The 144,179-nt window shown below is 47.4% G+C and overlaps 2 protein-coding genes across 6 annotated transcripts in view; one reads left to right on the top strand and one right to left on the bottom strand.

Moving 5' to 3' along the window:
- LOC116958622 (receptor-type tyrosine-protein phosphatase beta-like) overlaps positions 1 to 41,866 on the bottom strand; it is a 51,332-nt gene extending 9,466 nt beyond the window's left edge. The window contains exons 1-18 of the mRNA XM_076057206.1: positions 41,177 to 41,866; positions 36,036 to 36,069; positions 32,452 to 32,700; positions 30,119 to 30,373; positions 26,107 to 26,373; positions 25,011 to 25,271; positions 20,772 to 21,038; positions 18,879 to 19,145; positions 17,405 to 17,665; positions 16,048 to 16,314; positions 12,682 to 12,996; positions 8,751 to 9,011; positions 8,249 to 8,509; positions 7,747 to 8,007; positions 6,340 to 6,684; positions 5,311 to 5,460; positions 4,388 to 4,595; positions 973 to 1,079 (exon numbers count right to left, since the gene is read on the bottom strand). Coding sequence (XP_075913321.1) covers positions 973 to 1,079; positions 4,388 to 4,595; positions 5,311 to 5,460; positions 6,340 to 6,684; positions 7,747 to 8,007; positions 8,249 to 8,509; positions 8,751 to 9,011; positions 12,682 to 12,996; positions 16,048 to 16,314; positions 17,405 to 17,665; positions 18,879 to 19,145; positions 20,772 to 21,038; positions 25,011 to 25,271; positions 26,107 to 26,373; positions 30,119 to 30,373; positions 32,452 to 32,700; positions 36,036 to 36,069; positions 41,177 to 41,260 — 4,120 coding nt within the window. The 5' untranslated portion in view covers positions 41,261 to 41,866. The remainder of the gene's footprint in view (positions 1 to 972; positions 1,080 to 4,387; positions 4,596 to 5,310; positions 5,461 to 6,339; positions 6,685 to 7,746; positions 8,008 to 8,248; positions 8,510 to 8,750; positions 9,012 to 12,681; positions 12,997 to 16,047; positions 16,315 to 17,404; positions 17,666 to 18,878; positions 19,146 to 20,771; positions 21,039 to 25,010; positions 25,272 to 26,106; positions 26,374 to 30,118; positions 30,374 to 32,451; positions 32,701 to 36,035; positions 36,070 to 41,176) is intronic.
- Positions 41,867 to 73,316: 31,450 nt separating this feature from the next.
- Positions 73,317 to 118,157, top strand: IGSF22 (immunoglobulin superfamily member 22). 5 transcript variants are annotated; one of them, XR_012931163.1, is made up of 26 exons: positions 73,329 to 73,587; positions 78,329 to 78,521; positions 79,986 to 80,141; positions 81,770 to 81,915; positions 82,683 to 82,782; positions 83,365 to 83,407; positions 83,609 to 83,798; positions 85,091 to 85,207; positions 86,202 to 86,364; positions 87,388 to 87,530; positions 88,440 to 88,569; positions 90,570 to 90,672; positions 92,279 to 92,472; positions 93,871 to 93,995; positions 94,475 to 94,616; positions 95,103 to 95,399; positions 97,003 to 97,305; positions 97,937 to 98,110; positions 98,690 to 98,818; positions 99,450 to 99,770; positions 106,382 to 106,470; positions 107,205 to 107,397; positions 109,312 to 109,611; positions 113,119 to 113,445; positions 116,195 to 117,200; positions 117,428 to 118,157. XR_012931163.1 is itself a non-coding variant. In XM_076057205.1 (25 exons), exons 2-25 carry the CDS (start codon positions 78,422 to 78,424, stop codon positions 116,203 to 116,205), a joined length of 3,996 nt encoding a protein of 1,331 aa, XP_075913320.1. In that variant the 5' UTR covers positions 73,317 to 73,440; positions 78,329 to 78,421; the 3' UTR covers positions 116,206 to 118,157. The 5 variants fall into 5 exon arrangements, 2 of the variants coding, with proteins under 2 accessions (XP_075913320.1, XP_075913319.1); XR_012931164.1 differs by having other exon boundaries at positions 116,195 to 117,584; positions 117,807 to 118,157; XR_012931162.1 differs by having other exon boundaries at positions 116,195 to 117,651; positions 117,757 to 118,157.
- The last annotated feature ends 26,022 nt before the right edge of the window (positions 118,158 to 144,179 follow it).

The following is a 144,179-nucleotide window of genomic DNA, read 5'->3' as shown; positions in this document are numbered from 1 at the left end:
CTGCTCTCTCAGACACTGACCCTGCTGCTTACCCCTCATTGTCTGGCATCCATGCCCACTCCTCAATTGTCTCAGTTTTTTTATGCTTCGGAACACTGGCAACAGCCTTTCTGGAACTGGGACCGTGTTGGCCCAAGCAATAAATAACAGAGTTTCGATGAAATATTTTCATATAACAATGCACATTGTAAATGGTCAATATTTTACACGCACTTTTTGTTGTGCGTACTGATGAGTGCAGTGCTCAATGAACCTGATTATCAGAGTTGAATTCCCGATTACAGTTCATGTCAGGGGTGACTGATGTCTGAACCGGTCCTGTCCTCTACCCCCGTTCACCAACGTGCATTAACCAGTGTGGTGAAACGTGGCCACGCATCTCCCACGTGTGGTGAAATGTGGTCAAGACAGCGTTGGCAAGCCTTTAGCCACGAGCATATTAAATTTAATCCAATGGCATTTTATTTGCTGGAGACTGTACAATTGTGACTGGTTTGTAGTGAAGATGTAAGATGGTCTAAACTGAGTTTTCCTAGCACCATTGACTTCACGTCTAGATTTCATACAAAGCACTTACCACAAATTAACAGTGATATCTTACTGATCTCATCATGAAGCATAAACCATCACGCAAACTCCGGTCATTCTCACTGTAGCAGCGGCCTTTGGCTAGCCATCGAACAATGATGACCAGCGCATCATGCGGCACTTTCAGATGCGCTTGTATGGCCGTCTGTAACGATTTTTCTTCTGATATTAGAAAGTCACTGAACCTATGCACTTTAAAATCATCAATATTCAAAACTAATTTCTTTGGAACAAATGTTTCTGTTTAGTTTGTTGTCCTTTCCCCGCACCTCCAATTAGCACAATTGGCTATGTAGGGTGGAAAATAAGTTCAACATACATACACATGTGACGAGATGATTGGATATGCTCTTATGCTAAATGGAAGTAATTGGGAATACTTACTCCCGATGCCACCCACTGTCATGAGTGGTAGAGAGAAGCGTGTGTCCGTGTAGATGGCGCGGACAGAGCGTGCGTTTGGGAGGTACGTGTAGACGCGGAAACTGATCCTGAATGGTGACAATAGGCAAGGTGGAAGAACAACAAGAGAATGGGGGCAGGAGTTTAGGCAACTGATGAGTGTGGAAATATGCATCCATCGGCTTTGTATGCGAGAGGTGATATAAGGGTTCATACCTCCCGAATATTCCTGTTATATCTCTTTTCATTGCAACTTTACAACATGGCACTTGTGCCACGCTAGGTGCATTTTTTAGCATTAGAGCAGCGTGGCAGACAGAGGAAAACTGCACGGGTTTCACCTCCAGTTTACCAACGTGTTCTACATAGGCCTATGAAGGCCTCTCCTCTTGCAACCACGTAATGTTACCCTCCTTACGGGGACACCGTGTAAACATTTCAGCAGGTGACTGCAAGGATTCATCTTCTTTGGTTCTTTCGGTAAAGGCACGTAGAATGAGAATAAAATAATAAAAAAACACAATACAATTCTCACGACGTTTCGGCCACAACGCAAGCGGCCATCTTCAGGTGAAAGCTACAGACCTGTCGGGACGACAGAGCTTCAATGAACGATGTTAAGATTCGTAGCGACTTTTAAAGTGAGGCACCTTGACAAAGGGGTTTACATATCAAATAGCTGAGGGATTAGCTTGTGACTGGTCACAGGAATGGCTATGTTAAAGTCAAAACCTACACATCCACAGAGGCAACTAGTAATTTAGCATTGAAATAGCTAAGGGATTAGCTTGTGACTGGTCACAGAAATAGATGTTAAAGTAAAGGCCTACACATCCACAGAGCTTCAATGAACGCTGTTAAGATTCGTAGCGGCTTTAAGCTGGTTGGGAGAAGTGAGGCCCTTGACAAAAGGGGGTTTGCATATCAAATAGCTGAGGGATTAGCTTGTGACTGGTCATGGAAATGGCTATGTTAAAGTCAAAACCTACACATCCACAGAGGCAACTAGTAATTTAGCATTGAAATAACTAAGGGATTAGCTTGTGACTGGTTACAGAAATAGATGTTAAAGTCAAAGCCTACACATCCACAGAGGCACCTCGTACATGGACGCCAAAGGGGGCTGCAACAACTCAACTGTCATACAGTAAACCGATGTGAAAAACCTAATTCTAAATTACATCAATATAATAAATGTACTCAATATAGTCTTCAATAAGCTGAGCTATTAACACTAACTGGGTATACACTGCACTATATGAATACCATATAGTAAACCAATAAAAACTAAAATATAAACTACCTCAACGTTATATCACAATGTTATATGGACAGCTACGAGCCCCGTTCAGACGGACGAGTCCATCCATGGTTGGAGCGGAGGAGGAAGGAGGGGAGAAACAGCTGCGAGGCGCTGTTATACTCCATGTTATAAACCATACCATTAACCGTGGTGTGAGAGGTATTAAGAGTCAGTGCCAGCGAAAGAGCTGCAGTCAATGTCATGACATTGACTTCTCCAAGACAGAGGTTCTTTGCAAACCAACCGGCTAACATGAGAGATTCGTTCATGAGGCCATCCACATATACAAACACAGAGACAATTTCAACCGAGAAGATGGATTCTGGCTTAGTAACCATTGGAAAGATGTTTTAAACCATTTCGGTTCTTAATTAATTGTATTTTACGAGGACCTTCAGACCGCAGCTCTTTCGCTGGCACTGACTCTTAATACCTCTCACACCACGGTTAATGGTATGGTTTATAACATGGAGTATAACAGCGCCTCGCAGCTGTTTCTCCCCTCCTTCCTCCTCCGCTCCAACCATGGATGGACTCGTCCGTCTGAACGGGGCTCGTACCTGTCCGTGGTTGCTGAAGTGGAAGGTAAGAATCCACCCGTTTTTTCACCATATAGCATTGTGATATAACATTGAGGTATTCTTTTTTATATAAATAAATGTGCCGTTTTAAAAATAAATTTATGCAAACCTACACACCTGATGATGACCGTTTGAGTTATGGTCGAAACGTCGTGAGAATTTTTTATTGTTTTATACATATTTTGTTATTTTGTTGTTTCTCTTCAACGTGACTTTACCGAAAAAACTAAGAATATGAATTACTGCAGTCACGAAAGCTTTAAATCAAAATTTAACATTGAGGTAGTTTATATTTTAGTTTTATTGGTTTACTATATGGTATTCATTATATAGTGTAGTGTATACCCAGTTAATGTTAATAGCTCAGCTTATTGAAGAATATATAGAGTACATTTATTATATTGATGTAATTTAGAATTAGGTTTTTCACATCGGTTTACTGTATGACAGTTGAGTTGTTGCAGCCCCCTTTGGCGTCCATGTACGAGGTGCCTCTGTGGATGTGTAGGCTTTGACTTTAACATCTATTTCTGTGACCAGTCACAAGCTAATCCCTTAGCTATTTCAATGCTAATTACTAGTTGCCTCTGTGGATGTGTAGGTTTTGACTTAAACATAGCCATTTCCGTGACCAAGTCACAAGCTAACCCCTCAGCTATTTGATATGCAAACCCCCTTTTGTCAAGGGCCTCACTTCTCCCAGCCAGCTTAAAGTCGCTACGAATCTTAACAGCGTTCATTGAAGCTCTGTGGATGTGTAGGCCTTTACTTTAACATCTATTTCTGTGACCAGTCACAAGCTAATCCCTTAGCTATTTCAATGCTAAATTACTAGTTGCCTCTGTGGATGTGTAGGTTTTGACTTTAACATAGCCATTTCCGTGACCAGTCACAAGCTAATCCCTCAGCTATTTGATATGTAAACCCCCTTTGTCAAGGTGCCTCACTTGTGGATGTGTAGGCCTTTACTTTAACATCTATTTCTGTGACCAGTCACAAGCTAATCCCTTAGCTATTTCAATGCTAAATTACTAGTTGCCTCTGTGGATGTGTAGGTTTTGACTTTAACATCGCCATTTATGTGACCAGTCACAAGCTAATCCCTCAGCTATTTGCACAAGCTAATCCCTTAGCTATTTCAATGCTAAATTAAAAGTTGCCTCTGTGGATGTGTAGGTTTTGACTTTAACATAGCCATTCCTGTGACCAGTCACGAGCTAATTCCTCTGCTATTTGATATGTAAACCCCTTTGTCAAGGTGACTCACTTTAAAAGTCGCTACGAATCTTAACTTCGTTCATTGAAGCTCTGTCGTCCCGACAGTTCTGTACCTTTCACCTGAAGACGGCCGCTTGCGTTGTGGCCGAAACGTCGTGAGAATTTCATCGTGTTATTTTATTATTTTATTCTCATTCTACGTGACTTTACCGAAAGAACCAAAGAAGACATTTCAGCAGGGTTTTAATTCGTTGAAATAAGCTCACAAAAAACTCACGCAGACGGGGGACCGTACCTGTAGGCAGTGTTTTGCTTCAAGGGGCCATCGGAGAAGCTGCCACTCGTTCTGCCGGTACCAATTTGGACACTGACGACGGATTTGGGGTTGGAGCACTCGGAGGGGTAGACACGATCGTCCACCTGGTACACGTTTGTAATGCCACGCGCATATTCCGAGTACGTGCTCAGAGGCCACCTCTTCTCTGGACTCTCGCTGCTGGTTCCTGTGTGAATCCATTCATTGGTGGATTCCTTTTTTACATTCATTCATTAAAAGTTGCACGTAAAGTTTCCAAAATGAATCCTCAATGGTACACTCGGCAAACGCGGAACTAAATTGCACGTGAATATTTGCACTTCATATAAAAAATGTGTATATACTTCAGTTTCGATAACTGTAACAATTTCAACTCGAAGATGGAGAATGACTCATAGAGGTGCAAGATGGAAAAGCAGAAGCCAGTAAGTGAGCTGGCTTTAAATTCAGACCCAGACTCCCCCCTTCTACCACTGAAGTTTAGCTCTACAGTCCTCTGTATATAAAGGTGTCATCGGTCAATTAATGAGTGTTTACATCCAGGAGGAAACCAGAGTTCCCAGAGAAAACGCACGTAGGGCAAGATCGTTCCATACAGATGCCTTCTCCTGGCCAGCGAGGGTATGGGATAACGAAGTTAATGGGTAGGGCGTTTCACTACATAGAGTGATTCAGCAACCCTCGCCTCCACTGTTGGGGATTACAGACATGCATAGCTACCAAGGCCTGAATAAAAAAAAAAATGGTATTTGTGGAAGATGCAGTTATTGATGCCACTTATTTCTCGCATACTTAGCAAGCACTCTAATGTCGCATTTCATTCCCTAAGAAAGTTAACTATCATTTTAGTTGTGCATGAATTAATTGATCGAACAGTATTCATGGCACGTCCATTGCGTTACCCTCGGACTGCTTGACGATGACCGTGTAGTACTTGAGGTCGCCGTTTGTGTTCTGGAACCAGCTGCAGTTGAAGGAGATGGTTAGGCTGCTCGGTGTCACCTGGTTCTGCACCATCGTGATGTTCACCGTCTCCAGAACGGGTGGAGGAGCTACCCACATGAACATGGCAGTTTTGGAAATAAGCACAAGGCACAGACTCTTGTAATTTAGAGCCATTTGTTAATCCACTACTGGATGAAGGCATGGACATTACTTGACCATACTTTTCCATGCTGGTCAGTGTGGGATAGCGAAGCAGGGGCTGGAGGAACTAGCAACAGTTCAGATACTGATATTTACCATATCCAGAAAATGCATGGGGGGAGTCGCTCTATTCATAGCGCAGCACCCTCAATACGGTGTCCACTGCTCCAACCTAACAAGTGAGGCTTAAACAAAAATCCATCGTAGCCGTTATTGAACAGCCAGACGTCAGGGCAAGTGCTCTTAATGAGCAGCCATTTAAAGGATGGCACCGCTCACAAGGTAGTTGATAAGGCTACTCCCAGAACCAGCCACTTTTTTCCCTCTCCAGTGCTCTACGTAAGGTGAACTTTTTGTGCACCGCACTTAGCCAATCATGCTAAATCGGAGGTGCAGGAAAAATACAAATTCTGATGTTTAAACACTTAACCAGGTGGCCATTTGAGGTACAGTTGAGTAAGGTGATGCCCAGTACTAAACTTAAGTTGTTGGGTGTGTACGATGACAACTTTGAACTCTTTATAAAAATACCTCGCACAAAAAGATTGTTACTGGAATGTCATAAAGTTAGGAAACGGTTAAGAAATTAAAATTACTGATACATGTTGCTGTTGGTGGATGGGTTCCTGGACATGGACCCCCTGCTACCAGACCAGACCACCCGATTGTCTCCAAAAGGCATTGCACACATTTATGAAGGGGAGACAGATTGATTTGCTCACACATTTGGTTAAAAACTCAACAATCACAACCACTCATGTGCCAATAGAAATGGATGAACTCACCGCTTATGTCGGTCTGTGCTTTTCCTTGTAGAGTTTGACTGGGCAGATCTCCTGAGAAGGTGGTGATATTGACTAAGTATTCAGTGTTCGGCTTCAGACGTCCAAGCATAGCAAATGTTACATTTGTTCTTCCATTTCCCGGAGGCTCCATAATTTTTTCATTTGAAGGATATATGGTTATGACTGGTAAACCGTCATTGAAGATGCCTACGACCTGCAAACAATCACTGCCTTTGATCACTTGCAGAAGCAGCATGCTCCATACACCGTCGGGGAGAGACCAACTGCAGGAAATATTCTCCGTGGAATACGGGAAGCAAGAAAAGTATTTGACAGATGCTGGATCTGGGGGAAAAAAGTTGGTGAATGGGGTAGTTGGGGGGGAGGGGATGCAGGATTGGTGAAGATGTAACTCACTGCTGATATTACCAATGACCATTAATCAAACCCATTTAATTCAAAACAGTGGCACAAAAAACTGACATTGCAGGGGCTCGGTTTTGAGCATGTGCGTGCATGTGAGACACGGTTGGCGCCTAAAATTGTCGACTCTATTGGCAATACAGGCGTGCCAACATTGAGCCCGATTACCCTCGGTGTGCGTGCTTACCAGACCACCTCTTCTCCTCGTTTCCGGGTCTTCTGGTTTTTCTCTCCAGATTTAAAAGTAATGCGTTTAGAGTATTTGGCTGCTAAAGTTTCAGATGATGATAAGCCGCCACTTCGTTTTTGCTATCATTTATGATCGCCAGGCCGCTTCTGAAAAGAGCTACATAGCTCAGTGGGCCTTACCTGGTACAATAAAAATAGTGTTCGTTGTCTACCGAGGTCACTTCTCTATGATGATGGATAACTGGGCCTAATCTCACGTGGCCCCCAGGTCCGTGGAGTTCACATCCCATGGATGTTCACTATGCTGACTCCATAGCTTTATTCAATTCGTGCCTTAAGAGGCACTTATTTTTAAAGGAAATTTTCTATTTCTTGAATCTTTTTAGTTTGAGGTTGGATTGTATTGGGTTGGGCCTGCACGTGTGTGTGTTTTGTACAACGCCTTCTGACCTCCAGGTGCAAGGCGCTTTAGCAGTGTAAATACATATCAAATTATTATAAGGTTAAAGGATTACGTCTGCCTACTATAAATCAGCCCAAATCACATCCTTCCACGTTTTTTTGGCCTACTTATAGCAAAAGAGAATGCTGGCCTGTCAACGTGACCAATGTGAATAGTGTATGTCTATTTTAAATGCAGGGACAATGGGAGCAATACATGGTGGTGAAACGTTTTCAATACCAAATTAAGTAATGCAATGTGTATTATACGCAATGCACTTATGATATATAGTAACATACACACATTACTGTATAAATTAATATAGTCTGATCAACAGATGTATAGGTACTTACAAGTTCTGCTCATGACCACATCTGACCAAATTGAGAAGGACCCATTGGTAGCCTCCACAGACATGGAGTAGTTCATTCCAGGAACCAGGCCAGTAAATGTTGCCGTGGTTGTGTAAATCGAGAATCTTGTAACCAAGCTTCCACTCACAGTCTCTCTCAAGTAGGCCCAGTAGGAGAACGAGTCTGGGAGATAAGTTGTTCCTGATACTGTAATGGTCGTGGTAGTCTTGCTAGTGATGGTTAAAACGATGTCACTTGACACTGAAATGGCCACATGCAAGCAAGACATTTAATGGCATGTTTTAGTTATTTTACAATGGTTGAAGCAAATGATGAGAAATACCAATTAGAAACAATGGCAGCATCATGTGGTGGTGAAACGCTTTGAATACTAAAGTAATACAACGTGTAATATATGCGATGCACTTGTGATATATAGTAGCATACAGAGATTACTGTCAATATTAATATAGTCTGAACAGTTGACCACAACGGAACTTACAAGTTCTGTCCATTACCACATCTGACCAATATGAGACAGACCCATCGGAAGCCCACACAGACACAGAGTAGTTCCTTCCTGGAACCAAGCCAGTAAATGTTGTCACGTTTGAGTAAATCTGGAATGTTGTAACCAAGTTTCCACTCGCAGTCTCTCTCAAGTAGGCCCAGTAGGAGAACGAGTCTGGGAGATACGTCGTTCCTGAGACTGTCATGGTCGTGGTAGTCTTCCTCATGATGGTTAAAACGATGTAACTTGACACTGAAATGGCCACATGCAAGCAAGACATTTTAATGACATGTTTTAGTTATTTAACAATTATTAAAGCGAATAATGTGAAAGAACAAAAGCAAACAATGGCAGCATCATGTGGTGGTGGAACTTTTCAATACTAAAGTAATACAACGTGAATTATATGCAATGTACTTGTGATATATAGTAGCATACAGAGATTACTGTCAATATTAATATAGTCTGAACAGTTGAGCACAACGGAACTTACAAGTTCTGTCCATTACCACATCTGACCAATATGAGACAGACCCATCGAAAGCCCGCACAGACACAGAGTAGTTCCTTCCAGGAGCCAAGCCAGTAAATGTTGTCACGTTTGAGTAAATCTGGAATGTTGTAACCAAGTTTCCACTCGCAGTCTCTCTCAAGTAGGCCCAGTAGGAGAACGAGTCTGGGAGATACGTCGTTCCTGAGACTGTCATGGTCGTGGTAGTCTTCCTCATGATGGTTAAAACGATGTAACTTGACACTGAAATGGCCACATGCAAGCAATACATTTGAATGGCATATGTGGGACAATAGGAATGGAACACTTTAATTATTTCCTCGTGCAGCAATGGAGTAAAGTGTGGTTTTGTGAAGGTCCTGATGTGCTGTGCAGTACATAAATCCAGTGTACATCAGCATGTGAAATTGAGTCGGGCCTATAGGTGGCTGGCAGGGTTATTGAGTAACCTGACCTGGACACCAGTCGCATGCTTAATGGTGACATGGTTGAGAATTTCTGTGTGTAACATCAAGTGCTGTTGCATTTTACAGGTAAAGAACCCAAATGTTTGTTTTGATGGTTATAGAAATGTTCAAGTCTTTAAGCTTGGCTTTGAATTGGTAGATTGTGATATATTCAAAAGGAGGGGGTTTAGGACTGTACACTGTAAAGGATGATGTACTGTAGTTAACACTGGTGATTCTTTAACCCTAATACTGTTTATTCTATAACCATGCCCATTTACCCATAGTATGACTAATTGCAATGCTATTAAGAATATACCACATTTACAATAGTAAGTTGTACAATGGTGACAAGTACAGTACGTATACAGTACATATACAGTGAAGATAATGAGTGTAAGATATCAGTTTAAGTGGATGGTAAATATAGACATTAAAGTAATATTCGAATTAAAGTAATATTCGAAGAATAGTGAAGTTTAAAGGTTATTATTAAATAAAATATAATTTATCACCAGTGAAATGGATTTAAGGGAAAATGTTGAGTAACCTGACACTGTACACCGGTCACATGGTTCATAGCGACTAGGTTGGAAACTTCTGTGTAACACACGTGCTGTTGCATTTTACAGATTATCACAATGAATGCGATTTCCCTCGATTTGGAACACCTGCCCACGTCCTTCATTTCGAGTGTACAACATATTTTGCCGAGCCTGGCAGGATAGTTTCCCAGAGGTCACTGACAGGGATCAACTCTTCCAACGAGATGGACCAAGCAATTGTATGGGCACCATATGTAAAGACAGTCGTGCAAGGATCTGAACGGTCGTCACTTCATGGCACTGGAACAGCTGCAGGATAAGGTCAATGCTGCCTTGAATCAGCTGCAGAGAGCCCAGCTCAAGGAAACATGTAGATGTTTGAAGTGTTTCCATGATTATGAGACTGGTGAAGATAATAGCAGACAGGCTTTAATTCTCGATTTAAAGCTTTCGTGACTGCAGGGATTCATATTCTTGGTTCTTTCGGTAAAGTCAAGTAGAAAGAACCAAGAATAGGCTATAATTCGTATGGCAGAAATAGTACTCGATGAAATTGAAGACCAAGAAGAATATTTTGAAACCTGTGTTCAAAACCTGCTGTCTTTCATTGAGACAATACAACAGAAATACAAAGACAGCAAGGGAACAGGTCAAACATTGCCACCATCAAAACTATCTGAAGATGTGGATGATGAAATACAGGAGTCACAAGAAGATTCCAGAAAAACCCTTGAGGAAAATAAAACCTCAAGTGAAGGTGGAACAAAAACCAGAGCAGCATTGGATCTCGTACAATTGGCCAGACCAGAAGCCACAATACGGAGATAATTCAGGACCTATAGGCAGATTGGTGAAGGAGTCTGACATCATTGAGGTAGTTATCAAAGCAATCAGTCCTGGTCTGAATTTGAGGGACATGCTAGAAATGGAAACTGATTTGACTATTTACAAGTTAAAAACAAATTTGAAGGTACAATATAGAGAACAAAGCATTAGTTGATGAACATCTCTCAGGAGACAAGATAATCTGCACGAAACTTTTTGTTCAGAGCTATCGAATTAAAGGGCTCTGACGAGCAGAAGACAGATTGGAAGAACTACCTTGTTAAGGTAGTGCATGCTTATAACTGTACTCGTAGTGAAGCAACAGGATTCTAAACTTTTTATCTCCTGTTTGGGAGGTCTCCAAATCTATTAGTGAATCTTATTTTTGGTTTCGAACACCAGGGAGGATCGTATAAGCATTAAGTGGAAAAGTGGAGACAGCGGATGGTGGAAGCCTACAGAATAGCTCCAACTTTGCAACAAAATAACGGAAGGGCCAGTATGACGAGAAAATCCATGGGGCAGAGCTACAACAAGGCAATCGTGTCCTGGAGCGAAATATGAGTGAGAAAGCGGGACCGGGCAAAATTCGATCCTACTGGGAGGACAATGTGTTTATTGTCATTGGGAGAAAAAGTAATGACAGCCCAGTATATGAGGTCAAACCTTCGAGTGGTGAAGGGAGAACCAAGGTGATTCATTGGAATTTGCTGCTACCTTGTGACTTCCTCCCAATTAAGCAGCCATCACAAAAGCAATGGAGAAAGAAGGCAAGAAAGAAACTCACCAAACAAGGACAAGAGGCCTATGTAAACACATGCAGGAACCAACAGACAGTGAGTTGGAAACGGATAAAGAATGTGAGCTTTCTAGAGTTAACCAAAAACTGATCAGCAAGCTACAGTAATACAGGACACGAAGTCACCATTGAACCCAGAAGCTGAAGAATTCCACCCACACAAGACAGAGGGTGAACAACAGTTATCGGCAGCAGCCGAGGAACATGTGTCACCAGCTGGTACAGAGAGCAGTGAGACAGATTCAGAGAGTGAATATCAGTTAACTGAAACAACTGAGGGACAGATCTTGCCGAAGGAATCAGGATACAGTGAGATCGATTTAGATGTAAATAATGAAGAAGAGCAGTTGAGTCCAGCAAGTGAATCTGCAAGGGACTTGGAAAATAACGATGAAGAAGATGAGAGTAGTCATCACAACAGGAGACTCCACCGTCAAAGAGAGAGAAGAAAGCCAAAGACACTCACCTATTAAAAGTTGGGCTAACCTACCATCGTGAGAAGGAGACCAGTAGCACAAGAGATAACTGTTGGTTTCTACACGAGACCATAGCGAAACAAGGGACTTTTAACTACAACATGGGTGATTAAGACAAAATATAAGCAGTGATCATATGGTTATAGTCTTAGTTCTTTCGGTAAAGTCACGTTGAAGGGAAACAATAAAATATATATAAAACAATAAACATTTTCACGACGTTTCGACCATAACACAAACGGTCGTCATGCACCTAGAGTATGACTACTTGCAATGCTATTAAGAATAGAACACGTGTAAAATAGTAAGTTGTACAATGATGACAAGTACAGTACGTATACAGTGCATATGCAGTACAGATAATGGGTGTAAGATATCTTTATAAGTAGATAGTATAGATAGACATACAGCTTAGGATTAAAATAATATTCGAATAGTGAAGTGTAAAGGTTTTGATTAAAGACAAAGATGGTTTATCAGTAATGGAATGGGTTTAAGGGAAACTGTTATTGAGTAACCTGACCTGTACACCAGTCACGTGGTTAATGGCGACTCGGTTGAGAATTTCTGTAACACGTGCTGTTGCATTTTACAGATTATCACAATAAATGTTTGCCCTCGATTTAGAGAACTTGACCACGTCCTTAATTTCGAGTGTGCAACACATGTTTTAGTTATTTTACAATGATTAAAGGGAATAATGAAAAATAAATGAATTAATACATTTCTTGCCTGCAAAGAACATAAATAGCTTGAGCATGCAACAGCAAGACAACAGGGCACACAGACATATTGAGCAACACACACTCTTGCTTAAGTAACCTTGCAAGCAGATGACTGAGGCATCTTCAGAGTGGAAGCAGTTGTGAATCCCCCAGGGACGATGACTACAGTCGGAGAGCTGAGTCTCATAACCAGAGCACTGAACATCGTCGAGAAAGATAGGGACACTGCCCTCTCCAAAGTAAGCATTTGATATGGCAACGCCATTGAGGCCACAACCCAGTTGATGACACACGACCTGGGCATCCTGCGAACTCCAAAAGTCGTCACAAACCGTGCCCCACCCGCCATTGTGGAACACCTCCACCCGGCCCTGACATGCGGTGTTACTCCCAGCCAGCCGAATTGACATGTCTAATTTAAACACACACAAACACACAAATTAGTACAGTCATTTAACGATTCGCCTACCATGCGGTGTGATAAATTGTCACAATTCGGGGTAATGATTCCGTTTAATAATTCATGGATTTTTTTCTTTCAATATTCATCGTGAATGTACTGAGTAAACTCTTATTGGCTGCAGAGGTCACATGGAATGATTACACACAATGTATACGAATATCAAATAAGCCTTTCTCAAACTCACTATGTAATGCATGCAGCGTGATGAATCGTTGCATCATCATGTGCCTATTATGTCAGAATACGTGTGGCTGAATATTCGAGTTAAAGGCACTGCATTTTGATCGCTAGGCAACATGTTTAAACGAGTGTCTATTGGCCATCATGATGAGGTATGCATTGATATATATGTGCCCATATGACTGAGAGGAGTTGCTTCATTATTTGATGATCAAGATTGTGGGCTTTTAGATGCGCGTCTGCAGCCTCCTGAAACGATCTTCCAATATTAGGAAGCCACTGGACCTATGCACTTTTACATGAAGGTTGAAGTCCTATTTCTTTAGAACTGCTTTTTGTATGTTAGTTCGTTGTCCTTCCCTCACAACTCTGATTAGCACTGTTGGCTATATATGGTGCAAACGAAGTTCAACATACATGCAAGGGAAGGTGTGAAATTCTTCCGTATGGCTAATGTAGATGCAGAGCAACAACTAAAATTTCACATTCAAGTTGTCAAGCCAGATAACCGCGTCAGGAGCAGCGGAATGTATCGCTGTGATGTCTCCTTTATATTTGTGGATCGGGCATTGGGTCGTCATATGTTGAACAGTCTCTGTTCTGAATGACCACAGTGGCACACTGGACAGTTTTTAATTTTCCATTTGTGGATCAGGTATCCGCATTTACTCCCATGATTTGTGCAGATACGGCTTAGAGTGGACCATGAGCTTTGTGGAACGTCAAACTCATGGATATTCTGCATTGGGTCTTTCACAGGGAAATTGTGAGTTATTTTGAACTCCATTCAGGTCTCCAGGATTCATCGGGGTTGAACCTGCATTTAATAAGGGGAAACACAATGGTTCAAAAGGGCTTGTGTGACTTCAAGTAATGACGAGGGACGTTAGTAAAGTACTGATGAATGGCAAGGCGACTTTCCTCGATCTACAGTACTTTCCGCATGTTTGCAGCGTTGCGGCGGTAGGGTGGGGAAGGCATATTTATCAGCATGGGCAGCCAGGGTGTTGGGGTCCACTTGAGGGTTCCAATGATACACCACATTGTAGTGTTGAGTTGGACATCAACAAGTCGAGTGTGGCAACTTCTGGTCCATTGGTGCATAGTACTCGGCTACAGAGTACACAAGGACCATCAATGATGTCCGTAGCACTGGTGCTGATACTCCCCAGCTTGTGCTTGCCAGTTTCTGGACCAGATTGACCCTTGTTTTGGTCTTAGTGGCTACCTTTTTCAGGAGGTCGTAGAATGTTAGCGTAGGATCCAGCTTCATTCGGATAGATCGGAGTGGGGTCGTGTCGCAGTGTTGCCGCAGAATGTCACTTTCAGAGTGTTCACTGGTCTTGGATTTCTGGAATCTAGCCACAATGTTTGTTGCAAGGGCCAAAATGTAGTCATAGTAGCTGCATCCAGGACGGAATCCCGCTTGTTCTGCATAGATTAGACTCGACAAGGGAGGTGATTCTCAGGAGGATGATGTGTTCCAGGAGTTTATAGGTCATGCACAGGAGTGATATTGACCTATAGCTTCCCAGGTCGACCATTGCCTTCCACCATGCTTTTGGGATCCATCCCGTTTTCATGGTTTTGCTGTACAGTTTTGCCAGCCATTGGAGTCCCCTAGGGCCTAAGTGATGGAGGAATTTTGGGGAGATACCATCTAGCCTAGCAGCCTAGCAGGGCCTTTCCAAACTGCGGGCTGTCCAACTGGCTGTACTGTCGGAACAGGTCCTGGGTCTCTTTTATCCAGCAGGGGTAGTCTTTCTGGAAGCCTTGGGGGATGCTCTTCTTTGTGGCTGCGGTAAGGAGGCCAATAAAAGGGTAATAGCGTCCCGGTGTCACGGGAATCACTCACAACTCTCTCTACAGCCTCCTTATATTGGTCCCAGTCAGCTTTGACCAAGTTCCACCTTGATAATCGTTTCGACACAATCACAGGAATGTTGATGCCAGTGTGGGTGATGATGGCCCTATGATGACTTTTGGGGAAGCATGGAAATATCTTGTGGGATGTGTGAAGTGTGCTCCCACGTTGATCTTTGGAAACGATGTTGCTATGCAATGTAATACTAAATAATGTAACGCTTTGTCATCAACATCAGCCATGGTCAGTATAATTCTGGATGAAGTCATCCGCAAGACATCAGAATCCCTCATAATTCTGTAATGTAACAGTCCATCGAGTTCCTGCAGATTGACTGATTTCATAGCTCCATCTCCCAGGTGCATACACTCCCATGCACGCTCCCTCCTATTGATGACACTCAACAACTAGCCATAATCGATTCTAATAACGTCTTGTCTCCCAGCCTGCACTTAGACCGTAGATCATAGCATTTGGTACGCAATGAAAATTTCGTATCCTGTTTTGACATATTGGAATGTTGTTTTCATTACTTAATGATCATCTAGGTCTACATTCAAAAGCTGCCTTATATAATGCTCTAACGTGTTCCGGTTGTATTTCAAATTGTTTAAGTTATATATTGGAAGTTTAGGGACAGACACAGTTGGCATTGATAAATAAAGTTGTGTTAACCAAGAAGAAGTCGAAATGTATTTTATATTTTTCAATAAAGTATGCAATATTTTGTAGAGCAATGCTATGTATTATTATTTAATGTATATTTGTCTTCGAATTTAGATTAAATTATCCTTAACATGGCTTAAAACAAATAAATATTTTGTGATTGTTTACAAATGTCTTCTAATAAAATACCTAGATTATATTTGTGGTGATTGCTTTTGCTTATGAAAATGCGTTTCTTTTGTGGTGCTAACCCAAATGATTATCTGAATATAAACAATGCATATACTTACAGGTTATCTTCGTGACAATGACTGACGGTTGGGAGTTAATGCCACTATATACTGTTACAGAAGCGTTATAACTTCTACCAGGGACCAGATCAGTAAATGCTTGTGTTGTAACGTAGGAAGGCAAAATGAAGCTCTTCACTGCTGTTGCATTGTAGGTTTCATTTAAGTAGACAACGTAATAGTCAACGTCTGAAGTCGGAGCCACCCATGAGACTGTCATGGCTGTAGGACTGTTGACGATGACGGTAACATTGACTTGTGGAGGAACTGCAATGTCAAATAAACATGGTTAGGACAGACGAACTGCAAAGACTACGTACGTCATTATCTTAAGCCACTAAAGTGGCATGTAACACATTAGATACAACGATCACCATATATTTTGTATATGTCCTTCTTTTTTTTGGTCCAACCATGTATTGATGAGAAAGGTACGTGTTTTTTGTTGCAACAAAATAAGAACCCAGTATTTAGCATACACCCCAATAAGGGGAGGGGGGGGTTCCAAAAATTATGTGGACTGAGGCCCTCAATACTGCTGGATAGATAGATGGGGAGGAGATTGGGCTATTTGACCAACGTACGTACGGACTACGGGAGGGAGCATCAGTTATTATTAGATAGTGAGGGGAGAATAACGGGTCCGTGACGAAAGTAGGGGAAGCCTCCACATGACAAGTGGACTTGTCCTCCTCAGCTGTCCTGGATGGGGGAAGGAGGGCCATACCCCAAGGGCCCGCCTCCTCCCCCCGACCTCAGTGCATGAAAACCCCACAACAAGCTCCACGGGTGTGGCATCGTCTGACTCCAAACTCTCACTCTTTACCCATGTTTGTGGCTAAATGTTCTGATCACGCGAGGGCTAAAAGATTACCGTGACTGAGTTTCCATGAAGAAGGCCCATGATCCCTGCAGTTTGCTCGTGGCCTAACCAGCCATAATGTCAAGGGTTTACAGTAATACGTACTAACATTTGGAAACACCGTTAAGTTTCAGGCCCCACAGGGCTGTTTCCAACGAGGTGCTGCGCTTTATACTGCAGACACGGATGTCGGGTGAGGAGACTCGAGCTCATCACTGCAGCATGTGTGTTGAAAATGTTTCTCACCATATGTAGCCAATGATGCTAAATCGGTTGGCGACGTTGGTCACGTGAATGTGACCAACCTGTGAATCGTGCATGTGTCTATTTTAAATGCAGAAACAACAGCAGCATCGCATGGTGTAATGCTTTAAATACCAATTTAAGTAATATAATGTGTAAGATACACAATGCACCTACAGATAGTAATTTAGTAACACACAGATTAATATCAATATTAATATTGTCTGAACAGTTGTCCACATTGGTACTTACGAGTTCTGTCCATGACATCTGACCAATATGAGATGGACCCATTGTAAGCCTCCACAGACACGGAGTAGTACCTTCCAGGAACCAGTCCAGTAAATGTTGTATCGTTTGAGTAAATCTGGAATGTTGTAACCAAGTTTCCACTCGCAGTCTCTCTCAAGTAGGCCCAGTAGAAGAAGTCTGGGAGATAAGTCGTTCTTGAGACTGTCATGGTCGTGGTAGTCTTGCTAGTGATATTTAAAATTATGTAACTTGACACTGGAACTGCAAAAAGCATGGGAGACACTTTGTCAATAAAGTATTTCACTTAATTCACGAACAAACAATTCAAATGATTGATAAAAAAATACCAATTGAAAATATTACTAAATATTACGTATGTGGTGACCATACTTTCATGATCTATTGATTTTAAAATGAATGGTATTGTAGTGACTGTGAATGTCACTGTGTGGTGTCGGGCCTGCGATGCCATGGAGGATAATATGTTGTCATTATGTGCAGCCCGGTTACTGGGCGTAGTACTAGCCCTAGCGGGGCTTGGGTGAGCGCTGGTTAGCGCAGAGGCACCATGTACAGTGTGCGTTGCAGGCTCCCAGTGAGGGAGTGAGAGAAAGTGTCAGCCAACCAGAGTTACGTTGGGGCATGATACGCTGGTTGACCTGCAGACACATGACCGGATGATATTGGAGGTGGCCACCAGTGGACAGGGGCCGCTGGGTGGTCACGTGGTATAGAAGAGCTCTTGGGAGCCTTCGGGAAAGGGCCAGAGAGATCGAGAAGGTGGACGGGGCGAGAGGCGGAGCCATTCCCAGCCCGAGCCGATATAACGGGGGCCTCGTGTGGGGCATGGGGTTCTTGACTGTTGGTGAGTGAAGATCCAAGTCGGGTTGAAGAAGCCTCTAGCCACGCGGTCCAGGACCCAGCTCGTCATCCGGACCGGGATAGCGGGACCGTGTCTAGTTCTGCCATAGCGTGGTTAGATGGGCATTCAACACCTGAATGTAGGTTACGTCATCTTGTGTTGAGTTGATGTAATAAATAGGGTTTCTCTTAAGACAATGTCTGCAACTGAGTTGGACTCACTACATTATTACTAAATTAACGTTTCCTGTTGATTCTCCTCACATTACATGTGTAGAGACAGTGCATGTGTGGAGACAGTGCGTGTGGGGAAACAGTGTGGCTGCAGGGACAGTGCGTGGCCAAGTGGTCACGAGCGATAATTACAGGAGGGAACCATCGGGGAAGATCGGGATTGGCCGAGACAATTCGAGAAAGGTGGGGCATGGCCGGGGGCGGAGCGAGGCCACGCCAGGGAAGTATAAGGTGGTGGGGCGAGGGTGATTGTTTACAAATGTCTTCTAATAAAATACCTAGATTCTATTTGTGGTGATTGCTTTTGCTTGTAAAAATGCGTTTCTTCTGTGATGCTCACCCAAGTGATTATCTGAATATAAACAATGCATATACTTACAGGTTGTCTTCGTGACAATGACTGATGGTTGGGAGTTGATGCCATTATATACTGTTACAGAAGCGTTATAATTTCTACCAGGGACCAGATTAGTAAATGTTTGTGATGTAACGGTGGAAGGCAAAATGAAGCTCTTCACTGCCGTTGCATTGTAGGTTTCATTTAAGTAGACCATGTAATAGTCAATGTCTGAAGTCGGAGCCACCCATGAGACTGTCATGGCTGTAGGACTGTTGACGATGACGGTGACATTGACTTGTGGAGGAACTGCAATGTCAATTAAACATGGTTAGGACAGACGAACTGCAAAGACTACGTACGTCATTAACTTAAACCACTAAAGTGGCATGTAACACATTAGATACAACGATCACTATATATTTTGTATATGTCCTCTTTTTGTTGGTCCAACTATGTATTGATGAGAAAGGTACGTGTTTTTGTTGCAACAAAATAAGAACCCATTATTTAGCATAAACCCCAACAAGGGGAGGGGGGGTTCCAAAAAATATGTGGGCTTAGGCCCTCAATACTGCTGGGTCCATAGATGAGGAGGAGATTGGGCTATTTGACCAACGTACGTACGGACTACGGGAGGGAGCATGATATATTATTAGATAGTGAGGGGAGAATAACGGGTCCGTGACGAAAGTATGGGAAGCCTCCACATGACAAGTGGACTTGTCCTCTTCAGCTGTCCTGGATGGGGGAAGGAGGGCCATACCCCAAGGGCCCGCCTCCTCCCCCCGACCTCAGTGCATTCAAACCCCTCAACAAGCTCCACGGGTGTGGCTTCGTCTGACTCCAAACTCTCACTCTTTACCCATGTTTGTGGCTAAATGTTCTGATCACGCGAGGGCTAAAAGATTACCGTGATTGAGTTTCCATGAAGAAGGCCCATGATCCCTGCAGTTTGCTCGTGGCCTAACCAGCCATAATGTCAAGGGTTTACAGTAATACGTACTAACACTTTGAAACACCGTTAAGTTTCAGGCCCCGCAGGGCTGTTTCAAACGAGGTTCTGGGCTTTATACTGCAGACATTGTTAAGGAGGTCCGTTTTATCCGTGAAAAGACTCGGGACTTTTGTCGCTAATAACAGATGTTGGGTGAGGAGACTCGAGCTCATCACTGTAGCATGTGTGTTGAAAATGTTTCGCACCATATGTAGCCAATGATGCTAAATCGGTTGGCGACGTTGGTCACGTGAATGTGACCAACCTGTGAATCGTGCATGTGTCTATTTGAAATGCAGAAACAACAGCAGCATCGCATGGTGTAACGCTTTAAATACCAATTTAAGTAATACAATGTGTAAGATACACAATGCACCTACATATAGTAATATAGTAACACAGATTAATATCGATATTAATAGTCTGAACAGTTGTCCACATTGGTACTTACGAGTTCTGTCCATGACCACATCTGACCAATATGAGACAGACCCATTGTAAGCCTCCACAGACACGGAGTAGTACCTTCCAGGAACCAGTCCAGTAAATGTTGTCATGATGGTTTTTTTAACTGTCATTCTTAGTTATATTTTGGAGGTTTAGGGACATAGATATAGTTGGCATTGGTAAATAAAGTTGTGTTAACCAAGAAGAAGTCGACATGTATATTACATTTTTCAATGAAGTATACGAAACTTTGTAGATCAATGCAATGCATTATAATATAATGACCATTTATCTTCGAATTTAGAATTCAATTATTTTAACCTGGCTCAAAACAAATATTTTTTTTTTAAAACGACAGTGACTGCTTACAAATGTCTCCTAATAAAATACCTAGATTATATTTATCGAGAATGCTTTCGCTTGTGAAAATGCGTTTCGTCTGTGGTGCTCACCCAAATGATTTTCTGAATATAAACAATGCATATACTTACAGGTGATATTCATGACAATGTATGACGATTGGGAGTTGATGCCACTGTATACTGTTACAGAAGCGTTATAACGTCTTCCAGGGACCAGATCAGTAAATGCTTGTGTTGTAATGGTGGAGGACAAAATGACGCTCTTCACTGCTGTTGCGTTGTACGTTTCACTTAAGTAGACAACGTAGTAGTCAACGTCTGAAATAGGAGCCACCCATGAGACCGTCAGAGCTGTAGGGCTGCTGACACTGATGGTGACATTGACTTTTGGAGGCACTGCAACAGCAAATAACAACGTTTCACACAGACTCGGTTAAAGGGCTGCGTGTATATCGTTAACTAAAGTTTCTAAAGTAACTTGCAACACGTCAGATACATTCTAGATTTGAAGTTTTCGTGACTGCAAGGATTCATATTCTTTGGTTCTTTCGGTAAAGTCACGTAGTTGAAAATAAAATAAAAAATAAAAAAACGAAACGTCATGTCTCTGATCGTATCCGCGAGCATAAGTCAGATCTGAAACACGGCAGAACTAATTCCTTCGCCGTTGCTGATCATTGCTTTAACGCTGTGGGCTCTCATGATTTTGTTTTCTCCGAGACCAATGTACTCTGCAAGCCGTCTGGTTACCATCAAAGATTTGTTCATGAAGCCATACATATATATAAACATAGACATAACTTCAACCGAGAGGATGGATACAAATTGAGCAATCATTGGAAAGATGTTATTAACCAAGTAAAATGTAACTGTTCATAATTGTTCCATCTTATTTACCGGATACTAGTCTATTTTACCGAGTTAATTCCATCCTCAGCGTTTAACAGTGCGGCTATTTGGTTTGGTTTGTTTTGAGAGCCATAATCTCTTTAGGCCGCAACCGTGTTGGTGCTTTGCTCTCCCTCTCCCCCGCGCACCTCCAGGCTCCGTATCCACTTACTTCTAGCCCAACCCCCCCCCCCCTGCCCAGTCTCACGTCCCAGTCCCTAGCGCACACGCAATGCTCCCCCTCACCTTATTCCCACCCCCATCGCCCTCTCTGACTCTGGGGTAATACCAATCGCATTTACACTGACCTCTGCTGCTTTAACTTCTTCTAATGCGAAACGAATTCTTTTCAAAACTAGCTTAGCTCTTATCTCAGAAAAAATCAGACTTATACGCACAGAACTAGATCAGTTAGACAAGACACTCTACAAATCACACTTATCATTGACGGCAATAATGTCCACATCGGATTGGGAACATGTAGACAATATGACTGCCTCTTCAGCTGCTACTATGTCGACCAAATGTAAGGAAAACCTGATTTCCAAATTTAACCTCCTCTTCAACAAAAGACCGGACCCACACACCAAAAAGTTAGACGTTAATAAAGTCGTAATTAATCGCAGTAACAGTTCTATTTCTGATGGTCTGAAATCCGTTTTAGCTAAAGGTCTAAACTTTGCAGTCACACCTAAACACATACCAGTTAATGATATAATTGCCCAAGTAGACGTTGCTCTCAGGGGCCTGGGTCACATCGCTGCAGACGTAGCAAGATCTGAAATCGCTGCAACCCTCAAAAACGCTAAGATGCCAGCTAGCAACCTCAGCAAAGATGAGCGTTTTGAATTATATAAATTAAAAAAGAGGAATGATATTGTAATTCTCTCAGCTGACAAAGGCAATGCTACTGTCATCATGGATAAAATAGAATACAACAACAAAATTAAAGAATTACTCGACGATGGTAGTTATACAAAAATAAAAAGAGATCCCACCAACAGCCTCGTCACACAAACCAACAAAATAATTTCTGATTCAACCGCATTAATTGATCAATCTAAACAGTTTTCGTTGAAACCTTCTGCTGCCAGGCCACCAAGATTATACGGCTTACCAAAAATACATAAAGTTGATACACCTCTTCGTCCCATAGTCTCTACTATCAGCTCCCCCACCTACAAACTAGCTCGTTTTTTGTCTGAAATCCTGCGTCCTTTCACTGGAAAGACCACCTCTGCGGTACAAAATTCTACTCACCTGGTATCAACAATCAAGGGTATTTCCCTGTCCCCAGACGACCTGCTTGTCAGTTTTGATGTAGTTTCCTTATTCACCAAGGTTCCTGTACCTGACACCATTGCAATGATTGAAGACTTGGTTCATCAAGGACTAAACACTGAGGTACCCCCCCTGGTGAGACACTGTTTAACCAATACATACTTCACTTGGAATGGAACTTTCTACAAACAAACTGAGGGCACCCCAATGGGCTCCCCCCTTTCTCCAGTTATAGCTAACATTTTCATGGAGAAATTTGAGACTGACGCCATCCAGACTGCCACTCTGCGCCCAACCTTATGGAAGAGGTACGTGGATGACACATTTGTCATCTGGCCACATGGCCGGCCTGCTCTAGACCAATTCTTCGACCACATCAATTCCATACACCCAGCCATCAGATTTACCATGGAAGTCGAAATAGATGGCAAGATACCTTTTTTGGATGTCCTAATTAAAAAGAGACCTGATGGTTCAATGAGCCACTCTGTCTACAGGAAAGCTACCCATACGGATGCTTATCTGAAACCGGATTCCCACCACCATCCATCACAGAAGAATTCTCTCATCAAGACTCTGTATCATAGAGCCCAATGCATATCCGACCAGGAACACATAAGCAGTGAACTCAAGCACGTACACCAAGCTCTTAGGGCTAATGGTTACTCCGACTATACAATCCGCAAAGCTATCACTCAAACCATGAAGAAGAACCCTCTTGAGGAGCCTTTCAAAACCATCACTTTACCCTACATTGCTGGGATCACAAAAAAGATCTCCAAAATCTTGAATAAACACAAGATCCAGGTCCATTTCAACACATTACATAAAATCCGTGATCTGGTTCCGTCTGTAAAAGATGTGATTCCGGACATACAATACCCTGGTGTCTACAAACTAAGTTGCCTCTGTGGTAGTAGTTACATTGGAGAAACCAAACGCCATGTCTCGGACCGCATTCGTGAACATAAAGCAGACCTTAAACACGGTAGGACCAACACCTCGGCCGTAGCAGATCATTGTTCTAATTCAGTAGGCTCACATGCCATTGACTTTTCCAAGACGGAGGTTCTTTGTAAGCCATCTGGCTTCCATGAGAGATTCGTTCATGAGGCTATCCACATATACAAGCACAGAGACAATTTCAACCGAGAAGATGGATTCTATCTTAGCAATCATTGGAAAGATTTGATAAATCATTTCAGTTCTTGATTGATTGTTCACGCTTACAGTGGCTTTCAGACAGCATACATTATAAAAAAAATTCGTCTCCCCCCTCCTCTTTTAAAAAAAAATAGATGGACTAGTCCTGGGCAAACTGCCAATCGCTGCGCGTGACGCCAACGTTTTTTATAAATAAATAAATGTGCCGTTTTAAAAATAAATTTATGCAAACCGACACACCTGATGATGACCGTTTGAGTTATGGTCGAAACGTCGTGAGAATTTTTATTGTTTTATATATATTTTGTTATTTTGTTGTTTCTCTTCAACGTGACTTTACCGAAAAAACTAAGAATATTATATAAACCCCTTAACTCCGGAATCTCTCCCACTTCAGTAAAAAATATATTGCTGTGGTTGTCACACCTGATAATGATTGCTTGTGTTGCAATCGAAACGTTGTGATTTTAATTTGTTTGTTTTTCACCTACGTGACTTTACCAAAAGAACCAAAGAGTACGTCAGATAGAATATCGCAGTTACAATTTCTGTGATATGGACTTTAGATCAGTTCAAGAACTGAGAGGCCATAGAAATGGAGATGATATTGCTGCACCAGGGGAGGGGAACTGATGCTTCTTGGGGTTACAGAGAATTACATTTAATGAAAAACATTTGCACTGGACTCAAGTAACGTCTTTCTTTCCTCGTAATGAATAACCCACACCATGCACGTATGTATGTTGAACTTCTTTCTCATCGTACGTAGCCAACCGGGCTAATCAGAGGTGTGGAGGAAGGACAAACAATCTAAACACACAAACAACACTCTAAAGAAATGAGTTTGTCAATCTGGATGATTTAAAAGTGCATAGCTCCAGTGGCTTCCTAATATCAGAAGGACGAGCATTCCATACGGCCGCAGAAGCGCATCACAAAGCGTTGTGCAATGAGGTGAACCTCGTTCGACAGTCAGCCAAAAGCCTCCGCTGTGACGAATAGAGTTTGTGTGATGGTTTATTTTTAGGTACTTACGGGTTCTACTCATGACTGCATCTGATAGCTGGGACAGATCCGCGCTGTGAGCCTCTATGGAGAAAGAGTAATTCCTCCCAGGAACCAGTTCATTGAACGTTGTTGGTCTGGAAGTTACATTATTGGTTTTGACTAAGGTTCCGTTTGCCGTCTCTCTCAAGTAGACCAGGTAGTAGTCCACGTCAGAGGCAGGGGTTGCCCACGACACTGTCATAGTCGTCATGGTATTGGCAGTGATGGATAAAGTAGGTTTGGGCGGCACTGTGAAACAGTGACAGGCGTGGTTTACATTAATAACTTCAGCAGCAAAGGAAGATGTGAAGTATTCATCCTACATTTTTTTCTCACACCACTGGGTGGACTAAGGACAGGGGTGGTGGGAGAGGGGGGGGGGGCGTTAAAGTACCCTGTCCATTGTTTAACTGCCGCCATTTAAGATGGAATTGAACTGGTGACCTCTGGATTGTTAAGTCTCGTGGACTAAAGTATTACACCATGGCAGCACTCATGTCAAAATGTAGCCCCTGTCACTGTTTGTATATTATTGTCCATGAAAAGAAAACTCCTGTTAGCCACTGCTACACCCATCTTAATAATAGTACAGCCTGTTCTCAAACGCGGTGGCAGTTGTGCTCCTGAAGAATATCGCGTTAAGAAAAAATCACGTTAATTATATAAATAAAAATATGGGGGTTAAAACACAGTCCCCTATAACAGGTGAGATGCATGCACAGGCCAAACAATGAACTTTGTTGCATGGGTAGCATCTATAAGCATCCAGCAGCATCCCAATGCCTTGTGAAATGCTACGTCGAGGCGGCCGTACGACCACTTATTCCTACTCACATGTGATGTATTTCTGTTCACTCTATCGCGTTGTATTCAATTCGCATCCACGTTATTTAAAAAAAAAGTGTTTCCTAATACATTCATCCCGTTATACCCAATTCGCGTTATGAAAACAACACGTGTCATTATGGAACAGACTATTCCCTCTGCAGCACCTACCCTCCCAGTCTCTATAATCCCGTGTATATCTATTTATGGATTATTACGGGGCAGGCACCATGATGGCGATGACTTGAGACATACTTACATGTTCTCTCTGTGAAATTTACTGATATAGTATTTGTTCCCCGGATGTAGATTGTCACGAAAACAAAATAATTTCTTCCAGGCACCAGACCAGTAAATGTAACGTTCCCTGGTAAGGTTGTCCTCATCTGAGATTGGATATTTGGTCCGTCTTGACGCTCTTTTAAGGAGGCGATATAGTAGTACAGGTCAACAGAGGACATGTTCCATGACACCGTTATGGTGGTCGCATTCTTGGCAATGGTGCTGACATTGACTTTGGCTGGCACTGTGAAAAACAATTGCAGGTTTTGATGAAATATTGTTACACCAACATTTTCCCTTTGACCATACCTCACAACGCTGGTCAGTGCGAGTCGGTGAATACTGGAGGTTGGGGGTGTATAGAAGTACAGTAATCCCTTGCGTAATGCACTGGATGCATCCCTGAAAAGTGCCGCGTTGAACTAAAGCCGCGTCAAGAGAAAGAATTACCGTTCTATGAATCACATTTCCACTGTAATATAATCAGCTTGCAGGCCATCCCATGGGGGGACAAGTGAGGGCATGCCGCTGCGTAACCATATCATTCTAGGTACTGTATCACTGCACTGTATGACTTCTGGCGCAGCTCAGAAAGTAGTTCGTCGTCGACCGCTCGGGAACTAGTTTACAACGACGCGCATTCCGTGTTATAACAGCGCACGTTGCACGTTATAACAGCGTGTGTTCTGCTTTACAATGGTGCGCGATCCACGTTACAATGGCGCACGTTCTGCGTTATAACGGTGCACGTTCCACTTTACAACGGTATGTGTTCCGCATTATAGCGGCGCACGTTCCACATTATAATGGCGCACGTTCCACGTTATAACAATGGTGCGCATTCCATGTTATAAAAATGGTGTGCATTTTGCGTTATAACAATGGCGTGCGTTCCGCTTTATAATTACGCACGTTCTGCGTCATAGTAATGGCGCAGGTTCCGCGTTATGATAATGAACATTCCGCTTTATAACAGCGTGTGCATTTTGCTTTATAACTGTGCACATTCCACATTATAATGGTTCACATTCCGCATTATAATGGCGCAAGATCCATGTCAGAATAACGGCATACATTCCATGTTCTAATAACGACGCATATTCCGGGTTATAATAACGACGCACATTCCACATTATAATAACGGCATACATTCCATGTTCTAATAACGACGCATATTCCGGGTTATAATAACGGCGCACATCTGCGTTGTGTGACAACACATGTTAAGCAAGAACTTACTATACAGTACAACAATCGTTTGATGCACTGCCTGCTGCTGCATTATGCAAACCCGTTGCAAAGTAAATAAAAATAATCAACCCATACAATATCCATTAAACAATGATCGTCATCATAATAACGAAATGTGTCGGACCTCGCATACAGTATGTGTTGAGGTAGCATAACGAAGGACATTTGAGGTAAAAACTCGGTGAGCAAGTGATTGCAGAACAAATACGATGTGTAAAAACAACACTCGGAGCTTGCGACTGCTCTTTCTGTTTTTAGTTATGCTTTTGTACACTACGATACAATTTACATTTGTATAGCATCTAGATGCAACCGCATCTGGCAATGCTTCACATGGAAAAACATTGTTTTAGCTCCGTGCTTGTGAAAACAAATGGAGCTTTAAGTCTTGACTTGAACAAGGAAAGCAGCTCTCAGCGCGTTCGAAGTTTCAAGGGGGAGAGACAATTCCAGACCTCCACCGTGGAAATTAAGGTTGACGACTGTGGGCTTTGTAAGATGAAGGCCTTCATTGCTGGGGTGGTGACAACGTCCCAAAAGGTTAAAGTGAGATGAGAGAAGAGAGGTATAGAGGACAAGTGCATGAAACCGTCTTAAAAAAAAAGCAATCATTGCAATCTTAAAAGTGGATCTGAGATCTGACAGGAAGCCAGTGGAGTGAGAGTCGGAGTGCTGGTGTGATATGACTTATTGTTTAATGTACGGGCGAGGAGGCTTTGCAGGGGCATTCTAAATCCATCAGTAATCGTCAAATGAGGTCAAATGTGGAGACCGCAATCGAGTGAATTGCAGTAGTCCTAGAGAGCATTAATAATAAGTGTGTGCATGGATCAAGGTCTCAGAAACTGGTGGAGTAAGACGATGCCGTTATGCCGGCGATGTTGTGCAGGTGCAGAGGTAGAAGCGGTCCTACAGAGCAGCGGTAGAAGTTGTAATGGTGAACGCTATGCTGCGCTTAGAATCCGGAGACTCGAGTTCGATTTACCGCTTACGGCCACCAACACCAGTGACGAATATCTGAGCCGGTCCCCCGTAGATCGACTCAAATGGGTGTAAAAACATCGCCACGAGGGAGGTAAAAGGAGGTGTGGTGCTGGCCACCCGCCTGCTTCATGTGCCACAGTGCCGGCCTCTCTTGCCAGCACTTGCTCCAACAGTCTGTCAATACTACAGCGAGGGTCCTCGGGTCTTTCAGGTCTTACAGACCTGGGAAATGCGGTGCATGAATGAATGTTCGGGATGTTTAAGAACTTCCAACGTTGTTGCACACTTGTTTTTCCCAACATACAGCAAGTCCACCGCTTCACGAGGGGGGGTTGCGTTCCAGACATTTTCTTTGAGCTGGGAGTAATTTTCCCACAAGGAAAAACGGTGGTGAAGGTAGGCGGGAGGCGAGGGGGGGGGTGCCATTCCAGCCCCGTAAATTATGCTTGTTTTAATTTGACAGTACGCGATTTTTACATGTTTCATTTTAAATGTGTTGTGTCTATATGAATACGCTATGTGTGACAGTTATTTATTTCAATATTGAGTGTGTGAGAGAGAGAGAGATCTTGCCTTAAAGCTTTCGTGACTGCAGGCATTAATATTGTTTTGGTCTTTTGGTAAAGTCACGTAGATAGGTTCAAAGAAGATAACAAAAAGCAACGAAAAAAACTACGACGTTTCGATCGCTACACAAGCGGTCGTCACCTGATGTCATCTGATGACGACCGGTTGTGTTGCGATCGAAACGTCGGAGTTTTTCGCAATTTTTTTGCTATTTTTATTGAACTTATCGACGTGACTTTACCGAAAGACCCAACTAATATGGAGAAAGAGATGGCGAGTGAAAAAGAGAATGGAGTGAAATGATGCTTTGCACGCAAAATATGCCAATACAAAGACTGAGGAGGAAGAGGAAGCACGTCCTGTACCACGTCGTGTTAATATATAAGTAAACATTTATGTTTATATACATTTGGACGTATTGGCGGTACACCAGTTGCAGCATAATGCACCGGTCCTCATGCAACAGTCCTGACAATGTCATTATTGTCAGGGCTTGTCTGTTTGCATGTTCGCCACAAGTACGTGTGCGTATTGCAGACTTGATTCCTTGCAAAAGGTATAATCAATATGGTATTTGAACAGCTTAACATCTCCTGTCTTATTGCCATAAAGGATAAAACCTATTCTGATTCGTCAATGTCCTGACGATACCGCTGTTGCCCCTTGAGTGAGCTGCAGGACTCTCCATCAGAAGTTGCACGCAGATTCAGCAGCCGCGTCCCCCATTCAAACGTTCGGTGGTGACACCACGAGTCGTAATCTTTTGATGCCACCGTCCGCCAAATAAATTATTCCGAAAATTAATCGAGAAACCGGCCGACCAAGTCTCTAAGGACACAAGGAGTCCAGTCTTGCCTTTTTGGAGCACGGAGCAGTCGACTGTCATCAGGCTGGGCGCTGCTATATGGCAACAGACTGCAAAGCTTCGTGTTCAGCCCTGCTCACTTAACGTTCCGTCTTCCCACCGCTTTGGCATCGCGAGAACTGATTTTGACACACCACCACGACTGGCGTTTTGCAAATCGCGAGAAAATAAATAATGATTGCGCAAAAACGTGTTTTTATATACCGTGCACCGCCAGTGTACAGCCAATACGTTCATGTAAACAGAAATTATTGTTACACGTACTCAAGCCCTTGCTCATGACATTGGAATGACATTGAATTGCAGATTTGAAAATACTTACAAGTTCTATCCATGACCACATCAGATCCTTGGGAGCAATACAAATTTCTCGTCTCCACATATGCGTAGTAGTTTGTGTCAGGAATCAGATTGGTGTATGTGACGCTACCCGTGGACAGCACATACGAGGACTGGTTTATGTTGTTATTGTCTTTCAAGCGAGCATTGTAGTACAAATTGGAGGAAGAAACCTCCCACGAGAAGCTCATGCTTGTCATTGTCTTGCTAGTAATTGTCACATTGACTTTGGGTGGCACTGAGAAACAGCATTAGAAAGTTGATTAGTAATATCAGCAACATGTTCACTGTTTTTCAACATATAGCATTATTCAGTACATTTCGATTTCCCAGTTTACATTTCTTTTCGCTTTGAAGTGCATTCATCTCTTTTTTGTTTTCGTCAACACGTTTGTACATCATTAGACCTCCTTTGCCAGTACAAAATATAATAGGGTTTTTCCCCTTTTTTCTGGCAACAAAACTGAAACCTTTTTACAAGGAATCATGTGTGCATTAACCACAACACTTGTGGTCAAAATGCAAACAAAATACACATTAATGATGTAGATGCTTACCCCGAGCCCTCATTACTTTGATAGTGCATTGTCTTTGAGCTGTACGCATTTTGGCGTCCTCTGGTCTAGAACCAATTGAGACGAGGCTCAAAAGAAAGCTGTCTTTGGTGTGGACCAATCAGTTTCAAGGACAATGGATATATTATCAAAGTGTATATTTTGTTTGCATTTTGACCACAAGTATTGTGGTTAATGCACACATGATTCCTTTAAAAAAAGGTTTGAGTTTTGTTGCCAGAAAAAAAGAGGAAAAACCCTATTATATTTTGGTACTGGCAAAGGAGGTCTAATGATGTAGATGCTTACCCCGAGTCCTCATTACTTTGATAGTGCATTGTATTTGAGCTGTACTAGCACCCCACGTGCCCCTTTTGGACATGACACCTCCCTTTCCTCCAGCCAGCCAGGCAGCTAGCCAACAAACCTTTAATAATATAGCATAGTATTATATGATGGTACAAATGATATGGGAGTGATGCAAATTTGAATACACACTTGCACAGACACTTCTAACAGCAGGGCCCCGGCCGTATGATGTTCAGACAGCTGTGTATGCATGTGTGGCGGTAGTGTAGCGCAGGGGTCCCCAACCCCCGGGCCGCGGACCGATAGCAGTCCGCGGCCTGTTAGGAACCGGGCCGCACAGCAGGAGGTGAACAGTGGGCGAGCGAGCGAAGGTTCGTCATCTGTATTGACACCACTCCCCATCACTCGCATTACCGTCTGAGCTCCACCTCCTGTCAGATCAGCGGCGGCATTAGATTCTCATAGGAGCGCGAATCCTACTGTGAACTGCGAGGGATCTAGGTTGTGCACTCCTTATGAGAAGTCGGAATCCGACACTTATTTTAGTCCACGCATGGCCCGCCCATTATTTTATTTACCACTTCCATCTGCGCCTCTTTTCCGCACCGTGCACTTGTATCGGTCACAGTTTTGGTAATCCCACAAGCTAACTCGAGCCAAAATGAGTAAAAAACAAACGTAGCTGGAGAGCTTCTTTGATAAGGGTGAAAGACCTAATGATGAACCACGCCCCCTCCACCAGTCCGTAAAAAAATTGTCTTCCACGAAACCGGTCCCTAGTGCCAAAAATGTTGGGGACCGCTGGTGTAGCGGTTTGCGCACTGAGCTATGAACCCGGCGACCCGAGTTCGGTTCCCACTCAGGGCCAACATCAGTGACGATTATCTGAACCCGTCATGGGCCTCCCCTAGGTCGTTCAGCCTCAAATGAGTACCTGTTGCGGTGTGTTAATATCACCATTGCAAAGACAAAGGCGGTCGGGCATGGTGTTGGTCATCCATCGCCTCGTGTTTCCTTGCCGATCTTCATAGGTGCCACTACTTGCCAACAGTACTTGCCCCAACAGTCTATCCAGGTTTTTTGTCTTTGGTGAGGAATTAGCGGCATCCCAGTCTCGACCTCCATTCCCCACTGCATGGAACCCACATCCCTCAAGGCGGCTTCTACCCTCTTTCATCTGACTGGTGGTGTTACTCGATGACGATGGGAGGACTTCAAAGGGCCACTCGATTACTAAATGCAATTGACGGGAAAATGTTTTATTTTCTTTATAAATAGCAACCGGCACATCCTTTGTACATAACCATCTGTATGTCCCCCCCACCCCAACCCTGGCAGCTAGCCAACCAGGAAGGAAGCCAGCCATCCAGCCAGAAAAACTTTTTTTTTTACAAATTGTGATAAGGAAATTGAAACTCTCTATTGCGGTGCCATCTCGCAGCAGGTCACTCACATGTGCTGTCGTACACGGTGGAAGAGACGTATCTTGTGCCAATGCAGTTGACAGTTATGTAAATGCTGTAGTATCTGTTAGGCACCAGCCCCGTGAATGTGAAGTTGGAGGCACTCCCATAGATGGTGAAGGGGGAGTTTGTGAATGTCGACCGATCATACAATTGTAAGACGTAGCTGGTGGCGTCCACGCCGACCTCCGTCCACGTGACTGTGATCGTTGTTTCACTTCTGGCACTCACCTGCACTCCTTCAGTTATAATGAATGCACAAGTATCTTAGTAAACAAAGTAATAACAATGACAAATAACAATCTTTTGTAAGTCCTCTGCTCCTTAAAGGCCACCTCCCCTGTGTCATAGGCATGTGAAAAATAAATTCATATCTCAATGGATTCCTCCAGTATAAATAAATATGCTGATAATTCTGGATTGGTGAAAGGGTAGGAGATAGAGCTTCTGCCAAGATTTGGCAGAAACAGTTCAGATATTACTGTCAAACGGATGCTATTCATGGCCGGATATATAATTCGGATCACAGGGTTCATAGCGAGTGCACTAACCACTGTGCCACCACTCCCCACCTCCGTGTCTAATCGTTGTAATATGAAAAAAAATGCACTGTAACCCCGGGGCCGGCCCAAGACACGCTGGTGGGACTACGTCGATCGGCTGGCCTGGGAACGCCTGGGAATTCTCAAGGAAGAGCTAAAGTATGTGTATAGTAGTGTATAGTAGTGTATCGTATAGTAGTGAATCGTAGTGCAGTGTATAGTAGTGTATATTAATGCAGTGTATAGTAGTGCTGAAGTACGTCGCCAGGGAAAGGATCTGGGCCGCTACTACTCAAGACGCTACCGCCACGACCCTCACCACGACAAGCGGACTGAGAAACGAACGAACCCACGCACTGTAACAAATTTTTAACAAGTTCTGGCCAGCTGTCGTCTCCACCGCTGTGTCCTCAGCCAGCAGTGGACGTCAGGGATCGTGATTGATTTATCGTCGCGTGAGTAAAATGTTGCGTCTGTGAACCGTCCTCCAACCGACACGGCCAATTTAATGAAGTTGCCACGTGATGACCGGTGCGTTGGAGAGCCAATGACGCAAAATTTCACTATTGGATATTGTTCGCTGATTCGCTGAGAGTTACAGCCACCATCATTAGGCCGTTTCTACAATTCCTGAAACTGTCTGATTTTGCTGGTTACATCAGCGAACCGGCAAAGTACCCATTCGTTTATATGCTTGTACAACATGCGACAAAACCTTTTCTTAATGGGCCGCGTTGGGTGGTGGACGGCTTTTACGACAGAAGTTTGGTCAGATAATTGCATGGCCCACTCCAAAAATATATTATGAATCGTATTGACTGCGGAAACTAACGTGTTAGGTTAATACATTTCAACAATACGACGATCACCATTGCATGAGTTGTCCACAAATATTGAATTAAATGTGCATAGTTTTTGTGATGCCACTTACATTTTCTTGGTTCTTTCAAAAAAGTCACGAAGATAGCAAATAAAAATAATAAATATTAAAATAAAAGCAAAAAAACCACGACGTTTCGATCGCAAAACAAACGGTCTTCATCAGGCGGAGAGGGAAAAAAACGCTCGTGTTGCGATCGAAACGTCATGGGTTTTTTTGCTTTATTACTTTCAATTTATTTTAAAACTTTATTTAATTTTATTTTTTATTTTCTATCTACGTGACTTTAAGAAAATAATCAAAAATATGAATTCCTGCAGCCACGAAAGTTTAAAGTCTAAATTGTTGCCATTTAAAGTTCAACTTCAGTTCGACGTCAGCCATGAGGAGACTAACCATTGATCTTTACAATCGATGACGCAGATGTTGTCAGTGTCAGTTACACAAATAATAATCAAGTTAATCAATTATCACATAAAACCGCGAACATTTTGCAAAGCAAATAATACTTATTCGGTTTTACCTTAACTTTATTGGGTTTGTCATTTTATATTTAAAAAATGCTTTGCATACCAATCGCGATAAAACAATTTAACAAAACAGATTAAACACTTATCTTGGACCTTACCTTAAACGATATCTCATGGTTTTCCACACCACGACAACCTTAGGACAATTCCATTTTTTCACGAAGGCAATGCTTCCTCCATCATAAATACAAGGAGTTCATTGAAAATGTTAAACTGCATCTCACACCATTAATGAATCGCTCGCACTGTGCTCATGTTCTCGTCTAGCTGCGTCTGGATCTCTCAGGGTCTCAGTGTATCTTTTTCTCTGTGTTTATCTCCGCGTGCCTCAGTCTCCCTTTTTTGCCTCCGATTATTCCCATGTCTGCTGTTTTCATTATTTGCCTGCCCTAACTGTGTTAATCTCTCACCCATTCTCTCGTTGGCCCTCTGCGTATGTCTGTCTCATTTTTCCTATGCCTATCTCTCTAGGCCTGTCGCAAAGGTGGCTGGGTACGGTGATAACCTCACCACCAACCCCATCATGTGCCATTCCGGCCTTCATAGGCGCTGCTACTCGCTAACAGCACTTTCCCCAACAGTTTGTTAAGCTAATACCGGGAATCTTTGTCTCTGCGTCTATGTGTGCCCATCTCCTGGCCTCTCTCATTGTCTCTATGTCAGTGGCATATTAGCAACATCATCAGCTCAGGGGGTGCGGAAATCGATCAGGTGGGGTCCCAAATATCGTGATTTATCTCTTCGCACGGTGGCACATAGAGGCTATTCGATATCGTAGCTCCTTTTGTCCTAACCACATCGTAATTACACTCGCGTTGTCTCAAATATTTAACGCCGTAGGCGCGCTCCGTCCTTGCAAAATGCAGCCACAGCAGCTCCGTAGTGGCTCTTTGCATTATAATTGTCGCGTATCTAATTAAATAAATTTCCCAGAAACGGAGTTCTAATGTGAAAGCATTTTCATGAAAATACATTGAAACCGCAATTGACACTGTTATTGAAAACAAATCTCATTGTGGTTGACAAGAGGGCCCCAGCTCATAGCTTTGGCTACCTGTGGGCCAAGGCGGCCCCTGCCCCCACGCTTGGCGCCATGGTGGCTAGGATATGTTAACTACCTCACCTGCTATTTATGAGGTCGTGGATTTCATCCCGACCCTGACGCCTGTATATTTGGAGTTTGTATTCTCTCTTCCCGTGGGCGTGTGATTTTTTCAACTGGGTCCTCTGGTTTTTCCCTCCAAATTTAGAATCAACATTCATGCATTTAGGGTATTTTACGGCTGCTTTAAATTTATACGTTGAGCTATAATTTTTGATAGCCAGGTCGCTTCTGAAAAAGAGCGATATAGTTCAATGGGCCTTACCTGGTAAATAAAAAAAAGTTTTTCGCTTATAGTTACGCTACTGCTCTGTGTGTGTCCTATCTGTTTGGCTCGCATCTTGTCTCTGTGTGTGTCTTATCTGTTTAGATAGCATCCTGTCTGAGCGTGTCTTTCTATATCTCCATTTCTAGGATCCTCCTCCGCGTTTGCCCCAAAATATATTTTGTTTCGCTGACCGTGAGCACAGGAAATGGCGAGGCTATGTTTTACAGGGCAATGAATGGTTGCAGGGCTTACCTGATATCTGACAACCATTTGCAACTCTTGCAACCTAGGGCAACAGCAACAACCGCACCATTAAAATTTAGCATGCACCATTGTAACGTCAGCTTGTTAATCACGAATTTACTCACCGATACTGTCTTATTAATTTTTTGATCTAAAACTTTCGTGACTGCAGGGATTCATATTCTTGGTTATTTCGGTAAAGTCACGTAGAAGGGAAACAATAAAATAATACAAATATAAAACAATAAAATTATCACGACGTTTCGACTGCAACACAAGCAATCATCATCAGGTGTGATGAGGTGTGATGATGATTGCTTGTGTTGCAGTCGAAACGTCGTGAGAATTTTATTGCTTTATATTTTTATTATTTTATTGTTTCCCTTCTACGTGACTTTGTCTTATTCATAATAACGGGTTTTTTGGGTTAGATCACGTAAGTATAAATGTGTCGTTAACCCGCCACCACCCAACACAGCCAATTAGTAAGGCTTGCCACAACAAGTTTGGCAAAAATTCCCAATGATGCTGTAATCAGCGAAATTTTACAGTACTCTAATTGCAAATGTTATGGATTTAGCTTCCAATACACCGGTGTGCTTAAGTAGTAACTAATTGGCACGTTTTGTTTAAGTGTCAAACTTTACTAATTGGCTATGTCGGGCGGTGAGAGGTTAACGACGCATTTATACTTATGGGATCTCACCCAAAAAACATTGATTAACAATACTGTAATTTCCATCAGATGTATTGCCATTGTTTATCATCGGCACCATGTCACAACAATTAAGCATCTAATTAGAACTTCGCAGACCAGTGCAACTCTTCGTGTCAAAGAGCGCTCAACGGCAACGATACCACCGAGCTACTTTTGATATCCCTTCAAGCGATCTCTCTTTTACACAGCAGGGGGCAGCACTTTCACACCCGCCCTGCCACAGAGCACCATTTGTGATGGGAGCACAGTAGAATAAGTCAGGTATGGACCTATTCTTTGGGTCTTTCGGAAAAGTCACGTAGATAGGTTTCTTCCTGATGACGAACGCTTGTGTTGCAATCGAAACGTCGTAGTTTTTTGTTATTTTTAGTTTTCTTTTCTTAGAACCTATCTACGTGACTTTACTGAAAGAACCAAAGAATTTGAATTCCTGCAGTCACGAAAGCTTTCAGTCAAGGTATGGATCTGTCTGAGGCTGAATAATTTGGTTTAATGTGATCCTTCCAGATCTGGCTGCGGACTTTGAGGTCAGATTCTTTTTTCCAATTCTACAATACATTTTTGTTTCTCAAGGAGTGTGCTTTTGTACTCGGAGGGCTAATGGGGTTGTGAAAGTGGTGAGAGTTTAGTGGTAAGATTATTACCATGAACAGTGTGGTGGTATTGTAGCGCAGTCTATGAAGCACCTCTCGGTTAGCACGGTTGGCTATGTATGGTGTGAAATAAGTTTACCATACATACACATACGAAGCAAGATCGAGTGATAGAATGTGGGCACAGGGCATTGAAAGAGGCGAATTCCTTTGGATATTAGCGCAATGGCTACATATGGAGCAAAAGAAGTTCAACATGTATACCTAACAGAGAATTTAATGAGGCGTTAAAAGTGAAATAAATGGTGCTGAGAGCAATATGAATCTGTGTTGCAAATCAGAATAAGAATATTTATGTGTACTGGACGAATCCGATGAAATCTAAAGCTCTTTTTCACAGTTGTCGGGTGGTGAAGGGTTAAAGTAAAAAAAAATAAACTGCCGTTATATGTACATGGCAACCAATCTAAAACCCAAAATAAACTAATAATGACTCAAAATTTCGTCATGGAAGGATTACATATATCAGAATCAGATCAGAATATTAATTTATACTGGATGAATCCAATAAACTTTACATATCTTTTTCACAGATGTCCAGTAGGAGTGAGTCAGAATGTTACAACACCAAACAAAATTCAAACCCATGATAGGAGTGTAAAGCATCGGAGAGGTAATCAAATCATTTTGAAAAATATATACAAATAAAAATGAACTTTTTCTTATTTTACCAGGTAAAGACCACTGTGCTATAAGCTTATTTTTCAAAAGCGACCTGTCCAGAAATGACAGCTCAACGAAGTAGCTCATCATATGGACATTTATACTAGCACAATAATCTAAATAATCTAAACGCATGTTTATAAAAGTGGAGACAAAAACCGTAGGATCCAGAGAAAAAAATCCACATGACCATAGGGAGAAAATTCAAACTCCAAATATGCAGGCATCAGGGTGGGAATTGAACCAACAGGTGAGGAAGATAATGTCACACCACCCAAATTACCGTGGCGCTGTAATAGAGCGATAAAGTCGAACACCCGACGAAATTACCAATCCGAGATTTGCCCATAGATGGAATAAAGTGGGCGTGATGTTAGCCGAGGGGGCGTGTCAATGGCTAAATATTGTCGTTGGGGCTCGTGAATCGAGGCTAATTGTAATCGATTCTGCTGAGTCGATCTAGCACCCAGCTCAAAGTTGCTTGGGCAGCAATCCTGAAATTGCACGTTTTATCTTAAACTAGCAGGAAGTACCCGGCCTTGTGCGGGGGAAAAATAAATAAAAAACTTGCCTTTTATTAAAAACATAATGCATACTTACACAAACACTAAGCTATTGTGAAAAACTGGCATTCCGCTAGTCTGTCCATTTGCTCGTCAGCAAAATTATTAGAGGCATGCAGAAGTGCTGAATCAAAAAGTAATATGAAGTGGGGGGTAAATAGTTGATCTAAAAGGTTTCAAAAAATTGTAGACACCCCCCCCCCACTAAAAAAATATGTTACCCCCCTGTATATACAAGACAGTCACTAGTATCTAGTGACTCTATAGTGGTATCTATTGACTATATTAGTATCTACTGACTCTATCGTAGTATCTGCTGACTGTAGTTGTATCTACTGACTTTACAGTAGTATCTACTTAGAATAGTAGTATCTAGTGACTATAGCAGGATCTACTGACTATAGTAGTATCTAGTGACTGTAGCAGTATCTACCGACTCTATAGTAGTATATGCCGACTGTATAGTAGTATCTACTGACTATAGTACGAACTACTAACTCTGCTGACTCTACATTAGTATTCACCGACTCTCTAGTAGCATCTACCGACTCTATAGTAGTACCTACTGACTCTACAGTAGTATCTAATGACTATATTAGTACTCTATAGTAGTATCTGCTGATTATAGTAGTAATTGCTAATTATATAGTAGTATCTGCTGACTATGTAGTAGTATCTAATGATGCTATAGTCGTATCTACTGACTCTGCAGCAGTAAATACTAACTGTCGTGGTATCTACTGACTGTAGTAATATCTACTGACTCTATAGTAGTAACTGACTCTACAGTAGTGTCTAATGACTATAGTAGTATCTTCTGAATCTATAGTAGTATCCACTGACTGTAGCAGTAACTACTAACTCTATATTAGTATCTGCTGACTTTACAGCGGTATCTGCTGACTCTATAGCAGTAGCTATTGACTCTATAGTTGAATATACTGACTGTCGTAGTATCTACTGACTATACAGTTGTATCTACTGAGTCTACAGTAGCCTCTATTTACTGAAGTAGTATATACCGACTCTACAGTAGTATCTACTGACTCTATAGTAGTATCTGCTGATTCTACTGCAGTATCTGCTGACTCTATAGCAGTAGCTACTAACTCTGTAGTTGCAAATACTAACTGTCGTAGTATCTACTAATCATGGGAGTTTTGTATTTTATTGTTTTTGAGATTTTTAGGATTCAAGCGGTTTTAATGGAAAATTCCGCATTTTATGATGTTAACATCTGAATAATTTGAAAACGGTAGAAGATATGAGAGATTCCCCTCAGAGAATTAAGATTAAACAAAAAAATCCTTCTAATAAAAAAATAATGGAATATTTATATTGAGCGGTTTCTGATGTGTACGTCTTTGAATATAAGTTGAATAAACCTGTCAACAATATTTTTAGTGGAAAATACCCTTTTTTGGAGTAGTTAGTGTCTGATCGTAGATTTAAAAAAAATCACATTAGGTTAATTATTATATTTATTGAAAACGTTTGCCTTGTAAAGACGGGCTTTATGAACTAGTAAGAATGTAATAAACAAGCATCAACAATAACTGATTTATAGTATTTTGCGAGTTAATCGCTATTGTCGATGCATTGCCAATCGATCTATGGATCTAGTGATTATGTGACACACTCCCCCTTCATTTGATTGGCTAATTTCAGAAAGATCAGTGATTCCGTCGCAGTCTGCTTTTATTGTACCACAGCGCCCCTTAAATAAAATACAATATATTTAAGTTCAAATTGCTTTAGTGCATCCATTCCCTAGCTTGGTAAGGCAGTAAAACAACAGCAAAGACAGTCCCAGACCACACCAAGACAACACACAGTCGCTCAATTAAATTGTACGCTAAAATTAAATGATCGATACATTTTTAAGAATCACATTTGCAAACGTGACTGCTGTGTCCAGGGCACTAATCTTCTGCTTCAGAATATTATTTTGAAGGAAGAAGTACGATGCTAATGAACAATAATGAGTCGTTATCCACGTGGGGTAAGAGAAAATCGGAGCACCCGGGAAAAAAACACCATGCCTTGCGCGAGGGGGCAATGCTCTATCCCCCCCACCACCCCCCCCCCTCCCCCCCACTGTACATATGGAGCGAGATTAGGAGTACTCCACTTGCTGCGCTGCCTTCTGCTGGGACAGCCAGGAGTATAATCACCTCGTCGACGCCCACTCACAGGTACAAGGTTATGGAGTGTGGGACAGATGGAGATTAGTCCACACACTTTGCTGCTGTTCTGCCTTCTCCCGACAGAGCCAGGGAATAAGCACCTCGTTGACTCCCACGGATGCGACAGAAGTTCAACGTCCAACAAACGATTAAAAGGGATGCCCATTTGTTCATCGAAACGACGAGAGCGCACAAACCCTCAAACTGTGACGCAAAACTTTGGCATCCGAGGCTGACCTTTATTGTCCTCAAATCAAATCCCGTTTCAGCCCCCCCCCCGCACCCCAACTCGTCGTCAAACTCATGAAATTAATCTTATTCCAGCCCCTTCGCCCCGATGCCCCACAAGCAGTGGTGTCCAACTTACCGTGCCGAGCATCAGCATCAGCAGCAGCAGCTGCGATGATCCGGACAGAAGCCGGGATGGCGGGACCAAGCGGCCCATGTCCATGCTTTTCCGGTGCTGGAAAAGAAAAAGCACCAGTTGGTAATTTGCTGTGGATCGTTTCTCCTCGGTCTAGGACTTTTATACAACTCAGCCTTCTTTTTTTACCTTCTACTTTCTCCTCATATTTGTTTAAAGAAAAAAATAAAAAAACGTTCGGCTCACTCCAGACACCTAATTTTGCCTCTGTCAAACGTCAGGTATTTTATGTGGAGCCAATGCATGGAGTAAAAAGTAATATATTTTTTAAATTATATACTACACATACCGAATTGCCTGTTGCCGTTTGCTCGCCTGCCCGATGTCACCACGTATGTCGTGAGACAGTGATTTCACTCAAAGGTGCGTTTCGTTGGCCAACGAGGGGTTACGTGGACAAAGTGGAGGCGTACTTTGCAGCGAGTAATGATGAGATTATTCCGGACACAACACGTAAGTTAGGAATGCACCGTCAAACATCGATGAGCCTCATGCATCCAAGCGAGCCAACACGGGCAGCAGATTTCCTTGTTGTGTACTTTGCATAGCACGTGATGATGATCTTGCTGTTTTCTCCGAGATGTCACCGACAGACAACAGTAAAACGAAGGACCGGAATTGGAGAATGTTACGCAAGTTGTAGGTAGACATTATTATTGTACGAAATTGAGGGGTTTGTTTTGGGTTAGATCGCGTAAGTATAAATGTGTCGTTAACCCGCCAGCAGTCGATGCAGCCAATTAGTAATGGTTTGTAACGTAAACAAAACGTGCCAATTCGTAACTACTTCAGCCCACCGGTGTGTTGGAGAGTAAATCCAAAGCATTTACAATTGGAGTACTGTGATGTTTTCCTGGAAATTACATCCAGCAGCATCATCGGACGATTTTGCCACAATTCTGGCAAACCATACTAATTGGCTGCGTTGGGTGGTGGCGGGTTAACAACACACTTGTACTTACGCGATCTAACCCATAGCAACCTTTATCATTATATTGGTCGCGAAAGCCTACACGTCAAACTGATCGTGATTTGAAGCAAACCATTGGCTTTAACCTTTCCAGCAATAATGCAAGCAGGAAGTTAAGATGTCCATACACCAAAAAGACACCAAGGCACCTTCAAGTCTGCATTCCCCACAGATCATGCTTGTGGTAAAACATGTTAACAAATACTGGTTTGGTAATACTGATAGTAATGTATGCTTTATCCTTGACAATGATTAGCTTACACCAGGGCTACAGCCTCCAATATGGCCGTGTCTCACCAAAAGGAAAACATGCATTCATTATCATAGCACGTCCACTTGCATGTTTTACCACACGCGTGATGTGTGGCTAATGCAGACTTGATGATGCCTTGTAATTGGTGTGTCTCTTCGGTGTTTGAACATCTTAACACCTCCTGCCGGAAAGGTTGAAGCCAATTCGATGCGTACAATCATGATGTCTACAACTTGTGTAACGGTCTCTAATTCCGCTCATTTATCTTGCCCTTGTCTCTCAGTGTCACCCCTCCTGCCTCCTCCACCAATACCACGTGCTATGCAAAGTACACAACCGGATCAGAGCCACCAACAAGGACAAACCACGCCTCCACTTCCCTGCTTAACCCCTCGTCTGGACAACGAAACGTATCATTGAGCCAAAACGCGGTCTCACGACATACGTGGTGACATCAGGCAGTTGAGCAAATAGCAAGCAGGCGAGCATATACAAACCAAACTATTTTTTAATGTCACCAGGTAAGGCCAACTACTCATTTGAGGCTGAGTCGACCTAGGGGAGGCCCAGGACCGGTTCAGATAATCGTCACTGACGTTGGTGGCCGTGAGCGGGAATTGAACTTGGGTCTCTGTCGGATTCGTAGTGCAGTGCGCTAATCTAAACATTTTTTAATTTTATTTTACCAGGTAAGGCCCCATGAGATATTTCGCTCTTTTTTCAGAATCGCCCTAGCTATCACAACTAAAGTGGCTGCTATTGTGGGGGCTACCGTCCCCCGCCATCACCGAATTGTCGAGGCCGTTGATCCCCGACTCCTCCATTACATTCGGATTACTACCCCCCGGCTGTTGTGTGGGGTTGGGGTTACCGACCTCCAACTCCTCGCCCCCCGGTGCCCCTGACTTTGCTGCCGACCGCGTAGGCATGGCTCAATTGGTGAGGCCGGCGGCTTTGCGTTTACGTAGTGCTACGCAGGATTCAGTAGCGACGTGCTGCGGTGAGCGTACTCGCGAAGCAAGACTCCGTCCCGCGCGTGAACAAACGGATACGGTATTCCGACGCGTGACTCCCCCACACACATGCTCTATCCGTCCAGGCAAAAACAAACCCGACGCCGCTACTTGCCCAGCCCCGTACACCAATCACATGCGAGGGGGTTGGGGTCGGGGACGAGAGGGCAGAGGCGTCTGCCGCGCGCGTGCCGCTGATTGGAGGGCGTCACTCCGCTCCAATTTAAAGGGCCGTTTAAACAGCCGCGCGTATACGTGCGCACCAGGCGCTTAGCTCTCTACCGCGATATAGACAACCGCGCATGCACGCGACTGCAAAACAGTCGCACAGGTACGCGAGCGCTAAGTACTCCCGTAAACAGCCGCGTACGCACACACATGCTAAGCGCTCTGCCTCGTTGTAAACAACCGAGCGTGCACGCGAACGCAAGACACTCCACCCTCCTCTTCACACTCACAAAGACCACACGACACAGTTTATCCCCCTACTAGCTATTTTATTCACTGCGAGTAACCCACTAAACTACGTGGGTTTGCGTGGGTCAGTAGACGCTAGCCTATCCTTCGAGGATCACAGACTCAACTTATCCTGCCTATCGCTCCGCTTTCTACCCTCGATTAAATAGCCCAAACTTACCCCTCTCTCTTACTCAGGCTTACTTCCACTCTGATGCGCTGGAAGTTGTAGAAGGGCGATGCTGTGGGTCGTCTCCGTAGAAGATCGTGCCTGGCTGCGCTGAAACTCGTCGCACGGACGATCCGAACGGCCGGCTCCAATGCTCCGTGGACTTCGATGACTGGAAGAACTCTGCCTCCACTGCCCCAACCCTCCTCATTTTATCTTCCCTATCACAAAGGCATTCAGTTGCATCCGTGCCACCCTGTTCAATCAGAGGCTTGGCTATTCCTGTCCCTTTTATATTTTCATCCTGATCCCCAATCCTACCTATAACAAAGGCATTCAGTTGCATCCGTGCCGCCCTGTTCATTCAGAGGCTTGGTTATTCTTGTCCCTTTGATATTTTCATCCTGATCCCCAATCCTACCTATAACAAAGGCGTCCCGCTGTTCTCGTGTTTGTGTGTGTGCAGTTTCACTCGTGGTGGCTCCATGGCCTCTGCCATGACCATGTAACTTGAACATCAGGTCACGGCGCCGCGGTGCATGTCAACTTCGGGGGTAGATTGCCCAATTTCCCGGCCGCAGGAAACCATGAAGCTTGATCCGATTAGGGGCTTCTGGATAAAAACCTGTCGGTCAGGTGACCTTCGCTCCCGGCCCTACATGGGGTGTGCGTGCATTCATGCAGGGGAGGGGGCAGCGAGGGGCGCGCCGCGTCGGCGCCGTCACTCCCCGGTGTCGGCGTCACGGCAGTGGGCACGGCCCCGGCAGAGCGGCTCCACTGCGGCGGCCCCACAACTGTGTAGTGGGTAAAACGCGGGCGTCTGAGAAAGCACAGGACTCGCGAGAGTGGCGGGAAATCCAAGGCACCGGTGGCGGCGTCGCGGCGGTGGGTACGTCCCCGACGGAGCGGCTCCGCTGCGGCGGCACCACACAGCCCCCCGAGGTGCCAGTCCCCGTCCTGGGTTGACTGGAGCACCTCGCCTGGGTTGCCCCTACGTGCTAGCGCCGCAGGGTCCGCGAGACTCGTCTGGCTCTCGTGGCTGGTCTCGGTGGTGGTGGCTCCGTCTCTCGGGGTTCCGGCAGCAGTCTCCTCCTCCACTCCAGTGGTTCTCTCCGGTCCTGGGTACTTGCGGGCTGGGAGACAAACTTGGGGGCCGTAGGGTTCAGGGGCCGTCGTCCCCGTCTCTCCTGCCTCGCGTCAGGATCGCCTGGGGCCCGGGGCTCCGTGGGGCCCATATACTGTGCGAGGCCCCCAGGTATGGGGGGTGTGGAGACCCCGGGGTTTCGGGGTTCTCGAACGGCGGGGTTCTCCCTCGCTGGGGCCGCCCTCCATGGTTTTAGTCGCCGGACATTGACTACCATCTCCCGGCCCCTCTCTCCCCCTGAATCAGTACCATTCAGGGGGAGATCTGTCGCCCCCCGGTCCAGGGTCCCCGCCAATAGGTGGTTAGCTTCCCCACCTGTCCGGTCCCGACGCGAGGGGTGTGCAGCCACACTTTAGAGCCCATCGTGTAGAAGGGGGGCTCCATTCGGGGTCGGGCGCCCTGCTCCTGCCGCTGGTGTGCGGCCTCGCCTTGCGGGTAGGCCCGGACCCTAGCTCCTCGTAGGGTCTTCATCAGGTGCTCCACGGGGCGGCTCCCTTCCTCCCGTTGTGGCGGCGGGACACCGAACAGTAAATTTGCGGGCAGGCAAGACTCGTGACCAAACATCATTAGGAATGGGGTCTGTCCCGTAGAGGTGTGTACTGTGGTGGCGTAGGCGAACAGGGCATAGGGGAGGTGTTCGTCCCAGTCCCGTTTATTCACGGCCGCCATGCGTTTAAACTTCCCGGTTAGAGTCTGGTTCATCCTCTCTACCATCCCATTTGCCTGGGGGTGATACGCCGTAGTTCGGTCCTTCTGGATCCCGAACTCCCAGCACAGCGCCTGGAATAGCTCTGCCTCGAACTCACTACCCTGGTCAGTAATGACTCATTCGGGGATCCCGTGCTTAAGTACGTAGTGTACCACGAATGCTGGGGCCACTACGAGGGCTGTCTTATTGGGGATGGCCACCGCTACCGGATAGCGTGTGAAGTACTCCACCGCTACGAGAATATATCGGTTGCCTCGGTGGGTTCGCGGCAATGGCCCCTGCAGGTTGATCCCAACCAGCTGATTCGTCCAGCTGACGCAGAACGGTCTCAGGGGTACCTGGTATCGTGCTGGTTTCGACCTGCATTGCTGACACACGCGGCAGCCCTGCACCCAGGCGGCCACATCTTGTGCTAACTTGGGCCAGAGATACTGGCGACGCAGGGTCTCCCGAGTGCGCCGTTCCCCGTCATGGCCCCCGAGCGGGTGGTCATGCACCAGTCTTAACAGCTGGGGTCGCACCTGGGCGGGAACGCAGATGCACCCTGGCCGGCCGGCTTCAATTAGCTCCCGGAACAACCCCGTTCTGCACGCACAACCGGGCATACAAACCACTCCGGGGTCCGGGTAGGGCATCCTTGTTCTCCCTTAGGGCCGCTTCCACCGCCTCCAGATCTGGATCCCGCAGCTGGGTCCGTCTCAGCTGCTCGTCATCCAGACCCGGGAAGGCGCAGCCGACGTCCTCCTGGATCCGATCGGGTGGGGTCGAGCGACCCGTTGGGCCCCGGGGTGTGGGTCCATGCCCGCCGAATGGTCCTCCGGGTCCCAGGTCCCTCCTGCCGGGGTCTCTGTGGCACATACTGCACTGTCTCTCACCGGAGGAGGGTTAGTCTCGGTGCGCTCCTGGGGACCCGCCACCTGCCAGCAACGGCCCCCAGTGAAGCACGGGCAGACTTCCTCCACCCTTGTCTCGGCGCACACCGCGGGTCGCCTCGACAAGGCGTCCGCGTTTGTGTGTGTACGCCCAGCTCTTTACTCGATTTGCAGGTTGTACTCCTGCAACTGCGCTAACCATTGGGCCATCTGCCCCCGTGGTTCCTTGAACATAAGGAGGAACTGCAGGGCGTAATGGTCGGTGCGTACCTGACATTTCCTGCCATACAAATACGGTTGGAACTGTTTACACGCGAAGATCACGGCATACAGTTCTTGACGGGTCACGCAATAATCCAGTTCAGCCCCACTCAGTGTCCGACTGGTGTACACGATGACCCGCTCCGTCCCACCCTGCATCTGTGACAGCACCGCGCCTAGCCTACTGCTGCAGGCGTCGGTGTCTAAAATAAAATCAGTGGTGAAATCGGGGAAAGCCAGGGTGGGGGTGTGGGTGAGGTGGTCCTGGAGGGTGGTGAAGGCCGTCTGGCAGGCCTCTGTCCACTGATAGGGGTTCTTAGGGGAGGTGAGTTGGTTGAGGGGGCGTGCAATCTCGCTGAATGCCTTTACAGATCGACGATAATAGGTGGCGAGCCCCAAGAATGATCTGATCTCCGTCAGGTTCCTTGGCCGTGACCATTCCACTACGGCGCGCACCTTCTCCAGATCGGTGCGCACTCCCGCCTCGCTGACTCGGTGTCCGAGGTACCCCACCTCGCGCTGCGCAATGTAACACTTACGTGGCTTGAGCTTGAGATGGGCTGCTCGCAATCGCTGGAACACCTCTCGCAGCCTGGATCAGTGCTCAGACAGAGATCTACTGAACACTATCACATCGTCCAGGTAAATCAGGCACTGTTCCCACTGCAAGTCCCCCATCACCAACTCCATCAACCGCTGGAACGTCGCGGGCGCGTTAGTGAGTCCGAACGGAAGCACTCGAAACTCGAACAGTCCCATCGGGGTGGTAAATGCGGTTTTTGGCTGATCCTACTCCGCCATCTCTACCTGCCAGTACACGGACGCCAGATCGAGGGTGGAAAAATACTGTGCTCCTGCGAGGCTGTCAAAGGTGTCATCGATGCGTGGTATGGGGAAGGCATCGCCGAGAGTGACTGCGTTCAACTTTCGGTAATCAATACAGAATCGGGTCGACCCAGGGGCTTGCCAAGGGCTGGATTATGTTATCATGTAGCATATCCGCGACTGCCTCTTTGATCTGGGTCCGTTCAGGCACGCTATGCGGGGAGTTTGATGGGTCGGGCTGCACCTGTGTCAATTTGGTGCTTAACAAGTTCTGTCCAGCCCACATCTGAATCGTGCTCACTGAATACGTCGGCGTACTCCCGCAATAACCCGCGCAGCTGATCGGCCTCCCCCTAAGGTAAATCTGCCCAAGGCACATGTAACGCATCATGCAAGGGGACGATCTCTGCTCGGGGAGTCGGGCCGACTCGCCAGGCCAGGTCCTGGTTGTCCTCGGGGCGGGCCAAGTCCTCCACCCAGAGGGCAAACACCGAGTCGTTAGAGTGGCGCGCGTGCAGGGGGTGTATGGTGGCTACCATGGTGCGTCATCGTAGCATTGCCGGGGTACTGTGTGGGTTAAACACCCGCATAAACAGTCGGCCCCCATCGGCGTTTACTAGCGTGGCTGACCCTACAACTCCGTACCGCGCCGCCAACTCCGGGTGAAGAGTTAGCATTACCTCGCCCGATGGTCGGCGTGTGGGGTCAGTCACTGGCACCAGCATTTCGGCGAGAGGCCCGATGGTGACGGCCGACACCAGGGTGGCATCCACGGGTGTGAAACGAGGGCAATTCCGCTCCCGTCCCAGGAGCGGAATCCGCTCCCCGCTCCCTTCCACCGTGGCGCATCGCTGGCGGGGCTGCACGTTGAGCCCCAGTTTCTCCAGGAGGTCCGTACCTGCAATACACTCATGGCACAACACACTCGAGATGTAGAATTCCTGTGTGCACACCTGGTGTCCGAGACGGATCTCGAGGGAGATCCTTCCCAGTAACCCCATCCCGGCTCCGCTCGCCGTGTGCAGCGCGCGGTCCGGGGCCTGCAGGCGGCTCACGTCCACCCCGAGCACGCTGAGGTGTGCGGCGCTCACGAGTGAGGCCACCGCCCCCATGTCCAGTAGGATCCGTGTGCGCTGCCCATTCACCTGTCCTTCTACCAGCGACGTGGCCCCCATGATTCCCTCCACCAGCTCCCGTAGCCAGTCGTCCGTTCTCACTGCGTCCTTGGGTGTTGTGGTCGGAATCTGTGTGGGGGTCACTGGCTCACCATTATTATTATTATCGTCGTTTTGTTTCGGGACCTCGTCGATTGCACCCCTAGGTGGTCCATTCTCTAGGGGGCGTTGGCGTTTAACCCTGACGCCTTTCTAGCGTGGGTGATCTGAGGGCAGTCTCTCATGATATGCCCTCGCTAGTCGCACAGGTAGCATGCTCGGGGGGTGGCCCCATAGGAGGCCCCCTGCCCATCCCTTCTCTCCCTTCCCGTACGCAGCTGTCCCAGGTCGGACTCTAACTGGGACACCTGCCCGGCCAGCCCCCTACTGTGGAGCGTAGCTCCCCCATCTTGGACTGGATGGTTTTCATATTTGTATTCGCTTCCTCACGTACGTGGGTCACCCTGTCACCTACTTGGGTCACCTGGCCGGCTATATCCGTTATGCCCGTCTGTATCCCCGCTACCCATCCTGGGGTTGTCTCGCGGGATATCGGAGGTTCCCTTTCCCGAACCCTTATCATCCTGGCGAGCTCCTGTTCTTCCTCTTCCTCCTCTGGGGACAGGCTCGCGATGGGCCGCTCTCGTCCCAGCCCTCGAAGCTGCGCGCGCTCACTTGCCAGTTCCTCGCACTCGAGTGCGCGCTCGACGAGGGTATTAAAGGGGAGGCTCGTACCCCCCACGTTAGGCTACCACCACGCGGTGCGAGCTAAATATCGGAGGTTTTGTCGGTGGCCAGCTCATCAATCACCTCCGTTGTGAACTCTGGACGGGCAATCCATGTTAGCGATCGCAGATCTTCAGCGTGATCGCGAAAATCCTCGCCGGGTTGGCGGTGGCGCGTCTCTAAGGCCGTCTTGGCCTGTCTCACATAACGCGTGCCAAAACGCAGGTCGAGTTGGTGCATCAACTCCTCCAACTGGGTTTGGGTGCTTGTGGGTAGTGCCTCCACAAAATCTGCTGCCCGCCCGTCTAGATTAATAGTAAGTTGTCGTAACGCTTGCGCGTCCGTCCAACCATTGAGCTCTTTAGCCCCTGTGATGTTGCGGGCAAGCGCTTTCTACGAAGGGGTCCCTGTGCCTGTAAACACATCTTATTGTCGTGTGGAGTACCGCGGGGGTTCGTACCGCTTCTGACGCCAAACTGTGGGGGCTACCATCCCCTGCCATCACCGAATTGTTGGGGCCGTTGATCCCCGACTCCTTCATTACATTCGGATGACTACCCCCCGGCTGTTCTGTGAGATTCGGGTTACCCACCTCCAACTCCTCGCCCCCCGGTGCCCCTGACTTTGCTGCCAACCGCGTAGGCATGGCTCAATTGGTGAGGCCGGCGGCTTTGCGTTTACGATGTGCTACGCGGGTTCAGTAGCGACGTGCTGCAGTGAGCGTACTCGCGAAGCAAGACTCCGTCCCGCGCGTGAACAAACGGATACAGTATGCCAACACGTGACTCCCCCACACACACGCTCTACGCGCCCAGGAAATAACAAACCCGACGCCGCTACCTGCCCAGCCCCAATCACATGCGAGGGGGTTGGGGTCGGGGGCGAGAGGGCAGAGGTGTCTGCCGCGCGCGTGACGCTGATTGGAGGGCGTCACTCCGCTCCGATTTGAAGGGCCGTTTAAACAGCCGCGCGTATACGTGCGCACCAGGCGCTTAGCTCCTTACCTCGATATAGACAACCGCGCATGCACGCAACTGCAAAACAGTCGCACAGGTACGCGAGCGCTAAGTACTCCCGTAAACAGTCACACAGGTACGCGAGCGCTAATCACTCCGGTAAACAGCCGCGTAGGCACGCGCACGCTAAGCGCTCTGCCTCGTTGTAAACAACCGAGCGTGCACGTGAACGCAAGACACTCCACCCTCCTCGTCACACTCACAAAGACCACACGACACAATTTATCCCCCTACTAGCTATTTTATTCAACGCGAGTAACCCGCTAAACTACGTGGGTTTGCGTGGGTCAGTAGACGCTAGCCTATCCTTCGAGGATCCCAGATTCAACTTATCCTGCCTCTCTCTCCGCTTTTTACCCTCGATTAAATAGCCCAAACTTACCCCTCTCTCTTACTTAGGCTTACTTCCACTCTGATGCGCTGGAAGTTGTAGAAGGGCGATGCTGTGGGTCGTGTCCATAAAACATCGTGCCTGGATGCGCTGAAACTCGTCACACAGACGATCCGAACGGCCGGCTCCAATGCTCCGTGGACTCTGATGACTAGAAGAACTCTGCCTCCACTGCCCCAACCCTCCTCATTTTATCTTCCCTATCACAAAGGCATTCAGTTGCGTCCGTGCCGCCCTGTTCATTCAGAGGCTTGGCTATTCCTGTCCCTTTGATATTTTCATCCTGATCCCCAATCCTACCTATAACAAAGGCATTCAGTTGCATCCGTGCCGCCCTGTTCATTCAGAGGCTTGGTTATTCCTGTCCGTTTTATATTTTCATCCTGATCTACAATCCTACCTATAACAAAGGCATTTAGTTGCATCCGTGCCACCCTGTTCATTCAGAGGCTTGGCTATTCCTGTCCCTTTTATATTTTCATCCTGATCCCCAATCCTACCTATAACAAAGGCATTCAGTTGCATCCGTACCGCCCTGTTCATTCAGAGGCTTGGTTATTCCTGTCCCTTTTATATTTTCATCCTGATCCTCAATCCTACCTATAACAAAGGCGTCCCGCTGTTCTCGTGCTTGTGTGTGTGCAGTTTCACTCGCGGTTGCTCCACGGCCTCCGCCATGACCATGTAACTTGAACATCAGGTCACGGCGCCGTGGTGCCTGTCAGCTTCGGGGGTAGATCGCCCAATTTCCCGGCCGCAGGAAACCATGAAGCTTGATCCCATTAGGGGCTTCTGGATAAAAACCTGTCGGCCAGGTGACCTTCCCTCCCGGCCCTACGTGGGGTGTGCGTGCATTCCTGCGGGGGGGGGGGGGGGGGGTGGCGAGGGGCGCGCCGCATCGACGCCGTCACTCCCCGGTGTCAGCGTCGCGGCCGTGGGTACAGCCCCGACGGAGCGGCTCCGCTGCGGCGGCACCACACTATCATCATTATCACGTGGACTTGTACACCCCTAGCTGCCACTGCTATTCATTGGCGTAAAATACAAAAAAATGTTTCGCTCCGGATGACGCTGCAAAGTATTATCTCTATTTAGATTTAGCGTGCTGATCTTCAAGGTGCATTGAAAAATTTGATACTCCGACTGATGCTTCTGTTGTTGTGGAGTAACTCATGCAGCCAGCTATGGCTCTAGGATTTGGTGTTACATGTTATTTATGTAGTTTATTGTAAAAATTCGGTCACAGTCCCTGTGATCACTGTTACGTTGCAATTATGACTTTATTTTATGGTGATTTCGAAAAGTTTTTTGGTTTGGACATGTTTGTTTTGTTGTAGTACGGAGTTAGACTGATGACCTTAATCTAAGTTTTCTTGTGGTTGTTGTTGTTGTTGTTGTTTAACTTGCATCCCACTGGGATTTTTTGCACACAGCGTTGGTGTACGGTGCTTTTTTCAGGAATATTTTGCTGTTTTTTCATGGATTTTCTGTTCGCACAGTCACATAGTCACTTTAAGACGTTTTTCTTGTTTGTGTTTTTGTGTTTTTGTTTGTTGTGGTTGCACCCGATTCAAGAGCCGAATGGCTCACAGGGCTATATCAAAATAAAAAAAAACTGAAATAAACTGAAATTCTTTACAGCCAAATAGTCTGAATGGGTAGGAAAAAACCGGAGGACGCGGAAACAAATCCACGCGACCATCACGGGGATAAAGAAAGAGATACGCAAACTCGAAATAGACAGCAGGCGTCAAGGTTGGAATTAAACCCACGACTTCCTGCATACCATGCGAAGGAGATAACATCTCCTTGTCACCTTGGCGCTCATATAAGAAAGAAAGGCATACAATGCCATACCTGCAGTATACCCATGTGTCGCTCTATTTAAAATAACAAATATACAGTAGGTGACCCTAACGCCTGCTGGAAATTTAGAGTTTGCGTCTCTCTCTCATCATCATCACGGTGGCTAGGAGATGTTAACTATCTCGCCTGGTATGCAGGAGGTCGTGGGTTCGATCCCGACCTTGACAATGCCTCCTGCTGCTGTATATTTGGAGTCTGCGTCTCTCTCTCTATCATCATCATCACGGTGGCTAGGAGATGTTAACTACCTCGCCTGGTATGCAGGAGGTCGTGGGTTCGATCCCGACCCTGACGATGCCTCCTGCTGTATATTTGGAGTCTGCGTCTCTCTCTCTATCCCCATGGTGGTTGCGTGTATTTATCTTCGGGTCCTCCAGTTCCCCCCCCCCCCCCCGCCTCAATATTTAGAATTAAAAACAAACATTTTCAAAGTATTCTACCTATTGAACTATCATTTGTGATAGCCAGGTCGATTCTGAAGAAGAGCTACATAGCTCAGTAGTGGGCCTGACCTGGTAACAATAAAAAAGTTCCGTTTCATAGCAGGCGATTAACCACAAAGTGGAGCTAAAATATTCACTGCCGACTCATGTTCCGTCCCACAGTATAACCCCCATGGGTCGACGAAGACGAAAATCACGTACCAAACTAGAAATACCGATCTTGTCTCTTACCAGGATTGTGTGATGGTCTCCCCTTACAAATTCCTGCTGTCTCTTAGGGTCAGTAGGTGCGACGTGGATTGTTACAGAAAAACAATTAAATATATTTCACACCACATTGGCGTGTATGAACATTTGCCGTCTGCTTTTGAGTGGACATTATTGTGGCCGTGCTCGTGGCAGCCTGCGATCCAGCGCTGTGGAAACGGCAGCGAGGGTTGGTGGATCGCACACAGAAGTTGCCAAAGCTGCCTTTCCCTGGGCGAAAAAGAGGATGCCGCACCCCTCTGGCTACGCCTGGAGAAGGCAGGTACAGCGAATGGACTTAATCGCCAACTGTTTCAATGTGTACGGTGGAGGGGGGGGGGGGGGGTAGAGCGTTGCTCCCTCGCGCAAGCGAGTGGGTTTCCTCTGCCCGTAGACTTAACACTACCCGTACATTTAAAACTGCACATAGACTTAATATTGACCGTAGACTTACACTGCCCATAAACTTAACATTGACCGTAGACTTACACTGCCCATAGTCTTAACATTGACTGTAGATTTAACACTGCCCATATACTTCACATTGACCAGAGAATTACGACTACATATAGAGGGATGATATTGTCGTCCTCTCAGCTGACAAGGGAAATGCTACTGTCATCATGGATAAAGTAGAATACAACAACAAAATTAAAGAATTACTCGACGATGGTAGTTATACAAAACTAAAAAGAGATCCCACCAACAGCCTCGTCACACAAACCAACAAAATAATTTCTGATTCAACCGCATTAATTGATCAATCTAAACAGTTTTCGTTGAAACCTTCTGCTGCCAGGCCACCAAGATTATACGGCTTACTAAAAATGCATAAAGTAGATACATCCCTTCGTCCCATCGTCTCTACTATCAACTCCCCCACCTACAAACTGGCTCGTTTTTTGTCTGAAATCCTGCGTCCTTTCACTGGAAAAACAATCTCTGCGATACAAAATTCTACTCACCTGGTATCGACAATCAAGGTTATTTCCCTGTCCCCAGATGACCTGCTTGTCAGTTTTGATGTAGTTTCCTTATTCACCAAGGTTCCTGTACCTGACACAATCGCAATCATTGAAGACTTGGTTCATCAAGGACTAAACACTGAGGTACCCCCCCTGGTGAGACACTGTTTAACCAATACATACTTCACTTGGAATGGAACTTTCTAAAACAAACTGAGGGCACCCCAATGGGCTCCCCCCTATCTCCGCTTATAGCTAACATTTTCATGGAGAAATTTGAGACTGACGCCATCCAGACTGCCACTCTGCGCCCAACCTTATGGAAGAGGTACGTGGATGACACTTTTGTCATCTGGCCACATGACCGGCCTGCTCTAGACCAATTCTTCGACCACATCAATTCCATACACCCAGCCATCAGATTTACCATGGAAGTCGAAAAAGATGGCAAGCTACCTTTTTTTGGATGTCCTAATTAAAATCAGACCTGATGGTTCAATGAGCCACTCTGTCTACAGGAAAGCTACCCATACGGATGCTTATCTGAAACCAGATTCCCACCACCATCCATCACAGAAGAATTCTCTCATCAAGACTCTGTATCATAGAGCCCAATGCATATCCGACCAGGAACACATAGGCAGTGAACTCAAGCACGTACACCAAGCTCTTAAGGCTAATGGTTAGTCCGACTATACAATCCGCAAAGCTATCACTCAAACCATGAAGAAGGACCCTCTTGAGGAGCCTTTCAAAACCATCACTTTACCCTACATTGCGGGGATCACAAAAAAGATCTTCAAAATCTTGAATAAACACAAGATCCAGGTCCGTTTCAACACATTACATAAAATCCGTGATCTGGTTCCGTCTGTAAAAGATGTGATTCCGGACATACAGTACCCTGGTGTCTACAAACTAAGTTGCCTCTGTGGTAGTAGTTACATTGGAGAAACCAAACGCCATGTCTTGGACCGCATTCGTGAATAGAAAGCAGACCTTAAACACGATAGGACCAACACCTCGGCCGTGGCAGGTCATTGTTATAATTCAGTAGGCTCACATGACATTGACTTTTCCAAGACAGAGGTTATTTGTAAACCATCTGGCTACCATGAGAGATTCGTCCATGAGGCTATCTACATATACAAGCACAGAGACAATTTCAACCGAGAAGATGGATTCTGGCTTAGCAATCATTGGAAAGATTTGATAAACCATTTCAGGTCTTAATTGATTGTTCATGCTTACAGTGGCTTTCAGACAGCATACACTAATTTTTCGTCTCCCCCCTCCTCTTTTCAGAACATAGATGGACTAGTCTTTCTAAATAAACTGCCAAATCGCTGCGCGTGGCGCTGACGTTTTTTATAAATAAATAAATACACCGTTTAAAAATAAATAAATTTATGCAAACCGACACACCTGATGACGACCGTTTGTGTTAATGTCGAAACGTCGTGAGAATTTTTATTTTTTATATATATTTTATTGTTTCCCTTCAACGTGACTTTACCGAAAGAGCTAAGAATATGAATTACTGCAGTCACGAAAGCTTTAAATCAAAATTTAACCGCCTCTACGGGGAGGGTTTTCACATAACTTTAAGATCCTTCAACAAACTCCGGGATAAGAAGGCTCAGCTGATCGAGTCTCTCACCTTTTTGAAGATATGCCGCGACTCTGGGGTAATACCAATCACATTTACACTGACCTCTGCTGCTGTAACTTATTCTAATGCGAAACGAATTCTTTTCAAAACTAGCTTAGCTCTTATCTCAGAAAAAATCAGACTTATACGCACCGAACTAGATCAGTTAGACAAGACACTCTACAAATCACACTTACCATTGACGGCAACAATGTCCACATTGGATTGGGAACATGTAGACAATATGACTGCCTCTTCAGCTGCTACTATGTCGACCAAATGTAAGGACAACCTGATTTCCAAATTTAACCTCCTCTTCAAGAAAAGACCGGACCCACACACCAACAAAGTCGTAATTAATCGCAGTAACAGTTCTATTTCCGATGTTCTGAAATCCGTTTTAGCTAAAGGTTTAAACTTTGCTGTCACACCTAAACATATACCAGTTAATGATATAATTGCCCAAGTAGACTTTGCTCTCAGGGGCCTGGGTCACATCGCGGCAGACGTAGCAAGATCTGAAATCGCTGCAACCCTCAAAAACGCTAAGATGCCAGCTAGCAACCTCAGCAAAGATGTGCTTTTTGAATTATATAAATTAAAAAAGAGGGATGATATTGTAGCCCTCTCAGCATACAAGGGCAATGCTACTGTCATCATGGATAAAATATAATACAACAACAAAATTAAAGAATTACTCGACGATGGTAGTTATACAAAAAAAAAAGAGATCCCACCAACAGCCTCGTCACACAAACCAACAAAATAATTTCTGATTCAACCGCATTAATTGATCAATCTAAACAGTTTTCGTTGAACCCTTCTGCTGCCAGGCCACCAAGATTATACGGCTTACAAAAAATACATAAAGTAGATACACCCCTTCGTCCCATCGTCTCTACTATCAACTCCCCCACCTACAAACTGGCTCGTTTTTGTCTGAAATCCTGCGTCCTTTCACTGGAAAAACCACCTCTGCGGTACAAAATTCTACTCACCTGGAATCGACAATCAAGGGTATTTCCCTGTCCCCAGACGACCTGCTTGTCAGTTTTGATGTAGTTTCCTTATTCACCAAGGTTCTTGTACCTGACACCATCGCAATCATTGAAGACTTGGTTCATCAAGGACTAAACACTGAGGTATCCCCACTGGTGAGACACTGTTTAACCAATACATACTTCACTTGGAATGGAACTTTCTACAAACAAACTGAGGGCACCCCAATGGGCTCCCCCCTATCTCCGGTTATAGCTAACATTTTCATGGAGAAATTTGAGACTGACACCATCCAGACTGCCACTCTGCGCCCAACCTTATGGAAGAGGTACGTGGATGACACTTTTTCATCTGGCCACATGGCCGGCCTGCTCTAGACCAATTCTTCGACCACATCAATTCCATACACCCAGCCATCAGATTTACCATGGAAGTCGAAAAAGATGGCAAGCTACCTTTTTTTGGATGTCCTAATTAAAAAGAGATCTGATGGTTCAATGAGCCACTCTGTCTACAGGAAAGCTACCCATACGGATGCTTATCTGAAAGCGGATTCCCACCACCATCCATCACAGAAGAATTCTCTCATCAAGACTCTGTATCATAGAGCCCAATGCATATCTGGCCAGGAACACATAGGCAGTGAACTCAAGCACATACACCAAGCTCTTAAGGCTAATGGCTACTCCGACTATACAATCCGCAAAGCTATCACTCAAACCATGAAGAAGGACCCTCTTGAGGAGCCTTTCAAAACCATCACTTTACCCTACATTGCGGGGATCACAAAAAAGATCTCCAAAATCTTGAATGAACACAAGATCCATTTCCGTTTCAACACATTACATAAAATCCGTGATCTGGTTCCGTCTGTAAAAGATGTGATTCCGGACATACAGTACCCTGGTGTCTACAAACTAAGTTGCCTCTGTGGTAGTAGTTACATTGGAGAAACCAAACGCCATGTCTCGGACCGCATTCGTGAACACAAAGCAGACCTTAAACACGGTAGGACCAACACCTCGGCCGTGGCAGATCGTTGTTATAATTCAGTAGGCTCACATGACATTGACTTTTCCAAGACAGAGGTTATTTGTAAGCCATCTGGCTACCATGAGAGATTCGTTCATGAGGCTATCCAAATATACAAGCACACAGACAATTTCAACCGAGAAGATGGATTCTAGCTTAGCAATCATTGGAAAGATTTGATAAACCATTTCAGGTCTTAATTGATTGTTCACGCTTACAGTGGCTTTCAGACAGCATACATACATTTTTCGTCTCCCCCCTCCTCTTTTCAGAACATAGATGGACTAGTCCTAAATAAACTGCCAAATCGCTGCGCGTGGCGCTGACGGTTTTTTTTATTATAAATAAATAAATACACCGTTTCAAAAAATAAATAAATTTATGCAAACCGACACACCTGATGACGACCGTTTGTGTTAAGGTCGAAACGTCGTGAGAATTTTTATTGTTTTATATATATTTTATTATTTTATTGTTTCCCTTCAACGTGACTTTACCGAAAGAGCTAAGAAAATGAATTACTGCAGTCACAAAAGCTTTAAATCAAAATTTACCCGCCTCTATGGGGAGGGTTTTCACATAACTTTAAGATCCTTCAACAAACTCCGGGATAAGAAGGCTCAGCTGATCGAGTCTCTCACCTTTCTGAAGAGATGCCGCGACTCTGGAGTAATACAAATCGCATTTACACTGACCTCTGCTGCTGTAACTTCTTCTAATGCAATACGAATTCTTTTCAAAACTAGCTTTTCTCTTATCTCAGAAAAAAATCAGACTTATATGCACCGAACTAGATCAGTTAGACAAGACACTCTACAAATCACACTTATCATTGACGGCAACAATGTCCACATCGGATTGGGAACATGTAGACAATATGACTGCCTCTTCAGCTGCGACTATGTCGACCAAATGTAAGGACAACCTAATTTCCAAATTTAACCTCCTCTTCAACAAAGACCGGACCCATACACCAAAAACTTAGACGTTAACAAAGTCGTAATTAATCGCAGTAACAGTTCTTTTTCCGATGGTCTGAAATCCGTTTTAGCTAAAGGTCTAAACTTTGCAGTCACACCTAAACACATACCAGTTAATGATATAATTGCCCAAGTAGACGTTGCTCTCAGGGGCCTGGGTCACATCGCTGCAGACGTAGCAAGATCTGAAATCGCTGCAACTCTCAAAAATGCTAAGATGCCAGCTAGCAACCTCAGCAAAGATGAGCGTTTTGAATCATATAAATTAAAAAAGAGGGATGATATTGTAGTCCTCTCAGCTGACAAGGGCAATGCTACTGTCATCATGGATAAAATAGAATACAACAACAAAATTAAAGAATTACTCGACGATGGTATTTATACAAAAATAAAAAGAGATCCCACCAACAGCCTCGTCACACAAACCAACAAAATAATTTCTGATTCAACCGCATTAATTGATCAATCTAAACAGTTTTCGTTGAAACCTTCTGCTGCCAGGCCACCAAGATTATACGGCTTACCAAAAATACAAAAAGTAGATACACCCCTTCGTCCCATCGTCTCTACTATCAACTCCCCCACCTACAAACTGGCTCGTTTTTTGTCTGAAATCCTGCGTCCTTTCACTGGAAAAACCACCTCAGCGGTACAAAATTCTACTCACCTGGTATCGACAATCAAGGGTATTTCCCTGTCCCCAGACGACCTGCTTGTCAGTTTTGATGTAGTTTCCTTATTCACCAAGGTTCCTGTACCTGACACCATCACAATCATTGAAGACTTGGTTCATCAAGGACTAAACACTGAGGTATCCCCACTGGTGAGACACTGTTTAACCAATACATACTTCACTTGGAATGGAACTTTCTACAAACAAACTGAGAGCACCCCATTGGGCTCCCCCCTATCTCCGGTTATAGCTAACATTTTCATGGAGAAATTTGAGACTGACGCCATCCAGACTGCCACTCTGCGCCCAACCTTATGGAAGAGGTACGTGGATGACACTTTTGTCATCTGGCCACATGGCCGGCCTGCTCTAGACCAATTCTTCGACCACATCAATTCCATACACCCAGCCATCAGATTTACCATGGAAGTCGAAAAAGATGGCAAGCTACCTTTTTTTGGATGTCCTAATTAAAAAGAGACCTGATGGTTCAATGAGCCACTCTGTCTACAGGAAAGCTACCCATACGGATGCTTATCTGAAAGCGGATTCCCACCACCATCCATCACAGAAGAATTCTCTCATCAAGACTCTGTATCATAGAGCCCAATGCATATCCGACCAGGAACACATAGGCAGTGAACTCAAGCACGTACACCAAGCTCTTAAGGCTAATGGTTACTCTGACTATACAATCCGCAAAGCTATCACTCAAACCATGAAGAAGGACCCTCTTGAGGAGCCTTTCAAAACCATCACTTTACCCTACATTGCGGGGATCACAAAAAAGATCTCCAAAATCTTGAATAAACACAAGATCCATTTCCGTTTCAACACATTACATAAAATCCGTGATCTGGTTCCGTCTGTAAAAGATGTGATTCCGGACATACAGTACCCTGGTGTCTACAAACTAAGTTGCCTATGTGGCAGTAGTTACATTGCAGAAACCAAACGCCATGTCTCGGACCGCATTCGTGAACACAAAGCAGACCTTAAACACGGTAGGACCAACACCTCGGCCGTGGCAGATCATTGTTATAATTCAGTAGGCTCACATGACATTGACTTTTCCAAGACAGAGGTTCTTTGTAAGCCATCTGGCTACCATTTGAGTGTCGTTCATGAGGCTATCCACATATACAAGCACAGAGACAATTTCAACCGAGAAGATGGATTCTGGCTTAGCAATCATTGGAAATATTTGATAAACCATTTCAGGTCTTAATTGATTGTTCACGCTTACAGTGACTTTCAGACAGCATACATTAATTTTTCGTCTCCCCCCTCCTCTTTTCAGAACATAGATGGACTAGTCCTTCTAAATAAACTGCCAAATTGCTGCGCGTGGCGCTGACGTTTTTTTTATAAATAAATAAATACACGATTTAAAAATAAATTTATTTATGCAAACCGACACACCTGATGACGACCGTTTGTGTTATGGTCGAAACGTCGTGAGAATTTTTGTTTTATATTTTTTATTATTTTATTGTTTCCCTTCAACGTGACTTTACCGAAAGAGCTAAGAATATCAATTACTGCAGTCACGAAAGCTTTAAATCAAAATTTAAAACTGGCCATAGACTTGACACTGCTCATAGACTTAACACTGGCCATAGACTTAACACTGCGGGGATTGGTGAACAGCTTATGCAGTGCAGAAAGTGAACTAATCTCCATCTATTAACATCTGTACGGGAGAAGGGATATAGTGTTAACCCTCGCAAAGGCCGCGGGTTTTCTCCGGGTCGCTCCAGATTCGTCGTTATTCGGCGACAAACATTTTACAGATAATCACCTCCCTCTGCGTGACAGTGGCAGGGCCTAGGACTCATCCTGGACAAACGAGTAACGTATTGTAATAATAATCATTATAAGATAAGATCATCCGTAACAAAGTTTTTTTTTTGGCGTTAGATCGCATGAATACCAATATGTTGTTAAACCCACCATCATGTGACGCAGGTGATTAGTATGGAGTTTGTCACTTAAACAAAACGTGTCAGTTATTTACTACTTCAGCACCAACGGGTGTGCTTTTGAGAGTGTTCCCACAACAACATTTACAATTCGAGTACCGTACTGGTGACGTTTCGCTGACGATTACAACCAGCTGCATCAGGCGATATGCAATAATTGGCTACGAATTTTATATTGGTTGGTCTAACCTAAAAAAAAGCTCGATCATGGGTATTGGTCGTGAAAGCCTGCTGCTACTACGCATTAAAAAGATACGATTATTTAACACGTAGGATTCAGCGACTGATATTATGCACAATAGAGGGGTTTTGTGGGGGGGGGGGGGGGGGGTAAGATCGCGTAAATATAAATGAGTCATTTAACCGGCCACCACCCGACACAGACTGGCTGTAATTGCCGGAGAAACGACACAGTACTCGAATCGTAAGTGTTGTTGTGGGTTTACTCTCCAACACAAAACTGGTTAGTGCTGAACTGGTTAAATACATATGCCACGTCTTTTGGTTTACTTTACAAAACCTTTAGTCAGTGGCCATGTCGGGTGGTGGCGGTGGTGGTGGCGGCTGGTTGAACGACACACACATTTATATTTACGCGATCTCTAACATCCACCCCCCACTAAAAACGTATATTATAGAGATAAGATTATACGGGAGCAGGGGTGTCATTTGACGGAGTCTAATCCCCTCCACAGTTGCCGGCTGTCATCTCCCCGAAATATCCAAACCGAGTTATGGATCTTCCCCCAGGATCCCGACATCCTTCCTAAAAAAGGGGCGAGACTTCAGCACGATTCAGGGTCGGGGTCTGTAGGGGGTTAGAGGCGGTGGAGTGGTGTGACGGGGTGGCGGGAGGGGGGGTGTGTTGAGGACGGGGGAGGCTACAGAGGACAGGGTTATGAACCAGACGGTCACCGCATCGCGTGCTTTCAGATGGTATATTCACTACACTGTACACTACACACGACACTATTCACTACACCACTATACACTACACTGCTATACAGTACACTACTATACACTAAGCTACTATAATTTATACTACTCTACACTATACAACTATACTCTACACTACACTCTAAACTACTATACACTACACTACTATACTAAACTACGATACACTACACTACTGGTAGCATAAAAGGAGCCGAGAGCAGGGAGCTCGAGGCAGCCGGTTCTGGGAATGGGGTGGTCTCGTCTTTGCTGTCGTCTCGTCGCCCTCGTCGTTGCCGTCTCCGCTAGATATTGCGCTGCTGGAAGTTGTTGGCTATCTCGGTTAGGGTTGTGTACAGGCTAGGCTAAGTAACTGTGGAGAGCGTGTGGACGAGCGAGACCGTGAAAGGTGTTAATAAAAAGGTGCCTCCTAGAAACTCTGTCTCTGAATCGTTGACAACTACAAAAGTATAAAGAAAAATAATAGGTTTTATCCTTTCTGGCACTAAAACAGGTATTACGATTTTGATTTAAAGCTTTCGTGACTGCAGGGATTCATTTTCTTGGTTCTTTCGGTAAAGTCACGTAGGAGGGAAACAATAAAATAATAAAAATATGAAAACAATAAAATTCTCACGACGTTTCGACTGCAACACAAGCAATCATAATCAGGTGTGAAAACCACAGCAAGGTGTGAAAACCGCAGAAGGAAAATTTGCTGTGGTTTTCACACCTGATGATGAGTGCTTGTGTTGCAGTCGAAACGTCGTGAGAATTTTATTGTTTTTATATTTTTATTATTTTATTGTTTCCCTTCTATGTGGTGACTTTACCGAAATAACCAAGAATATGTATTAAGATGTTTAAACCCCAAATAGAAACCTTTTACAAGGAATCAAGTCTTGAATTTACCACACACGGTACTTACGGTGAACATGCAAACACTCTCTGATGATTATATATTTATTGACTTTGAGACTGACTGGCCTACACCAGAGACAGCCTTATTTAGGGTCGAGTCTCACCGGAGTCAGATCAGAGAATGCCAAAAGGCGAACAGCACAAAGACAAGGTACTATAAGTGCATTTATAGACGATTGCTTGGTCTTTGAACATCTTAACACCTGTTTTATTGCTCCTGACACAGATATTCTGCGTTGACTTTTCCACCTGAAGACGGAAGCTTGTGTTGCCTCCGAAACGTCGTGATTTAATTGTTTTATTTTATTTTGTTTTATTTTATCTACGTGACTTTACCGAATACAACCAAAGAACACCATCCCCACCGTCAAACGTGGAGGTGGAAACATTATGCTTTGGGGATGTTATTCTGCTAAAGAGACAGGACAACTTCACCGCATCAAAGGGACGATGGACGGGACCATGTACCGTCAAATCTTGGGTGAGAACCTCCTTCCCTCAGCCAGGGCATTGAAAATGGGTCGTGGATGGGTATTCCAGCATGACAATGACCCAAAACACACGGCCAAGGCAACAAAGGAGTGGCTCAAGAAGAAGCACATTAAGGTCTTGGAGTGGCCTAGCCAGTCTCCAGACCTTAATCCCATAAAAAATCTGTGGAGGGGGCTGAAGGTTCGTGTTGCCAAACGTCAGCCTCGAGACCTTAGTGACTTAGAGAAAATCTGCAAAGAGGAGTGGGACAAAAGCCCTCCTGAGATGTGTGCAAACCTGGTGGCCAACTACAAGAAACGTCTGACCTCTGTGATTGCCCACAAGGGTTTTGCCACCAAGTATTTAGTCATGTTTTGCAGAGGGGTCAAATACTGATTTCCCTCATTAAAAAGCAAATCAATTTATAACATTTTTGACATGCGTTTTTCTGGAATTTGTTGTTGTCATTCTGCCTCTCACTGTTCAAATAAACCTACCATTAAAATTATAGACTGATCATTTCTTTGTCAGTGGGCAAACGTACAAAATCATCAGGGGATCAAATACTTGTTTCCCTCACTGCAGACTCTAGCTATTGCTGGGGAATTCCCAGACCAGCCGAGTGACATCGTAGGCCCTCCAAGGAGGTCTTCACCCAACGTTAACGCTCGAGTTAAAATAGAAAAAAACGTGAATGAAATAATTTTCGTGAAAAAATAAATACGTTTGATCCACGTAATGAAATAACTTGTTTGTTGTTCTGTGACCCACCGCTGGTTGTCTCAAGGGAGCCCCCCCCCCTCCCCAACTCATAGCTTTGGACACCAGGAGGGGCAAGGTACCCCCCCCACCTCCTGCCTACCTACCACACTGCTCGTTAGGGGCCGTCCATAAATGACGTCACGCGATTTTGGGCGATTTTTGACCACCCCCCCCCCCCCAGTCACACATCGTCACAAATGTCTGACCCCCCCCCCCCCCAGGGGCGTGACGTCAATTATGGACGGCCCCTTACCCTACTATGGGGTTGGAGATCCACATCGTCTCTGGTCAAGTCATGTTAGCCCCGACTGGGAATCGAACCTAGGTAACCGGTCAGATGAGCGTCGTCGCGAACCCTCTCGCGGCAGCGTGGAGGATACCATGCTGCGCCACGGAGATGGACTCCAAAAGATCTAGAAATATATAGAAATATCAATGCATTTTACCATTCATGTATATTGTATGTTGAACTTTTTTCGCGCTGTACGTAGGGTAAGGACAACAGACTAACGAGCAACGAGAAGAAGGGTTCTAAAGGAATTAGTTCTCAATTTAGAATCGTGGTGTAGTGGATAATCTATTTTCTAGTAGTGTATAGTAGTGCAGTGTATAGTGTAGTGTACAGTGCAGTATATAGCAATGTATGGTGTAGTGTATAGTAGTGAAGTAGGTAGCATAGTACGTATGTATGTTGACTTTCTACAGCATCGTATATAGCCAACCATGCAAATCGGAGGTGCAGGGGAAGTACAACAAACTAAGAGGCCCACTGAGCTATGTACAGTGAAGGAAAAAAGTATTTGATCCCCTGCTGATTTTGTACGTTTGCCCACTGACAAAGAAATGATCAGTCTATAACTTTAATGGTAGATTTATTTGAACAGTGAGAGACAGAATAACAACAAAATCCAGAAAAACGCAAGTCAAAATGTTATAAATTGATTTGCATTTTAATGAGGGAAATAAGTAATTGACCCCTCTGCAAAACATGACTTAGTATTGGTGGCAAAACCCTTGTTGGCAATCACAGAGGTCAGACGTTTCTTGTAGTTGGCCACCAGGTTTGCACACATCTCAGGAAGGATTTTGTCCCACTCCTCTTTGCAGATCTTCTCCAAGTCATTAAGGTTTAGAGGCTGACGTTTTGAAACTCGAACCTTCAGCTCCCTCCACAGATTTTCTATGGGATTAAGGTCTGGAGACTGGCTAGGCCACTCCAGGACCTTAATGTGCTTCTTCTTGAGCCACTCCTTTGTTGCCTTGGCCGTGTGTTTTGGGTCATTGTCATACTGGAATACCCATCCACGACCCATTTTCAATGCCCTAGCTGAGGGAAGGAGGTTCTCACCCAAGATTTGACGGTACATGGCCCCGTCCATCGTCCCTTTGATGCGGTGAAGTTGTCCTGTCCCCTTAGCAGAAAAACACCCCCAAAGCAAATGTTTCCACCTCCATGTTTGACGGTGGGGATGTTGTTCTTGGGGTCATAGGCAGCATACCTCCTCCTCCAAATACGGCGAGTTGAGTTGATGCCAAAGAGCTCCATTTTGGTCTCATCTGACCACAACACTTTCACCCAGTTGTCCTCTGAATCATTCAGATGTTCATTGACAAAACTTCAGACGGGCATGTATATGTGCTTTCTTGAGCAGGGGGACCTTGCGGGCGCTGCAGGATTTCAGTCCTTTACGGTGTAGTGTGTTACCAATGGTTTTCTTGGTGACTATGGTCCCAGCTGCCTTGAGATCATTGACAAGATCCTCCCGTGTAGTTCTGGGCTGATTCCTCACTGTTCTCATGACCATTGCAACTCCACGAGGTGAGATCTTGCATGGAGCCCCAGGCCGAGGGAGATTGACAGTTCTTTTGTGTTTCTTCCATTTGCGAATAATCTCACCAACTGTTGTCACCTTCTCACCAAGCTGCTTGGCAATTGTCTTGTAGCCCATTCCAGCCGTGTGTAGGTCTACAATCTTGTCCCTGACATCCTTGCAGAGCTCTTTGGTCTTGGCCATGGTGGAGAGTTTGGAATCTGATTGATTGATTGCTTCTATGGACAGGTGTCTTTTATACAGGTAACAAGCTGAGATTAGGAGCACTCCCTTAAATAGTGTGCTCCTAATCTCAGTTCGTTACCTGTATAAAAGACACCTGGGAGCCATAAATCTTTCTGATTGAGAGGGGGTCAAATTTCTTATTTCCCTCTTTAAAATGCAAATAATTTTTTTACATTTTTGACATGCGTTTTTCTGGATGTTTTTGTTGTTATTCTGTCTCTCACTGTTCAAATAAACCTACCATTAAAGTTATAGACTGATCATTTCTTTGTCAATGGGCAAACGTACAACATTAGCAGGGGATCAAATACTTTTTTCCCTCACTGTAACTCGTTTTCAGAAGCGACGTGGCCACAAATGATAGCTCAACGAGGTGGCTGATATCATCATCATGATCATCACGTGGACATTCATAGCGGCAGCCGAATACCCAAATGCGTGGTGATGTTGATTCGAGCCGTGAAGAGGACCCGGAGACAAATCCACGCGACCACGGGGAGGTGGGGAGAGGGGGGTGAAGAGACGCAAACTCTAAAATAATGTACAGCAGGCGTCGGGGTCGGGATCGAACCCACGATCCTCCTTTGCCACCGTGACGCCCCGACTCATCCGCTCCATCTCCGCAGGTGTGTTCGATTTTACTTCGTTGTCCTTCCCCCCGCACCTCCAATGACCGCGGTTGCCTGCGTACGGTGCGCACGAAAGTTCAACATACGGCACATACACAGCGGCCCGAGCATCAGCAGCCGTAAATACACGGGGCTCGCCTGCCTTGAGACGGCCCTGGGGGAAACTGGAACCTCCCTCCAGGCATCCTGGATCGGCGAGCAGCGAGCTCCTCCCTCCCTAAATGGCTCCTTAAATTTAGCAGCTCACTCGCTCGCGACCAACCAACCGGCCGACCGCTGTCCGTCTCGCCAGCGCATGCTGGGCACAGCTGCTCTCAATGCCCAGTAGCCCCCCCACCACCACCACCACCATTCCTCCTACCAGCTACAGCCACCCACCTCCCCATCTAACCTCAGCACCCCGCCTCCAAAGATAAAGCTCCCCCGTATATCACCGTTACATTGCTTGTATAGCTTTATTTTGGTGATTTCGAAAACGTTTTGGTTTAGTCACATTTCATTGTTGTAGTACAGAGTTAGACTGATAACTTTCATCTAAATTGTCTCATGGCTGTTATTGTTTTGACTTGCATCCCACTGGGATTTATTGCACACAGCGTTGATACACGGTGCTTTTTCTGGAAGACTTTGCTGGGTTTTTTTTTCCTGGATTTTTCTGTTTGCGCGTAGTCACTTTAAGATGTTTCTTGTTCATGTGTTTTGTTTGTTGCGGTTGCACCCGATTCAAGAGCCGAATGGCTCACAGGGCTATACCAAAATAAATGAAAACTGAAACTGTATAGCCTCAATGGGGCTTGTTGCGGCAAACGTCTTTCTTTCATAACGTCATCCATGGATTATGTGATGTTGGGATGATGTGATGGATTATGTGATGTTGGGATGATGTGATGGATGATGTGATGATGGAAGATGCATGATGTGGTGGTGGTGGTGATGATGAATGATAATGTGGTGATAATGTGATGGATTATGTGATGATGAATGATGTGGTGATGATGATGTGATGGATGATGGGATAATGTGATGTGATTTTTTTATTATGTAGTGATGATGTGATGGATTATGTGATGATGAATGATGTGGTGATGATGATGTGATGTGATGGATGATGGAATAATGTGATGTGATGGATTATGTGATGTTGGGAGATGCATGATGTGGTGGTGGTGATGAATGATAATGTAGTAATGATGTGATGGATTATGTGATGTTGGGATGATGTGATGGATGATGTGATAGGAGATTCATGATGGGATAATGTGATGTAATTTTTTGATTATGTGGTGATAATGTGATGGATTATGTGATTATGAATGATGTGATGGATGATTTGATGATGTGATAGGATCACGTGATTATGGATGATGTGATTATGCGATGATGAGATGGTGGATGATGTGATAATGTGATGATGGATGGTGTGATGGGATAGTGAACGATGTAATGGATGATGTGATGATGGATGATGTGATGATGGGATAATGAATGGATAATGGGATGACGTGATGGATGATGGAATGATGGTACAATGTATTATGTGATCATGTAATGTTGGTATGATGTGATGTGATTATGGGAGATGGATGATGTGGTGATGATGTGATGATGGATGATGTAATGTGGTGATGATGGATGATGTGATGATGGGATGATAGATGATGTGGTGGTGGTGATGATGAATGATAATGTGGTGATGATGTGATTGATTATGTGATGATGAATGATGTGGTGATGATGAATGATGTGATGGATGATGGGATAATGTGATGTGATTTTTTGATTATGTAGTGATGATGTGATGGATTATGTGATGATGAATGATGTGGTGATGATGAATGATGTGATGGATGATGGAATAATGTGATGTGATGGATTATGTGATGTTGGGAGATGCATGATGTGGTGGTGGTGATGATGAATGATAATGTAGTAATGATGTGATGGATTATGTGATGTTGGGATGATGTGATGGATGATGTGATGACAGGAGATGCATGATGGGATAATGTGATGTGATTTTTTGATTATGTGGTGATGATGTAATGGATTATGTGATGATGAATGATGTGATGGATGATTTGATGATGATGTGATAGGATCACGTGATGATGGATGATGTGATTATGCGATGATGAGATGGTGGATGATGTGATAATGTGATGATGGATGGTGTGATGGGATAGTGAACGATGTGATGGATGATGTGATGATGGATGATGTCATGATGGGATAATGAATGGATAATGGGATGACGTGATGGATGATGGAATGATGGTACAATGTATTATGTGATCATGTAATGTTGGGATGATGTGATATGTAATTATGGGAGATGGATGATGTGGTGATGACGTGATGATGGATGATGTAATGTGGTGATGATGGATGATGTGATGATGGGATGATAGATGATGTGATGATGGTAGATGTGATGGATGATATGATGATGTATGATGGATAATGGAATGATGGATAATGGGATGATGTGATGATGGGAAAATGTGATAATGATGCGATGATGAGATGGTGGATGATGTGATAATGTGATTGGATTATAGATTATGTGATGATGGGATAATTAATGGATAATTGGATGATGTGATGATGGATAATGGGATGATGTGATGATGGTAGATGTATTATGTGATGATGTAATGTTGGTATGATGTGATTATGTGATTATGGGAGATGGATGATGTGGTGATGTGGTGATGTAATGTGGTTATGTGTGATGTGATGAGAGTAGATGTATGATGTGATGATGGGATGGATAATGGGATGATGTGATAATGGGATGATGTGATAATGGGATGATGTGATTATGTGATGGGTGATATGATCATGGATGATGTAATGGATGATGGATGAAGTGATAATGATGTGATGATGGATTATGGGAAGATGTGATGATGGATGATGCATGATGTGATGATGGTAGATGTGATGATGGATGTGATGATGGGATAATGGATGATGTGATTTATGATGATGTGATGATGGATGTGATGGTGGGAGATGACGTGATGATGGTTGATTGGACGATGCGATGATAGATGATGCAATGATGTGATGATGGGAAATGTATGATGTGATGATGTAATGATTGAATGATGTATGATGTGATGATGCATGTGATGATTGGATGATGTGATGATGGATGATGATGTGATGATGGATGATGTGATGATGGATGATGTGATGATGGCATGATGGATGATGTGATGATGGATGATGATGTGATGATGGATGTGATGGTGGGAGATGATGTGATGATGGTTGATTGGACGATGCGATGATAGATGATGCAATGATGTGATGATGGGAAATGTATGATGTGATGATGTAATGATTGAATGATGTATGATGTGATGATGCATGTGATGATTGGATGATGTGATGATGGATGATGATGTGATGATGGATGATGTGATGATGGCATGATGGATGATGTGATGATGATGTGATGATGGATGTGATGGTGGGAGATGATGTGATGATGGTTGATTGGACGACGCGATGACAAACCGCTTGGATCGCAACGGGCGAGAGACGGTGCCGGCACCTCCGGTGAGCACGGCTCATTACGTTCGGTGCGAAGGAAGTTCAACATCACACAGACGACCGAATGGGGGGGGGGGGGGGGGTTCAACGTTGATTGCCCGTCTGTGATGTCTCGTCCCCTAAACCGCTTAGCCCCAGGCAGTTTTCAGTTTCTTTATTTTGGTATAGCCCTGTGAGCCATTAGACTCTTGAATCGGGTGCAACCACAACAAAAGAACAAAAACACGAACAAGAAAACATCTTAAAGTGACTATGTGTTGAGTGTGCAAACAGAAAATCCATGAAAAAAACAGCAAAATTTCCTGAAAAAACCACCGTACACCAACGCTGTGTGCAAAAAAATCCCAGTGGGATGCAAGTCAAACAAGAACAACAATCACAAGAAAACTTAGATTAAGGCAATCAGTCTAACTCCGTACTACAACAAAACAAACATGTCCAAACCAAAAAACGTTTTCGAAATCACCAAAAAATAAAGCCATAATTGCAACGTAACAGTGATCATTGGGACTGTGACCGAATTTTTTTTTTTACAATAAACTACATAAATAACATGTAACACCAAACCCTAGAACCATAGCTGGCTGCATGAGTTACTCCACAACAACAGAAGCATCAGTCGGAGTATCAAATTTTTCAATGCACCTTTAAGATCAGCACGCTATATATCAAAATACAGATAATAAATCAAAATAGGCAATCCGCAGAACCTGCAGACGCAGCAGCAACAGCAGCAAGCAGTAACTCAGTAGTCGGCCTGGTCCCGCGAGATGACCTCGGGTTCACATTTAGCCACTCGTGGTCATCTCCTTGGCAGAAAGGGGGACTTATATGGCCAGAGTCAAGGGGAACCTTTGGGAGCAGCCAACGATCCCAATGCGTTTGGGGACTCGAGCGCGCATGCGGGTCCGTGTAGACGCGTGTGTGTGTGCACGTGTACGTGTGTGTACGTGTGTGTGTGTGAACGTGTGTGTGTGTGAACGTGTACGTGTGTGTGTACGTGAACGTGTACGTGTGTGTGTACGTGTGTGTGAACGTGTACGTGTGTGTACGTGTGTGTGAACGTGAACGTGTGTGTGTACGTGTGTGTGTGTGAACGTGTACGTGTGTGTGTACGTGTGTGTGTGTGTGCACGTGTGTGTATGTGTACGTATGTGTGAACGTGTACGTTTGTGTGTGTGCGTGTGTGTGTGTACGTGTGTGTGTGCACGTGTACGTGTGTGTGTACGTGTGTGTGTGTACGTGTGTGTATGTGTACGTGTGTGAGTGCGCGTGTGTGTGTACGTGTGTATGTGCACGTGTGTATGTGCACGTGTATGTGTATGTGTGTATATGTGTACGTGTGTGTATGTGTACGTGTGTGTGTGTGCACGTGTGTGTGTGCACATGTGTGTATGTGTACGTGTGTGTAGTGTACGTGTGTGTGCATGTGTACGTGTGTGTGTGCATGTGTACGTGTGTGTGTGTACGTGTGTGTGTGCACGTGTACGTGTGTGTGTGTGAACGTGTACGTGTGTGTGTACGTGTGTGTGTGTGTGCGCACGTGTACGTGTGTGTATGTGGACGTATGTGTGTACACTGGTGTGTTTACACATGTGTGTGCACGTGTAGTGGTTAGCGCGCTGCACTACGAACCTGGCTACCCGAGTTCGACTCCCGCTCACGGCCAACATCAGTGATGATTATCTGAACCGGTCCTGGGCCTCCCCACCGCACCACGACTACGTGGTGCGGTGCGTAGTAAACATCGCCACTGGGGAGACAAAGGCGGCCGGGCGCGGTGCTGGCCACCCACCCCCCATCGTGTGCCACAGTGCCGGTAGCCTTCACAGGAGCTACTCGCTAACAGCACTTGCCCCAAACGTCTGTGAAGGCTACACGGGGGGGGGGATCTTTGTCTTTGGCGTGGGTAGTGTGGGAGGTGGGCGGCGTTCGATGCGCGTATGGGGGTGGGTGCGTTGGAAGCTCGAGAAGAGAGGATCGAGGTCGGAGGCGGTGGTGCAGACAGAACGAGGCTCGTCAAGTCCTCCGACCTTTGCAGCTGGCTCGCTGTTCCTTTGGTAGCGTAGCCGCAGAGGTTTGAGACACCTTCAGCACCACCACTACCACCAACCATCACCAACCATCAACCGATCATCGAGTGTCTGTCCTCGCATCGCTTCTCTGCCTCTCTGTCGCCTTCCCCGCTGGCGAATTGTCGTTGAGTCTCGGAGAGCTAGCGCAGGTGAGTTGAGCGGTGACGAGTGGCACAGGCTAGAGAAGAGAAGGGCTGATGGGTGAGTGGGTGAGTGAGTGGGTGAGTGAGTGGTGTTGAGTGGCACTGGCTAGAGAATAGATTGGGGTGATGGGTGAGTGGGTGAGTAGGTGAGTGAGTGGATTAGTGAGAGGCACAGACTAGAAAGAATATGGACTGATGGGTGAGTGAGTTTTTGAGTGGCACCCGGCCCCTTGCCTGGAACTCACAAATGATAGCTCAACGAAGTCGCGTATCATGTCGACATGTATAGCAGCAGGCAAATACTCCAAACGCACGTTTCCAAATGTGGATGGAAAAATTCGGAGGACCCGGAGAAAAATCCACGCAATCACGGCGAGATAGATAGAACACGCAAACTCGAAATACACAGCAGGCGTCAGGGTAGGCATCGAACCCACGACCTCCTGCATACCAGGCGAAACAGTTAAGATCTCCTAGCTACCGTGATAATGATTAGAGAGAGAGACACGCAAATTCTAAGTATACATCAGCAGGCATCGTCAGTGTCGGGATAAAATCGATAACTTCTTGCATACCAGGCAAGGTAGTTAACATCTCATAGCCACCGTGATGATGATTAGAGAGTGAGAGACGCAAACTCCAAAAATACAGCAGCAGGCGTCAGGGTCGGGATCGAACCCACGATCTCCTGGATACCAGGCGAGGGAGTTAACATCTCCTAGCCACCGTGGACCCAACAATAGCGCAGCTGATACAGTGTTCGGAAGACCTTCCATCATCCAGCAGTTGAATTTGTTGATTTAATGCAAACAGAAAATAAATTAGCGGAGGTGTTGCTGTGATCGGTGTTGTTGATTATATGTTTGCTGTGATGGTGATGTTGTAGTGATGGGTGATGTTGCGGTGATGGGTGATGTTGTAGTGATGGGTGATGTTGCGGTGATGGGTGATGTTGTAGTGATGGGTGATGTTGCAGTGATGAGTGATGTTGCAGTGATGGTGATATTGCAGTGATGGGTGATGTTGCATTCATGGTGATGTTGCAGTGATGGTTATGTTGCAGTGATGGTGATGTTGCAGTGATGGTGATGTTGCAGTGATGAGTGATGTTGCAGTGATGGTGATGTTGTGGTGATGGGAGATGTTGCAGTGATGGTGATGTTGCAGTGATGAGTGATGTTGCAGTGATGGTGATATTGCAGTGATGGGTGATGTTGCAGTGATGGTGATGTTGCAGTGATGGTTATGTTGCAGTGATGGTGATGTTGCAGTGATGGTGATGTTGCAGTGATGAGTGATGTTGCAGTGATGGTGATGTTGTGGTGATGGGAGATGTTGCAGTGATGGTGATGTTGCAGTTATGGGTGATAGTGCTGTTGCTTTGATGGTGTTGATGTGTATATGGTGTTGATGGGATTGAGGTGATAGTGATGATGATGATAGTGAACATTCTGGTGATGGTAGCGGTTATGATAATGGGCATTGGGTGTGACGGTAAAGATGATGATGTGGACATTTTGGTGATGGTAGCGGTGATGATGATGGACATTCGGTGATGGTGACGGAAAATATTATCATGACAGTGCACATTCTGATGAAGGTAGCGATGATGATGATGATGGACATTCGGTGATGGTGACGGTAAAGATGATCATGATAGTGAACATTCTGGTGAAGGTAATGATAATGATGATGGACATTCGGTGATGGTGACGGTAAAGATGATCATGATAGTGAACATTCTGGTGAAGGTAGTATAGTCGCGTCTGATCCGTCCCCTCTCCACCTTTCGTGAATCCTTTCAAGGTTGGAGGGACAGCTCGTCTTATCTATATAACATCTTGCCACGGCAGCTCTCTCGCCCACTTCAGCAATTTTTTTCTTGCTGTGGTTGTCCCACCTGATGAAGATTGCTTGTGTTGCAATCGAAACGTCGTGATTTGTTTTATTTCTAACTACGTGACTTTACCGAAAGAACCAAAGAGTATGAAATAATATAAAGTTCGCAGATGATGAGTGGTGACTCCGCATTGTGCTCTTTCCTATCAACCCATATGGTTTACCCCCTATTCTTGTACAGGGAAACTGAGTTTTCAGGTCTATACGCCGTACAGCCGTTTTAATGCGGGCCAAAAAAAAATGTATGTCTGTTTATTTGTGTTTCTCCGTTGTGATGGGACTTTGTAGGATGAACGTTGAGATTCATAAGGGGCACGGGTTGACCATTAAGGTCTGAATTGGTCTGTAATAAGGTAGGGCACTAATCAGGGGTTGATGGCAATGCTTATAGACAGAGACCCGTTATAGATCCTTAGAGATACTTAGAGGGCTCTTACACGAAAGTTTCCCCGTTTCACAATAACCCTACCCCCCACCCGGTGTTCACACACCTGTCAACCCTTTATCAGTGCCTACCTTATTACAGACCAATTCAGACCTAATTGGTCACCCTATGTCCTTATAAATCTCAACGTTCATGCTACAAAGTCCCATCACATGGGAGAAACACAAACAAAACTATATTTTTTTGTTTGTTGCCGTATTGAAACAGCTGTACGCCGTACGGACCTGAAAACTAAAATCCCCTGTACAATAAAACTAGGTAAACCGTATGGTTTGCCAGGTATGTCTTTTTTATATAAAATTATAACATGTAAATTAGAGAAATCATACTTTACTGACAATAAACATGTACAGCAATTATTATTTGTTGTATCATGTAACCTCTGAGAACACACCCGTGTCGCCCGCTCCATGAGTTCAATGTTAAACGTAATCTCTAAGTCGGCCATTTTGTGCCATCCCTATAAATCGCGCGACGCAATACGGCCAACTGTTGTCACATCAAATTTCTTAACAATATGTAAATTAGAGAATTATTATTTTACTTACAATAAACATACACAACAAGTATTCTTTGTTATATCATGTAACCTCTGAGAACACACCCGTGCCGCCCGCCCCATGAGTTCAATGTTAAAACTTAATCTCTAGGTCAGCCATTTTGTGCCTTCCTCATGAACAGTGCAAAGCAACGCAGTGACGCCTAACGTTGTAAACTATTACAAAACAACTTATCTTCTTTGGTTCTTTCGGTAAAGTCACCACGTAGAATGAGAATAAAATAATAAATTGATAAAATAACACAATAATATTCTCACGACGTTTCGGCCACAACACAAGCGGCCTTCATCAGGTGAAGGGACGAGACTGTCTGGTAGGACAGCGCTGGAGTGAAAGAGCCACGTTCAGATCACGGCCTTTTAGCCTCAACTTTAGCACCACGGATAGCTACGGGCCCCGTTCAGACGGACGAGTTCGTCCATGGTCGGAACAGAGGAGGGGGAGAGAGACAGCTTAGAGTCGCGGCATCTCTTCAGAATGGTGAGAGACTCGATTAGTTGAGCCTTCTTATCCCGGAGTCTGTTGAATGATCTTAAGGATGTGTGGAATCCCTCCCAGTAGAGGCGGTTAAATTTCGATTTAAAGCTTTCGTGACTGCAATGATTCATCTTCTTTGGTTCTTTCGGTAAAGTCACGTAGAATGAGAATAAAATAATAAATTGATAGAATAAAATAACACAATAATATTCTCACGACGTTTCGGCCACAACACAAGCGGCCTTCATCAGGTGAAGGGGCGAGACTGTCTGGTAGGACAGCGCTGGACAGTCTCGTCCCTTCACCTGATGAAGGCCGCTTGTGTTGTGGCCGAAACGTCGTGAGAATATTATTGTGTTATTTTATTTTATCAATTTATTATTTTATTCTCATTCTACGTGACTTTACCGAAAGAACCAAAGAAGATGAATCATTGCAGTAACGAAAGCTTTAAATCGAAAACAACTTATGTTTGCATCACCAAAAACACTATACTCGTCTTCCAACTCGGTTGCCTCTATTCATTCGAGTGGGATTTGATTTAAAATAAACGAGTTACCTCACACTCTCGTAATAATTTAAATAACTCACCACGAGGCGCGACGCCATCTTATTTTTGTTCGATTTACACCCCTCGCAAAAAACGGCGAACAAAATACAACTAAAAAAAAATAAGTGAACATCTCGCACCTGCGATAGCGAGCAGAGATACCCTCCATGTCGCAACACCGCAACTGAATTCCTCTGCCAATGGGATTGAGCGCCAGTGTTAATATTTGAGATGTGTATTTTACGCACATGGGAAATCACATCTAATAACACAGTCTTAACTATGCATATTCTAGTTACCACCACGAACTCAATCAACAGTCAATTAACATCACCGAGTTCCTGTCAGTAGATTGACATTCAAATTTAAGTTATATATTATTGGAGCTAATGTAGACTGCAGCTAACTGGTGCAGAAAATAGCCCCAAATCTAAAATTGTACTCTGCTGTGCAAGTGGGGGGGGCTCGGGATCCAGTCCCTGATCACCATTTGCCTGATATTAAAATATGATCATGAAACGCACCTGGCTACCTTTAGCTATGCGAAATGGTTTATTAGGTTCCCGTATGCTACAGATTGCACAATTCTACGTGCGTTTAATAACAGGTGAGCTCACACCGGGTAAAGTAGCAATGCTGCTTACTCATAAACACGTTGCTGCTGATGATGGTGGCATCCTCTGGTCGTGGTTGAAGATGATGATGTGATGATGGTGAGCATGACGACGATGTCTTTTCAGCGTGGTTGAGCGTAAGAATGACCCAATCCAGCCGTGATAATCAATCCCACGGGAACTTCTCCTCCCCCACGTACAGGGCTCATCATATTCCTTCCCACCTGCTCCAACTCCTTCAACTCCTCCGCATCCTCGTCCCCTGCTCTCCTGAAGACAGTCGCACTCCTTCACAATGAACCGAAATCTCAAGGGCGGATTCGAGACCATGAGGACCACCACCACCAAGACGACCAAAATCATACGGAAGGGCAGCACGGGGGTTGTCCAGCATGGTTAGAAATACAACAACGCCGTGCACTACGATAGAGGGTGGCCCAAAAGTCAGGAACACAGCAGTAGTATTAGTATTATACAGGGTGGCCCAAAAGTCAGGACACATAGGGTTATTGTTATTATACAGGGTGGCCCAAAAGTCAGGACACATAGGGTTATTGTTATTATACAAGGTGGCCCAAAAGTCAGGACACATACGGTTATTGTTATTATACAGGGTGGCCCAAAAGTAACGACACATAGAGTTATTTTTATTATACAGGGTGGCCCAATAGTCAGGACACATAGGGTTATTATTTTATACAGGGTGGCCCAAAAGTCAGGACACATAAGGTTATTATTCTTATACAGGGTGGGCCAAAAGTAATGACACATAGGGTGATTGTTATTATAGAGGGTGGCCCAAAAGTCAGGATACATGGAGTTATTGTTATTATACAGGGTGGCCCAAAAGTCAAGACACATAGGGTTATTTTTATTATACATGGTGTCCCAAAAGTCAAGATACATGGGGTTATTGTTATTATAAAGGGTGGCCCAAAAATCAGGACACATAGGGTTATTGTTATTATGAAGGGTGGCCCAAAAGTCAGGACACATGGGGTTATTGTTATTATACATGGTGTCCCAAAAGTCAAGATACATGGGGTTATTGTTATTATAAAGGGTGGCCCAAAAGTCAGGACACATAGGGTTATTGTTATTATACATGGTGGCCCAAAAGTCAAGATACATGGGGTTATTGTTATTATGAATGGTGGCCCAAAAGTCAGGACACATAGGGTTATTGTTATTATACAGGGTGGCCCAAAAGTCAGGACACATAGGGCTATTGTTATTATACAGGGTGGCCCAAAAGTCAGGACACATAGGGTTATTGTTATTATACAGGGTGGCCCAAAAGTCAGAACACATAGGGTTATTGTTATTAAACAGGGTGGCCCAAAATTCAGGACACATAGGGCTATTGTTATTATACAGGGTGGCCCAAAAGTCAGGACACATGGAGTTATTGTTATTATACATGGTGGCCAAAAAGTCAAGACACATGGGGTTATTATTTTTATACAGGGTGGCCCAATAGTCAAGACACATGGGGTTATTGTTATTATCCACTCCTCACTCCTCCACTTCTCCACTCCTCAATCCTCCACTCCTCCCCCCTCCTCCCCTCCTCCATTCCTCCCCTCCTCCACTCCTCAATCCTCCACTCCTCTCCCCTCCTCCCCTCCTCCATTCCTCGCCCCTCCTCCACTCCTCCACTCCTCACTCCTCCACTCCTCGCCCCTCCTCCACTCCTCCATTCCTCACTCCTCCACTCCTCGCCCCTCCCCCACTCCCTTCTCCGCCGCTTCTCACCGTGGCGCTCCTCCACTTCTCACTCCTCCTCCACTCCTCGCCCCTCCTCCACTCCTCGCCCCTCCCCCACTCCCTTCTCCGCCGCTTCTCACCGTGGCGCTCAGAGTCGTCCTCCACGAGCAGCACGAGCTCCACGGTGAAGCGCAAGTCGTCCATCACCACGTCCACAGTCTCGCTCGTCACCTTCAACACCAACGTGGAGCCGGGCGACAGCCTGCCCGAGTTCACCATCAAACCCCCTCCCCTCAACGTGCCAGAGGGTGAGCTACAGGGGAAGGTGGGGGGAGGGGTCACTTGGGGGGGGGTGGAGGGAGCGGTGGTGGTGCAGCAATGGTTAGCGTGGGTGCCACCGTAATGTTGACTACCTCGCATAGTATGCAGGGGTTCGATCCCATCCCTGACGCCTTCTGTATATCGGGAGTCTGCGTCTCTCTCAATATCATCACGGCAGCTAGGAGATGTTTACTACCTCGCCCGGTATGCAGGAGGTCGTGGGTTCGATCACGACCCTGACGCCTGCTCTATATTTGGAGTTTGCGTCTCTCTCATTATCATCACGGCAGCTAGGAGATGTTTACTACGTCGCCAGGTATGCAGGAGGTCGTGGGTTCGATCACGACCCTGACGCCTGCTCTATATTTGGAGTTTGCGTGTCTCTCTTTCACTCGCCACGTGGTGGTCGCGTGGATTTTTCTCCGGGTTCCTTCGGGTTTTGCCTCCACATTTAGAACCAACATTACGCGTTCAGAGTATGTGAATGCTTTACATTTCCACGTGATAAGCCCACTTTGTTGAGCTATCATTTGTGGTGGCTAGGTCGCTTCTGAAATAAAGCTACATAACTCAGTGGGCCTCACCTGGTAAAGTAAATACAAACACTCTTGGTTCTTTCGGTAAAGACAACTACCCTGCTGTATCGGTTCCGCCTGATGACGGTCGCTTGTGTTGTGATCGAAACGTCGTGATTTATTTTATTTTATACCTACGTGACTTTTACCGAAAGAACCAAGAGTATGGATTCCTGCAGTCACGAAAGCTTCAAATCAAGATTAAATACAAAGAGTTTAGTTAGGCGTGCCGGGCAATTATATCGGCTGAGACCCGAGTTCGATTCACGCTCACGGCCCCCTAACACCAGTCATAGCGATTATCTGAACTGGTGCCGGGACTCACCTAGGTCGACTCAGCCTCAAACGAGTAGCTGGTGCGGTGTGGAATTAACATCGCCACTGGGGAGAGAAAGGCAGCCGGGCGTGGTGCTGGCCACCCAAATCCGTCGTGTGCCGTGCCGGCCTTCATAGGTGCTGCCACTCGCTTAACAGCACTTGGCCCAACAGTTTATCGAGACTATACGGGGGAGATCTTTGTCTTTAGTGGCTATGCTGCTGCTCGTGAAGGTGGTGGTGGCTATGCTGCTGCACGTGATGGTGGTGGCTATGCTGCTGCACGTGGTGGTGGCTATGCTGCTACTGCACGTGGTGGTGGTGGCTATGGTGGTGGTGGATATGCTGCTGCTGCTGCTGCACGTGATGGTGGTGGCTATGCTGCTGCACGTGGTGGCGGTGGCTATGCTGCTGCACGTGATGGTGGTGGCTATGCTGCTGCACGTGGTGGTGGCTATGCTGCTACTGCACGTGGTGGCGGTGGTTATGGTGGTGGTGGATATGCTGCTGCTGCTGCACGTGATGGTGGTGGCTATGCTGCTGCTGCACGTGGTGGCGGTGGCTATGCTGCTGCTACTGCGTTGGCTCTCTGTAATCACCCAGCAACTGTAGAGGCAGCAGCAGAAGGAGCGAGGGTTAGTGGATGGATCACACGCAGATGAGTTGTGAGACTCCCTTGGCCCTCGCCCCCCTTACGCCCTCCCACCCCCCCCCACCCCCCCAAGGTAAGAACGTCTTCATGAGGGCCAAGATTGCCGGGGAGCCCAAGCCCAAGGTCTGCTGGAAGCGCGGAGCTGGGAACGACGTCAAGGAGTTCGGAGAGCGATTTCGCGATCGATACGATGCCATCACGGGCGAGCACTCACTCCAGGTGTCCATCTCACTCACCCGCACGACCACCTCACCCATACCTCGCCCACACGGCCACCTCACCTGCACGCCCACCACCTCACCCACACCTCACCTTCACAGCCACCACCTCACCTACACCTGACCTGCACGGCCACCACCTCACCCACACCTCACCCGCACGGCCATCTCACCCACACCTCACCAGCACGGACACCACCTCACCCACACCTCACCCGCACGGCCACCATCTCACCCACACCTCACCCGCACGGCCACCGCCTCACCCACACCTCACCCGCACGCACAACACTTCACCCACCCCTCAACCGCACGGACTTGGCCGGACCCACTCCTCCCCCACATGGCCACCACCTGACCCGCACCACACCCGCACGGCCAACACCTCACCCACCCCACAACCGCACGGCCACCACCTCACCAAAACCTCACCTGCACGGCCACCACCTCAGCCGCACGGCTACCACCTCACCCACACCTCACCCGCACGGCCACCACCTCACCCACACCTCACCCGCACGGCCACCTCATCCACAACTCACCCGACCCGCTCGGCCACTACCTCACCCACACCACACCACGAATGCATGGCCGGGCGGTGCGTGGTGCTGGTGCTGGTGGCCACCCACCACCCACCACCCACCACCCCCTCTCTGTATGCAACCGTGCCGGGCTCCATAGGTGCTGCTGCTGCTCGCCACTAACAGCACTTGCCCCACCAGTCCACGAAGGCTACACGGGGGACCTTTGTCTGTGTGTTGAGTACAGATCGAAAATGCCACCATGGACGACACGGACACGTACAAGTGCGTGGCCACCAACGCCTACGCAGAGGCGACCTGCACCTTCAGCCTGACCGTCATTGAGAGTAAGTGGGTGGGCGAGTCGATGGCTGGATGTGCGGATGCGTGAGTGGGTGTGTGGTTGGAGTGGGTTTGTTGATTAGGTACCTGGGCGAGTGGGCGGATGGGTGAGTAGTGGGTGGGTGAGTTGATGAGTGAGTGGGTGGATGGGTGAGTCGAGTGGATTATTGGCTGGATTGGTCAGTGGTTGGGTGAGTGAATGGACAGGTCGATGAGCGGGTGAGTCGGTGGGTGGGTGGGTGAGTGGGGGGATGGGTGGGTAGTGGGTGGGTGAGTGAATGAGTGAGTGGGTGAATGGGTGAGTAAGTGGGTCGATGAGTCTGTGAGTAGGTGGCTGGGTGGATGGGTGGGTGGATGGGTAAGTGGGTCGATGAGTCTGTGAGTGGGTGGCTGGGTGGGTGAGTGGGTGGATGGGTAAGTGGGTCGATGAGTCTGTGAGTGGGTGGATGGGTGGGTGGTTGTGAGAGAGTGGGTGAGTAAGTGGGTGGTTTTGAGAGAGTGGGTGGTTGTGAGAGAGACTTCAGGAGAGTATTCTACTCCTTCCTCACCTCCTCACCCTTCATTTCCTCTCTGTGTGAACGTTTCAGGTCAGGAAAAAACAGTGGACTTCAAGTCGATGATGAAAAAAAGGTGACAGCGCAGAACTACAATCCCCAATACAAGGCGTCTTCATCTATACATCATAATCTCTCTACGATGGCCTGCATCTATATATCTATAATCTATATACGAGGGTCTACATCTATAGATCAATCATCTATCTACGATGGCCTACATCTATAAATCTATTATCATCCTCCTCTATCATCCTCCTCCTCTATCCTCCTCCAGGTCTAAGCTGCCGCCTCCACCTCCACCCAAGGAGGTGAAGGTGCTCACGGAGAAGGAGATCATGGAGCTGCTGATGAACACTGAGAAGAAGGACCTGGAGCGTGTTTGCTTCGAGCTGGGCATCACCGACTTCCGTGGCATGCTCAAGAAGCTCAAGCAGATGAAGAAGAAGCATGAGGAGGCGATAGAGGTGATGGTGGTGGTAGTGATGATGTTGGTGGTGGTGGTGATGATGGAGCAGTTGTGGAGTGGAGAGTTTCCCATAACTGAGCAATGTGCTTATGACCAGCTCCGGTTTGATAGCAGAGGTCTCACGTCGAATCAGTCAGGCGGCATTATCTTTTCATCGGCTGTGTACTGCTGTGTACAGCTACCTGGTCTGTAGCTCAGCACGGAGCTTCGGGTCTCTTCGTCCACAGTCATGCCCTTCCTACTCTATGTTTGTGAAACGTGGAGCCCTCTAATGGAACATCTGTGCTGGTTAGAAACATTCAGGCAGGCGTGTCCATCCATCCTGGGTTTAACCAGGCTGGATTGTGTGAGGAGCTCACAACTGCTTGAAAAATCTGGACATATTCCCAATAGTGAGCTCCTCTGGTAGGCAAGGCTGCGTTGGCTGGGTCATGTAGCCCGCATGCCCAGTCACCGCATGCCTAAACAGCTTTTGTTCGGCCGGATCGAGGCGGCTAAACGGCCATGACGCGGGCTGTAGAAGAGATGGAGTGATGTGGTAAAGGAGGACATGGAGCTGAGTGGACTTGCTGGAGACTGGCACCAGCAGTGTCAAGATCGGCCTCTATGGAGGAGGCTTTTGAAGGATGCTGCTGGGCAGTTGGAGGCAGTCGCCCTCCAACAGAAATGGAGGGCAGAGGAGCGACACTCACAACAACAAGCGGAGCACCGGGTGGCTAAAGCACAGCAAGTTGGCACAGTAGGGGGCACAGGTGGTGCATCAGCCAGTCATCTCGGTCATCTCAGTCAGTCGACCCATGGCACCTGGGTCTGCCCCGTGACCTCCTGTTAGCAGGCATTCGACACTTCACGTGGCCTCAACGTGCACATAGCCTGGCACAAGCGTCGTGGTGATGTCACCGCCACTTAGTGGCGAATGGCGGTTGTTGTTGTATGTGCGTCTCTGTCTTCGCGTGTGTGTGTGCATGTGTGCGCGCGTGAACGGTAGTGTAGCGGTTAGCGTTCTATGCTACGAACCTGGCGAGTCGGGTTCCCGTTCATGGCCAACACCGGTGACGATTATCTGAACCGGTCCTGGGCCTGCCCCTAGGTCGACTCAGCCTCAAATGAATACCTGATGAAATGTGTAAACATCGCCACTGGAGAGACAAAGGCGGCCGGGCGTGATGTTGGCCACCCACCCCCTCTTGTGCCATGCCGGCCTTTATAGGTGCTCTCTAACAGCACTTTCTCCTACAGTCTGTTAAGGCTATACCGGGGATCTTTGTCTTTGTGCGCGTGTGAGTGCAGACGGTGACACTGCTCAAGGACATGGTGGACGTGGTGGTGAAGACGGGCGAGAAGGCCACCTTCGAGGTCCACCTCGAGTTCAAGGACCCCAACCACCAGCGCGTCCGCTGGTTCAAGGTCAGTAGCATCCGAGATCGAGAGGTCGAGCCAGGCGTCACACCGGTTACACCTTGAACCGGCGCGTACTCTCTCTCTCTCTCCCCCACCGCTCCTCCCTTTCCCCTATCTCCCACCATCGCCCCCCCCCACCCTCCCCCCCCATCTACCACTCCTCTCTTTTTACCCCATCTCACCCTCTCTCTCTCTCTCTCCCCCACCGCTCCTCCCTTCCTCCTATCTCCCACCATCGCCCCCCCCTCCCCCCCCATCTACCACTCCTCTCTTTTTACCCCATCTCACCCTCTCTCTCTCTCTCTCCTTCCTCTCCCCCTTCTCTCACATCTCTGCCATCCCATCTCCGCTCCATTTCCCCCCCACCCCCTCTCTCTCTCCCATTCCTCCCCCTTCTGTACTCCATCTCTCCCCCATCTCCCCCATTACTCTATCTCCCTCATCTCTCACCTCCCTCTCTCTTCTCTCCCCCATATCCTTCCCATCTCCCCCTGTCTCCCCTTCATCGCTCCCTCATCTCCTCCCATCTCCCTGTCTCTACCCCATCACTCCCCCATATCCCCCTCATCTCTGTCATCTCCCCCATCTCCCACAAACTCTCCCCGATCTCTCCCCCATCTCTCCCCATCTCTCCCTCATCTCCCTCATCTCTCCCCCATCTCCATTCAATATCCCACATTTCCCTCATTTCCATCATCTCTCCCCCATCACCCCCATGTCCCCCAATCTCTTCTCCATCTGCCCCCCATCGCTCCACCATCTCACCCTCATCTCCCCCATCTCCACCCCCCATCTTCCCATCTCCCCCCCATCTCCCCCCCCCATCTCTCCCCCAAATCTTCCCCATATCCTCCCCTCTCTCTCTCTGTCTTTTCTCCCTTATCACTCCAATCACCCCCACCCCAATTTCCCCCATCTCTCCCTCCATCTCCCTCATCTCTCCTCCCCCGACCCCCCCCCCTTCTCTCTCCGTCTCCCCTTTGTGGTGGTGGTGCACCAGAACAAAGAGCTGCTGATGACGGCCGCGAGTGCAGGGAAGTATGAGCACAAGCAGTTCTCCAGCAAGCACACGCTGGTGATCGCCAACGCCGACCTCAGCGACCAGGCCTCCTACTCGGTGGAGGCCAACGAGAAGACGTGGACCGCCAACCTGAAAGTGATTGGTGAGGACGAGCTTGGAGGGTGGTGGTGGTGGACAGGGGAGAGGAGGAGGTGGAAGAGGTGGAGGAGGTGGAGGTGGTGGAGGTGATGGTGGAGGAGGAGGTGGAGGACAGGGGAGAGAAGGAGGTGGTGGAGTAGGAGGTGGTGTTGGAGGCAGTGGAGGTGATGGTGGAGGTGATGGTGGAGGAGGAGGACAGGGGAGAGGAGGAGGTGATGGTGGAGGTGGTGGTGAAGGAGGTGGTGGAGGAGAAGGTGGAGGACAGGGGAGAGGGGAGAGAAGGAGGTGATGGAGGAGGTGATGGAGGAGGTGGTGGTGGAGGAGGAGGTAGAGGTGGTGGAGGAGGTGGTGGTGGTGGTGGTGGTGGAGGAGGTGGTGGAGGAGGTGGTGGAGGAGGAGGTGGTGGAGGTGGAGGAGGTGGTGGTGGAGGAGGTGGTGGAGGAGGTGGTGGAGGAGGTGGTGTTGAAGGCAGGGGAGGTGATGGTGGAGGTGATGGTGGAGGAGGTGTAGGACAGGGGAGAGGAGGAGATGGTAGAGGAGGTGGAGGGGGCGGTGGTGGAGGAGGTGGTGGTGGAGGAGGTGGTGGTGGAGGAGGAGGTGATGGTGGAGGTGGCGGAGGTGATGGAGGAGGTGGTGGTGGAGGAGGTGGTGGAGGAGGTGATGGAGGAGGTGGTGGAGGATGTCGTGTTGAAGGCAGGGGAGGTGATGGTGGAGGTGATGGTGGAGGAGGTGTAGGACAGGAGAGAGGAGGAGATGGTGGAAGAGGTGGAGGGGGTGGTGGTGGAGGAGGTGGGTGAGGTGACAGTGGACAGGGGAGAGGAGGGATGAGGAGGAGGAGGAAGGAGGGAGCAGGAAATCTCAAAGTGATCCGTAAAAAGGTGGAACAGGTGGGGGAGGAGATGTTGGAGGAGGAAGAATAAAAGGAGGAGGTGGAGAGGGCAGAGGAGGAGAAGGAGCAGGGGCGAGGAGTGAGAACCCTTCTACCCCCTTCCCTCGGCCCCTCCCCCCACCCCTCCCTGTGCTCCAGACGACCCGTGCCGCATCCTGTCGAACCTGCGTCCGGCGCACTGCAAGGAGAAGACGATCGCCATGTTCGAGGTGGTGCTCTCCAAGAGTCAGGGCGACCTCAAGTGGACCTTCAACGGCGTGCCAATCAAGCGCAGCGACAAGGTCAGCGCTCCGGGGCTGACCTTCGAACAAAGAAGGTCGCCTGCATCGCGCGTTTTCAGACGCTATTTACACTACAATATACACTACACTATACACTAATATACACTACACTATACACTACAATACTATGCAGTACACTACACATCACACTACTATACACTACATGACTATACACTACTATACATACACTATACACTACATGACTATACACTACTATACACTACACTACATGACTATACACTACCCTACACATTCCACAACACTACTATACACTACACTATACACTACTATATACTACACTATACACTAATATACACTACACTATACACTAATATACACTACACTATACACTACAATACTTTGCAGTACACTACACATCACACTACTATACACTACTCTATACACTACATGACTATACACTACTCTACACGACATTCCACAACACTACTATACAATGCACTATACACTACACAGCGCTATGCACGACACTTTTGGCTCGCCATCGAACAAAGATGGTCACTGCATCACGCGACACTGACGGATGCGCTTCTGCGGCCGTCTGGAACGCTCTTCCCTCAAACTCACTTCTCTAGAACTGCTGCTTGTTGTTGTCAGTTGTCCTTCCCCACCCCCGGCACCTCCGATTAGCGTGATTGGCTACGTACGGTGCGAAAGTAGCTCAACGTGCACACACACGCGCGCGCGCGATAAGACGCACAGCCGTCCCGTAGTCTCGTCGCATGGGCGGCTCTTGAAACCTCGAGGGTGTCGCGGTAGCCGCTTATTTATTTAGTAAATGAATCTCACCGCTAATTCTAAACCGAACGGATCTTCCCGTTTGGGGGGCTTGTTCTTGTTGTTGTTTGCCTTTCCGCCGACCGCCTGACTGCCCGCGGCGCCCCCACAAAGATGGACATCGTGTCTCGAGACGGGGGCAAGATCCACCAGCTGATCATCAAGGACGCGCGACTCAGCGACAAGGGCACCTACGGCGTCTGCATCGGCGACCAGACCTCGTCGGCCGAGCTCATCGTCGAGAGTGCGTGGACGGTGGGACGGTGGCGCCGGGGGGAGGGAGGGATGGCGGGGGTTGGATGATTGTGGGAGGGGGGCGGCAGGGGGGGGGGGTGATGGCGCGGGAGTAGAGCGCAGGACGGAGATGGTGCGGGAGTAGAGCCGAAGCTGATGCCTGCTGCTGTATATTTGGAGTCTGCGTCTCTCTCATCATCATCACGGTGGTTAGGAAATGTTAACGAGCTCGCCTGGTATGCAGGAGGTCGCGGGTTCCATCCCGACCCTGACGATGCCTGCTGCTCTATATTTGGAGTCTGCGGTATTTCTCTCCCCGTGGCGGCGTGGATTCAACGTCACGCGTTTTGGAGTAATTGGCTACTTCTTTGGTTCTTTCGGTAAAGTCACGTAGAATGAGAATAAAATAATAAATTGATAAAATAAAATAACACAATAATATTCTCACGACGTTTCGGCCACAACACAAGCGGCCTTCATCGGGTGAAGGGGACGAGACTGTCTGGAGGACAGCGCTGGAGTGAGAAAGCCACGCTGAGATCACGACCTTTAAGCTGTGTGAGAAGAAACAAAGTGCCTTGACAAAGGAATTAGCATATAATTTAGCATTGAAATGGCTGAGTGATTAGCTTGTGACTGGTCACAGAAAAGGCTATGTTAAAGTTAAAGCATCCACATCCACAGAGGCACCCCTTGACAAAAGAATTAGCATAGAATTTAGCATTGAAATAGCTGAGTGATTAGCTTGTGACTGGTCACAGAAATGGCTATGTTAAAGTTAAAGCATACACATCCACAGAGGCACCCCTTGACAAAGGAATTAGCATAGAATTTAGCATTGAAATAGCTAAGTTAAAGTATACACATCCGCAAAGGCACCCCGTGTGTTGTGGCCGAAACGTCGTGAGAATATTATTGTGTTATTTTATTTTATTATTTTATTATTTTATTCTCATTCTACGTGGTGACTTTACCGAAAGAACCAAAGAAGATGAATCCTTGCAGTCACGAAAGCTTTAAATCGAAATTTTATTGGCTACTGCTATCAATTTCCACGTGATGATGATGATGATGAGGATACGCCACATGGTTGAGGAGCTATCATTTGTGACAGCCAGAGTCGCTTCTAAAAAGCAGCTACATAGCTCAAGAGGGCCTTTCACCTGGTAAAATAAAATTAAAATAGCTTAGAGATAAAACTATATCAACCACACGGACACCGCAGGCAGGGTACTTACCAAGGCCGTAATTATAATAAATATTGGGGGGGACACATCCCCCCCAATATTCAAATATGCTCAAAATGTCCCCCCCTCCCCCCCCACCCGATATATTGCTATAAAATAGATTTCTGTTTATATGATTGTGGTTATGGTTGTACTTTATAAATCCCTAATCTCTGCCATTACATACAATGAAACAAGAAAAAGTTAAAAAGAAAAAAAACAGGGCAATGTAATATAATAATAACTATCAGACATTATTGTGAAAAATAAAAAAAGTCCATCCTATGTGTTAGTGACATTTTTAATATTTTAGGCAGGAAATTCGCTTTAAATTTAGATTTATTTTCTGGGGGGGGGGACCCCCAGACCCCCTGGAAGATTTGGTCCCCCCCCCCCAATGTTGACTCCATGGCTACGGCCTTGATGTATCTACCATCCTGCAGATACCACACTCACTCTGGAGCAGTAGTGTCCAGCACAGGAAGATCTCAAGGGAACGTACCGAAAAATATCAACACGGGAGCAGAACCGTTCTTGGGCCTCCCCCTAGGTCGACTCGGCCTCAAATCAGTAACATGGTGCAGTGCTGCGCGTGGTCAAAATCGCAGCACTGGGGAAGACAAAAGCGGTCGGCCGGCCGAGCGGGCGGGGGTGGTGCCGTCCGCACCCCCGCCCCCCCCCCATCATCACCGCGCTACCCTAAGTGTTGCCACCGCTCATGACCCATGTTTCTCTCCCTCCCACACACCCCCACACCCCGGACTCGATCACGGCTGCCTCACAGAGGAGCCGATCAAGTTCTCGAGCAACCTGAAGACGGTGCGCGTGAAGGAGAAGAGCGGCGCTCGCCTCGAGTGCGAGATCACCACCAAGGACGTCTCCGTGAGGTGACGCCTCGGGACCACCCTCCTGCTGGGGGTGGTGAAGGTGGTGTGGTGATGGTGGGGGTGATGGTGATGGTGGTTGTGATGGTGGTTGTGATGGTGGGGGTGGTGTGCGGGTGGTGGTATGGTGAGGGTGGTGTGGTGATGGTGGGGGTCATGGTGACGGTGGTTGTGATGGTGGGGGTGGTGATGAAGGTGGTGGTGCTGGTGATGTTGTTGGTGATGGTTGGGGTGGTGTAGTGGTGGTGGTAATGGTGGTTGTGATGGTGGGGGTGGTGGTGATGGCGATGTTTCTGGTGCTGGTGATGGTTGGGGCGGGGGTGGTGTAGTGGTGGTGGCGGTGGTTGTGCTGGTTGTGGTGCTAGTGGTGGTGGAGCCGGTAATGTTGCTGGTGCTGGTAGTAGTGGTGAGCGGGAGTGTAGCGGCAAGCTCTATGCTGCGCTATGAACCCGGCGACCCGTGTTCGATTCCCGCTCACGGTCGACACCAGTGACCATTATCTGAACCGGTTCTGTGCCTCCCCTAGGTCGACTCAGCCTCAACTGAGTACCTGGTGCGGTGTATAAACATCGCCACTCGGGTTACAAAGGCGGCCGGGCGTGGTGCTGGCCACCCACTCTCTGTGTGCCGTGCCGGCCTTCATAGGTGCACTTTCTCCAACAGCCTGTGCAGGTTACATGGGGGATCTTTATCTTTAGTGTTGATGGTGGTGGTGCTGGTAGTGGCGGTGCTGATGGTGGTACTGGTGTTGGTAGTAGTGTTCGTAGCTGTTGATGGCATCAGAGGATGAGGCCACGTTGACCCTCTTAATCTTCTCCCCCGATCACTAACTCCACTCACAAGCCACCTCCTCACCGTCTCGCATCTGCCCTACCACCCACAGCCAAAGAGAAACGTCTCCCGTGTTAAGCTTGAACAGACGATTGGGGCAAGTGGTGGTCATTAGCGGGATTTGAAGTCAGGTCACCAGGTTTGTAGCGCAGGGCGCTGACTGCTCACCTCTCAACAACCACCCCTTCCCTCCTCTTCTTCCTCGCAACCCGCCACCACATCCATCGCCACCACCTTTACTACCTCCACCACAATCACCTCCACCACGACCACCACCACCTCCACCACCTCCACCATCACCTCCACCACCTCCACCATCACCATTACCTCCACCACCTCCACACAATCATCTCCACCACGACCACCACCACCACCACCACCACCTCCACCACCTTCACCATCACCACTGCCTCCGCCACAATCACCTCCACCACGACCACCTCCACCACCTCCACCACCACCACCACCACCTCCACCACGACCACCTCCACCACCTCCACCATCACTACTACCTCCACCACCACCTCTAACACCACCACAATCACCTCCACCACCACGACCACCACCACCCACCACCACCTCCACCATCACCACTACCTCCACCACCTCCACCACCACTACCTCCACCATAATCACCTCCACCACGACCACCTCCACCATCACCACTACCTCCACCACCACCACCATCACCACCACTATCTCCACTACGACAACCTCCACCACCTCCACCACTACCTCTACCACGACCACCACCTTCACAACCACCACCACCGGACAGGTGGCTTAAGAACGGGCAGCCGATCCCGCAGCACCTGCTGGACAGCGGCAAGGTGAAGGTGGTGTCGAGCGGCAAGCACCAGGAGTTGGTGATTGAGGACGCCACGCTGGAGGACGCGGGCCAGTACTCCATTGTGGTGGTGCAGGAGGGTGACACCAAGGAGTACGTGTCCGCCGCTGACGTTCACGTCGAAGGTGAGCTGGCACTGGGGTGGGGGGAGGGGGGCTGAGGCATGTGCCCCCCCCCCTCTCAACCCTGATACAATGCTTTTTTCTTATCCAAGTGTAAGGCCCACTGAGAAAACCCATGCGTGTGTGTGGGTGCTCGCTAACAGCAGCTGCTCCTCCTCCCCCTCCTACTTTCCCCTCCGCCTCCACCTCTTCATCCCCCCCTTCTCCCCCACCTCCTCCGCCCCCCCCCCTTCCAGCCAACCTCCTCCGCCCCCTTCTCTCCCCAAATCGATCCCCCCCCTCCTCCCCCTCATCCCCCTCCCCATCCCCTCTTCCTCTCCTCTCCCTCGTTCGCCCCCTCCTCCTCCCTCTTCCACCTACTCCCCCTCCCCTACATAGGGGGTCTTTGTCTTTTCCTTGGGGGGGGGGGGTGGTAGTAGTTAGCGCGTTGCTCTATGACCCGGTCCTGAGCCTCCCCTACATCGACTCAGCCATAAATTAGTACCTCGTGTGGTGTGCGGGGAGACAAAGGCGGTCGGGATTCATTCACCCCCCCCCCTCCCCCCACGAGTGCCGTGCCGGCCTTCATAGGTGCCCCTCTGCTAACAGCACTTGCCCCAACAGTCTGTTACGGGCTATACAGGGAATCTTTCTCTTTGGGGAGGGGGGGGGGGGGTAGATGGTACAGCTGGTCCATCCGCCAGTCATCTCAGTGGGTCAACCCATGGCACCACCTGGGTCTGTCCCGAGACCTCCTGTCGGCTGTGCCTTCGACACTTCACGTGGCCTCAAAGTGCACCTGGCGTGCCACAGGCGCCGTGGTGTCGTTAACGTCACTTCGCGGCGAATGCCGTGGCATTGCGCCTCGAACCCGGTACAGACCTGAGTTTTATTCGCCCGCTCACGGCCACGACCAACCCCAGTGACAGATGATCTAAACCGGTCCCTGGCACTCCCCTAGGTCGACTCAGCCTCAAATGAGTGCCTGGTGCGGTGTGTGTAGTAGAACACCGCCAATGGGGAGACAAAGGCGGCCGGGCGTGGTGCTGGCCACCCACCCCCTCGTGTGCCACAGTGCCGGTAGCCTTCATCGATGCTGCTCACTAAGACTTCTTGCCCCAACAGTCTGGTAAGGCTATACGGGGGATTGTTGGTGGGTAAGCGGTGGTTAAATAATTGAGTGAGATGATGAGTGAGTGAGTGGATCTCTGTGCAAGTCCGTTGGTCTCTATGCGAGTCTGTGATTCTCTGTGTGAGTCTGTGCATCTCTGTTTGAGTCTCTGGGTCTCTATGTGAGTATGTGGGTCTCTAGGTGAGTATGTGGGTCTCCGCGTGAGTCTGCGTGTCTCTAACTTGCCCCCGTCGATCTGTCGAGCCTACAACGGGGGACTTGTGTCCGCGCCTGCGTGCGTGTGCATGCAGAGCGCATGGCCACGCTGCAGAGTGGCCTGTCGGACCAGGAGGTTCGCACCGGACAGCCCTCCGAGTTCACCGTCGTGCTGGACGATGAGAAGGTGGAGGGTACCTGGAGGTGCGATGGCAAAGTGGTGAGTGTGGCCACCGGGGAAGGTTGCATTGCCACTGTCACCCTAATCATCATCATCAGCGCCGCGGTCATCGTCGTCATCATCACCACGGTTACCGTCATCATCATTGCCATGGACACCGTCATCATCGCCAAACCCACCGTCATCACCATCGCCACCATTATCACCATCAGCACCATCATCGCCACCATCACCAACATCGCCATCATCATCATCACCATTACCAACATTATCGCCACCATTGCCACCATCACCACCATCATCGTCGCCATCATCGCCACCATCGTCGCCATCATCGCCACTATCATCATCATCACCATCATCACCATCATCACCATCATCGTCATCATCACCATCGTCATAATCGTCGTCGTCAACAACAACAGTATCACTATCCAGAGCATAATCACCACCCTGCTGGACACCCCCCCCCCCGGCTCACCTCTCGCCCCCCGCCTCCACCCCTCTTCCCCTGGTAGATCGAGGAGGATGACAACGTGAAGATCGTGAAGCAGGGAGCGGTGCACAAGATCACCATCAAAAACACGCAGGACAAGAACATGGGCCGCTACACCTTCACTGCCAAGGGGGTCAAGACGGAGGGAAACCTCAACGTGGCCGGTACGGGAGAGCGGCTGGAGAGGGGGGGCTATTGCTCATAAGGGGGCCCATAGCCCGCAGCATAACAATGAGACGATGCTGCTGCTGAGTTACAAGACGCTCTGTGCGTTAACCCTGTTCATTTCTCTCTCCATCCTCCAACCTCCTCCACCTCCACTCCCTACCCCTTCTTCCCCTCCACCCTCCTCCACCCCCACCTGGCCTCCTCCACCTCCTCCTCCTCACTCATCATCCTCAAACTTTCTCCCTCCCACCTCCCCACGCATTCACCTGCCTCCCCGTCTCCTCCCCACCTCTTCCTCTCTCCCCTACCATCACCCCTGTTTATATCTCCCTCCTCCCTCCTTCAACCTCCTCACCCTCCCCCTTCTTCTCCTCCTCCCTACTTCCTCCTCCTCCTCGCTCCTCCATCTCCTCCTCCCACCTCCCCACGTGTTCTCCCGCCTCCCCCCCCCCCTCCCACACCGTCCCCCCCACCCACCCCAGACCCACCCGAAATCGACTTGGACCTGCTGGAGCGCCTGATGCGCGAGCCCATCACGGTGCGGGCGGGCCAGACGGCGCTCATCGACATCCCGTTCAAGGGCAAGCCGGTGCCCAAGATCACGTGGCTCAAGGACGGCCTGGAGGTGGAGGAGGACGCCCGCACCACGCTCCACCGCACCGCCTCGCAGACCTCCTTCTGCCGCGCTAACTGTCAGCGCGAGGATAGCGGCGTGGTGACGCTGAGACTCAAGAGTTCCTGCGGCTCAGTCAGCGTGGACATGCAGCTCAACGTCATCGGTGAGATCGAGGGATGCAGCGGCGACACCCACTGGGGTGGAGGTGGTCGTGGTGAAGGTTGCGGTTATGGTGCTGCTGGTGCTGGTTATGGTGATGGTGGTAGTGTAGGAGGTGGTGGTTATGGTGGTGGCCATCTCAGTCAGCAAACCCATGGCAACTGCTTAGTCTGGCCCAATACCTCCTGTTAGCGAGCCTTAAACACTTAACGTGGCCTCAAATTGCACCTGGCCTGGAATAGGCGCCATGGTGATGTCACCGTCACTTGTTGCCAAATGGCGGGTATTGGTATTGGTGGTTATGGTACTGGTGGTGGTTATGGTGGTGGTGCTGGAGGGAGTTGTCAATGAACGGCCATTGCTTAATAAACAACTTAGAATGGGCGACTACAGAACGGAACGGGGGAGCTCCTCTGCTCCTCCTCCGTTACTACTCCACTTCTCCTCCACTCCTCCTCCTCATGATAAGCCACTTCGTTGAGCTATCATTTGCGTCGCTTCGGAAAAGAGCTACATAGTTTAGTAGTGGGGGCTTGATCATTTAATAGTTTAACAGTTTTCATAGTTTTAATTTGTTAATAATTGGTATAGTTCGTGTTTTTTATAGTTAATAGTTTAATTGATTAATATGTTTTATAGTTTAATTGTGTTATAGTTTTCATAATTCATATTTTTTATAGTTTAAGCATTGTTAGAATTTTAGAGCTTTTATCGTTTTATAGTTTTAAATTTTGTTTTATAGTTTTTATATTTCATCGATTATAATAGTTTTATGGTTCATATCGTTTTTCTATTTTATGAGACCTCCTTTGCCAGTAAAAAGATATAGTAATAGGTTTTTACCCTTTCAACTGGCACAAAAACTGACACCTTTATTCAAGGCATCATGTTTGCAATAACCACAACACAAGCAGTCAAAATGCAAACAAAAGAGACAACTCTAATAATAATATGCACTGTCCTTGAATTTGATTGGTCCACACCCGAGACGACTTTTCTTAGAGCCTAGTCTCCACTCGTGTTGGACCAGAAGACGCCAAAAGGCGTCACAATAAAAAACAGCGCACTATCAGAGTACTGAGGGCTCGGGTCGAGCATTTACATTATGAGACCTCCTTTGCCAGTAACAAGATATAGTAATAGGTTTAACCCTTTTAACTGGCACAAACATGATGCCTTGAATAAAGCTGTTAGTTTTTGTGCCAGTTAAAAGGGTAAAACCTATTACTATATCGTTTTCTAGTTCGTAGTATTTTTCTAGTTTAATAATTTTAGAGCTTTTGTATTCTTATATCTTAATAGTTGTTATAGTTCCTAGTTTTTTTACATTTTATAGTTTTTACAGTTTTTGGTTATAGCTATTAAAGTTAATAGTTTTTATAGTTTACTAGTTTATTTGAATAGCTTTTATCGTTTTATATTTTTTTATAGTTCATAGTTTTTTTTTATAGTTGATAGTTTGTATAGTTTATCATTTTTATAGTTTGTCTTTTTATAGTTAGCAGTTTTATAGTTTGTATTTTTTTTATATTTTCATAGCTTTTATATCTTAATTGTTTTCGCAGTTTAATATTTTATTTTTTATCTGTGGGCGGCTGCGGCGACAGACGTGCCCAAGCCTCCGCAGGGCCCCGTGGAGTTCACCGAGCGGACGGGTCAGTGCGTGGCCATGAAGTGGAAGGCGCCCAAAGACAATGGCGGGCGGCCGGTCACCAGCTTTGTGGTGGAGAGGCGCCAGGTCGGCCGTTCCTCCTGGATAAAGGTGGGCGAGGTGGACAGCAGCGAGACCTCCTTCTCCTACGACAAGGTGGAGGAGGGCAAGCAGTACCAGTTCCGCATCCGCGCCGTCAACACGGAGGGGGTGAGCGAGGCGTTGGAGTCCGCCGAGGTCTACGCCGGGGAGCCCTACGGTGAGAGGTGGTGGGGGGGTGGGGAGTGGTGGTGGCCGACGTAGGCCTGGCATACGTCGTCGGGAATGTCAGCGGTGCGCCAAGAATGATCGTCGCCACCACCACTGCTTTCATCAGCGGCACCACCACCGCCTTCATCAATGTCAGCAGCACCACGAACGACTGTAACCATCACCATCACTACCAAAGCCTTCATCAGCACCACCATCACCACCTACATAAATATCAACAGCACCACAACCATCAACAACAACAACAACAACCGCCATTCACCACTAAGTGGTGGTGACGTCACCATGGCGCTTGTGCCAAGCTGTGTGCACGTTAAGGCCACGTGAAGTGTTGAGCGCCCGCTGGCAGGAGGTCACGGTACAGACCCAGGTGCCAAAGGTCGACTGACTGAGATAACTGGCCAATATACCACCTGTGCCCCCTACTGTGCCAACCACAATCATTACCACCATCACCACCTTCATCGACAACACCACCACCACCATCATAATCATCACCACCATCACCACCACTGCCACCACCTTCACCACATTCACCATCACCACGAAGCTGTTGTCCACACCTTTGGGTCTTCATTGCTGTGCGTTGAAACCTCCCCCCCCCCCACCCCCCTCCTCAGTACCCCCGGGGTCTCCCTCTGCCCCCGTCGTGAGCAACGCCACCAAGAGCTCGGTGATGCTCAGCTGGCAGCCTCCGCAGAACGACGGCGGGTCGGCCATCTTGGGATACATGGTGGAGCGCAGGAAGAAGGGCAGCTCCCTTTGGGTGGCCGTCAATACGCAGCTCGTGCAGGGTACACGGAGTGGGGAGGGGCGGGGGGCACGCGGGGAGACACACGGGGACATACGGGGTGACACGTGGGGGGACATGTAGAGACACGCGGGAACACGCGGGGAGATGCACGGGGGACACGCGGGGGGACACGTGGAGACACGTGGGGACACGCGGAGTCACACAAAGACACAGGGGAGACACGCGGGGAGACACACGGAGACATGGGGACAAGGGGAGACACGAATACGTGGGGGTACAGGGTGACAGAGACACGGACACACAGGGTTACAGAGACATGGGGCCACAGTCCGGCTGTGGAGACACACGGGGACAGGGGAGGACATTCGGGGAGACACAGAATACGTGGGGACACAGGGTGACAGAGACACGGACACACAGGGTTACAGAGACATGGAGACACAGTCCGGCTGTTTGTGTCTGTCTGTATGTAGCACAGAGTGGGGAGCGGTGGCGCAGAGGTTAGAACGTTGTGCAACTAACCAGGCATAGACCCGCTTTAAGGAGGTGCTCGCGAACAGCGCTTGCCTCGACGGTAGTGTTGAGGCTACACGGGGGACCTTTGTGTATTGTTGTGCAGGGACGGAGGTGGAGGCCGGGAAGCTGACGGAGGACGTGGAATACGAGTTCCAGGTGACGGCCGTCAACGCGGCCGGGCCAGGGGCGCCCAGCAGCACCTCGCTACCCGTGCTGGCACGCGACCCCATCTGTGAGCACATGCCCGCCCACCCGCTCGCTCACCCACCCACCCATTGACTCACTCACTCACCCACCCTCTCAACCTCTCATCCATCCACCCACTCACCCACCCATGCACCCACCTACACACCGACTCACTCACCCATTGACCCACTCACCGATCCATCCGCCCACTCACCCACCCGCTCACCTACCCGCTCACACACCCACTCACCCATCCACTCATGCACCCATTCACTCACCCATCCATCCATCCACCCACTCACCCACCTACACACCGACTCACTCACCCATTCACCCACTCACCAACCCATCCGCTCTTTCACCTACCCACTCATCCAATCAACCACTCACCGACCCATTCATCCACTCACCAACTTGCTCACCCACCTGCTCACCCACCCATCCATTCACCCACTCACCAACCCATCCGCTCTTTCACCTACCCACTTCATCCAATCAACCACTCACCGACCCATTCATCCACTCACCAACTTGCTCACCCACCCATCCATTCACCCACTCACCGACCCATCCACCCAATGACATGCCTATTCGCCCACTCACTCACCCACCCTACTCAGTCAGCCCATCCACCGCACTCGACCCCCTCCAACTGTCGCCCCCTCCGTCCCCGGCAGACCCTCCGGGCAAGCTTGAGGACCTGTGGGTGACCGAGACCACCTACTCCAGCGTCTCACTCGCGTGGAAGCCCCCGCTGGCCGACAGCAACAGCGGCAGTGGCGGCAACAGCGAGGCACAGGGCTACGTGGTGGAGATGCGTTCCGAGGATAGCGGGGAGTGGGTGCGCTGCAGCAAGGAGCTGGTAACTGGCACGCGTTTCACGGCCACGGGTCTGCGCGAGAAGGGCCGCTACTTCTTCCGCGTCAGGGCCGTGAACGAAGCCGGCGTCGGCGAGCCGAGGGAGCTGGACAAGTACGTGGTGGCCATGCCGCCCCCTGGTGAGACTCACGACACCTGTCAGGGCGTTTTTTTTTTATAGGCAAACAAAAAACATAGTATATTATGCGAATATATTATAATTATGTTAAAATTATCTTACCTATAAAAGTCTTTTTTTTTTTACTGTGTGTGTGTAGAAGCCTATCCTTGTAACGCTTTTAACTGATAAACTGTTGGGTTTACATATCAACAAAGTCCACAGGTACAATCTTTACGCGCTTTCCTCTCACAGCGGCCAACGCTGCAGATCCTGTGGCCCTCGAGGTGCTTCTGTACTTTGACATGCTAATCTTTTACATTAACAGCTTAAAATATTTTCACACCAACATAACCACCTCCATGCGCCGACCTCGACTTGGTCTCGTCTCTGCGATCTTACTTTAATATGCTAATCTCTCACATTAACATAGCCACCTCCGCGTCCTCATCCTGGAGGCCCTTCTCTGATCTTACGTTTACATGCTAATTTCTCACATTAACATCACTAACGCAGCTTCTCTCCCCCCCTTCCACCGATTATCTATGCCCCACCACCCTCTATCTCCCCCCTTTGCCTCCCCCTTTCTTATTTCTGCCCAACTCCCCGCCCCCTCTCTCTCTCTCTACCTATATAACCTCTTGTCACGGCAGCTCTGTCGCCTACTTCAGCAGTGTTCTTGCTGTAGTTGTCTCACCTGATGAAGATTGCTTGTGTTGCGATCGAAAGGTCGTGACTTATTATTATTATTATTATTTTTATTTTCTACGTGACTTTACCGAAAGAACCAAAGAGTACACAGATACAACAAACTAAGCTCCCGGACGAAAACTCGCTATTTGTCTTTGCCCTTGGTCCAATGTAAATTAAGAAAATTACACTTTGTAACAATGTACGCTGATTGTACTGATAACTTTGAGCGGGAAGCATCTGTGCATGCATGGAAACGACGACTCGCAATTGCCCCTAGCAATGCAAAAGAGCTTCCTGAGTGGCCACGGGAGGGAGGTTCTCCTTCGTGTAAAAAATGGCAAAAAGAAAAATAATCAAGCACAGTTAATGCTGCACAATCCCACGGTTAGGTATATCCTGAACAGTGTGATGTCCTCTTCTCCCCCCCTCCTCAATGTGCAGTTACTATTAGAAAGTCAGTAGATATTACTGTAGAGTCAGTAGCTACTATTACAATCGGTAGATACTACTATAGTCAGGAGATACTGCTGTAGAGTCAGTAGATAATACTGAAGAGGAGTCGGAGACTCGTTAAGCACTTCTTTAAAAACCAACCCCGAACACGCGTCTCACAGCCCCTTGTAAACCCTCCATCTCCGCCCTCGTTCCCAATAGACATCCTCGTCCCGCACGCCTGGTCCGTGTGACGTCAGTGGCCTTTAACCCTTGACCCCCGTCTAGTGTATTCCCGTGCGTGTGATTGGTGCGTGTTATACTGAGTGCAGAGATTTAATGTCTGCTTGGTGCTTGTGCGTGAGGGCGGCTCGCAGATCCCTTACACTACTATAGAGTCAGTAGATACTACTGTAGAGTCAGTGGATACTACTATAGAGTCAGTAGATATTTCTATAAAGTCACTCGATACTACTATAGAGTCACGAGATACCAGTGGCGGGCCGTGTATTTTACAACTACGCCTCCTGTGATATCCTACCGCAATTAAACCGCCTTCAAATAACCTCACCATGACGCTAGGGTTATAGGCCATTGTCATTCGACATAACCACCCCCCATATTCACATTGACAGGAAAGTGATTTAACACAAGGGTCAACACCTATAAGAGTTACAATACAGATTTGAAGCTTTCGTGACTGCAAGGATTCATACTCTTTGGTTCTATTCGGTAAAGTTACGTAGGTAAAACAAGTTAAAATAAATTGAAATAAAATAAACAATTAAAACACGACGTTTCAGAGGCAAAGCAAGCTTCCGTCTTCAGGTGGGACCAGTCACAGCAAAATCGCTGCACCACAAGTGCTGTGACTGGTCCCACCTGAAGACGGAAGCTTGCTTTGCCTCCGAAACGTCGTTTTTTAATTGTTTCTTTTATTTTATTTCAATTTATTTTAATTTGTTTTACCTACGTGACTTCACCGAATAGAACCAAAGAGTATAGTTACAATACACTAATTGCAAAGACGTAAATACATGGTGACTTAAACCATCAAGGATGTACCACTATTACGCAGGATGACAGGATGCTGCATCACAAATAGACATCGCATAGCCAAAATCAATGTCATTATCAAAGAAACAAGAACAAACTCACAACAACCAGTCGCATTTACTCATACGACCACCAAGCAAGCAAAAATGCCGTAAAAACACAAATAACACAATCAGGATTCCACAGACTTCCCCACAGAATTTTTTTTAAAGCACTACATAAAAAAAATCTAAACGTCACGAAAGAAAGTTTAAATAAATCTTAGATGATGCTACGTTACGCGCTAGCGAGTTTCACTTCAGTTAGCTAACTGGCCCTCCGATCATGCCACATGAAGAATGCTGACGTAGGCGGCTAGGCCAGCTAGAGGGCTCCGGCGTATCAAAGAAAACGCCCAACATGGCAAACTCGAAATTTGATTGGTTAAAGAATATGACAATCAACAACATCGTCCCATTTTGGTTGAACAGCAGAGGGGATTCACTCGACATTATGAAGGCCTCAGGGTCGATTTTTCACCTGGAGAGGCAGAGACAGCACAGGTGGAAAATCTGATTGGATAAGAGCTCTAGTTTATGAGCTGCACTGGAAGCAGTGCAACTGATATATAACATTAATGAAATATATATTAAATTATAAAAATTAAATTTTCTGATTCTGACAATCTCTAGGCCAGCAGAGAAGGCCTTGCTAGCTCAGGCAGCCTTGCCTCTGGGCTTGAGTATCAACTTGAACGAGGGGGTTGTGATAGAAACCTATCATAATAAAATAGGACGATATAAAATACCTTTCTAAACTCATTGATCGTAAACAATGTTGGTTTCAAAGGATAACCACAGCGTGAACAAATTACGTAGATACTACTATAGAATCACTAGATGCTACTTTAGAGTCAGTAGGCACTAGTGTAGGGTAACTAGATACTACTGACTCTAATGTATGTAGGGTGTCTAGGTTTATATGGCTACAAAATAAAAATTGGGATGGGGGGTTAAGATTTTTGGAGGGGGGGGGGTAGACAATTTTTGGATACCTTTCAGATAAACTATTTACCCTTCACTTTCTATAACTTATTGATTCAGGACTTCTGAAAGGCTTTCATAATTTCGTTGACGGACAAATGGACAAACGGAACGCCGGGCTTTCACAATAGCTTAGTATTTGTGTATGTATATGTTATGTTTTTTAAGAGAAGATAAGTTTTGAAATATATTTCCCCCCCCCCCCCCTGGGCAAAGCCGGGTACTTCCTGCTTGTATGATATATATGTCACATGTTTGATATATTATAATATATGATAAATTCTAATATGTTATATAATATTTTGATTTAAAGCTTTCGTGACTGCAGGGATTCATATTCTTGGTTCTTTCGGTATTGTTTGATATTTTCTTATTATTTTATTGTTTACCTTCTACGTGACTTTACCGAAAGAACCAAGAATATCTTCTTTGGTTCTTTCGGTAAAGTCACGTAGAATGAGAATAAAATAATAAAATAACACAATAAAATTCTCACGACGTTTCGGCCACAACGCAAGCAGCCGTCTTCAGGTGAAAGGTACAGACCTGTCGGGACGACAGAGCTCACGTCAACGCTGGGAGTGTGTGTGTGTTGAGTGTGTGTAGGCACGCGTGTGTGTATGTGTGTGTGTGTCTTGTCAGGAGCGGAAGTGTAGTGGTTAGCGCTTCGCTGCGTTACGAACCCGGCAACCCAAGTTTGATTCCCCCTCAAGCCCAACCCCAGTGACGATTGGCTAATCCGCTCCTGGGCCTCCCTGAAGTCGACTCAGCCTAAAATGAGTACCTAGTGCGGTGTGTAAACATCGCCACTGGGGAGACAAAGGCGGTCGGCCATGGTGTTGGCCACCCACCCCCTCGTGTGCCGTTCGGGCCTTCAGGTGTGCTGCTCGCGAGCGGCACTTGCCCCAACAGTCTGTTAAAGGCTATACGGGGGATCTTTGTCTTTGTGTACGCGAGTGAAAGTCAGTGTGTGTGTATGTGTGTATGTCTTCAGAACAGACCCCCTTCGTAAATTGTGGACAGCTCAAATCCTCGCGGAAGTTCCACGGGTTCCTGCTAGTTCTAACTAAAAAAAAAATTCTATGTTACCTCGTTATTTATATTACCTATATTTTGACAAAGAAAGTTTTACCTCAAAACAAATTACTTTCGTTCGTATACAGGTAGTCCTCTACTTACAATGCGTTACGGTTACCCCATCGTAAGTTCGTAATGTCCGAGCCTACCCAGGAGTCTTAAATAATGGTGATAATTTAGCAAAACAGAGCAATTTACAGGTGATAATTTAGCAAAACAGAGCAATTTACAGTGCCATACTGTATAAACTATATATCTTATAATTATTAATTACAATACTGTATTGCACAGTAAAATTTTAAGTAAAAAAACAAGGTATATTCTTGGCCTACCTATATGAACCGCAATTTCATAGAATGTTTTTTTTAAGGAAACAATCCTATCTGCTATAAAAAAAACTTTTAACATGCATTGAACGTGTGTATCGTATCGTGGTAACCCTAAAATGAAATCGCTAAAGCTATGTATCATACATGCATTGAACGTATCGTAACGTATCATATTCTACTGTGCGCGCCAAGATTCTGTCCGTCGTCTGCATACTTGAACGATGTTAGGTTGTTGATGGCTACATTAACTTAGTTGTCGGAAGAGGAGGATGGCGATGATAAAGTTACAGTATAGTACCTCGTACGCTGCTGCGTTTGCCTGCCGCGCGAAATTAAAAATATTTTACAATTTTGTCATATCGCTATCGCCATCGTAAGATCGAAATATCGTAAGTCGGACGATCGTAAGTCAGTTATTTTAACGCGTTATATATTTATATTTCTTTAATTATATGTTCTTTTTTTATTTAAAGCTTTCGTGACTGCAGGGATTCATATTCTTGGTTCTTTCGGTAAAGTCACGTAGAAGGGAAACAATAAAATATTTTATTATTTTTTTGTTATTTTATTGTTTCCCTTCTACGTGACTTTACCGAAAGAACCAATAATATAATGTTTTTATTAAGTCTAATTTGGACAACTGTGTGGTGGCAATATCGACCCACCAATGACAATGACTACGACTTTTATGATATCAATTTTTTTTTTATTAAACGTTGGTATTGCATTCATTTATTGTTTACCTGTATTTGCCATGTATGCTCGTAATTTATTTGACCTATATTTTAACAAGAAAGTTTAACCTTAAAAATACACATTTTTGCACGTATATTTATATTTAGTTTAACGCTTTGTATATATAGTTTATGTTTTAATTATGTTTTTGCAATGTTAACATGTCACGTATATAGATCACATTTCCCCTATATTACATTTGTAGAAATATTTATTTGCTTTATTTTTTGAGGGGCGATTTTACACCTCCTTTGGACACCTTTTGAGACTACTTTCATTAACATCTAAATATACATTTTATTATGCTTCCGTTCTACATATATGAAGAACGTTTAAATGTTTTGACATGGGGAGTGAAGCGGGAGCTGAGCTCTTGAACAAATCTCTCGGTGGCTTACAGGTCGACCTACGTTCCCACCCTCGCCTATGATGGTCATGAGCTTTGGGTAACGACCGAAAGAATGAGGGGTGCGAGGGGCCAAAATGAGGTTTCTCTGCAGAGTTGTCGGGCTCACTCTCCGTGATCGGGTGAGGAGCTCGGTAATCCGGGAGAGCTTCAGAGTCGAGTCACTGCCCTGCCTCCGCATCGAGAAGAGCCAGTTCGAGGTAGTTCAGGAAACTGGTCAGGATGCTCCCAGTAGATTTCGCCTGGAACTCTACCGGGCGAGTCCCACTGGGCAAAGACCCCAAGGCTGGCCCAGGACATCTGATGGCCCGAACGGCACACGAGGGGGTGGGTGGCCAACACCATGGCCGACCGCCTTTGTCTCCCCAGTGGCGATGTTTACACACCGCACTAGGTACTCATTTTCGGCTGAGTCGGCTTCAGGGAGGCCTAGGAGCGGATTAGCCAATCATCACTGGGGTTGGGCTTGAGGGGGAATCGAACTTGGGTCGCCAGGTTCGTAACGCAGCGAAACGCTAACCACTACACTTCCGCTCCTGACAGACACACACACACACACACGTGCGTACACACACTCAACGCACACACATTCCCAGCGTTGACGTGAGGCCTCATTACAGCTGACATCCCTCTGCTGGCCTGGGAACGCCTGGGAATTTCCCAGGTAGAGCTAGAATCTGTTTATAGTAGTGTATAGTAATATATAGTGTAGTAGTATATAGTAATGTATAGTAGTGTATAGTGTAGTAGTGTATAGTAATGTACTGCTGGAGTCTGTCGCCAGGTAAAGGGAGGTCTGGCCCGCTCTACTCCAAACGTTGCCTCGCTTCGGTGCTGATGACTCTCCACCACCTACCCGCCCCCCCGCTACCCTCCCTCCCAGCCGCTCCCAGGTTCCACCTGACCTCGCGCCACCAGAGCTACGTCTTCCTCAAGGCCGGCGAGACCCTGCGGCTGGCAGTCCGCTTCTCGGTACGCACCACCGCTCCGTTCAATCGATCGATCGCTCGATCGCCCCCGTTGGTTGCAGCGACAGGGCACTCGGCTCCGGGACTTCTTTCTCCCGTGCCAAGATGTTGAATGATGATAATACGATGGGGCTTCAGGCTTTCTGGCGTCAACACTGCGGCTGTTAAGGTGCTCATACGCGCGGTTATAGAAACGGCAGTGAATGCGCCCTGTGAGTGTATGCACTCTCCTTGAAACTGATTGGCTTGCACCAGAGACAGCCTCCTCCATGGCAAGCAGCACAAGGGCAATGCACACACCCATGCATGAGTAAGCTGGGGTTAAGCGGCAGCAAGCGATGGGAAGCCTTTCGCCTGCAGCGAGAATGTTGAACGTGTACTTGCGGTGGCCGTTATTGAGCACCGCATCGTGCTGCTTTTGCGGCTGTCTGGAACGTTCTTTTCTTCTAATATGAGGAAGCCACTGGGAGGTACGATGCACTTTTACGTCATCTAGATTGACGAGCTCATTTGTTTAGAACTGATTGTGGTTGTTGTTGTGTTCAGTTTGTTGTCCTTCCCCCCCCCCCACCGCACCTCCAATTAGTGCGGTTGTCTATGTACAGCGGGAAAAAAGTTCAACATACACACACTACACCGTACACTACACTATACATTACACTAAGATCAATACACACAGTTGAGAACTGCCCCTTGACCCTGATGCTCTCCCCCCCCGCCCTCCCTTCCCACCCGCAGGGCATTCCCACGCCCACAGTAACCTGGCACAAGAACACGCTGGCGCTGCCCGACCGCGCCAACGTGTCGACAGAGGGCGGCAGCACCCACATGGTGATCTCTAGCGCGGACCGCTCCGACTCGGGCATCTACAGCGTGAATCTGGCCAATGAGGCCGGCTCTGAGACCATGAAGATCCGCGTCACGGTCGCGGGTGAGCATCGTCACGCAGACGAGCGTCGCACCGAGCACTCACGCACTCACTCACTCGCTTTTTCACTCACTTACTCACCCACCCACCCACTAATCTGCCCATTGCTCACTCACTAACTCACTCACTCACCCACTCACTCACCCACCCACCCACTAATCCACCCACTAACTCACTAACACATTCACTAATACAATCACTCACCCACTCACTCACCCATCCCATTGACTCACCCACTCACTAAACCACTCACTAACACACAAACACACTCACTCATTCACTCACCCCATTCACTCACCCATTCACTCATCCACTCACTCACTCACGCACTCACTCACTCGCTCACTTGCTCACTCACTCACACACGCACCCACTCACTCACACACTCACTGGCCCACTCACTGACACACTCACTCACTCATTCACTCACTCGCACATTCACTCACTCACACACTTACTCATTCGCTTATTCACTCACTCACTCGCTCACCCACCCACTCACCCACTCGCTCACTCACTCACGCACTCCCCCACTCACTCGCCCACTCACTAACGCACTCACTCCACTCGCTCGCTTGCTGACTCACTCTCTTACGCAAACACCCACCCACTGGCTCACTCACGCATTCACTCACATAGTCACCCATTCACTCACTCACTCATGCATCTACCCACTCACTCACTCACCCACTCAAATACTCATCCGCTTACTCACTAACGCACCCATTCACTCACTCACCGACCCACTCAAACACTCATCTGCTCATCTACCCACTCACACACTCATACACTCACTCACATGCGCAACTACTCACCCATCCGCCCAAACACTCATCCACTTATTCACCCACTGAACCACTCACTCATCCATTAATTCACTCACCCGCTCACTCACCCACTCACTCGACCACTCACCCACTCATCCACTCATCTACCCACTCACACACTCACTCATACATTCATCCATTCTCTCACTCACCCACCCACTGAAACACTCATCCGCTCCTCCACCCACTCACCAAGTCACTCACCCACTCATCCACCCACCTACCCACTCAACCATTCACCCACGGGCTCTCCCGCTCACACACGCGGTGACTGACCCGCTCACCCACCCACCCACGCACTCCGCATACAACTCACTCAATCGCCCACTCATCCACCGCAGAGTTCGTTCGAGATGAGAAGAGGGAGGTAAGAGAGTTCGCAGAACCTCTTCCACAGCAACAAGCAATGAACGCTCTTCCGCTACAACCACTCGACCCGAGCTATTGATGCTTTGAACATTTGTATTGCCCTCGTGCTGTTCGCCTCATGGTGTCGTTCACTGGTCGAACACCAGTGAGACACGGCTTGTGTAGCTCTGGTGTGGGCCAATCAGAGCCAAGGACGATGCGTGCGTCATTACAATCACAGAATGTTGGTTTTCATGCACCAAAAGCACGACTTGTGGTTAAGGCAGACTTGATGACGATGCCTTGTTGTGACAATAGGTGGGTCTGTTTGATGTTCGAACATCCTAACACCTCCTGCATTTATGCCAGAAAGGCTAAAGCCTGACGTTGTATCACTCAACATCTTGAGACGTGAAAGCGAATTTCTTCAGAACCACTTGTTGTCGTTTAGTTGTTGTTGTCCTTCCCCCGCACCACCGATTGACGCGGTTGGCCACGCACGATGCGGACGAAGTTCCGCGTACGCACACGGACAAAAGAATCCCATGGCTATAACCGGCTTAACCCGAGCGATTGAACGCTTTGGTGTGTGCATCGTCCTTGTACCTGCCGCGTGCCTCATCTCCGTCTCACTCACCGCCCCGTGTGTCCCCGTGGGTTCCCGTGTGTCCTCGTGTGTCCCCACATCCCTTCGTCTTCCCCCCCCCCACGCCACCCCACCCCACCACAACCAACTGGCCAGACGTCCCCCGTCCTCCGGGCGAGATCACCCTGGCGGAGGAGATCAGCCAGACGGTGACGCTCACGTGGGAGCCGTCGCCGGACGACCTACCGGAGGAGCGTGTCTACTACGTGGTGATGAAACGCGACTCGAGCACCATGAGCTGGTTCATCCTCTCGGACCGCGTGGCCCACACGCGCTACACCGTCACCAACCTCGTGCCAGGCCGCAAGTATTTCTTCCGCGTGATGGCGCGCAACGACCTGGGCGTGAGCCAGCCCACCGACTGCAAGGACGCGTGGCAGGTGCCAAAGCAGAAAAGTGAGTCCCGTGTCACCGTGCGCGTGCGTCGATGTGTGTGTGTGTGTGGGTACGTAGGTGTGTGTCACTGTGTGTGTGTGTGTGATAGTGTAGCGGTTAGTGCTACACTGCGCTATGAACCTGGCGACCCGGGTTCGATTCCCGCTCACGGCCAACACCAGTGACGATTATCTGAACCGGTCCTGGGCCTCCCCTGGGTCGACTCGGCCTCAAATGATTACCTGGTGTGATGTGTAAACATCGCCACTGGGGAGACAAAGGCGGTCGGGCGTGGTGCTGGCCACCCACCCCCTCGTGTACCGTTCCGGCCTTCATAGGTGCTCGCTAACAGCGCTTGCCCCTAGAGTCTGTTAAGGCTATACGGGGGATCTTTGTGTGTGTGTGTGTGTGACGGTGTGTGTGCGCGTGTGGAGGAGGCTGGGGAAGGACGCTGCTACTGGGCAGTTGGAGGCAATCGCCCTCCAACAACAACTGAGGGTAGAGGAGCGACGCTCACAACAACGAGCAGGGCGCCGGGGCGGCTAAAACGCAGCAAGTTGGCGCAGTAGGGGGTTACATTTTGTGCATTTACCAGTCATCTCAGTCAGTCGACCCGTGGCACCTGCTGGGTCTGTCCCGAGACCTCCTGTCAGCATGCCTCCGAGACTTCACGTAGCCTCAAAGTGCACCTGGCCTGTGTGTGCGTCACTGTGTGTGTGAAGGTGTGTGTGCGTTTGTGTCACTGTGTGTGTGTCATAGCTGCTCTATGAACCTGGCCACCCGGGTTCGATTACCGCTCACGGCAAACACCAGTGACGATTATCTGAACCGGTCCCGGGCCTCCCCTAGGTCGACTCAGCCTCAAATGAGTACCTGGTGCGGTGTGTAAACATTGCCACTAGGGAGACAAAGGCGGTCGGGCGTGGTGCTGGCCACCCACCCCCTCGTGTACCGTTCCGGCCTCCATAGGTGCTCGCTAACAGCACTTGCCCCTACAGTCTGTTAAGGCTACATGGGGGATCTTTGTCTTTGTTGTGTGTCACTGTGTGTGTGAAGAAGTAGGTGTGCGTGTGTGTCACTGCGTGTGTCACTGTATGTGTGTAGGTGCGTGTGTCACTGTGTGTGTCACCGTGTGTGTGTGTCACTGTGTGTGGGTTTGTAGGTGTGTCACTGTGTATATATGTAGGTGCGCGTGTGTCACTGTGTGTGTGTGTCACTGTGTGTCACTGTGTGTGTGTGTCACCGTGTTTGTGTCACTGTGTGTGGGTTTGTAGGTGTGGCACTGTGTGTATATGTAGGTGCGTGTGTGTCAATGTAGGGAGCGGTAGTGTAGCGGTTAGCACGCTGTGCTACGAACCTGGCGACCCTGATGTAGGCTCATGGCCTACATCAGTGACGATTATCTGAACCGGTCCTGGGCCTCCCCTAAGTCGACTCAGCCTCAAATGAGTACCTGGTAGGGTGTGTAGTAAACATCGCCACTAGGGAGACAAAGGCGGCCGAGCGTGGTGCTGGACACCCATCCTCTCGTGTGCCACAGCACCGGCCTTCATAGGTGCTCGCTAACAGCACTTTCCCCAAGAGTCTGTTAAGGCTATACAGGGGATCTTTATATTTGCCTCTGTATGTGTGCGTAGTTGTAGCACTGTGTGTCACTGTGTTTGCTAGATAGGGGGGGGGGGGGCACAGGTGGTGCATCTGCCGGTCATCTCGGTCATCTTGGGACAAGAGTCAATTATTGCCCGTTATCCTAATTGGCCGATACCACCTTAACATGTAGAGGACTGCAGATCTTTGGACGATAGTTTATTATTGCGCGCTCTCTCCATATGTAAAACCTTTAATAACGTCTTCTCGCCCCCCCCCCCCCCCTCTGTTGACATCATCACCGCAATGATCTTTGCCATCATCGCCATCACCACCATGATCTTCGCCATCATCGCCACCATCTTCGCCATCATCTTCGCCATTGTCGCCGCCATCATCTTCACCATCATCTTCTCCATCACCGCCGCCATCATCTTCGCCATCATCTTCACCATCATCTTCACCATCATCTTCGCCATCATCTTCGCCATCATCGCCGCCATCATCTTCGCCATCATCTTCACCATCATCTTCACCATCATTTTCGCCATCGTCGCCGCCATCATCACCACCATCATTGCTGCCATCATCTTCGCCATCATCGCCGCCATCATCTTCACCATCATCTTCTCCATCATCGCCGCCATCATCTTCACCATCATCTTCACCATCATCTTCTCCATCATCTTCGCCATCATCTTCGCCATCATCGCCACCATCTTCGCCATTGTCGCCGCCATCATCTTCACCATCATCTTCTCCATCACCGCCGCCATCATCTTCGCCATCATCTTCGCCATCATCTTCGCCATCATCTTCGCCATCATCGCCGCCATCATCCCCGCCATCATTTTCACCATCATCTTCGCCATCATCTTCGCCATCATCTTCACCATCATCTTCGCCATCATCTTCGCCATCATCGCCGCCATCATCTTCGCCATCATCTTCACCATCATCTTCACCATCATTTTCGCCATCGTCGCCGCCATCATCGCCACCATCATTGCTGCCATCATCTTCGCCATCATCGCCGCCATCATCTTCACCATCATCTTCTCCATCATCGCCGCCATCATCTTCACCATCATCTTCACCATCATCTTCTCCATCATCTTCGCCATCATCTTCGCCATCATCGTCGCCATCATCGCCACCATCATCTTCACCATCATCTTCGCCATCATCGCCGCTATCATCTACGCCATCGTCGCCGCCATCATCGCCGCCATCATCGCCGCCATCATCTTCACCACCATCTTCGCCATCATCTTCGCCATCATCTTCGCCATCATCTTCACCATCATCTTCACCATCATTTTCGCCATCGTCGCCGCCATCATCGCCACCATCATTGCTGCCATCATCTTCGCCATCATCGCCGCCATCATCTTCACCATCATCTTCTCCATCATCGCCGCCATCATCTTCACCATCATCTTCACCATCATCTTCACCATCATCTTCACCATCATCTTCTCCATCATCGCCGCCATCATCGCCGCCATCATTGCTGCCATCATCTTCGCCATCATCTTGACCATCATCTTGACCATCATCTTCGCCATCATCTCCGCCATCATTTTCGCCATCATCGCCACCATCATCTTCACCATCATCTTCGCCATCATCGCCGCCATCATCTACGCCATCGTCGCCGCCATCATCGCCGCCATCATCGCCGCCATCATCGCCGCCATCATCTTCACCACCATCTTTGCCATCATCTTCGCCATCATCTTCGCCATCATCTTCGCCATCATCGCCGCCATCATCTTCGCCATCATCTTCGCCATCATCGCCGCCATCATCATCGTCACCATCATTGCCGCCATCATCGCCACCATCATCTTCGCCATCGTCGCCGCTGCCGCCATCATCGCCGCCATCATCGCCGCCATCACCATTATCGACCGCGGCGGCGGCGGGGGCGGCGGCCAGACCTCTTCGAGGTCAAACTGAACAAGTACCAGGACAAGGAGCGTGAATTCGCGCCCGAGTTCGTGCTGCCCCTCAAGGACCACGTGGCGCCGCCGGGCAACGACGTCAAGATGAGCTGCGCCGTCAGCGGCAACCCGCGGCCCCGAGTCGCGTGGCTGTGCGACGGCGAGCCGGTGAGCGAGACGTCCAACGTGTGGTGCAGCGACACGTACGGCGTCTGCTCGCTGCACGTGGCGCTCGCCACCGCCAAGGACAGCGGAGTCTACTCGGCGGTCGCCATCAACCACCTCGGGGAGGCGTCGTGCTCGGGCAAACTCGCCGTGACCGGTGAGTGACTGGTGCGTGAGTGGTGAGTGATTGGTGAGTGATTGGTGCATTTAGTTAGTTGTCCTTCCCCCGCACCTCCGGTTGCCTCCATCCAGTGCCAAACAATTTTACCACACACACAGTCACACACACACAAACACACACACACACAGACACACACAGACACACACACACAGACACACAAACACACAAACAAAAATGCCCCGTGTAGCCTCAGCAGACTGCAGGGGCAAGTGCTGTTAAAGCGAGTAGCTGCAACCTATGAAGCCCGGCACGGCACCACGAGGGGGTGGGTGGCCAGCACCACGCCCGGCCGTCTTTGTCTTCCGTTTACACACCCCAGGTAGTAATTTGGTACACCTTGGGCATTGCTTGTTGGCCGTGGGCAGGAATCGAACTAGCAGGACCCTGTTGAGACTCGGCGAGGATTTTGAATATACAATCACATTGCTTGTCAACTCCTGATCAGTGCCCTACCTTATTGGAGGCAAATTCAGACCCTTTTTGATCACCCCGTGCCCCTTATGAATCTCAACGTTCATCCGACAAAGTCCCATCAACATGGGAGAAACACAAGCAAACAGACACATCGTGTTTTTTACGCGCTTTTATTTAACTCACTGTCTGTTGTATCCTCAACTCTGTCTGTTGTTGAATTCTCAAATCTTGTAACTCAATTGTAACCCACTTCCCAATGTGGTATCGACTGCAAACTTGGTATACTTATGTCATACTTATGACAATACTATATTCTATCATTGAAAATAAAAAAAACAGATTTTTAAACGATCTTTTTTTTATACGTTATGTTTCGGCTTGGGTCTAATTGTCCATGCTCAACTCACGTTGGCTGTAAATCACCACGGGTCCCCTTACGTTGTGGCAAGCTTCGGGGCCACTTCCTGGAGTCGTGGAGTTCTGCCATTACTAGTACGGTACATTTCATTAAAGCGTGTGTTTTTTTTAAATAGTTTGTTTTTTGCCCGTATTGAAACGGCTGTACGCCGTATGGACCTAAAAACTCAATTCCCTGTATAGGAATACGGGGTAAGCCGTATGGGTTAACAGGTATGGGGTCGTCCATAAATGATGTCACGCACCTAGGGGGAAGGGGGGGGGGGTCAGACATTTGTGACGATGTGTGACGAAGGGGGAGGGTGGGGGTTGAGAAATGTGACGTCACATCAAAATGCGCAACTTTAAATAAATATAGACAACACGTTCTACTTAATTAAATATACTTTTTAATAAATGTTTTCTCCTACAACATCAGAGCGCAGCGCCACATTAAATACGCACTAAAATAACAATAGTTTAAAGCGATTTGAAGCATGTTTTAGTATTATTTTTGTTTGGGGGGGGGCAGAGCTTTGTGACGTCATATTTGAGGGGGGGGGGGTCTGACTTTTTGCGACGCTGTGTGACGATGGGGGGGGGGGGGGCGGGCGGGGTCAAAAATCGTCCAAAATCACACGACTTCATTTATGGACGGCCCCCTATAAAGACAAAGATCCCCCGTATAGCCTTAACAGAATATTGGGGTAAAGAGCGTTTAGCGAGTAGCGGCACCAATGAAGGCCATGGCCATACGAGAAGGGGTTTGCTGGTCAGCACCACGCCAAGCTGAATTTGTCTTCCCGAGTTGCGATCTTTACACACCGCACCAGGCTATTCATTTCAGGCACTACACTCACGCACGCACGCAACCCTCATTCACGCATACACAAAGACAAAGATCCCCCGAATAGCCTCAACACACGCGTACATACGCACGCGCATGCACACACTGACACAAATACCAATGCCCGCCATTCGCCACTAAGCGACGGTGACGTCACCACGGAGCCCGTGCCAGGCCACGTGCACTTTGAGGCTGCCACGTGAAGTGTCGAAGGCTCTCGCTGCTGACAGGACGAGGTCACGGGACAGACCCAGTGGGTGCCATGGGTTGGCCGACTGAGGTGACCGGTAGATGCACCACCAGCTGTACCCCCCTACTGTGCCAGGCTAGGTGCAGGAGGTCACGGGACAGACCCAGCAGGTGCCATGGGTTGGCCGACTGAGACGATCGGCAGATGCACCACCACCAGCTGTACCCCCCTACTGTGCCAGGCTAGGTGCAGGAGGTCACGGGACACACCCAGCGGGTGCCATGGGTTGGTTGATCTGAGACGATCGGCAGACGCACCACCAGCTGTACCCACCTACTGTGCCAGGCTAGGTACAGGAGGTCACGGGACAGACCCAGCAGGTGCCACGGGTTGACCGATCTGAGATGACCGGCAGATGCACCCACCACCAGCTGTACCACCCTACTGTGCCAGGCTAGGTGCAGGCGATCACAGGACAGACCCAGCAGTTGCCATGGGTTGGCCGATCTGAGATGACCGGCAGATGCACCCACCACCAGCTGTACCCCCCTACTGTGCCAGGCTAGGTGCAGGAGGTCACGGGACAGACCCAGCAGGTGCCATGGGTCGGCCGACTGAGATGAAGAAGTAGATGCACCACCATCTGTACCCCCCCCCCCTTCCTCTGCCAGCTCTCACCCTCACTCACTCACACACGAAGACAGATTCCCCCGTATAGCCTCAACACACGTGTACATTCGCACGCATCGTTCGTTCGTTCATCCCAGCGGATCTCTAACCCCCGGCACCACCCCCCCGCCCCCGCCGCCCCCGTCTGTTCCCTGCCGCTCCTCTGTCTCCCCCACCCCCCTCCCCCCCCCACCCTCCCTCTCTTGCAGGAGAAAACTAACGGCGAGAGGGACGGGGCGATGGCCCTTCGCCGATCGTCGACCGCCCATCATCCTCGCATGCCCAAAGCCGTCTACCTTCGTCTGTCCCCATCTCTTTAGAACGTCCGGTCGATGGGTTTTAGAGGGGGGGGTTGGGGGGTGGGGTGAGGGGCGGGGTTGGGTGGGGGGCGGTCGCTCGATCGTGCCAGGTCGAGTCCGACGTTTCGCACCACACCCCCCACCCCCCCCCGCCGCGCTCCCCCCCCCCCCCCTCCGGGATGCCGTCACCCTCCGTCATCACCGCCTGGTACGCAGGAGGTCTTCACGGGGTCGCCTGCTTCTAGCTACGACTTTCATTCGTTTTGGCCGGGTGTCGAGGCCCCCCCCCCCCCCGCCACTGAGCTGCCTTTTGATTTTTCAGAAGCGACACCCCGGCTCGTGGGCCGTCCTTAAATGACGTCACGAACCTGGGGGGTGGGGGGTGGGGGGTGGGGTCAGACATTTGTGACGATGTGTGACGAGGAGGAGGAGGGGAGGGGTTGAGATATTTGACGTCACATCAAAATGCGCAACTTTAAATGAATATAAACAACACGTTCTGCTTGATAAAATAGACTTTTTAATGAATGTTTTCTCCTACAACATCAGAGCGCAGCGCCACATTAAATACGCACTGCAATGACAATAGTTTAAAGCGGTTTGAAGCATGTTTTATTTTTATTTATTTTTTGGGGGGTGGAGCGGCAGAGCTTTGTGACGTCATATTTGAGGGGGGGGGGTCTGATTTTTTGTGACGCCGTGTGACGTCATTTATGGACGACCCCCTATCGCAAATGAAGGCGTCTCAACCGAGTTGCTGATATCATCGTCGTCGACACGTGGACGTTCATAGCGGCAGACAAATATCTCGTAAACGCGTGGCGACGTTGACTCTAAACGTGGAGGGGAGATAGCTGAAGGACCCAGAGAAATATCCACGCGACCACGGGTAGAGAGATAAATATATAGAGAGCAGGCATCGTGGGTCGGGATCGAACCCACAGCCTCCTGTATACTAGGAGAGGTAGTCAACATCTCCTAGCCATGGTGATGATGATGATGAGAGAGAGAGAAAGTAAAATATAGAGCAGGCTTCATGGGTCGGGGTCGAACCCACAACTTCCTGTATACCAGGCGAGGTAGTCAACATCTCCTAGCCATGGTGATGATGATGAGAGAGAGAGAAAGAGAAATATAGAGCAGGCGTCGTGGGTCGGGATCGAACCCACAACTTCCTGTATACCAGGCGAGGTAGTCAACATCTCCTAGCCATGGTGATGATGATAGAGAGAGAAAGTAAAATATAGAGCAGGCGTCGTGGGTCGGGATCGAACCCACAACCTCCTGTATACCAGGCGAGGTAGTCAACATCTCCTAGCCATGGTGATGATGATGATGATAGAGAGAGAAAGAGAAATATACAGCAGGCGTCATGGGTCGAGATCGAACCCACAACCTCCTGTATACCAGGCGAGGTAGCCAACATCTCCTAGCCACCGTGATGATGATGAGAGAGAGAGAGAAATATACAGCAGGCGTCAGGGTCGGGGTCGAACCCACAACCTCCTGTATACCAGGCGAGGTAGTTACCATCACTACCCCCTACCATTACCCCAATCCTTATCATGACCCCTATCACTTCCCCGATCACTTCCCCGACCCTATAGTCGCGTGGATTTTTGTCTCCGGGTCCTTCTGAATCAACATCACCACGCGTTTCAAGTATTCGGCCGCCGCTAGACATTTCCACGTGATGACGACGATGATGATATCGGCTAATTCGTTGAGCTATCATTCGTGATAGCCAGGCACCTTGTTGAAAAACAGCTACACAGCCCATTAGTTGGCCTTGCCTGGTCAAATAAAAAGAGTTAATTTAGTTATTACCTTTGGCCGCTGCTGCAAAGGGTTAGGGTTTAGGTTAGAGCCCTGATCAAGGGTTAGAGTCTAGCACCCGTGTGCATGTGGGAGTGTGCATATCACATGGGGAGTTGTGGTGCAGTGGTTAACGAGCTGCGCTACGAACCGGGCGTCCCGAGTTCAATTCCCGCCCACGGCCGCCACCAACCGGGTCCTGGCACTCCCCTAGGCCGTCTCAGCCTCAAATGAGTACCTGGTGCGTAGTAAACATCCACACTGGGGGACACAAATGCGGCAGGGCCTAGTGCTGGCCACCCAGCAGTCCACTGGAGCCCCGAGTTCGATTCGCGAACGACGAGGGCAGTCGAGAGCAGCGAACATCTGAACCGGCACGGAGGCTTTCCACCCCGAGATCGGCGCCAGGGTCGGGATCGAACCCACGACCTCCTGCGTACCAGGCGAGGTAGTCAACATCTCCTAGCCACGCACAAATATACAGCAGCAGCAGGCATCGTCAGGGTCGGGATCGAACCCACGACCTCCTATGTACCAGGCGAGGTAGTCAACATCTCCTAGCCACGCACAAATATACAGCAGCAGCAAGCATCGTCAGGGTCGGGATCGAACCCACGACCTCCTGCGTACCAGGCGAGGTAGTCCACATCTCCTAGCCACGCACAAATATACAGCAGCAGCAGGCATCGTCAGGGTCGGGATCGAACCCACAACCTCCTGTAGACCAGGCGAGGTAGTTAACATCTCCTCGCCACACACAAATATACAGCAGCAGGTATCGTCAGGGTCGGTAATGAACCCACGACCTCCTGTACACCAGGCGATGTAGTCAACATCCCCTAGCCACCGTGATGATGATGATGATGAGAGACGCAGACTCCAAATCTACAGCAGCAGGCGTCCGGGTCGAGATCTAGCCCACGCCCTCCTGTGTACGAGGCGAGGTAGTTAACATCTCCTACCCACCATGGCGAAGAGATGATAACTAGCGACCGCTATGATTCGAACTGTGATACCTCTGTCTGTGTGTGGGATGGGGGGGGGGGAGTGGTGGCGCAGCGGTTAGCACGCTGCGCTATCGAACCCGGTAGCTCAAGTTCGATCCCCGCTCACGGCACGGCCACCAACACCAGTGACAGCGCTTATCTGAACCGCTCCTTGGGACTCCCTCTAGGTCAACTCGGTCTCAAACGAGCACCTGGTGCGTTCGGCGGTGGTGGTGTGTAGTAAACATCGTCATCACTGTGGGAGAGACAAAGGCGGCAGGGCTTGGCTGTTCATCACTTCCCGCACGCCACTCCACCGCGCGTGCCACCGTGCCGGCCTGCGTCGGGTGGTGCTCGCTCACGGCACTTGCCCCACCGGAATGTTGAGGCTATACCGATGGGGGGGGGGGGGGCTTTGCCTTTGCTTTGCAGCATTAAAATTGAACGTGAAAATGTAAGCGAGTGTGGGTGCATTTCTTGTTTACAGGACGCCATTCACCCGGCAATGATTGATGATGATGATGGTGATGATGGTGGTGGTGATGGCACCCATTGCGACGATTGCATAGCTGTTAAACCACGTGGTTTACCCCGTATTCTTGCACGGGGACATTGAGTATTCAGGCCCATGCGGCGTACAGCCGTTTGTGATGGGAACTTTGCAGGATGAACGTTGAGATTGATAAGGGGCACTGGGTAACCATTAAGGTCTGAATTGGTCTGTGATAAGGGAGGGCACTGATCAGGGGTTGACAGGTTTGCTATACGCTATACACTACACTATACACTACACTATACACTACACAACCATACACTAAACTACTACACACTATACACTACACAACTATACACTACACAACTATACACTACTATACACTACACAACTATACACTACACTAGTATACTATACACTACACTACTATACACGACACTATACATTGCACTATACACTACACTACTATACACTGCACTATACACTACACTATACACTACATTATACACTACTATACACTACACTATTGCAAGAAAAATTTCTTGCTGTGTTTTTTTCTTGCTGTGGTTTTCACACCTGATGATCATTGCTGCTTTGTGTTGCAGTCGAAACGTCGTAAGGATTTTATTGTTTTATATTTTTTTTATTGTTTCCCTTCTACGTGGTGGTGACTTTACCGAAAGAACCGAGAATATGAAAAAAATAAAAGAAAGTTGAGAGCAGTGAGAAAATGGAGTACCAGTCAGACGTTAGAAGCTGATAGCAGTGCAAGAGATGAGTCAATGTTTCTCGATGCAATAATCATCGCCATTCAGATCAGAAATGGTCGTTAATCAATTCCTGAACATCATGGCAAGAAACACCACTTGTTTACCGACGATATTTCTTTCATGTTCACTCTGCTGCATTTAGAGTAAAGAGAGAGAGAGAGAGGGGAGACTTTGACTTTTAAACAACTTTTATTGCCGCCAGCAGCAACAGCACTGGAGACGATTTCGATATGAAATACACACAAAGTCACCAGCAACACAAATGAAAATAAACGCTACAAATCCACGCGCTGTGGCGCTAAATGCACCGCGCACAACACGATAGTAAAGTCACGTGGTGGTGGTGGTCATCGCGCACGTCACGGTGACGAGCGAGCGCTTCAGAAGGTGAACACGAGGGTGCCGTGTACGCTGGTACAGAGGGCTTTTCCGGCTCCCCAGCGTTAGGAGAAGACGGGAGAGAGAGAGAGGGCATGAGGATGCCGACAGGGCAGGGAGAGCAGTTGACATGGAGGTGAGTGAGAAAAGGAGCAAATATTGATGATTAAGCACGAATAATGGCATTCACAAACAGTCTAATCCTAATGTTCATTTAAGCTGAGATATTCCTCCAACTATGGCTTCCCGTGTGTATTTCAAATAATACAATCAAGCAGGGAGACTGAATTTGAGACAATGACAGACAGAGAGAACAGACAGACAAGCAAAGATGAGGGTGCAGGAGAGGGAGGGGAGAGGCTTGGACCTCGCCCAAATCAGCCAAATGTTAATGTCATACCTAGTCAAACCCTACCAAATAGGACACTCTACTTTCAGGAGAAATGGTTTAAAGAACACATTCTCCTGCGGAGGGAGCTGGTAGGAACGTTGGGTTGCTTGGTCAATGGCCAGGGTCAACGGCGGCACCACGTGGTGTATTGCGCAAATATTCCCAACTGTGAGGGCGGCAACAAGCCGGCGTGAGTAGGTTAAACGTTGAGTTTTATAAGGGCACCACGGGGTGACCAGCCCCTCCCCACCCAGCCCCACTCAGCCCCTCCCCACCCTCCCCACCCAGCCCCTCCCCACCCTCCCCACCCAGCCCCTCTCCACCCTCCCCTCCCCACCCAGCCCCACCCTCCCCACCCAGCCCCTCTCTCCCACCCAGCCCCACCCCTCCCATTTTTGGATGCACGACGGACGGACGGACACAATGATCCCCTATGGGCTGGTGGTGTAACCAGGAGGTTCCTACCAGTATAATACTTGGCTCTATTACATCACCTCCTTAAAGGGGGTCCTCTGTTTCTATTGTGCTACGTACTTTGCAACACAAAAGTCTAAGCTTGCGTCAAAAGCAGATTCAGCTTTTGTCAAGACTGGCTTTCACAATTGGAAGAAGGCACTGGTGAAATTTGGTGCGCATGAAGGCAGCCAGTGTCACAAATTAGCTGTGCTGACTCGGATTCAGGGGCCAAAACCTGTTCATGTTCAACTGTCACGTGAGCTTGAAAGACAGCGGCCACAAGCGAGCAGAAATCTCATGAAGATTGTTGGGGGATGTGAAGTACTTGGCACTGGCAAGGTCTGGCTTTTCGAGGCGTTGATAAGGAGAGTGTGAATTTCAGCCTGCTTCTAAAGTACAGGGCAGAAGGGCGATGCAGAGCTGACCACCTGGCTGAAAGGTCACTTTAATTTCACCAGTCCCCAAATGCAAAACGAAATTTTCAAGCTGTTGGGCAATACAATCGTCGATGAAATTGCGTCGGAAATAACATCAATGTCAGTGGTCCAGTTCGCACTTGTCATTGATGGCACCCAGGATATATCAGGAGTTGAGCAGGAGTCAATATGTTTGCGCTTCGTAGATGCAGATCTACAACCGAAGGAAGAATTCCTGGGTCTCTACGAAGTGTCAACAACGACAAGTGCAAAATATAGCCAAGATGGCATGCGATGTGATGATGCGTCGAGGCCTTCCTCCGTCCCCAACTTCGAGGCCAAACCTATGACGGTGCCGAAAATATGGCTGGACGATTGCTGGGGGGGTGCAAGCAATTTTAAGGAAAGAACGACCGCTGGAAATGTATTGCCACTGTGGGACACACTGCGTGAACTTAGTTACGCAGGCTTCCTGTGCAGCCTCTCCACTTGTAAGATAATCAATGGGTCTGGTGCATGACCTTGGGGGGGCTTCTTTAATCAATCTGGAAAGTTCAAGGTGATTTTCCAGGAAATCGCAAAATCAGAGCATGGTTTCAACTCGTTGAAACCTCTCTGTCCCCACCAGGTGGACTGTTCGCACCCCTGCCATCTGCTCAGTTCTCAGCCAGTACGAGTCAGTGCTGACGGCCCTTGAATAAATGGCATCATGCAGCTCATCTGACACCTCAACTAAGGCCAATGGTCTTCATGGAACATTTCTCAGAGGCAACGCTGTGCTCGGCCTTGTAATGGTCGAAGACCTGATGGGGGATTTGGAGTGCCTGAACACCTCCCTGCAGCTGAGGAAACAGCCTGTTTCAGGCATGTTTAAGAGGCATGTTGGAGGCTGTGGACCATATCAAAACAAGCATGCAGGGTACGCGAACGGAGGATCACTTTGAGGTCTTGTTCGCAAAAGCAACTGCTATGGAAACAAAGTTGGACCTACAACCTATTCAAATGCCTCACGTCCGCAAACATCCAAAGCGTTACACCGTTCAGGCTGCAGCCCATATCCACCCGGATGCCCAGTCTTTGTACAGAGCCCAATTCTGCAACGCCTTGGACACAGTGCATACTTCATAGAGAGGTTTGATCAAGCTGGATTCCACAAGCTTCAGCAGCTTGAAAATGTGCTGCTACGCGGAGACATGGACAAGGTGGGAGACGAGTTTCCTGGATTTAATTCAAGGCTGCCGCAGGTGCAGCTGGCCATGTTTGGGGATAATTACACATCAATCGAGTTCAGATATTGCTAGCATTATTAGGGAAATGGTGCCAGAGGTGAGAAGTCTCTTCAGTCAGGTGGAAGCTTTAGTAAGGCTTCTGCTGGTCTTCCCTGAGATGGAGTTTTAGCGCCCTGAGGAGGCTTAAGACATGGGGCTGAATGATGTGGCCCATGTGTCACGTGCACCAGGAGAAACTGGACAGACTGGACCTTGAAGGATAATGCCAATCTTTTACTGGTAGGAACGAAGTTGTAAACTGAGTGTACCAGCCTGCAATAGATTAATGTGTCCGTCCGTCCGTCCCCTTTCAATACTTTAACGAAGTGAAATCTCGTGCTGTTAGGTGTAAAATCAGCAATAGACAGCGCACAGACTTGTCCTACCAGCCCACCCTGCAGGGACCTGTTATCGGTGTCAACAATAGGCGCAAAAAATGCCTTTGGATCCTTTGCTTGAGGAATGCCAAGTCAAAACAGCCTGGAGAGGATAGGAGACGAGAGCAGAGGAAAGGAGCAAAAATGACTGCAGAGCAGGGGAGAGGAAAAGAGATGACTGGAGAAGATAGGAGAATATAGGAGCAGAGGAGAGGAGGAGAGAGGGCTGGAGAGGAGAAGATAGGAGAGCAGAGCAGAGCAAACGCCCCTTCTGCCCGTCCAAGTTTACTTGTAAATATATAAATAAATACAACAAATTGCTAAACCTTGGCCACAAAATCCGGACTTGTCTTCATCACACAATGCACATATGTATGTGCATATGATTGTGGTTATGGTTGTACTTTATTAATCCCTAATCTCTGTCATTACATACAATGAAACAATTACAGGTAAAAAAATAATAATATAAAAAAACAGAGCAATGTAATACCATACACTATTAGACATTATTGTAAAACATAAATAAAACGTCCATCCCATGTGTTAGTGAATTTTTGTTAATATTTTAGGCAGGAAATGGCAGGAAATAGTTTTCAAATTTTTTTCTGGGGGGGTGGACCCCCAAACCCCCTGGAAGATTTGCCCCCCCCCCTAATGTTGACTCCATTGCTAAGGCCTTGCACTACACTACACCATAGGGGCCGTCCATAAATGACGTCACGCGATTTTGGACGATTTTTGACCCCCCCCCGCCTCGTCAAACGGCGTCACAAAAAGTCAGAACCCCCCCTCAAATATGACGTCACAAAACTCTGCCCCCCCCCTCCCCAAAATATAAAACATGCTTCAAATTGCTTTAAACTATTGTCATTGTAGTGCGTATTTAATGTGGCGCTGCACTCTGATGTTGTAGGAGAAAACATTTAATTAAAAAGTCAATTTAATTAAGTAGAACGTGTTGTCTATATTTATTTAAAGTTGCGCATTTTGATGTGACGTCACATTTCTCAACCCCCACCCTCCCCCTTCGTCACACATCGTCACAAATGTCTGACCCCCCCCTTCCCCCTAGGTGAGTGACATCATTTATGGACGACCCCATACCTGTTAACCCATATGGCTTACCCCGTATTCCTATACAGGGATTTTAGTTTTTTTAGGTCCATACGGCGTACAGCCGTTTCAACACGGGCAAAAAAAATACTTTTAAAAAAACACACACTTTAATTAAATGTACCGTACTAGGAATGGCAGAACTCCACGACTCCAGGAAGTGGCCCCGAAGCTTGCCACAACGTAAGGGGACCCGTGCTGATTTACAGCCAACGTGAGTTGAGCGTGGACAATTAGACCCAAGCCTGAAACATAACATATAAAAGAGATAGTTTAAATTTGTTTTTTTATTATTATTATAAAATATAGTTATTGTCATCAGTATGACATGAGTATACCAAGTTTGCAGTCGATAAAACATTGGGAAGTGGGTTAAAATTGAGTTACAAGATTTGAGAATTCAACAACAGACAGAGTTGAGGATACAACAGACAGTGAGTTAAATAAAAGCGCGTAAAAAAACACGATGTGTCTGTTTGCTTGTGTTTCTCCCATGTTGATGGGACTTTGTCGGATGAACGTTGAGGTTCATAAGGGGCACGGGGTGATCAATAAGGGTCTGAATCGGTCTCCAATAAGCGAGGGCACTGATCAGGAGCTGACAAGCACTGTGATTGCATATTCAAAATCCATGCCGAGTCTCAACTGGGTCCTGCTACACAGCGGCACTCAGATGTCTCGTTGCGATATACGGTTTAGTGACAGAGTGAAAACGACTCGGTAAAAACCGGTTTTGACCCGGTTACCCCCACTTTCAAAACCGGTTTTAACCACCCGCTTGTAGCATCTCCATGCCGTCGTTCCAACAGTCGCAGCGTTGCGTTTGTCGCTACATACCTCGGATGTACGTCCAAGCGGTTACCGGTTACCGGTTACGAGCGATTACAAAAAACCGGTTTTAACCCCCCACGCCACCCCCCTCCTCAAATAGTCTGTGGAGTTGAGCGGGACCCGCGGCACCCAGGCGAGCAGGGCTCAGCATCAACTATCGCACCAGCAGAGGGCGATCGTCTACCACGACCAACATCGTCAGCAGCAGCAGCAACAGCAACAAAAACATCATCATCAGCATCATCATCAGCAACATCATCAGCGGCATCATAAAAAGCATCAACTGCATCAGCAGCAACATCATCAGCAGCAGCAACATCATCAGCAGCATCATCAGCAGCAACATCATCAGCAGCAACATCATCAGCAGCATCATCAGCAGCAGCAACATTATCAGCAACAACATCATCAGCAACATCATCAGCAGCAACATCATCAGCAGCAACATCATCAGCAGCTACAACAGCATCAGCAACAACATCATCAGCAGCAACATCATCAACAGCAACATCATCATCAGCAACATCATCAGCAACAACATCATCAGCAACATCATCAGCAGCAACATCATCAGCAGCAGGGTCATCAGTAGTAGCAACATCAGAGCAGCATCAGCAACATAATCAACAGCAACATCATCAGCAGCACGTCTCTAATCGTCCATCAACTGTGGGGGTAGCAGCAAGGGTTGGTGGATCACACACGGATGGATTGTGAAACCCCCTTCCCTTCTACCCCGTGTGTGGATTAATCTCCATCTGTTCCATCTCACTCTCTTCTACCACGTGGGTTGACTAATTTCCATCTGTTCCACCTCACTCCCTTCTACCCCGTGGGTGGACTAATCTCCATCTGTTCCATCTTTACTCCCTTCTACCCCGTGGGTGGACTAATCTTCATCTGTTCCATCTCACTCCCTTCTACCCCATGGGTGGACTAATCTCCATCTGTTCCATCTCACTCCCTTCTCACCCGTGGGTGGACTAATCTCCATCTGTTCCATCTCACTCCCTTCTACCCCGTGGGTGGACTAATCTCCATCTGTCCCATCTCACTCCCTTCTACCCCGTGGGTGGACTAATCTCCATCTGTTCCATCTTACTCGCTTCTAACCCGTGGGTGGACTAATCTCCATCTGTTCCATCTTACTCTCTTCTACACACCCACCAACTCGTGGGTGGGTGTGTGGAAGAGGCCGCCGTACCCCCACGACTCTGCCAGTACAGCAGCAGAGAGTGTGGACTAATCTCCATCTGTCCCATCTCACTCACTTCCCATCCACTCGTGGGTGGGAGGCAGTTTTTTTTCTTTCAGTTTTCATTTATTTTGGTATAGCCCTGTGAGCCATTCGGCTCTTGAATCGGGTGCAACCACAACAAACAAAAAACATGAACAAGAAAAACTCTTTTTTTCTATTTAAAGCTTTCGTGACTGCAAGGATTCATCTTCTTTGGTTCTTTCGGTAAAGTCACGTAGAATGAGAATAAAAAAATAATAAAAAAATAACACAATAAAATTCTCACGACGTTTCGGCCACAACACAAGTTGTGTTGTGAAGAAGGCCACTTGTGTTGTGGCCGAAACGTCGTGAGAATTTTATTGTGTTATTTTTTATTATTATTTTATTTTATTCTCATTCTACGTGACTTTACCGAAAGAACCAAAGAAGAAGAAACATCTTAAAGTGACTACGCGCAAACAGAACAATCTAGGGAAAAAACAGCAAAGTCTTCCAGAAAAAGCACCGTGTATCAACGCCGTGTGCAAAAATCCCAGTGGGATGCAAGTCAAAACAATAACAACCATAAGACAATTTCGATTTAAAGCTTTCGTGACTGCAGTAATTCATATTCTTAGTTTTTTCGGTAAAGTCACGTTGAAGAGAAACAACAAAATAATAATATATATAAAACAATAAAAAAAATTCTCACGACGTTTCGACCATAACTCAAACGGTCGTCTTCAGGTGTGACGACCGTTTGAGTTATGGTCGAAACGTCGTGAGAATTTTTTTATTGTTTTATATATATTTTATTATTTTGTTGTTTCTCTTCAACGTGACTTTACCGAAAAAACTAAGAATATAATCGTAAGAAAATTTTGATTAAAGTTATCAGTGTAACTCTGTACTGCAACAAACAAATATGGCTAAACCAAAACGTTTTCGAAATCACCAAAATAAAGCTATAAAAGCAAAGGCCGTAGCCATGGAGTCAACATTGGTGGGGACCAAATCCTCCAGGGGGTCTGGGGGTCCCAACCCAGGAAAATATCTACATTTGAAAACTCATTTCCTGCCTAAAATGTTAACAAAAATTCACTAACGCATGGAATGGACTTTTTTTTGTTACAATAATGTCTACTAGTGTATTGTATTTACATTGCTCAGTCTTTTTTTATTTTTTACCATTTCTTGTTTCATTGTATGTAATGGCAGAGATTAGGGATTAATAAAATACAACCATAACCACAATCATATAAACAGAAATCTATGCATTGATTTATATGAAGGCAAGTCCAGATATTGTGGCCAAGGTTTAGCAACTAGTTTTTATTTACATAGCATAGCAATTAATTCTTATAGCAAAATATTGTGGAGTGGGGGGGGGGGACATTTTGAGCATATTTGAATATATTGGGGGGGATGTGTCCCCCACAATATCTCCATAAATATTAAAGGCAAAGTTGTGATTGTGTATTCATATTCTTGGTTCTTTCGGTAAAGTCACGTTGGAGGGAAACACTAAAATAATAAAATATATATAAAACAATAAATATATTTTATTACTTTATTGTTTCCCTTCAACGTGACTTTACCGAAAGAACCAAGAATATGAATCACTGCAGTCACGAAAGCTTTAAATCAAAATTCAAAATTGTGATTGTGTGTCTGTTCAAAATGTTTAGTGTACTTCCCGACATGCAACAAACTTGAAATTTGCCATGTGGGTACTTTCCAGACTGTACACCATGCAAACATTATAAAAATACACATTTTTTTGTGGGGGGGGGGAGCTCAATAATGCATTTTTTTTGCACGGCAAGTGAGCTGTGACGTCAAATCTGTCATGTGACCCGCGCATGTGGTAGCGTAACGCATTGTAGTGTAGTGGTTAGCGCGCTGTGCTACGAACTTGGCAAACCCAGCGAACCTACCTATGAGATCTTCACTCAAAACTGCTCTAGAGGAGTTGTACACCCCTAGCTGCCACTGCTATTCAGTGGCCTAAAATATGGCTCTAGATTTTGGTGTTATAATTTATTTACGTAGTTTATTGTTAACTATTCGGTCACAGTCCCTATGATCATTGTTATATTGCATTTATGGCTTTTATTTTGGTGATTTCGAAAACGGTTTTTTTTTTGTTTTGGCCATGTTTATTGTAGTACGGAGTTAGACTGATGGCCTTAATCTTAGTTGTCTTGTGGTTGTTGTTGTTGTTATCCCACTGGGATTTTTGCACACAGCGTTGGTGTACCGTGCTATTTCAGGAATATTTAGATTTTTTTTTCCCTGGATTTTCTGTTTGCACAGTCACACACAAAGTCACTTTAAGATGTTTTCTTGTTCATGTTTTTGTTTGTTGAGGTTGCACCCGATTCAAGAGCCGAATGGCTCACAGGGCTATCTATACCAAATAAATTAACTATGAACTATGATTCCCGCTCACGGCCACCGCCGGTGACGATTATTTTAACCGATCCTGGGCCTCCCCTAGGTCGACTCAGCCTCAAACGAGTAACTGGTGCGGTGTGTGAACATCGCCACTGGGGAGACAAAGGCGGCCGGGCGTGGTGAATCCAAGTTCCAGACGAAGCCGGGGTAGTAGTAAAGCTAGTACTGTATATTATTATTCTTATAGGAATAGGTTTTACCCTTTTAACTGGCACAAACACTGACACCTTTATTCAAGGCATCATGTTTGCAATAACCACAACACAAGCAGTCAAAATGCAAACAGTCACACATAGTAACTTTAAGATGCAAACATTTTGACTGCTTGTGTTGTGGCTATTGCAAACATGATGCCTTGAATAAAGGTGTCAGTTTTTTGTGCCAGTTAAAAGGGTAAAAACCTATTCCTATATCTTGTTACTGGCAAAGGAGGTCTCATAATGTAAATTATTATTCTTATAACGGCATTGGGTGGGTGCCGACGAGGAACCTGCTCTCCTGCCAGTAGATAGCAGCAGAGAGGCGTGTTCGTTGCGTCGCGTGGTCCGTTCTCGCCGTGCGTCGGTACCGCACACGGGCGTCTTGAGGATTAGGACCTTGGGGGGGGGGGGAGGGCAATCCATTGAGTACGCGCGCAAAAAAATATCGTCAAAACTTGACCCGTTCCCCCCCCTCCCTGTACGCAATCGTACTTTTGACCCCCCCCCCCCAACTGCGTATGTACGCTAAACCCCGCCACCCCCCCCGCCCCCCAGCATGCTATAGAACGGCCGATATTTAATCAACGCAGAAACGATCAAGGATTAATTCATATTAACGTGTTTAAGCAAACAGATAGTCCACCGCCGGACTATCTGACTCATTTGAAGGCTTCACCCCCCCCTCCTCCTGCCCGCCTCCGCGTTTTCTATGCGTACATTGCCAGTAGGACCCCCCCCCCCCCCAATACGCAAGCGTACGCATTTGGGGTAGCCCCCCGCCTCCAACCCTCCGTGCGTACGTACTAAATGGATGCCCCCCCCCCCCCCCCCCCCTGGGCGAGCTGCTTGTTCAAAAAACAAGAGCCGATTTTACTCGGGCAAATCTTGATTTGAAGTTTTCGTGACTGCAGGTAAAGTGACGTAGGTATATAAAAAAAAGCGTCCATGCAACTCTCCCCTCCCTCCCTCTCTCCCTTGCTCCTCCCCCGTCTCTTACCCTATACAACCTCTTACCACGGTATCTCTCTGCCACTTTAGCAACAACAAAATTAGTGCTGTGGTTTTTCTCCCCACCTGATGATGATTGCTTGTGTTGCGATCGAAACGTCACGTGATTTAATTTACTCCGGCAGTTGGAGGGTGAGAAGCAGGGTAGGGGTGGGGGGGAATAACCAACAAAGAAACGTGGAAATCGCCTTATCTGTGTTTGTACAAACATGGGCAGACCACCTCTTGACGTAGAGGGGGGGGGGGAGCAGCTCGCTGTCTCTGGGTGGAAGGTTGATCGAGCGTGGAACCCGCGGTGCGAGTTTGAACAGCGCCTAGGGGGTTAGTTGGGGAGAGGGGGGGGCCCTCGCACGCGATGGCCCCTGACTTGCGGGGAGCCGAGGTCGATTCCCGCTCACGGTTGGCGATTATTGAAGGCACCCCCTCCCCCCCCCCCCCCGGGGTGGCTAGGAGATGTTGACTACCTCGCCTGGTATGCAGGAAGGCGTGGGTTCGATCCCGACCCTGACGATGCCTGCTGCTGTATATTTGGAGTTTGTGTCTCTCTCACTGTCTCGTCATCATCATCATCATCACGGTGGTTAGGAGATGTTGACTACATCGCCTGGTATGCAGGAGGGCGTGGGTTCGATCCCGACCCTGACGATGCCTGCTGCTGTATATGTAGAGTCTGCGGCTCTCTCTCTCTCATCATCATCACGGTGGCTAGGAGATGTTGACTACATTGCCTGGTATGCAGGGGGTCGTGGGTTCGATCCCGACCCCTGACGATGCCTGCTGCTGTATATTTGGAGTTTGTGTCTCTCTCACTGTCTCGTCATCATCATCACGGTGGCTAGGAGATGTTGACTATCTCGCCTGGTATGCAGGAAGGCGTGGGTTCGATCCCGACCCTGACGATGCCTGCTGCTGTATATGTGGAGTCTGCGTCTCTCTCTCATCATCATCATCACGGTGGCTAGGAGATGTTGACTACATTGCCTGGTATGCAGGAGGACGTGGGTTCGATCCCGACCCCTGACGATGCCTGCTCCTGTATATTTGGAGTTTGCGTGTCTCTCATCATCATCATCACCACATTTGCTATGAGATGTTAACTACCTCGCCTGGTATGCAGGGGGCCGTGGGTTAAATCTTGACCCTGAAGCCTGCTGCTGCTGCTGTATATTTAGGATTTTTGCAGGTTACTCTCTCCCCGTGGTCGCGTGGATTTTTGTCTCCAGGTCCTTTCCCCTCCACGTTCAGCATCATCGTCACCACGCGTTCGGGCTATCCGGCTGCTGCTAGACATTTTCACACGACGATGATGACGATGACGACAATCGAACTCATTGAGCTGCGGATCGTTCGTGGCCAGGTCGCTTCTGAAACGAGAGCGACCCCACTGTAGCTGAGTGGAGCCTTACCTGCTCAAAATAATAATAATACTAATAATCGTTCAGTTGTAGTTTAATGCCGCCGCGACTATTACTACCTTTCACCTGGTCAATGCAGGCGGTACCCCGCTTTTACGACGCCACACGTTCCCTGTGGCCCCCGGGTCGTCACCGTGATCGTCGTAAATCGGAAACCCTAGTATCCCACAGACAATAGGAGCATCACCTGCCGATGTTTGTTACTTTTGTCTCTCGCTGAGTCGTCCTCTCTCTCTCTCTCTGAGTCGTCATCCTCCCCCTCTCTCTCTCTCTTTGAGTCATCCCCTCTCTCTCTCTTTTTGAGTCGTCCTTTATCTCGTTGAGTTGTCCTCTCTCCGTGCGTCGTCCCATCTCTCTCTCTGGGTCATCCTCCCTTTCTCTCTCTATCTGAGTCACTCCCCCCCTTTCTCTCTCTCTGAGTCGTCCTTTCTCTGAGTCGCCCCCTCTCCCTCTGAGTCGTCCATTCCTTCTCTCTCTCTGAGTCATCCCCCCTTTCTCTCCCTCTGAGTCGTCCTCTCTCTCTCTCTCTGGGTCATCCCCCCTTTCTCTCTCTATCTGAGTCACTCCCCCCCCCTTTCTCTCTCTCTGAGTCGTCCTCTCTCTCTGAGTCGTCCTTTCTCTCTGAGTCGTCCTCTCTCTCTCTGAGTCATCCCAATTGTCTCTCTCTCTCTGAGTCGTCCCTTCCCTCTCTCTCTCTCTCTCTGAGTCATCCCCCCTTTATCTCCCTCTGAGTCGTCCTCTCTCTCTCTATGAGCCGCCCCCTCTCCCTCTGAGTCGTCCCCTCTCCCTCTGAGTCATCCCAATTGTCTCTCCCTCTGAGTCGTCCTCTCTCTCTCTCTCTCTATGAGTCGTCCTTTCTCTCTCTCTGAGTCGCCCCCTCTCCCTCTGAGTCGTACGATCTCTCTCGTCCCATCTCTCTCTCTCGGAGTCGTCCACCCCTCTCTGTCTCGCTGTGTGTCTCTTTACGAGAGTGAGCGATACCAGCGCAGTCGTCCCAGGGCTTGACGGTGTGCCCAATGTCGTCACGATCGCGGTCGTCCTGATGCCAATGACCACGATGACGATGATGGACTCCCATTGTTCATGTGCGGCACGGAGAGGTAGATTATGCCACTGTGTAACATCGGTTTTTTTTATTGTTCCTGGGCAGTAAGGGCTATTTCCTAATTGCTTATGCCTCAAAAGTACAGAAAAACGGCTGTTATTCCCCCACAAACGTTGCTTTCGTGTGTGAGGACAGTGATATTTTTTTTTTAAATGCACCTGTCGTCAATGAGAAAACGCGCTGTGAATTGGCGTCATTCCTTCACAGGAAATGCCCGGTCGCAGAAGCAAAACCCTGCGTGGGAACAATATCCATTTTCCATTCCTTTGAGGCACGAGCAATTAGAGAATAGCGCTTACTACCCAGGAACAAAAACATCGTGTTACATAGTGAGTTGTTTGCCGGTGGAGGGGTGGCGTGGGGGGAGGGGGTAGATGTTTGCCGAGTTGGAGAATTTGAGACGGAGAGCGGTGCGCTCCTTTTGTCGAGAGCAATGCGACCCGGGGGCCGGTGGGGAATCGGATCCTCGTCTCTCCTCGTCATCCTCGTCGCGGTTGTCGTCCATAGCAGCTCCATTCGGTGGTCGAGCTGCGCAGCCACCTGTCTGCGGCATCAGCAACAACATCAACAACATCATCAGCAACATCAACAACAACAACATCATCAGCAACAACATCAACAACATCATCAGCAACAACATCAACAGCGACGACAACATCATCAGCAACAGCATCAGCAACATCAACAGCAACATCATCAGCAACAACAACAACATCATCAGCAACATCAACAACAACAACATCATCAGCAACATCAACAACAACAACATCATCAGCAACATCAACAGCAACATCATCAGCAACAGCATCGGCAACAACAACATCATCAGCAACAACAACAACATCATCAGCAACATCAACAACAACAACATCATCAGCAACATCAACACAACATCGTCAGCAACATCAACAGCATCATCAGCAACAGCATCGGCAACATCATCAGCAACAACATCATCAGCAACAGCATCGGCAACAACAACATAATCAACAACATCAACAACGACATCATCAGCAACATCAACAGCAACAACATCATCAGCAACATCAACAGCAACAACATCATCAACAACATCAACAACAACATCATCAGCAACATCAACAACAATATCATCAATCAGCAACATCAACAGCAACAACATCATCAGCAACATCAACAACATCATCAGCAACAGCATAAGCAACATCAACAACATCATCGTCAGTCAACACCAACAAACATCGATAACATAATCAGCAACATCAACTTCAACATAATCAGCAACATCAACTTCAACATAATCAACAACATCAAAAACAACAACATCAACAATATTAAAAAACACATGAACATCAACAACATAATTGGAACCTCCTTTGCCGATAGCAAAATATGATAATTGTTTTTTTTACCCTTTAATCTGGCAACAAAACTGACACTTTTTTGACATCAGAGTTATGTTTTTTGTTTGCATTCCGACCGCAGGTATTGTGGTCAATGCAAGCATGACTCCTTGTAAAAAATATGTCAGTTTTGTTGCCAGATATGAGGGTAAAAAAAACAATTATTCAACAACATCGACAAACATCAACGCAATCAACACCAATAACAACATCAACAACATAAAAACATAATCTTCAACAACATAAAAACATCAACAGCACTACACTAGACACACTACACTATAATTGTAAACGCTGTCGTGGTGTTTACTCTGCAACACACCGGTGGGATGAAGTAGTTAACAAAAGTGGCGCGTTGTTTACGTGACAAACTTTACCGCCTGTGTTGGGTGGTGGAGGGTTACGACACAACATTTAGACTCACACGATTTAACCCACGGCAAACCCTTCTTACGAATAATATTGGTCGCAGGAAGCCGTTCGTGTTAAACAAACACAATACTCGTAAATACGAAAGAAGTGAAAACTATGGTGAAGGTGAACACGTCGCTTAACTAAACTACTGTTGTTATCTGACCAGGTGTAAGTCCCCAGCGAGCTGTGTAGCTTATTATTCAGAAGGGACCCTGAACTGGCTCATCAACCACGTGGCCAATATCATGATGATCATCACCACGTGGCTGATATCATCATCATGATGATCATCACCACGTGGCTGATATCATCATCACCATCATCATGATTATCGTCATTATCATCATCATGATGACAATCACCACGTGGCTCATATCATCACCATCATCATGATTATCATCATTATCATCATCATGATGATCATCACGTGGCTGATATCATCATCATCATCACGACGATCATCACCACGTGGTAAAACCTTTAATAGCAGCAGCCAAATAATCGAAATAGTCTGAACGCGTGCTTCTCGACTTCCATTTATAGGGGTCGCCGGGTTCGTCGCTCAGTAGCGCGCTAACCACTGCGCCACCGCTCCCCCCTCCGCCCCCCCCCCCCCTGCCCCTCTCACCACCCTTAACCACAACATCGATATCTTGAGACCCATGGCGGCAGTGGCAGACGACGCGTGACGAGCGGATGGCGTGAGCGCTGCGTGAGACGACGCAGGGCTGGAGTGGGAGGAGAGAGGGGAGGGGAGTAGGAACGTGAGGTTACTGTGAGTCAAGGGGAGGGGAGGGGAGCGAGAGAGAGAGAGAGAGGGAGCGCGCGCTAGAGAAAGGGGGAACTAGAGAGCGGGAGACTCGGTCGGATGATCGGGCGTCACGAGCGAGCCCCGTGGCTACTCGCGGTCATGGTGACATGAGGATGGTGTGGTGGTGTGTGTGTGTGGTGAACTATTACCTACATTCCCCACCAGCAGAATCGTCGACTGGGCCATCATTAATGGAACTATTACCTAAACACCATCAACATCACGAGCATCGTCTACTGAACCATCATCAATATACCTCCATGACTCAACTATTACCTACACACCACCATCATTATCAACAGCATCGTCTAATGAGCAATCATCAATTTGGCCTCCATGACTCAACTATTACCTACACACCACCATCATTATCATCAACAGCATCGTCTAATGAGCAATCATCAATTGCTCCATTATGGAACTTTTACCTACACACCACCATCATCAACATCATGAACATCGTCAACTGAGTCATCATCAATTTGGCCTCCATTATGGAACTATTACCTACACACCACCATCATTATCATCAACAGCATCGTCTACTGAGCCATCATCAATTGCTCCATTATGGAACTCTTACCTACACACCACCATTATCAACATCATGAACATCGTCAACTGAGTCATCATCAATTTGGCCTCCATTATGGAACTATTACCTACACACCACCATCATCAACATCATCAGCATCGTCTACTGAGCCATCATCAATTTTCCTCCATTACTGAACTATTACCTACACACCACCATCATCAACATCATCAGCATTGTCTACTGAACCATCATCAATTGCCTCCATTAGGGAACCATTACCTACACACCACCATCATCAACATCACCAGCATCGTCTACTGAGCAATCATCAATTTGCCTCCATTATGGAACTATTACCTACACACCACCATCATCAATATCATCAGCATCGTCTTCTGAACCATCATCAATATACCTCCATGACTGAACTATTACCTACACACCACCATCATCAACATCATGAGCATCGTCTACTGAACCATCATCAATTTGCCTCCATTATGGAACTATTATCTACACACCACCATCATCAACATCATGAGCATCGTCTACTGAGCAATCATCAATTGCCTCCATTATGGAACTATTACCTACACACAAGCATCATCAACATCATGAGCATGGTCTACTGAACCATCATCAATATACCTCCAAGGCTGAACTATTACCTACACACCACCATCATCAACATCATGAGCATCGTCTACTGAACCATCATCAATATACCTCCATGACTGAACTATTACCTACACACCACCATCATCAACATCATCTGCATCGTCTACTGAACCATCATCAATTGCCTCCATTATGGAACTCTTACCTACACCACCATCATCGACATCATGAGCATAGTCTACTCAGCCATAATGAATTTGCCTCCATTATGGAACTGTTACCTACACACTACCATCATCAACATCATAAGCATCGTCTACTGAGCCATCATCAATTGCCTCCATTATGGAACTCTTACCTACACCACCATCATCGACATCATGAGCATCGTCTACTCAGCCATAATGAATTTGCCTCCATTATGGAACTGTTACCTACACACTACCATCATCAACATCATAAGCATCGTCTACTGAGCCATCATCAATTGCCTCCATTATGGAACTCTTACCTACACCACCATCATCGACAACATGAGCATCGTCTACTCAGCCATAATTAATTTGAATCCATTATAGAACTAATACCTACACACCACCATCATCAACATCATGAGCATCGTCTACTGAACCATCATCAATTGCCTCCATTATGGAACTATTACCTACACACCACCATCGTCATAATCAGCATCGTCTACTGAACCATCATCAATTGCCTCCATTATAGAACTATTACCTACACACCACCATCATCAACATCATCAGCATCGTCGACTGAACCATCATCAATTTGCCTCCATGACTGAACTATTACCTACACACCACCATCATCAACATCATCAGCATCGTCTACTGAGCCATCATTAATTGCCCTCCATTTTGGAACTCTTACATATACACCACCATCATCTACATCATGAGCATCGTCTACTGAGCAATCATCAATTGCCTCCATTATGGAACTATTACCACCACACCACCATCATCTACATCATGAGCATCGTCAACTGAACCATCATCAATTTGGCTCCATGACTGAACTATTACCTACACACCACCATCATTATCATCAACAGCATCGTCTACTCAGCCATAATCAATTTGCCTCCATTATGGAACTCTTACCTACACACCACCATCATCAACATCATCAGCATCGTCAACTGAACCATCATCAATTTGCCTCCATGACTGAACTATTACCCACACACCACCATCATCAACATCATCAGCATCGTCAACTGAACCATCATCAATTTCCCTCCATGACTGAATTATTACCTACACACCACCATCATCAACATCATGAGCATCGTCTACTCAACCATAATCAATTTGCATCCATTATGGAACTATTACCTACACACCACCATCATCAACGTCATCAGCATCGTCTACTGAGCCACCATCAATTAGCCTCCATTATTGACATCAGTTTTTTTTATTTTACCAGCCGCGTCGGGGCTCTTTTGGAGAAGAGACCCTGGCTATCAGAACTGGTAGCAGCTGGACCCAATTGGCTGATATCATCGTCGGCATCATCATCGTGATGGTAATGTATAGCAGCAGCCGAATACTCTAAACGCGCATTTCTAAAGGTGGAGGGTGAAAAACCTGGAAAAACCGGGTGAAAAACCCACGCGACCACGGGGTCGGGATAGAACCGACGACCTACTGTAGACCAGGCGAGGGAGTTAACATCTCTCACAACCACGGGGAGAGAGAGACACGCAAACTCCAAATATACAGCAGGCGTCAGGGTCGGGATCGAACCCGCGACTTCCTGCGTACCAGGCGAGGTAGTTAACATCTCCTGGGCGAGCGTGGCGCCCAATCATCAACGGCATTATCAGCATCGTCAACAGCTGCTGAGCCATCATTAAGTGTCCCATCATCATCAGCAGCAGCAGCAGCAAGACAAGAATCATCATCAGCAGCAGCAGACTCAACAACGTCACTCGCCACCTAGGAGATGAGGCCCAGAACCGGTGCAGATAATTCGTCACTGGGTGTTGATGGTGGCCGTGAGTGGGAATCGAATTCGGGGGGTCTCTCGGATTCTCAGCACGGCGCTAACCGCTGCGCCACCGCTCGCCCGCCCGCACAACGACACAGAGAGGCGCACAGAGTGCGGTCTAAATGCCACCGTCGCAGATCCGGCATGAACCCGATTCGTCCCGCCGCACTCGCTCGCTGACACTCTCTCACGCACGCACACAAAGGGCAACAATCCCCCCCACCCCCCACCCCCGTGTAGCCTTCACTCGCCTGTTGGGGCAAGTGCTGTTGAGGGAGCGCCAAAGGGAAAGATGGCCCCCGTTTTTATAGCACTGCCCATAGACTCAACACTGCCCATAGACTCATCACTACACTCGAGACTCAACAATGCCCATTCATTCAACACTTCCCATAGACCCAACGCTGCGCAAAGATGCAACGCTGCAGACTCAACACTGCCACATAGACTCAACCCTGCCTATTGACTCAACACTGCCCATAGATTCAACACTGCCCAAAGACTCAACACTACCCATAGACTCAACACTGCCTATTGACTCAACACTGCACCATAGACTCAACACTGCCCATAGACTCAACACTGCCCCATAGACTCAACCCTGCCTATTGACTCAACACTGCCCCATAGACTCAACCCTGCCTATTGACTCAACACTGCACCATAGACTCAACACTGCCCATTGACTCAACACTGCCCATAGACTAACACTGCCCATAGGCTAACGCTGCCCATAGACACACCACTGTCCATAGACTCAACACTGCTCATAGATTCAACACTGCGCATAGACTAACACTGCCCATAGATTCAACACTGCCCATAGACTCAACACAGACCACAGACTCAACACTGCCCATAGAATCAACACTGCCCATAGACTCATCACTGCCCATAGACTCAACACTGCCCATAGATTCAACACTGCCCATAGACTCAACACTGCCAATAGATTCAACAATGCCCATAGACTCAATACTGCCCATAGACTCAACACTGCCTATTGACTCAACACTGCACCATAGACTCAACACTGCCCATAGACTCAACACTGCCCATAGACTCAACACTGCCCATTGACTCAACACTGCCCCATAGACTCAAACCTGCCTATTGACTCAACACTGCACCATAGACTCAACACTGCCCATTGACTCAACACTGCCCATAGACTAACACTGCCCATAGGCTAACGCTGCCCATAGATACACCACTGTCCATACACTCAACGCTGCCCATAGATTCAACACTGCCCATAGACTAACACTGCCCATAGATGCAACACTGCCCATAGACTCAACACTGCACCATAGATTCAACACTGCCCATTGACTCAACACTGCTCCATATACTCAACACTGACCATAGACTCAGCACTGCCCATAGACTCAACACTGCACCATAGATTAAACACTGCCCATAGATTCAACACTGCCCATAGACTCAACACTGCACCATAGACTCAACACTGCCCATAGACTAACACTGCCCATAGATTCAACACTGCCCATAGACTCAACACTGCCCATAGATTCAACACTGCCCATAGATTCAACACTGCCCATAGACTCAACACTGTCCATAGACTCAACGCTGCCCATAGACTCAACACTGCCCACAGACTAACACTGTCCATAGATTCAACACTGCCCATAGACTCAACACTGCCCATAGATTCAACACTGTCCATAGACTCAACACTGCACATATATTCAACACTGCCCATAGACTCAACACTGCCCATTGACTCAACACTGCACCATAGACTCAACCCTGCCTATTGACTCAACACTGCACTATAGACTCAACACTGCCCATTGACTCAACACTGCCCATAGACTAACACTGCCCATAGGCTAACGCTGCCCATAGACACACCACTGTCCCTAGACTCAACGCTGCCCATAGATTCAACACTGCCCATAGACTCAACGCTGCCCATAGACTCAACACTGCCCATAGACTCAACACTGCCCATAGACTCAACACTGCCCATAGACTCAACGCTGCCCATAGACTCAACACTGCCCATAGACTCAACACTGCCCATAGACTCAACACTGCCCATAGACTCAACGCTGCCCATAGACTCAACACTGCCCATAGACTCAACACTGCCCATAGACTCAACACTGCCCATAGACTCAACACTGCCCATAGGCTGACACTGCCCATAGACTCAACACTGCCCATAGACTCAACACTGCCCATAGACTCAACGCTGCCCATAGACTCAACACTGCCCATAGACTCAACACTGCCCATAGACTCAACACTGCCCATAGACTCAACACTGCCCATAGGCTGACACTGCCCATAGATTCAACACTGCCCATAGACTCAACACTGCCCATAGATTCAACACTGCCCATAAATTCAACACTGCCCATAGACTCAACACTGTCTATAGACTCAACGCTGCCCATAGACTCAACACTGCCCATAGACTAACACTGTCCATAGATTCAACACTGTCCATAGATTCAACACTGCCCATAGAATCAACACTGCCCATAGACTCAACAATGCACCATAGACTCAACACTGCACAATAGATTCAACACTGCCTATTGACTCAACACTGCACTTTAGACTCAACACTGCCCATTGACTCAACACTGCCCATAGACTAACACTGCCCATAGGCTAACGCTGCCCATAGACACACCACTGTCCCTAGACTCAACGCTGCCCATAGATTCAACACTGCCCATAGACTCAACGCTGCCCATAGACTCAACACTGCCCATAGACTCAACACTGCCCATAGACTCAACACTGCCCATAGACTCAACGCTGCCCATAGACTCAACACTGCCCATAGACTCAACACTGCCCATAGACTCAACACTGCCCATAGACTCAACGCTGCCCATAGACTCAACACTGCCCATAGACTCAACACTGCCCATAGACTCAACACTGCCCATAGACTCAACACTGCCCATAGGCTGACACTGCCCATAGATTCAACACTGCCCATAGACTCAACACTGCCCATAGATTCAACACTGCCCATAAATTCAACACTGCCCATAGACTCAACACTGTCTATAGACTCAACGCTGCCCATAGACTCAACACTGCCCATAGACTAACACTGTCCATAGATTCAACACTGTCCATAGATTCAACACTGCCCATAGAATCAACACTGCCCATAGACTCAACAATGCACCATAGACTCAACACTGCACAATAGATTCAACACTGCACCATAGACTCAACACTGCACCATAGACTCAACACTGCCAATAGACTCAACACTGCACCATAGACTCAACACTGCACAATAGATTCAACACTGCACCATAGACTCAACACTGCACCATAGACTCAACACTGTCAATAGACTCAACACTGCACCATAGACTCAACATTGCCCATAGACTCAACACTGCCCATAGACTCAACACTGCCCATAGACTCAACACTGCCCATAGACTCAACACTGCCCATAGGCTGACACTGCCCATAGATTCAACACTGCCCATAGACTCAACACTGCCCATAGATTCAACACTGCCCATAAATTCAACACTGCCCATAGACTCAACACTGTCTATAGACTCAACGCTGCCCATAGACTCAACACTGCCCATAGACTAACACTGTCCATAGATTCAACACTGTCCATAGATTCAACACTGCCCATAGAATCAACACTGCCCATAGACTCAACAATGCACCATAGACTCAACACTGCACAATAGATTCAACACTGCACCATAGACTCAACACTGCACCATAGACTCAACACTGCCAATAGACTCAACACTGCACCATAGACTCAACACTGCACAATAGATTCAACACTGCACCATAGACTCAACACTGCACCATAGACTCAACACTGTCAATAGACTCAACACTGCACCATAGACTCAACATTGCCCATAGACTCAACACTGCCCATAGACTCAACACTGCACAATAGACTCAACACTGCCCATAGACTCAACACTGCACCATAGACTCAACAATGTACATAGACTCAACACTGCCCATAGACTCAACACTGCACCATAGACTCAACACTGCCCAGAGACTCAACACTGCACCATAGACTCAACACTGCACCATAGACTCAACACTGCCCAGAGACTCAACACTGCTCTATGGGCAGTCTTGAGTGTCACCTCATTCCTCGGCCCTTGCACTGCCCCTGCCATCGTGATTTCTTACTTATCATTACCGCCGTTTAACCTCTGCTAGAGACCACAATGAGATAAGACGTTCTCTTTCTTAATATATAAACTTAAGATTAGATAACGGGAGGGCCCCCCCTTATCGACAACCGTGCCGTGACAACGCACTTGCAGGGCTGAACTTCTACCTTTGTCGTTTTACTGCGGCCTGTAAAATTGCAATGACCCCCTGTGGTTAATGGGTAGTCCACGTTTCGTGTAATTGGCTGCTGCGGTTTAACTATTAGTGTCTAATTTATTTATATATATCGTGGGTTCATCTCGGTTCAACTATTATAGACCCATAGACTCACACAGAGACCCAGAGACTCACATAAAGAGCCATAGACCCACATAGAGACACATAAACTCAACACAGATACCCATAAACCGACATACATCGCCCTAGACTCACTTAGAGATCCATAGACTCACATAGAGACCCATAGACTCGCACAGAGACCCAGAGACTCACATAAAGAGCCATAGACTCACATAGAGACACATAGACTCAACACATAAAGACCCATAAACCCACATACATCGCCCTAGACTCACTTAGAGATCCATTGACTCAACACATAGAGACCCATAAACTCACATACATCGCCATAGACTCACATAGAGACACATAGACTCAACACATAGATTCCCATAAACCCACATACATCGCCATAGACTCACTTAGAGATCCATAGACTCACATAGAGACCCATAGACTTACATACAGACCCATAGATTCAACACATAGAGATCCAATAAACCCACATACATCGCCCTAGACTCACATAGCGACCCATAGACTCACATGGAGATCAAGAAACTCACACACAGAGACCCACAGACTCACATAGAGACCCAGAGACTCACGTAAAGAGCCATAGACTCACATAGAGACACAGAGACTCACACACAAAGACCCATAGACTCACACAAAGATACCCATAGACTCACACACAGAGAAGCATAGACTCAGACACAGAGACCCAGAGACTCACATAGAGACCCGTAGACTCACATTAAGACCCATAAAATCACACACAAAGACCCAGAGGCTCACACACAGAGACCTATAGACTCACACAGAGACCCATAGCTTCACACACAGAGACCTTAGAGACTCACATAGAGACCCGTAGACTCACATTGAGACCCATAGACTCACGTAGAGACCTATAGCCTCACACACAGAGACCTCAGAGACTCACATAGAGACCCGTAGACT

Source organism: Petromyzon marinus, chromosome 80 (assembly GCF_048934315.1).
Source record: "Petromyzon marinus isolate PM22_M1 ecotype Great Lakes invasive population chromosome 80, UKy_Petmar_22M1.pri1.0, whole genome shotgun sequence".
Lineage (NCBI taxonomy): Eukaryota > Metazoa > Chordata > Hyperoartia > Petromyzontiformes > Petromyzontidae > Petromyzon > Petromyzon marinus.
This window is presented reverse-complemented; position numbering and strand designations above follow the sequence as displayed.

Coding starts and splice junctions, on each gene's coding strand:
- IGSF22 (XM_076057205.1), top strand. CDS start 78,422: ATGAACCGAAATCTCAAGGGCGGATTCGAGACCATGAGGACCACCACC. Junction 92,473..93,870: donor CGCTGACGTTCACGTCGAAG/GTGAGCTGGCAC, acceptor GTGTGCATGCAG/AGCGCATGGCCACGCTGCAG. Junction 97,306..97,936: donor CTACGCCGGGGAGCCCTACG/GTGAGAGGTGGT, acceptor CCCCCTCCTCAG/TACCCCCGGGGTCTCCCTCT.